At 32.7% G+C, this 107,369-nt stretch overlaps 12 protein-coding genes across 16 annotated transcripts; 4 read left to right on the top strand and 8 right to left on the bottom strand.

Moving 5' to 3' along the window:
• Nucleotides 1-7,005: 7,005 nt before the first annotated feature.
• LOC101246411 (tubulin beta-3 chain) lies at nt 7,006-9,776 on the top strand. The gene is made up of 3 exons (XM_004235730.5): nt 7,006-7,510; nt 7,646-7,915; nt 8,176-9,776. The coding sequence occupies exons 1-3, from the start codon at nt 7,117-7,119 to the stop codon at nt 8,841-8,843; spliced, it is 1,332 nt and encodes a 443-aa protein (XP_004235778.1). The 5' UTR covers nt 7,006-7,116; the 3' UTR covers nt 8,844-9,776.
• LOC543681 (phosphoethanolamine N-methyltransferase) lies at nt 9,479-15,059 on the bottom strand. Its single transcript, NM_001247620.1, has 12 exons — nt 14,939-15,059; nt 14,735-14,850; nt 13,649-13,786; nt 13,303-13,440; nt 12,369-12,512; nt 11,684-11,794; nt 11,451-11,592; nt 10,664-10,944; nt 10,147-10,308; nt 9,996-10,049; nt 9,834-9,908; nt 9,479-9,739 (listed from the first exon to the last, which is right to left on the bottom strand). Exons 1-12 carry the CDS (start codon nt 14,952-14,954, stop codon nt 9,641-9,643), a joined length of 1,476 nt encoding a protein of 491 aa, NP_001234549.1. The 5' UTR covers nt 14,955-15,059; the 3' UTR covers nt 9,479-9,640.
• Nucleotides 15,060-24,036: 8,977 nt separating this feature from the next.
• On the bottom strand, nt 24,037-27,754 carry PIN1 (auxin efflux carrier component 1). Its single transcript, NM_001247234.2, has 6 exons — nt 26,212-27,754; nt 25,870-26,119; nt 25,710-25,795; nt 24,863-25,020; nt 24,494-24,570; nt 24,037-24,396 (listed from the first exon to the last, which is right to left on the bottom strand). The coding sequence occupies exons 1-6, from the start codon at nt 27,407-27,409 to the stop codon at nt 24,330-24,332; spliced, it is 1,836 nt and encodes a 611-aa protein (NP_001234163.1). The 5' UTR covers nt 27,410-27,754; the 3' UTR covers nt 24,037-24,329.
• A 4,091-nt stretch (nt 27,755-31,845) lies between these two features.
• LOC104644270 (C2-domain ABA-related family protein) lies at nt 31,846-34,498 on the bottom strand. The gene is made up of 3 exons (NM_001329091.1): nt 34,377-34,498; nt 32,576-32,671; nt 31,846-32,394 (listed from the first exon to the last, which is right to left on the bottom strand). Exons 1-3 carry the CDS (start codon nt 34,485-34,487, stop codon nt 32,104-32,106), a joined length of 498 nt encoding a protein of 165 aa, NP_001316020.1. The 5' UTR covers nt 34,488-34,498; the 3' UTR covers nt 31,846-32,103.
• A 1,946-nt stretch (nt 34,499-36,444) lies between these two features.
• LOC101256368 (C2-domain ABA-related family protein) lies at nt 36,445-39,159 on the bottom strand. The gene is given in 3 exon segments (NM_001329093.1): nt 36,445-37,076; nt 37,261-37,356; nt 39,037-39,159. Coding segments are annotated over 3 exon segments (498 nt in total). The 5' UTR covers nt 39,148-39,159; the 3' UTR covers nt 36,445-36,785.
• A 1,494-nt stretch (nt 39,160-40,653) lies between these two features.
• LOC101245148 (uncharacterized) lies at nt 40,654-43,906 on the top strand. Its single transcript, XM_026030321.2, has 7 exons — nt 40,654-41,187; nt 41,283-41,359; nt 41,523-41,585; nt 41,669-41,770; nt 42,027-42,092; nt 43,049-43,127; nt 43,257-43,906. The coding sequence occupies exons 1-7, from the start codon at nt 40,785-40,787 to the stop codon at nt 43,748-43,750; spliced, it is 1,284 nt and encodes a 427-aa protein (XP_025886106.2). The 5' UTR covers nt 40,654-40,784; the 3' UTR covers nt 43,751-43,906.
• A 56-nt stretch (nt 43,907-43,962) lies between these two features.
• LOC101265811 (outer envelope protein 64, chloroplastic) lies at nt 43,963-52,017 on the bottom strand. The gene is made up of 13 exons (XM_004235709.5): nt 51,613-52,017; nt 50,881-51,033; nt 50,575-50,699; nt 49,869-49,994; nt 48,902-49,084; nt 48,683-48,827; nt 48,124-48,292; nt 46,813-46,947; nt 46,470-46,670; nt 45,593-45,720; nt 45,457-45,508; nt 44,731-44,800; nt 43,963-44,489 (listed from the first exon to the last, which is right to left on the bottom strand). The coding sequence occupies exons 1-13, from the start codon at nt 51,813-51,815 to the stop codon at nt 44,407-44,409; spliced, it is 1,773 nt and encodes a 590-aa protein (XP_004235757.1). The 5' UTR covers nt 51,816-52,017; the 3' UTR covers nt 43,963-44,406.
• Nucleotides 52,018-53,053: 1,036 nt separating this feature from the next.
• On the top strand, nt 53,054-57,464 carry LOC101250201 (zinc finger protein VAR3, chloroplastic). Its single transcript, XM_004235743.5, has 7 exons — nt 53,054-53,555; nt 54,176-54,293; nt 54,438-54,781; nt 55,506-55,562; nt 56,247-56,363; nt 56,887-56,985; nt 57,061-57,464. The coding sequence occupies exons 1-7, from the start codon at nt 53,185-53,187 to the stop codon at nt 57,176-57,178; spliced, it is 1,224 nt and encodes a 407-aa protein (XP_004235791.1). The 5' UTR covers nt 53,054-53,184; the 3' UTR covers nt 57,179-57,464.
• A 539-nt stretch (nt 57,465-58,003) lies between these two features.
• On the bottom strand, nt 58,004-64,970 carry LOC101243872 (ERAD-associated E3 ubiquitin-protein ligase component HRD3A). The gene is made up of 6 exons (XM_004235721.4): nt 64,120-64,970; nt 63,196-63,684; nt 62,640-62,855; nt 60,271-60,594; nt 59,817-60,059; nt 58,004-58,385 (listed from the first exon to the last, which is right to left on the bottom strand). The coding sequence occupies exons 1-6, from the start codon at nt 64,654-64,656 to the stop codon at nt 58,164-58,166; spliced, it is 2,031 nt and encodes a 676-aa protein (XP_004235769.1). The 5' UTR covers nt 64,657-64,970; the 3' UTR covers nt 58,004-58,163.
• Nucleotides 64,971-65,898: 928 nt separating this feature from the next.
• LOC101247599 (uncharacterized) lies at nt 65,899-70,877 on the top strand. 4 transcript variants are annotated; one of them, XM_004235734.5, is made up of 12 exons: nt 65,899-66,145; nt 66,254-66,346; nt 66,458-66,522; nt 66,998-67,052; nt 67,925-68,014; nt 68,104-68,188; nt 68,292-68,387; nt 69,161-69,345; nt 69,431-69,519; nt 70,040-70,139; nt 70,210-70,268; nt 70,387-70,877. In XM_004235734.5, exons 1-11 carry the CDS (start codon nt 66,095-66,097, stop codon nt 70,252-70,254), a joined length of 954 nt encoding a protein of 317 aa, XP_004235782.1. In that variant the 5' UTR covers nt 65,899-66,094; the 3' UTR covers nt 70,255-70,268; nt 70,387-70,877. The 4 variants fall into 4 exon arrangements, with proteins under 4 accessions (XP_004235782.1, XP_025885966.1, XP_010318649.1 ...); XM_026030181.2 differs by having other exon boundaries at nt 65,908-66,145; nt 68,104-68,194; XM_010320347.4 differs by lacking the exon at nt 69,431-69,519 and having other exon boundaries at nt 65,908-66,145.
• A 633-nt stretch (nt 70,878-71,510) lies between these two features.
• On the bottom strand, nt 71,511-73,859 carry LOC101253766 (uncharacterized). The gene is made up of 5 exons (XM_004235755.4): nt 73,526-73,859; nt 73,359-73,408; nt 73,134-73,260; nt 72,471-72,575; nt 71,511-72,391 (listed from the first exon to the last, which is right to left on the bottom strand). The coding sequence occupies exons 1-5, from the start codon at nt 73,626-73,628 to the stop codon at nt 71,769-71,771; spliced, it is 1,008 nt and encodes a 335-aa protein (XP_004235803.1). The 5' UTR covers nt 73,629-73,859; the 3' UTR covers nt 71,511-71,768.
• A 256-nt stretch (nt 73,860-74,115) lies between these two features.
• On the bottom strand, nt 74,116-93,961 carry LOC101261901 (uncharacterized). 2 transcript variants are annotated; one of them, XM_004235696.5, is made up of 42 exons: nt 93,680-93,961; nt 92,744-92,819; nt 91,871-91,951; nt 91,686-91,766; nt 91,026-91,102; nt 90,854-90,908; nt 90,655-90,703; nt 90,321-90,458; nt 89,504-89,585; nt 88,737-88,815; nt 88,598-88,647; nt 88,320-88,514; nt 87,354-87,429; nt 86,817-86,897; nt 86,671-86,751; nt 85,697-85,773; nt 85,513-85,567; nt 85,355-85,403; nt 85,040-85,177; nt 84,355-84,436; nt 84,184-84,262; nt 83,115-83,161; nt 82,693-82,904; nt 81,930-82,017; nt 81,673-81,792; nt 81,426-81,544; nt 81,279-81,351; nt 81,062-81,181; nt 80,184-80,252; nt 79,918-80,088; nt 79,796-79,843; nt 79,578-79,719; nt 79,379-79,476; nt 78,283-78,427; nt 78,119-78,204; nt 77,935-78,045; nt 76,934-77,008; nt 76,216-76,281; nt 75,899-76,087; nt 75,688-75,798; nt 75,047-75,127; nt 74,116-74,612 (listed from the first exon to the last, which is right to left on the bottom strand). In XM_004235696.5, exons 1-42 carry the CDS (start codon nt 93,779-93,781, stop codon nt 74,427-74,429), a joined length of 4,140 nt encoding a protein of 1,379 aa, XP_004235744.1. In that variant the 5' UTR covers nt 93,782-93,961; the 3' UTR covers nt 74,116-74,426. The 2 variants fall into 2 exon arrangements, with proteins under 2 accessions (XP_004235744.1, XP_069151731.1); XM_069295630.1 differs by having other exon boundaries at nt 89,823-90,458; nt 93,680-93,837.
• Between the last annotated feature and the right edge of the window lie 13,408 nt (nt 93,962-107,369).

The raw sequence follows: 107,369 nt of genomic DNA, 5'->3' as shown, positions 1-107,369 counted from the left end.
TATGTATGTATACTACAATATCCTTATATTTTTGAACACCCTAGTCGTACTTAAGATAGTTTTGTTGAGTTAGCTAAACTTTTTCTTAAAAAATGATATAATTACTAGACAAACCTTATTCTTTAATAATATATTATATACCCAATATTAGTTCAAATGTCATGCAATTCACTTTCTAGAAGGGATGTTAGTCCATGTGTTAATGTAAAAACTTGTGAACTTTTTAACTCTAATTTAAAATGATATGATTGATGGCATAATTTAAACAATGTAGGAGAGTAGATTTTATATATATATATATATATATATATATATATATATATATATATAGGGGCGGAGCAACCTTCTGAACCCCTTTTTTCAGAAAATTATATTATTTACATGGTTAAAATAAATTATTGCATATATAGTAGTGTCGAACCCTCTTCAGCTATCTATTTGTATAGATTTTGAACCCTTTATTGAAAATCTTGGCTCCGTCTCTATATATATATATAATTTCAAAGTGTGTTTTTTTATACAATATTGAACAATTTTCACAGTGTAAATTAACTTTTAAAGTTGATTTAAATACGAATTCAATTTTCTCAATTAAAATTTCTAATTTCCACGTACCTTTTAAGAGGTAACGCATGGAAGAGCGATGTTTTCCAATAAATAGGTGTAGTTGCTTTCTACACAAAGTTAGAAAAAACAGTTAATTAAGAAGAAGTTGACACGTACATGCAAATTCACAGTACTTATTTTAAAAGAAATCAGAAGAGCAATTAGATGACAAAAAGAATTATCAAAAATACAATCAGAATGAATGAGAGGGATAACTTTTGAATTAAACTCAAACTGATAACAATAAAGAGAAAGAAAAAAGGCAAAATTTAAAGCCTGTAAGGTTTGTTTCAGGCTAGGGTTTTCATTTTTCATGTCCTAATTTTTTTGATGTCCGATATTTACTAGAGCCTGACTAATTTAGATTTGTATCCCGTAAAATCTCGTAAAGGAAAAGCCATTCTTACCAAAAGAAAATTTCATATCTAAACTTTAAATTCAAAATCTCCGGAATAATAACTTCATCGGTCCCACGACATCGTTTATATTGTGGTCCTATTTTTCTTTGGTTGTATTTATTTTTCTTGTTTGGCAGCAGTGGTTAGTACCTTTTTGTTGTCTAAGACAATTCGTGAATTTTCTTGGAAACTAAAGGAGACAACACTCTGGATTTTATTGCATACACTGAATTATTGCTTACTTTTTTTTTTTTAATTTTTATGTTTGATAAAATAACTTTTTTGACTTTATCTACATACGTGGACCATACAATATTATTAGAATCGATGAGGCATGACGGATAATATAGTACTACGTAGTGTGGTTTTGTGAGTGTATTTGTAGCTAATCAACTCTTTGTACCATCATGTATTTACACAATACCATGCTTTCATATTTTCATATATACTATGCATGTGTACTCTTTTTTTTTTGTTCAATTATTTGAGTTGATTCAGCATCATCACTAGTACTGTTTTAATTTTATCTCTTTTATTCGTTTTTGTTGGTTGGTGGGATATGAATATGGCCTATGGGGAGTGGTAATATGTTTTTATCTCTCGTTCATCGTCTACTTCATAATTTTGATGAAACTATAAATTTTTATAAAAGATAAAAATTTCATTCTGAAAGATCGCACACGTGTATTTTCTATTGTTTGTAGATCATAGCAACAAAGATGCAAGAAAATATAACGAAGTTTACGGATATATTAGCAAAACTCGCCTTCATGATAAACATTTTTAAGGAATTTATCGCAACATCATATAATAGAACGAGTAACCCGATGAATTTATTACAACATTATAGAACTTTTTGAGTTGACTACTAATATGTTCAATAATGATCTGTTGGCCCTAGGAAGGGTTTATTGATCGACATGATTGAAATATATTGAACACCAAACGTATTTCAATATGCACTGCTCATTGAGATTGAGATTTTAAATAGTTCGCCGATTGAGCTATATTCTAATTGTAATTTGCATGCTACCTTTATATTAAGTGAAAATTTTGGCTTGATATTTTAGGGTAATTCATAAACAAATTTTATTTAATGAAATAATTATAAACTAGGTAAATTTTTTTTTTTTTAACACAAAATGTAAAATATTAGGTGAGAGAGACTAGTCAAGAGGGAGCAAGCCCAATTATAATTAATTACCACCACACCAGTACTTGTCTTTGTACGTCATGAACTCGTACAAGGCAAGTCGGTGGGTTCCGATCATCGTATTATTTGTATCAAAATTATTTTTATTCCGATTAATTTAAATTTACATTATTAAAAAGCAGTTAAACGTCTTTCGTATGAGACTTATAATCTAAATTTTGCATCCTGTTAATTTATGCGTGATGAAACTTATAATCATGATAAATATTCATGTTGCTCAACATTTCAATGAATTTATAGAGAAGCAAAGGATCTGTGAGATTAGTTTTAAATGTGAAAAATTTGTCAAACAATAAATTACTAATTAGTATGTAGTTTCTTGAAATTATTGGATCTTTTTTAGTTGTATTTTTGTTTGTTTTTAATTATAGTTTTATTACTTTGAATGTTTTGTTAATATCAGCGTAACTTTTTTATTTGCAACTTCTTATAATAAAAGTTTACGGTTGATGTGAGCCCCATCACAACAAATTTTCGAGTAAAAAAAGGAAATATTTTAGTACTACACAAATGTATATAATTTATTGTGAAACAAAAACTTAAAATCATTGAATCAATACAACTTTAAAGTTACAAATATTAATAATATTTATCAGGTTATTATTTTACACTTGATGCGATAATTTACAGTATACCACACAAATATATATAATTTTTCTTTAGATGGATTTTTTAAAATTATTTTTTTTTAAAAAATTATAATAAATATTGTGTCCTTGTACCGCATGATTTTTCCCTTACAAGCTATAATTAAAAGAAAATAAAAATAATGTTAAATGATATTCAACACTATCTTAGGATAAGATCATCAATCAACAAATGAATAATCTTTGGATTTTCTATTTCATAATGTAGTTTTAATTAAAGGATTAGAGAAAAACGCATCATAACAAATAACTCGATATTAGCTGATATTTACATTCTCTCAAACATTAACACATTACATTTACAAAATCTCCCAAAAATTAAATAAATTCCATGACCAAATATTTATTTTCAAAATCTATGTTCAAACGAAACCTCGGAAAATGTATGAATATTAACAGAATAAGGTTTGAAAGATGCTATCAATTTCGTAAACCTGTAGAGATTTGATTCTTTTTTTCTCTGATTGTACTAAATAAATTGTATAGAAGACTTTGATTTTTCAACATATATCTTTTTATTTTTATGCTAATTATAATTCAGGCAAAGGACAGAAATCTGTTTATATGGAAGCTGTTACAGAAGATATACATTTACAACTGCAAAAATATAAACTAACAAATAAAAAGAGTGTTGCAGGGAGAATCTTGTCCATGCCAAATTGTACTTTTTGCCTTCTTCTTACTCTTTAACTTTTTACCTTGACTTGGATAAAAAGTGCTCTATCTTTTCTTCAAAAAGTGACTTACAAATCTTTTTTGTCCACAAATCATATTATACTATATAGTTTTTACACAAATATTTTTTTTATTCTATTGTATCATAATCTTCTTTTGCTTTGTTTGAATATATATTTGTGCTAATCCTAAGTTTTCCCTATAAATAATTCAATTCCTTAGCCACGCGGATTGTTCATTTTCCTAGGTAGTATTAGTTACTACTTTTCTACAACCCTAAATTTCATGTTCACTTAAGCACAACAACATTGTACTAAAAATTTCACTTTTTGCACTTTCTCTAAGTAAATTTCATAACATGCAATATTATTAGGGTTTGAATTTACTGAATTCTATTGAACACGTAATTTCGTGCTTAGTTGAGTTAAATTTGACATATAGCAATTATTTTTGGGTCTACTTGAACATTCATTACATTAACAATGCAATTTTTGGGGGTTTCAAAGTAAGTTGTATGCATTATTTTTATTTCCCTATATTCAAGGCTCAAACCCCAAAAATCTCTTGATTAGTCGAGGATCGAGTTGAAAGATCATAATTCTCCCACTCCACCATTGGCCTTATTATTTACTCTATCAATAAAAAAAACTTTTATCATTAAATTATTCCTTCACTTGATATAGTATATATATTTAAGTAATGACATTTATTTGGTTGAGAACAAGTTATTCCGAGACTGACTAATATCTCAAATCTAAAGTAGGATAAAATAATCTTATACCTCACAGCAAACGACTCATGTGAGTGAATTAAATAATATATGGAGGAAAGATAACAAAACTGATTGGGAGAGGGACAATACAAAGGGGGCAACTGTCAAAGGCATAAATAAGGCAGGCAAAAGGATGCAGAAGTTTCTCTATTGTAGTTTAAATAAGTGATCACGTCTTGTCTTTCTTTATTTCTCTCTCTACTGAATTTTTTTATAGTGTGTATATATATATATATATCATGAGATCATCATGTGAGTACTCATTCTGTCTCACTTTCTCTCTCTACAAAACCCTGGCTAATATATAGCTGTAAGAATGTTAAATGAAAGAATGCCACCACCACACAATATGAAAACGATAGACCACTGCAAACCCTCATTCCTACTGGTCCATTCAACCCCACCCCCACCCCTTCTATTTTATTTTTTCACGAGATAATGATAAAATCACTTGCATATTATCGTCTTTTGATTCTACGTATGTATATATTATCGTATACTATTATACTCACATTATTTGAAGTACTGTTACTATATATGAAAATTGAAGGAGTTATAATATTCTATTCATCTTATTTTATGTGAGATAGTTTGACTTGACACAAAATTTAAGAATGAAAGAAAGATTTTTAAAACTTTTGGTATAAAATAAATGATAGAAATTTGTATGACTAAAAATCATTTCATTAGGAATAAAATAGACATTTTTAAAGTTAAATTGTTATTTAATATAGAAATATGTCATTCTTTTTTCTGATTATAAGTCACATAAAATGAGACAGATAGATAGAGTAATAAACAGACGATATGTAATGCCTCTTTACCAATAGGGAGGAGTCTTGGTACGTACATCGGTTTAGTTGAATGCTATAAGAGAAGAAGTAGAAATGTTCAATTCTACTCAATCTCAAATTATCTCCACGAAAAGTCTAACACTTTTATTTGGATTATTGTTATCCATTGTTTCATAATGCATTGTATTGTATTGTACTCTATTGTATGGTAGATAAAATGTTTGGTTAGACTGTATTGTTTGTTGTTGTTTAATAAATAAAAGAATGCTGTAAAATGTTTGTGTGTATTGTAATTTAATTTCGTATTCGAAGAAAAAATTTGGTCATCTATAATAAGTTTTACAAGAATATTAGTGAAACATAAATAAATTTGATTATCAAAATAATAATTATAAATTAGTCATTAAAACAAAAAAAGTCAAAAAAAATATGTTTGACAAGAATTAAATTTACTCATATGGGATTATATTTTTTAGAAAAAAAAAATAAAAATTTAGATTAATTTTTTTTTCATTTCCGTTAGAGGAAAAGGGTATATGTGGACCATTTGTTTACAAGTAGGGGTATATATGAGCCACTTTTATAACGAGGGGTATATTAGACCCTTTTCCCTTTAAATAATTAAGATAAATGGTAAAATAGTATTTTGATATATTATGTAAATAAATAATTGAAAAAAGAAATTAAGTAACAATGGGAACACACTAAATTGGTTGTTCCATAAAATAGGGGTTTTCATTCTAATAATAATCCAAACAAAAATTATGGTATAATAAAAATAAAATACAATACAATTGATAATAATGATCCAAACATAGCGTAAAATGTCTCGGTAAAATATTTGTAGCAAGCAGTCCTTAATTAACACTTGTAGCAAGCAGTAATTTGGGCCACCTAACAGCTTAATGGACCCTCATGAAAGTGTGGTCCAGTCCAATATACCGAACACCGAAGGCCCAAATTCAATTATATCAGGCAGTTAGAAGCAGATTGCACTGTTCTTAAATTTGGGCCTAAAAGATTCCAGGCCCAAAAGGAACACACAAGGCCCAGGGAAATTGTGCCTTCAATGACATCGAGGCTGATGGTCAGTTAAATTCGATAAGCCAACTCATAAAAATGAAATCTTTTGTTACTCAACAAACGAAGATATAGATTAAGAACAATTTTAATCATGTATAAACATTATGATTTTCCATGTCCGTCGTTGGTAGCGACAACATTAACAAGGTGAATTTATAAATAGCTATTTTTAATCATGTAATATAAAAATAAGTCATTTCCTTAATTTCTTTAAAACTCTCAATTTACATAACTTGCTCTGGTGCTGCAGTATTACCTACCATGGCTAGATAATCATGTTCATTTGTCAAGCAATAATTTATCCATTATCTAAAACAGTTCCAAGAAAAGAGTTAAAGAGTCGGTCTCAATAATAAATAATATAAGAAGAATGAAGCGGCATAACTACTTACCTATATTCACATAATTATTGAAGCACCAACAACAAATTAAACTTTCATTATTATAGAAAATAAGATTAAATCCTTCTATTTTTAATTAAAGATTTTCAATTTACATTGAGCAAATACATTTGGTGCTAATTTTAATTAATCTAACTACTCCATCTATCACAATTTATGTAATATTAAACACTATCAACATGTCATGTATATTGAATCCTACTTATAAAGTCCTCGAAACAAAAATATCTTTTGTGAACATTACAAATTCTTTTCGTATTTCATAAAATTGTATATTCAATTAAACTAAAACACGTAGATATATATATTAGTAACGGACGGCACATCTCAAGAGAAAAAGTCACAAATGGCAAAGTTTGGTCATGAGAGGCCACACACAAAATATCGATTGTTATATTTCAACAGGACGGACACTTCTTAACCGTTGGATCAAACCAATGAAAACTTGATCATTATTTGTATATAAGGTCCTGAATATCTATCGATTCAAATTACTAAAAATTTGTGTGAAAAAAAATAAATTGAAAATGCGTGAGATTCTTCATATTCAAGCAGGACAATGTGGGAATCAAATCGGATCAAAATTCTGGGAAGTTGTATGTGACGAACACGGGATTGATCCAACTGGAAAATACTGTGGAGATTCAGAATTGCAGCTTGAAAGAGTTAATGTTTATTACAATGAAACTGGGAATGGACGTTACGTGCCACGGGCAGTTCTCATGGACCTTGAACCTGGTACTATGGACAGCATCAAATCAGGTCCATTTGGTCAGATTTTTCGCCCTGATAACTATGTTTTCGGACAATCTGGTGCTGGAAATAATTGGGCGAAAGGACATTATACTGAGGGTGCTGAACTTATTGACTCTGTTCTTGATGTTGTTCGAAAAGAAGCTGAAAACTCCGATTGCTTACAAGGTTAATGAAGCAACTATTTGATCCTTCATATCCTTATTGTTAACTCTCATACTCAAAAGTAAATTTGAACTTGTTCTCTTAGAAAAAAAATCTACTTTTGTTATTTTTATGATAACACGAGAAATGTGAATACAGGATTTCAGGTGTGTCACTCACTTGGAGGAGGGACAGGATCAGGAATGGGGACACTGTTGATATCAAAGATCAGAGAAGAATATCCAGACAGAATGATGCTTACCTTCTCTGTTTTCCCATCTCCAAAAGTCTCAGACACAGTGGTTGAGCCTTACAATGCTACACTTTCTGTCCATCAACTTGTTGAAAATGCTGATGAGTGTATGGTTCTTGATAATGAAGCTCTCTATGACATCTGCTTCAGGACTCTCAAACTATCCACACCAAGTTGTAAGAACATGATTAATATCCGGTCATTGAACTTTATTCACTATAGTAAAGTCACAAAAACTATATTTAAGTAACTTAATTTACAACAAAGTCTATCTATCAAGGTGACTTCTAGTGGGAGCATCGGATTGCCTTATTTTCTTTCTGGTTATAGTGAGGACAGTTCAGTTATTTTAGTATGAAACAAGATAATTTTGTGACTTTACTGTTACAGAAGAGAATAGTCGGTTCTAATTCATCTGTTTTGTTGTTGTGATCAGTTGGAGACCTGAATCACCTGATTTCAGCAACAATGAGTGGTGTGACATGTTGCTTGCGATTCCCTGGCCAGCTGAATTCTGATCTTCGAAAACTAGCTGTGAACTTAATCCCTTTCCCAAGGCTTCATTTTTTTATGGTTGGATTCGCGCCTCTAACATCAAGAGGATCTCAGCAATATCGAGCACTTACAGTCCCTGAACTGACGCAACAAATGTGGGATTCCAAGAACATGATGTGTGCTGCTGATCCAAGACACGGCCGTTACCTCACAGCATCAGCATTGTTTAGAGGCAAAATGAGCACAAAAGAAGTTGATGAGCAAATGATGAATGTGCAGAACAAGAACTCTTCCTATTTTGTGGAATGGATTCCGAACAATGTCAAATCCAGTGTTTGTGACATACCACCTAGAGGGCTTTCGATATCTTCAACATTTATTGGGAATTCAACTTCAATTCAAGAAATGTTTAGGAGAGTGAGTGAGCAGTTCACTGCAATGTTTAGGAGAAAGGCATTTTTGCATTGGTACACTGGAGAAGGGATGGATGAAATGGAATTTACTGAAGCAGAGAGTAATATGAATGATCTTGTGGCAGAGTATCAGCAGTATCAAGATGCCACAGCTGAAGAAAACAGTGATTATGAAGATGAAACTGGAGAAGATTAAAGGTGTTCGACCAATCTGCTATTACGTATGTTACGTGCTGCTGTGAACCTGAAACTCCACTAGATTTATGTTTTCTCTACTATATTTGTACTGTGTTTATGCATTTCTGATACTGTGAACCTCTTACCTATTTACTACTTTTGTTCATTCAAAAGGTGTTAATGGCAAGAACACAATGTATTGTATCCTTGTCATGACTTTGTACCTTAAAGGATTCTACTCTAGTGAGTAGAATTTGATCGCAAAATTTACCTGATATATGTTGAAGACACTTCTTAAGTTTGTGTGCTCGCATATGTTAATTCAAAACAAATAGTGAGTACACAACTTTCTGCAAAGAATTTCCTTCTAAATGAATTGGATCATGTCACATGATAATTACTTCTCCATCCTCCCTTTAGTGTCAAAGAAAGGGGTGCTTGCAACACTATCAATAGCTTTAATCTAACAATGAAAAGTAACTTTGTAAGATAATAAGTATTAGTTGAATGATCAGCAGGCACGCATAGAGAAAGCTGACAATTCCCAACTCGCACAACACTAGTTAAACATGGTGTGACAGAACAAATGCACAACACATGATGAAATATGAAACTCATAAAGAATGCGACGTGCATCAAAATCTAAAGGAATAATGACAGCAAATGAAGAACAAATTTGTCCAAGATGAGGGAAGAGTATGCTAGTAATATCTTTTATCCCTAAATCCCTGGTAAAACAATTATTACATAGAACTGGAAGAAATGTTCATACTCTAGTATATAAATGGAAATAGATCCACCACACGTTTGGATAAATCATTTCTTCTTGGCAATGAACAAGCCCCACCTCTGCTCACCAGATGAACTCCTGATTAGCTTGGACTTCCAACCTCCAACTATTTCATTATAGTCTTGCTGTAATATTTTAAAATAAGAAAATCAATCCACAAAAGATGAGAAAAATTAAAAGATACAAATTACAAAGTGTATCATATAATGAAGCACTCACTTCAGAGAACTCATGGATAAAAGATTCTCTTTCCTTCTCCACAGTATCTAACTCCTTTTGCAGAACCTTAATGAACTGCAATGCAAGTGCAGAAATTAGGTCTGTATCAATATATTACTAGCCTTGCAGATCAGTTTAAGACAAGATCTGTAAATTACATACCTGTTCAGTACGATCCTCGGCCACAACTTCATGAAAACCCGCATCTCTGAGCATCTATATGAACGGCACAAGTAAAATTCAAAGAAGCAGTCAAACAATAAACACGAGGCAAAAAAGAGGAGAGGGCCTGTTACATGGAATGAGTATATACCTGCCCATATGCTTCAACATCATGTAAATCATACCCCCTTTGCTTAATATAACCTTCGAATTCTTTTGATGCTGGTCCAGCTCTTTTGCAGTAATCACTTATAAGAACTTTGCCTCCTGGTCTCAGCCACTTGTAGAAAGATCTGAACAGTGCAGGTTTGTCCTGACATCACACCATTGAAACAACAAACTATAAAGATATTGACTTCAACAGTGAACGGTTTACGGACAAAGTGAGGGATAATTTGGGTGGTGTAAGGTCCTTCCATCACTAAGGAAAAAAAATTAGCAAAATAAATTGATTTCAAAAGAGTTGTAAGATGACCAAGAAGATGAGATGACATGACATTGTGCCTAAGTTGACTGCAGAAGAATACATACAGAAAGGACAACTTCTACCACAGAAATTGCAATTAAGTACTTGGTATAACAATTGAAGAAAGAACCAAGTGGAATGAAAATAAGTAGAATAAAGAAGATAATTAGTTGAAAAAGATTTAGAAACTCTGGTGAATTACCTGGATGTGAAGGATAGTATCCCGACTGTATATGACATCAAATGTACAATCAGGATATGTTTTCTTGGTGCAATCAGCAACCTCAAATTCAACAGCACACTTGAGACCAATAGCACGCTCAAGAGCAAAAGATATCATGTTGATAGACAGGTCAATGCCAACAACATGAACATCATACTTTTCAGCCATGTAGAAGTTACCTCCTCCAATGCCACAGCCAACATCAAGGACTTTTTGGCCACGCTGAAGATCCAACATGGCTACAAATTCTTTTGTAGTTTCTGCTCAATAACAAGTACAGCTCAGAAACTAAATGATTGGAAAAGAACAAAATAACATTGCATCAAGAGAGAAGACACACTTGCAAGCAGATATCCCCACAGTACCAAGTGCACACTCTGCATAAGTCCTCACCACAATTACAGTGAAACAAAAGAAACTTAGCAAGTATAACCTTGAGAGTCTAAGGGCCATTTTTTCAATAAGGTAAGGGCTTAAGGTCTAAGGAAATTATTGGAGAACCAATAAATAGGGGTTGAAATTCATGGAACCTCTGGACACTCAAAGGTTTATTGGGTTCTCCCATTTAAGTTAAATGGTGAAGGCATCTATGGAAACAAAGTTTTTGTCTTGTGCCAAACGCATGGTTGGTTTATAGACATAGATCTAGTCTCTAGTATGATGAATGAAAGTTGTATTATCTCCCACTGGTAGTCCCAAGATTGTAAAACACGTATTTACAATCCCTCTACAGTAAACAAGACAACATGCAATCTGAGAGGCATACCAAGTCCTCCTGTGCTAACAAAACCTTGTCCAAAGACTCGTTCATAGCGTAGTATGCCACTACACTTGTACTGAACAGTATCCAAGAAACGCTGAAATTCCATGTCATCCTTAGAAGTAACCTTCTGCCACGTCCAGCAAATCTGCAAGGTGCAAGCAGCAACAAAACAGTGATTAGATAGTCAGGTTAATATCAAAATAACTAAAGGGTTCATGAGGTAAGCATAATTCTACCTGATTTTGATTCTTTTTGTTCTTCACATAAGCTCCAATGCACTTGCAACCAGCAAGAGAAAGTTCAAATGATTTTCCATCACCAGCATTTACGTGACATTCTCTGAAAACCTGTATTTGACAGCTATTTTCAGTACTTACTATACTTTCTTAGTAACAATTGAGAATGGGGCCAGCTATGTCCGGTGACTACTGATTGACGCATCAACTCAACTTATTCCCAAAGTGACTACTGACAAATGCATCGTTTCAAATTATTCATATTTCCATTGTGTAAAGATAGGTTTTTTGGTTAAATTATCTTATAGAAAGAGTGGTAATTTATAGTGCACGATAAAGTTTCAAAGCACTTCATCTTTTTGGTCTGGTAGAGTTCCAGAGCACTTTATGACAGAGAGGTGATCACTTAAGAAAACAGTATCAAACTCCAGAGAAAAGAAAATGCCTTATCTAGGGTTTACCAAAGAGAACCACTTAACTGGCAAAGAAAAAAGGACAGGAAATATACACAGAACTGTGAAAAGAAGTTACTACATGAAGACAGATAGTAGGTAAACACAGTAACATACTTCATACTTCAGCACTGTGTTGAATTAAATTTCAAGGATATAATAAATTTTCTTTTAATATGCAGCTCCCATAACATAATGTGGGACAAGAAAACAGTTGAAAGCAAAGTTTAGACCTTTGTATAAAAGCTAGGGTCTCGATAGTGGGTTGGGTTGTTCTTTCGCTTGTGGTCTCCTGATTGATGGAAGCATGACTCTCTGAAAAATATGTGACCACCGACTTTCAACCATATAACCATTCTCTCAACAAGAGCCTTAACCTGCAGCAAGGGTAGAAACGAGTTCAAATGTTTAAGTCACAAAAAAGTACAGCAATTCAAATCAGACAAAGGTATGGTGAGTGAGGAAGATCTCATACATAGACATTTTGGCAGCAAGCTACAAAGAGTGAGAAATATTTCTAACAGTTGTTACACCAGTAAGCTAACACCCATAATGGTCGCTGATATCTACAGGTAAGTAAATCATATGAAGTACACTGGTTGAAAAATAATATTAAAAGCTGATATTTAGTACAAAGCATATCATTCCAATTATAGTTGTCGAAGAGGTGCTCAAATTATAGATTGCCATATAGGGCTGAAAGCAATGTTTTCAACCTAAATCCATTGTGGAAATAAAGGTTAAATTCGTATTACATTAAGTTTTTATTTTCAACGATGCTGCTGTAAATCATGTTCTTGCAAAGAAAATGCTTCATTTTATTGAGGATCTTAGTCTGTCACTAAGTGAAAAACAAATTAGTTTAAACATGTGTGTGTGACATAGTTTAACTATTTTCCTGTATATTTTAAGCTTTGCCTAACCGTGATCATCTCTCCACACCACCACTAAAATAGTCTTTTAAAGGAAAATGCTTTAAATACTCAAAAGTAACCAACCAACATGATGAATATTAGCTAATATAGTAACTGTCTCATAGCCAGTCTTGCATAAATCTATATCCAAATTTGACACATTTAACTGGCGATTCGTTCTTTGTGTAGAATATAGATGCAACTACAATGATTTTCTATGTGGAAGATGAGGCAAATAAAAGAGAGAATTTACCTCTTCATCAGAAAGATACATCAGTAGCCAGTTAGAAAATATCAAGTCCACCGATTCCGGTGAAAAAATCAAATTCGGGGAAGTCACATCAGCACACATGAACTTGACATTCTTATAGTGCCCATTTATGTTTTCATTCTGCAAGGAAGCACATTAAAAGATAAGGATATGCACAAATATATTCTATGAGTTTATCAGTACTTATCAATTATGAAGAAATGACAAATGAATCTTCTAGACTAGTTCTTTTCTTTTCATCTTAGTCATTAGTAACCCTCCTCATTGACAGCACATGTCGGATGGAGACAGAAAATGCAAATATCTTAAGGGTAAAACAACTGAAAACCTTCTTAATTGCGCCTTCAATAAAGTCCAATGCTATAAGCTGTCCAGCTTTCTGGGCTAATTCACCAGTGAATCGGCCAATACCTGCACCCAGTTCCAACACAGTTTTTCCTTCATACGGCGGAAGCAGAGAGAGCACCTATATGACCATCCAAAAGTTTCAAATTTCGGGGAGATAGGTAAATTGTCTTACATGTAATCATGCCAACTCACAAAACAAACCAATTAGACCGTCTAGTTCGGCATCAAAATTAAGAACTAAAAAGTACCAATTCCTTCTCAAAGCAGAAAACAGATTCAATGAACTCAAAGAGGTTGGACCTCCAAAGAGGAGAGGCTGTAGTACATCAGTCTAACTAATGACCAAAACCCCCATACACTAGAATCTCAACCCTAGTTAGTGAATTTCACAACCAACTAATTTACATACCGAATGCTGGATCAGGAATACAGCTAGATATTAGCATTTAACAAAGACAATATATACATAGAAAACATCTGGGAAATGCCCAGAAAATTACGAGTTGAAGATAGCTTCAGTGTCAATCATAGTAAATATTTTAATAATTTAGTGCATGTGTCAGTCCCAGCTCCATCAGTCACTAGGAACCGATGACATTACTGAGTATGATTATTCTACATTGTCTTTAATCCTAAAAAAGAGCTGATGTTTGATTCTCAGTCTTCACCAACAACAATCCCTTGTGTCTGAATCTTATAGACGTAGATGGAACCATTTTAAATCTGAACCAGATATGTGTGGAAGACGTAGATGGAACCATTTTAAATCTGAACCAGATATGTGTGGATTTTAACTCATCGAGTAAACAAGTATTTGGTTATCAAACAGTAATTCCATATTAACGGATATGTTGTACGACTTAGATACCAATAACACTTTCGAAACAAAATTAAGCATTGTAGCTCCTTTTAAAATTTTGACAAAAGAAAAGGCTATACTCTAAAATGGGATATGAATGAAAATGACATGCACAGTAGTGAGTAATTCTTAAACAATACGATCTATACATCCAAGCGAGATTAAGCTAATATTGGACATGACTATATCATAGAATGAATCATATACCTCAGGTCTCTCTTCTTTGTCGAGATCCGCTGCTTTAGAGTCGAGCATCATGGCCTCGACAGTGAGTTCCGCAGTGTGCTCAATCCAATAACTCTTTTGAACCTCACGCTCTTGTCCTAGACGCCACATGATTTCACAATCAAAACCGTTCAATTCAAACAAAGTACGTAAGATAATAACAGATGACTGATAGTCTCTACATACCTGAAGCAGCAGCCATGGTTGATTGATGATAAGAGAAATGTGATGTGATGATTTGGAATGTTTGAAGAAGAGAATGTTGATTGGGAATTAGTATATGGTAGAGAAATAAATTGCTAGAAACCCTCTATGGCAAGACGAGATCTAGAGAAGCTCCTGGATCTACGGTTATTGTTTCTACCTTTCTGCTGCATCAATCAGCTAGAAGTGAAATTTGTTTTGTTTTTGTGAAAAAAAAAATGCAATCGAAACGAAATGGCAATGAAAATGGGAAAACAGGGGACTGACTATCAATGAGTTGATATTACAGAAAGAGAGAGAATCCCAGAGACGTTAATTTGGGGTGGCTGCTGAAGCCGTGAAGGAGAAGGTGGATATGATATAATCACAAATAGACCGTGAAGTCACAATTATTATTTATTTATTTCATTTTTAAAAAATTATTTTTTATTTATTTTTCATTTAGTGTTTCGTATTCTATTACTCTTTTCGTTTCTAAAAGAATAACTATATTTTCTTTTAGTCTGTTTGAGAAAGAATATATTTTTTTTGCAACACTTTATCTTTAATTTTTCACTTGATATTGGTATGTTTAAGACCACAAGTTTAAAGGGTAATTTTGATACATTTGACATAACTTTAAATTAGAACACCAAGATTAAAAAGTCTTTTTTTTTCTTCAACTCCGTTCCAAGTCAAATTAGGCCAATCTTTTTTAAACCGAGGAAGTATTAAATTTGAATAGCACACAGGTTATTTTTGGGTGTGTTGAAGTTTTATTACTCCATCAAAAGAAATGTTGGTAGTTAGAAATTTTATTTCAAATGTTCAAAAATTAATATGTATGCATAAAAATTAATTGATATATCATACATTACTTGTTATAATTTTCTATATACTAATGGTTAATTGAATGTGTTTTGTATGTATGTATTAATTTTGTTAGATATATATTTGCAAAATAAATTATTCTGTGTATCTTTTATTATTAAGTACAAAAAAAAATTAAGATAAAAAGTATATTTGAATAATACAAACGATTATGATAAAGCAAAAGATGACAATTTTAAAGTTGCTATGACAAATGTTGTGAAAAAAATATATTCTATAGAAATATTAACTTTCTTAAAAAAATAAGAAAAATAATTTTCCTAATAATATACGAAAAGTTTTAGTTTCATTAGTGACGTTTCATGTACATTATCTCATCCCCCATTACCAAATGCCTTCCGCCAAACCCATGTCACCCCAAGCCCTCACTCCTACCACATTCCGACTCCATACTATTTCACTAAATTACATATAAATGCTTTTCGAATAATTTTTCGTATAAAAAATAACAACGGGCCTACAAGTAGGAGTATGTAACATGAGGGGGCAAAAGTAGCCCAATAATAATCAGGCCCAAGATCGGAACTTACTGGGCCATTGGGCTCTTACAAACTCAAAATCCATTTCTAAAGCCTGAGGAGTGAAAACTGAAGCTGTGATTTTATGATATACAATGCAGTTGGCAAATAATAATATGTATATCTGCGAATCAAGTTGACTTACGCTGAAAAAATATTTATTTACACTCGATGTTTCAATACCAAACATATTGATAAAAATATTTAGGGCTGCACCTGTTGTAACGAGTTCATTTTATGTTAGATTACATCTTTTCTATACAAAATATCTCAATTACATTATTTCTATTTTTTTTATAATTGGATTATATATTTTTATCATTATCATTTGCAAATATCATATGGTTTTTACCCGTGAATTTGTTAGGAAAATAAACTAGTGTATATCTGAAAATTGTCTATCGTTATTCGGAAGAAGACATTTTTCACTTTATAAAGTATTGTACTTGTAGTTGTTATTTTTATTTTTACTTTTCTGTATAATTACATAGTCTTTAGTATTTTTATAAATATGTCAAATTATATTACACACTAAGTGTAAAAAGTATTTCAAGAGCAGCATATTTAAAACCTAAATAATATTTAACGGGACAAATACATTTGCCAATTGGTTACCAAATAATGATCAATGATTTTGAAATTTTGATCAAATGATAAGGTCCTCTCATAAGGCATAATATATTTAAATAAATAAATAATAATTGTATAACAAACATTCTATGTATTTAGATATAAAATCCAATTATTACTTGCAATATTTAATTGACTCCTCACGTGCAAGCACTTTTATTTTTTTAAAATTCTATATTAATTGGTGAAAAGAGTCAAGAAGCAAGAGTACAAGGAACTTTAAAGAATCCCAGAAGAGAAAAAAAGGCTGCAAAATGAACCACAAGGAAGAAAGGATATTTTTAATCTTTTTTATTTTTCTCTCTTTTTATTAACAGAATATTTTTCAAAAAGAGTGTTCGATGGGAATCAAAGACTAAAAATAAATTTAAAAAATAAGGTAGAAAACAAAAACACGCATGCACGCAATATTATTTATATATATAAAAAAAAAACATTTAATTTGGTACATATCGACAGGACAAACCCACAAAGGTTTGTCTAGGGAAAGGCCGACACAACAAAAGATGGTGGGAGACATAGAAGGAAAAAGCCCTTTAATTTCTTTCACTATTATCTCTTTTGTTCTTTTAGTTTTCGCATTCGATATTAATATTAAAGTTTAAATATAATTAGAGTAGATATCACTAATTTTTGAAGAAAAAAAGTTTATTATACTATCGATTAAAAGTATAGTTATTGATATATTTTTTTATTGAGAAAGAAAGACTTATTATTTGTTAACTAAAATGATATACAACTAAGGAGGTGGTTGGATCATGATCGACAACGTGTAAAAGATATTTATAGCTAAACTTTTAACAAAATATATTAATTATTTTTTTCAATATTTTTAAGAAAATAACTCTTTTAATTAAATTTTAATAAAGAACGAAGAAATCTCAACTATTCTATCGAAACGTATATTGATAGTATTACCTCTTTGTTCAATTCTACAAGTTTTAATTTGTTTCCTTATGAAATCTTATTAATTAAATTTTAATAAAGAACGAAGAAATCTCAACTATTCTATTAGAGCGCACGTGGGTAGTATTACCTCTTTATTCAATTCCACAAGTTTTAATTTGTTTTCCTTATGAAATCTTCAATTCTGAAATTTCTGATGGAACCAATGCGATAAGGACAAGGCTTACGTCGTTGCCGTTTCTATGCTCTAATATAATAATACCGGCAAAAAATAATAATAAAAAATTAGCTAAAGTATAAATTTTATTGATAATTATAGATATAATTTCTTACTTATGGGGTCTATCTTTAATTTTCTTTTAAAAGACAAAAAATGAAAGAGAAACATGGTGCATACAAGTTCGTGCCTAAATTCACTTTATGTAGTTCATTCGACCATAATTTCATTCTTAATAATTCCAATGTATATAATGCATGGCAGTCATCATATAGCACCACTCTTTTTAATCAGTTAGCATTTGTTTTCTAGTCATCACCTTACATTCTTTTCCACAAATATCTTGCACTGATGCACTTCACCTCCAATCTTTTATTTGAAATTCGATACTTGTATTAAAATCTAAGAATTCAAAATTATTTTATCATAACTCATATTATGTTGATATAATAATAAAAGTCAATTTTGAAGTGATAGTTATTAGTAATAATATATACATTAGAGTAATATATGATTATAAAAAATTTATGTAATGAATTATTATCTGTCAAAAGTTTTAACGTTTAGCGTATGAAATACGTCAAGCTATGCTGGTTACCTAGATAACAAAAGTAAGTCTAACACAGAAAATATCAAATTTTTCCGTCCTAAAATAAGTGTCGAAAGATTGTAATAAATCATAATATGGACTTTAATAGGAATAATTTATGAGCAACTTGGCAAATAGCTAGTTGGGCCCTAATCTCTCGTTTTCGTGATTAAAGTTATAAACACTAAAATAAAAATAAAAAAAAGTTATAGACACTTGATGCAAGGTTGCAATCTTAAGGGTTGAGTCACGTGGTAAGCTCCCTACTTTTATATTTTTGAGATATAAAAAGTTATCACTTTTCTAAAAAGAAAATTAAATTTTTTTATCTCACAATTTAAATATTTATCTCAAATTATCAGAAAGATATTTAACACTAAAAGAAAGGGATAAGATAAAATATATAGAAGCTAATATAGACCAAAATTCCAATTAGTAAACCAACTTTACACCATAGTTGCACACTTGCATTTCGATGTTTTTTTGAAGGACGTATATAAAGAAAATCAACAAGTACGAGGTTAATAAATTCCAACAAGCAAGAATATTTCGCGTTGTTAGTTACATTATATTACTGTCAAATTATATTTAAAACCGTGATTAAAGGAATGAGCATGTACATTTAAGATATATATATATACAAATTACGAACCTTAGTTTGTTATAGTTAGCTATCACAACAAGAGTGATTGACGTATATTTTCTTTCTCTATTTCGTGAGAAGAGGAGATGCTAATAGAGTATAAATTGACTATGAGTTAAACCAAATGAGCACGTAAGTAATGATATAATTATGAAGAAATAGACAAAAGCATTAAGGTTTTGAGAAGCATAGCATTTTGTATCCTACCAATAAGGCAAAAAGTGGGAAAGCAATCCCATCAATATTAGAAAAAAATTACAAATAGATGACAGACAAGGGCACACATCAAATATTCTCATAATTTTTGTGTTGAAAGTTGAAATATAACATGTCACTATATTCATAATAAGCATGCTAATATATGTACGTTAGATTAGCTTTTTATATTTAAGAATAACAATCATGGAGAGGAAGACTGAAAACACTAAATACATTTTAGGAATTTATGTTTGTCGATCCATATATCTCTTTCAATTTCTTATCTAAATAGCACGATCATGTATAAATGTATTGACTCTAAGAAGAATATAATCGTCAGAGAAGTAGAAAAAATTGTATTGAATGTCCTATTTATGTATGAGAGAATGAGAATCGAATCACTTTAATCACAAAAATTTACTCAATAAAAAAGAATAATAAAAAAATGAGCAAATGATTCATATGTAGCATTGAAAAATAAAAACTCATTGAAAATCTATTCTAGACATATTTGCCGACTCACATATTTCAAGAGGTAGATAATCAATCATAATACATATAAATAAACAAATTGACTGTTCATTCACTAGACCAGAGGCAGACTTGAAATATAATAAAATTTTGCGAATTTAACTAAATTTATTATTTGATATTTTATGCAAGCTATAATACATATACCTATATGAAAGAATGAAGTTAAAAATCTATACATAAATAATATGATTACATTTATTTATTTTATATTTACTATTCTAATTAAATTATGAATTCATCAGAAAGAAAAAAAAAAGGGATTCATCAAAAGCAGAAATGATTGACATCCTTAGTTTTTTTCATAGAAACTAGTATGATAAAACGGAAAGTAGGCAAAGTCACCCAATTCTATGACAAAAGCATTAATATTGCATGCTGACGATTTTATATAAACATGGGATTTGGCTTTTCTTTATTTTTTTATATTTTTATTTGGATTAATGACACGTGTTATAAGTTAAAATAAATAATTAAGATTTAATTTTTTAAAATTAATCTCTAATTATGATTTAGTTAATAAATACATTATATATCAAGTATTAAAATTATTGTAATCTCACAATATTAGCAACATATTATCTTGTCCATAAGTATAAAAGAAATTTAGGAAGAGATTTTTTTTTCCTTTATTTATGGACAAGATAATATGTTGATAAGAGTTATATTTTAATAATTTTTAATACTTAATATATAATGTATTTATTAATTAAATCATGATTAGAGATTTACTTTTGAAATTAAATCTTAACCATTTATTTTAACATATGCCATGTATCACTAATATAAATAGAAACTTGAAAAAAATAAAAAAATAAAAAGAAATGAAGACTAACCGGATCCATAAATAGGCCACAAGAATATTTCCTCGTTGCTTGCTCACTCATTCTCTCACTATTCTCATGATCACTCCCATTCATCTAATTATATAATTCAGATTTCAACTATGAAATGATTTAATTTTGATTGTGAATTTTAGTACAGAATTTTTAAAATAAAATTTATACATTAAAAATATATTAATTATAATAATTTATAACTCAAGATATTTAAAAAATACGTGAAAAAATTATGATAAACAAAAAATTTATTTAAATTTTAAACTCTTCTTCACCTTTAAGAAAATTAATTACGGGAAACATTGAGTTCGTCCATGGCTGTATATTATGGTTTGCTAAGGTATAAGTGGGGAAGGATCGGTAAAGGCAGACTTTGAGTTCACGTAAATTCAATAATTTATTAATTTAATTTTATAATATTACTATATACACTATTTAATATTTATAAATATATAATTTTGAACTTAATTATTATTATGGTATAAACTGGCTAGTTTGCGCTCAATCAATTCCTTGATTTTTTTCTTGACAATACTAATCACACAAACAAAGAAGTTGATTTTAGGGAGGAAAATATTTTTCATTTTCTTTTTATGTTTTATTGTTAAATTAGAAAATATTTTCACTGAAAAAATAAGTTCTTTAAAATGAAAAAAATAACTTATTTTACGTTCCATGAGTGATATTTAACTTTGATTATGTGTGCTCCGACCCAAACTCCAACACACTTCATATTGACAACCCTCATAGCCCCTTATCCCCTCCTCCCAAACGTCCACCCTAACTCGCATAGTATTTAAATATTATATGTATAAAAATATTTTTAGTATAATATATTTAGTGAACACAGACAAAAAATAAAAAATTCACTTATTTTCCATGGGACCAAACAATAAACGCTATGTATGCAACTTTAATCTCAATTAATATAATTATCAGTTAGGTAAAATCGCACACTACTCCTTTCATTTCAAGATTAGTGATAATTGGTTAATTGAAAACATATTGTTGGCTGTTAAGAAGGCACTGAAGTTGTTAATCAAACATTAGATTAATGTTCCAAAGGACAAATTAATTTTAGATTTGGGATGATCATCACGTGCAATGTTTAATTAAATTTTATTTTTTGTGTTTAAAAGGGCAATTTAACTAGGCTAGAGATTATAGATGCTGTCAGCAAATCAAGGCTAATTAATGGGTTGGTAAAAACGTCGTCTTCCCATTAATAATCATTATTTTACTAGTAATAAATATGATAACTTTAATTAGTGGTAGGTGTCAGGCTTTTTTAATTATGATTTAGTTTTACCTTTTCCTTTATTAACAGCGATATGTGTTTGAGATTATACTTTTTAAATCATTTAACTACAAAAAATTGTGTTCTAAGTTACGTATGGATTGTTAATTACCATCTTAATCATGGTGGTAAAATTCAGCCTTATCCACCATATTATTAGCTTTTAGAAAAAGAGAAAAGTAACAAGAGTTAAATAACATTGAGATAATTTCTAGTTTCAAACCTTTAAACCTGATTAAGAAACTGAAATAAGACAAGATAAAGTTTTCCTTTCAATTTTTCGCTGTTATGTACATTTTTCTTTTGGTAATAATATATATTTATATATAAAAGATTTACGTAAGTCTAAATAATTCTAGCAACGAAATGTCTAACAAATGTAAAAAAGAAAAAGTAAAAAGAGAAAAATGGCATGACACTTGACCGTAAGAAAAAGAGTAAATAAGAATTTCATTTTTTTTTTGTACTTTCGTTTGATATCAATCGTTTATTTACCACTTTTCAAAAGTATAACGTTGTGATATTATTAATTTATTTATAATTTAAATTCAAATTTAAATCATAACTGATAAAAATATTAGCAAAATAGTGTTACTATAATTTAAAATAATATTTCTTGATACGAATTTAAATTATAGTGCTATTTTTAAGGTCCGTTCCAGTATTACGTAACCTAGCTAGGTGCTCGATTTGATGTAGACCCCATATATTTCTCTGTCTACATAACACATCTTAATTCATTTTTATACTTAATAAGGAAAAGAATCAAATATTTAATATATTTTTATATTTAATAAGTAAAAATTAATAACGTAATCGAATTACGATTGGTCACGTGTTAAAAATGGTTTTGTAAGACCATTGTTAAAAAATAATGGCATGAATGAACCTTTTCTTTAACGGTAGCGTAATGACATAAATGAACCAAACTTTTAACTGATGACATAAATGAGTGAAAGTTAAATGACATATTTGAGTCTATTTCCTTTTTAATATCACTTCACAATTCACATTTTTTATTTTTGTTGAAAAGATGATATTAGTTTTTTTAAAAAAATAAATACAGAGAGGGGTTTATTTTCTTTTTCTCCATACAGCATCTATTTTTCTCATTTTTTTTCTTCTATCCTTAATATAGCATCTATTAGTTTTAGCAAAAGAATAATATCAATATGGTGTAAAGGGAGAATATTGCATACGTCTTCCTTTAGCCAAAGCCCTCACAAGTCATTTATGAAGAATATGCTTCTTCCGAACTTTCCCAAAATTTTTATAAACCACCCAAACTTTGATTCCCTTCTTCGACATATTTAGAATTTTAGTTATATGAACTTTTATACCTAAACTCATAGCTTAGTCTCTTGATTCGCTTTGTTGACTCTCAAATCGCGATTCCGTCTCTAGTCCAAAGAAATAAAACCCTTATACCATCCTTGGAAATGAAGGAAAAAATTATATAAATATACCACTTAAAATATCATAATTTCTTATTAGTTTAAGAAATTACATCAATATCTTCTCAGATACATCTCTATCCCCATCCCCTCAGGTACATCCCTCCCATTAAGTATATTATTTGCAATGTGGACAACCAAAGAATGTGGCTGAAAGCAAAGAAAAATTTAGAATTTTTGTAATTAAAAACACTTTCGAAGTAAGATGTAATTTTCAAAAAATGTGTGAGATTTGTACTAGTTATAAAAAAAAAGAATTAAAGGGCCAGACAAAGGTTTACTTAAAAGAAGAAAAAGGACAAATTGTTCTATACGGTACAAAGTCATAAAATAATAACAGCAGCAATAAATAAATTCCATAAACTAGGAATTAAAATTTTCTTTTTTTCCCCTCTAATATCAATAGACTACAAATAAAATTAAACATGATTTTACAACTTAACTACTTACGTACCAAAGAGATAATCCATTAAAAGACATTTGAATGAGCTAGGGAAAGTTAATTAATTACGTTTCAGCTAATTAAGCACAAATATCTTCTTCTTCATCATCATCACTTTGTTACAAACTAAATCTTTTCATTACCAAAAAAAAGAAAAGCTGTGAGCTTTTTTTTTTTTATCTCCATGCCAATTGCTGCATGCATTAAATATTAATTTGCATGGAATTATAAATCCCTCTTCAAAGTCCCATAAATATGTAATACACCAATGTAATCGGCAACGCAATCAACATCCCAAAAATCACACTGTAATAAACACAAATAAAAAAAAAAATTATCAATCACAAAACTAATTAAAAAAAATTAAACACTATAAAAAAATGTTAAATTAATTTATACTTACGCTGTGCTAAGAATGTCAGGATGAACGTTGTATTCCTTAGCGAAGACAAAAGGAACAATTCCTTGTGGTAGAGCTGCCTGTTTTTAGTACATATCGATTGAACAACAATAATATATTCAGTATACATAATTTCATACCTATGAAATAGAAAAAGTGTTTCTAATAAACCTTAGAAATAATTATCGTTTATTATATTAAAAACACACTCAATATAAATTAATGAGTTTTGAAACTGTATGGGCTCGAAACAGCTTTTTTTTTGGTTAATTAATTTATAATATAGTAGTAGGTCATAGTGTAGAGATTGAAATAAAATAATTAACATAATGTTTTATGATAAAAGAAAGAATTTTAAGATTTGATGATGACCTGTACAATTGCCACGTGTAATAGAGTTCCACGAAGACCAACAGCAATGGAAGCAGCTGCCATAACAGCTGGACCTGTAAGGAATCTCACAGCCATAGCAAAAGATGCAACAGAATTTCCACATGCTATGATCCTTGGTTGCAAAGCCATGAACAGACCTGTCATACATAAAAATCGTTTCATTTTTCTAACATGCAAATATATATTTTTTTCTACTTCCAACTATCAAATATCACATTTGGAAAAAGTAGCTAGCCCCTTCTCTTTTAAGTGCATGGCATCATGCACTAAGGGGACCATCACATTTTACTTCTAATTATAGAAGAAAGCAATAACCATTTCTTTCTATTCGTTCAAAATTGGAGTGACAAAGTTATTCGATACATATATATATATTAAAAATCCATGGAAATGCATACAAAATACTAATAACTTTTGATTGACAGAACTATTCGATATTTATATTGGTGGGACGTAACAAATATTCATGAAATTCGTCGAACTTTACATCTTGATTGACAGAATTACTCGATAAATGCATACAAAGAAACTCGAATATACGACACTATTAAAATAAAATTAAAAAAAAAACAAGTGCATGGCATCATCACATCCACTAGTGGGGTGTTACTACTAGTAGTAGTTATCATGATTGTATCCATTTGAGAGCAAATGAGAAGCATTGAGATGGGGTTATTAATTTTAATTAATTAAAGAAGAGATGTAGAGAAAGATGTTATGATGAGCATATTGTTGTGCTTTTTTGCACGCTCCCCCCTTCTAAACAAGTAATTTAATAATAGTAATGACCTCCTTGTGATCAAATAATGAAAAAAAAAGTACTCACCAAGACTGAACATTGCCATGCCAAGTCCTGCATCTGACAGTATAGATATGGACTGTGCAATTATAGCAGGCATCTTCAAATTCCACCTACATTTTTTTAAATAATCAGAATATATAACAACAATTAAAAAAGAAAATGAATAGAAATTGGTAAAATTTACCTGAATGAAACTAGAGACCAAGTGAGGCCAAACAAGCTCGAATAAGTGTTTGGGTTTCTAATAAGTTTTCTCCAAACCATGATAAGTATTAGCCTAGTCATTACACTTGTTGGTGGCATTACTTTTGCTTTGTTTTCTCCAGCTTTTTCACCATCTTGATTGTTCATTTGATCAACTCCATCTCTATTTGCAAAGCTGAAATCATCTCTCTCCATGTAGTTTTCTTGATTATTGTTCCTTTGCCCCTCAACTAATTAAGCATAAAAAACTTTTTTTATTAACCGTGAGACTTCAGGTTCAAATCGAAACTAATATAGCCTTTTAGTGAACAGAGTTAATTACCTTTTCCAGGGGAGATAGGTACTCTCACATCCTTATTAGGTGCTGCAGGCTGGTCTAGATTAGCTGTATAATCATGTCCTCCAAAAACATCAGAAACAGGAGAGTTACTTGAACTCCAAACAAACATATGAAGATCCTTGCCAACTTCTTGATCTCCTTTTTTAGCTGTACTCTTGTGTGCTTTGTTGCCATTGTTACTAGGTGAAAACATGCCTGGATTTGGTGCTGGATAATGAGTGTTACTATTACTCTGTGGTGCTGCTGCTCCACCATGATAATTATTGAATCTTGATTTTCCACTTTCTTCTTCATAATTAGAAGGTCTTGGAGTTGGCCCTCTTGAATTATTAGACATACCATAAACATCATTAGCACCAAAGTTTGAGTTTCTCCCAGCAGTACCAGCCACCATTGAGTAAAAATCAGTATGATTAAAACTAGACCCTCTTGGTGTTGGATTTCTTGATGACTGCAGAGAGTAAATCTCTGCATTTGTCAAATTGGATGGTCTTGGTGTAGTAGAAGAAAATCCACCTGACCTTCTTGAAAATATATCAGACCTTGAGGCATTTGATTTTCTAACAGTGACATGAAGTTTTCCATCTTCTTTTAACTCTGCTTCAGTCTCTAAAACTTGTCTACCATCTAATGACATGACATCAGAATCAACATGAATAGATACAATTGAACCAGCAGTATCAGGAAACTGCTCAGAAATTAGCAGTCTTGCACCTCTAAACTCAAACATAAAAAGCATCAGAGTGTACCAAATGATACACTGTAATACAACAATTTGAACCATTAAACTCCCAGAGAAATCACCATACATTCCTTTTAACAAAGGAATGCCCATAACTAAAGTATTTGGAAGAGTTGATAGTGAAAACAGAGTTATACTCCATTCCAAACTACCCCTTTTGCTTACATTAGCCCAAACAGCAAGAACCCCAAGAACAATAAGTTTCTGCAGAGTATCTGCAGCAATGAATCTCAAGTTCATAGCGTAAGGATTATTAGCAGCTATAAAGTGGAAAGATAGAAGTGGAACTGCAAAAAGTGCAACAAATCTGTTGATCCCAGAACACTGATCTGGTGAGAAAATCTTCCACCACTTAACAGAGCCATAAGCTAGTATCATAGCTACATAAAGTGGCACAACAGCAGTCATAACATGGTAGAAATCAGATAAAGTTATCATCTTTGCTATGTTCTTGATATACCCAAATCAAGAAAACAGGTTTTACAAGTAAAGGATGAAATGGGGTTGGTAAATATAAGCAAAGAGCATGTGTTTTGGTTTATGGGGTTGTGGGGATTTTGCAGAAAGAAGGAATATAGAAAGAATTAAGTAATAAGTATTACAGCTTTGAGAATTGGGAGCAAGCTTACAGTCTCCAAAGCAAAGGGGGTTAGGGGATTTTTCTAATGTATATTTTTTGCCCTCTGTTGTTTTCTTGTTTGTTTGGATTTGAGAAGAAGAAAGAAAAAAAAAATGGTGTGTGTTAGTAATTTGGTAAATGGCTCTATCTTCAATGGTTCACAGAGTTGTATAGAGAAAAAGCATTTTGGTTGGAGGTGGTGTCCCTATAAGTACTTGTTTGCCGGGGTTTTCTTTTTAAAGTCATTTTCTTCTTGTTTTTGGCTTTTTGGCTCGTGGCCTATTCATGGGCTACCTTTTTTCTCTACCTAAATTCCTTCGTTACAATTTATTTGTTTCGATTATTTGACTTAATATGAAGTTTAAGAAAGTGTATAAAGCTTTTGAATATCGAAAGAGGTTCTTTTTGAAATTAACTAAAATTGAAACGGAGGAAGTAATTAGAAGTATACTCGAACCATTCTCTACAATTACATTTCATGTTATAAATCAATATTCATGTTACTTATTATATAACAATAAAGTAATAAGAATAAAGTATATTTGTTTTTGCCTTTTGTCAAGGCATGCAACATTCTGATGCATGTGAAAATGATACAAGGCATAATAAGTTCTATATTAATGTTTCAAAAATATAGGTTCTGAAAATGGTGAATCTTTGAGGCCTTGATGGGGCATTGTGACTGACAAGAACATGAGCTAAGGAACAACAAGGCTATGGTGAAATTAAAGGTGCAATTTTGTGGTGGACCTGTTTGGTTTGTCCATTCCTAGATTAACCCATTATTCTCATGGATATGATCAAAGGGCTAAGGGAATGTTTGGTTGAAGGTATTTAACGGGTTAAAAGATCAACATGACAAACAAAAAGAACTATACACATCAATTGACAGATTGTATTTTGATGAAAAACATACACGTACATCTTATAGAATAATAGATAGTTTGAGACAATTAATCAAAAATAAAAATATAAAACTAATTAGTTTTAATTTAAGGATTAATGATATAAATATAATTAAGTAATTTAATATTGGCTTTCAATATATTAATTAAAAGCTACTATTTTTCATGGTTGTTGAAAAGATAATTATAAACATACATTTCCCAACATTTCTTGAGATGGAAACTCCATGGAGTTCACCAACTTTGAAGTGAAATGTGATTGGCGGCTATGAAATAGTAAAATGTTAGAGATAATGGTAAAATAATGTCCTAGAAGTTATAAAAGCAGAAGCATGCGTTGAAATGAATGATGAATAGTAGTGGCAAATTGGAGCAAATTAAGATTAGTGTGTCATAACTCTCTTGGACTCCCAAAAACAAACATTATGTTTAATTTGCACAAATTGCTATATATTGGTCTTAGGAATAACCCATGCTTATGTTTCCCATGGACTACAAAAGGGCAAATACATTTCTCACACACTCTCTGCGGTGTAATCAGCTTTCGTACATCTCAATTATTTTATCGAAGTATTTTTGATATAATATATGAATCTTATCGATAACTTTTATCAAAAATTTATAAATATTTTATTGTGAACTCAATTACTCTTCTTATTGAATATAACTTGTAGGTACAAATTTATTAAATTCTGTCGACTCGTTTGGCTCTCCTGAATATATGTGCTTTTGTCTCTTTTCATTCTTTACCCTCACCCTTCTCTCTGAGGCTTGGTCCGCTTAGGTTCAAATTTGGATTTGTTACTTCACAAGAAATTGCGTGCTCTTAATAGAATATTTAGACCAATCTTTTTGGGATTTTTTATACATAATTTAAGTGAAGATGAAAGTTTTGAATTGCTCAATTATTTTGTCATCTACCTCTACTAGACAGCTCTGTCTATTCTTCTCTTTCCTACTCTCATATTACTGATATCTATGTATATGGTTACTGTATATCTACTAGGAGTTTCTGGTCCAAGACAATAACGAAATTAATATGTTGCAAAGTAATAAGATTAATTAGCGTAAAAGAGTTTTAAAATCAAAAATTTGGGAATAAATAACATCTATTTTGCTTATGGTGTGTGGCAATCAAATGAAAAACTTGAAATTACTAATGCAACTGGTAAATAGATGAACTATGTGTGGCAAATGTAATTGTTTGGGCCTTCACAGCCCCAACAGCAATATAAAACATTTAAAAAGGGAAAATTATATGAAATGGCAAACATTCATAACTAATTATATATTAGGGGTATAGTTTAATTTATTTACATTATATAATTATAGTTTATTTTATTTTGCTATAATTAATGGGGGCCACAACCTATTATGTAACCAATTGTATAAAAATCTTATTTTCTAATTTTGTATATAATTATACACAATCTAATTTTCTCTCTCCTATTCACAATTAATTTTCTCTCTTCTTTCCTCATTCTAACGTCTTCTCCTACATTTAATACTCCAATATCAGATTTGAATTTCGAATTTTTGTCCAAAATTTCAGTAATCCCTCCTAAAGTTGAAGTCTCCTCCCTAAGTTGAAGTCAATTTCGTAAGTTATCCTTAATTTTAGTTGTTTACCTTTTTTTCTAACTTATCTAAAAATTGTATATGTGTTCTGTTTTTTTTTTCTTCATATATTTTGATGAAATAATCGTTTTTTTGTTCTTGATAGATCTAAAATTCGTCAAACAATGAACGAATCGTCTAAATCTTTGAGGATTACCAGAGGTAGTCCTTTGCATGTCAATGTTGTTGACATTTTACCATCCTTTTCAATGGGGCTAACTCAAGAATTTGGGGTTAATGTAGGGTCTTTGGGAAAATCAAAACAACTTATACAAGAACAAACCATGGAAGAGTTGAGATCAAAGAAAAAAAACGACCCTATGGCAGTTCAACAAGTTATTAAAAATGCCAAAGCTAGAGGCATTAAAATTGTACAAGGTACAAGAAAGAGGAAAGCTGTACTATTTGAATCAGAGGAAAATGATTGTGAAGTCGGATCTGAAGAACTTCATAATCATGAGATAGTGTCTTAAAACACAAACTTAGATACAATTTTTTTGTTAATTAGTTGTCAACATACAAAAACCATTAAATTAAGTATTGTATATAGTATATTCCATGTGAGTAATTGTATATAGTGTATTGCATGTTTATGTTATTTTTGGTTTTTGTATATATATACAAAATAGTAATTGGACTTAGTTATACAGATGGAGAATTTGAATATATGATTAGAATTTGTATATTCTATTAGTTATATACAAATTTTAGAAGTTAGTATATATTAAGTTTACATACATATACAAAAATTGATATGTACATGTCTGTTTTAATAGCCAGTAGTAGGGATTGTATATAGATGGGGAAATATCATATGTGATTATAATTTTGTATATTGTAGTAGTTATATATAAATTATCGAATATAATGTATTGAATATGCATATACAATTAATAAAAACATTGAATAAGTGTTAGTATATACTATATACAATTAAAAACCTGAATAACATATATCTCTTGTTATACAAATTCGTAAAATGCATTTTTGTACATGTATATATTTATTCAATAAGATTGTATATGTATATTTATTGCAATCTAATTGGATGTGCATATACAATAAAAGACATTGAATACGTGCTGGTATATACTATATACAAAAAAGGTAAGTTCATATATATAAACAGAAAATAATCTGTGAATGACTTTTTTTTTTTTTTGTATATATAGGTAGGTATGTATATACAGAAATTAATTTGTACATGACTTATTATAAACAGATTTTTTTTTTTGAATTTGAACGTATGGCTTGAAAATAGGAACGTTTTCCTAAAATTGTGGCATTATCTTGATTTATTGTTACCATATTTAATGCTTCAGTTACAAACAACTTTTTAAAATAGAATTGTATAAATAATAAAAAAAAAAATTATATACAAAATTAAAGACACCTTTAATAACTTAACTATACCCATATTATGTAATTAGGTAAACTATACCCATATAATGTTATTTAATCTAATAAGTTTGCCATATATGAAATTTTCCATATAAAAAGCCCTCTTGGACTATGTTAATGTGACATGTATATTTATTGTTAGCTAGAAAAAATATTTAATTACACGATTTGTCCTTCGAAATAAGCTAATCTATGATTCTTGCTGTTAAAAATCAAACCTATGCCTAGCAGGGTATAAGTTCTTTAATGGCGACGAGCATAGGTTTATGATGAGAAAATACAAACTCATGCCCCATGAAAAAGCATGCAAATATTAAATACTATCATATTCACACAAAGGGATGAACTTTTATGCAAACTTGTATATTGATTACATACCATATAACTACAGTGATACAAGAAAATTTGAAAAGAATATTCAAACCAAATATACGATAGGCTAGAAAAACCTTGCACAACAGATTGGTTCAGTGTGCAAATATAACAAATTCCGTTGATCACGACTAGAGATCAATTGTGAGAGCACAATTCACAAAGCAGTTCATAGACTGCAGCTTACTGCAATCAGATGTATGTATACACACTGCATTCTATAAACCCCTGGAACCAGGAAGGTTGATCCACTGAAGTTGAAGTTCGATCTCTCCACATTCCACATTTCTCAATCTTAGGCACATATCCTGCACAACCTGACCATCTTGCCATACAACATTAGACTCTTCGGACAGGCAGTTAGATCTGCACGGTTGTATTCTAGTGATAATGGTGCCACCTGGGAGGCCACTTAAGTTCATCTTCAGAGCCTCTAGAAATGGCCTGATGTCAAATTCTGCATCTCCCATTTTATCATCTTTGCTGAAAATGTCGTGATCATACACAGTCTGGAAACAGGCAGAAACAAGAAAACATAAACAAGAAATACAAACACTGGGAAGTGTATGTTATAATATGTAAAACATTTGAAAGCACCCAGCATGTGATCATTAGCAAGAAATGGTTATGTCTCTGCCGGAACAGATAGGGTCTTATCTTATATGATAACCAGCAAACAAGAAACTTTACCAGCATGACAGGAAGATTGGGATCTGCAACAGAAAGAGTTAAATCTTCATTCCACTCAGGATTAACATCCTTTTTTACAACTCGAGTCTTCAATTTCTGCATTCAAGTTGAAAAACAGACAAGTCAAAAAAACTGAGAGCAATCAATAATATACATCAAAGAGGAAGAATTCACATTTTACACCACATTTCGAATCTGTGGCTACCTATGTTTCATGTAGTTAATAACAAAATAACACAGTAGTCAGGCATTGAGTCGAAAAGAAGAGCCAAGTATTCGAGTCCTTATGTTTGTTTGTTTTCTGCTAGTACAATAATATATTCTTCATTTCAACCACTGATTTGGGAAGCTCAAAGTACCGAGTGAGTCATGCATTATGGCGAAAAAACAGATTTTTACAAGTCACAGAATATTAAAGACTGTTATCTTAAGACTTCATTTAGAACATGAAACATGTACAAGAAAATGCTGCTCTTATTGTAAACTTTAAGGAGTACAAAAAGATTATAGTACCACAAATCAAAAGATATGGCAACTAGGTCACGGATATCTTAGAATTTATCTATCTATTTGCAGCAGCATTACAAATCCTAAAAAGTACATGGAGAAGTCCCCAAAAAAATCTCGAAGACTTTTCTGAGTGATGCAGACACCTGGGGCACGTAAGTTTCTCCATACCAGTCCACCAAAGTCAATGCACTATCCACCTACTTTTACCTTCCTTACACCCCAATCGAAAAGGAGCCAGAACACCCCTCACCAGAGGACTTTTATCCAAGGGGGTTCAACATCTACAACATATACATAAAAGATAATTTTAACCGTATATAAATAGTGTAAGTTTCTGCCTAAGAGGGTTCAGAATAACCCCTCAGCCCTACCTGACTCCACCCCTGCCCAACACACACACAATCCATTCTACATTATTAATGTACTTTCCAGAACCTGAAAGGTCAAGCTCTCTAGACGTAGAACTTGTCATGTGTAAACTTCACAAATGAGCATCAGCCAAAAGGGTTTATAGCTCTAGACTCAACACATAGAATGACCCCGAAATTCAGAAACCTTCAAAGACAAGAATTGCAACAACACACCTTACACATTCAAAGTCTCCTCAGTATAGACAAAACCTACTAAAAGGACATGACTTTTTCGACGAGACTACAACCCCTTTCTAAAAGGGAAGATAAAAATATGATAGAATTGTGAAAAATTAAATAAACTCCTTCCCAGCCCCATTCTGGAACTCATGACTTAAAAGGACAGTTGTAAAGGAATCACAGGACATAGTTAATTGGACTTGGATAATACCATCAGAAGACTTCCACAACAACCACAAAATTCAAAATTATACCCTATGTTTTTAATTCTGAATTGGGTAAAGCAAATGAAGAAGAAAAAAAAGGAAAGGGGCGGTGTCCTTTTTTTCTTCTGATTGCAACATTAATAAATCCCAATTAAACGGAACCCATCGTCAAACATGAACTCGTAACGCTAAAGATGATATCTTTCTACTGTAATTTCCACACAAAATTTTATACAGATCCTTAATATGTCAAGCAAACTGATTATAAACCCAGATGCATAAATTCTAAAAAAAACAAAATTACAGCTACTGGACGATCAATGCTCATAGACTTAATAACATTCCTTACATGAAAATAGAAAATTCTTCCATAAATGATTATATCAGCAGCTATCAAACGTTAAAACCACAATAGCAGACGAAAAATTCAACCAAAAGTTCGATGAAAAAAATAGGAAACAGTAAAAAAAGAAGAAGAATTAGTGGAATTGGTACCTGTTTAGCCATCTTGACGACAACGTAGGGATCGCTGCTGCGAACATCACGAACTGCGAGATTGATGCCTCTTTTGACTCGTACTCTGAGAAGACCCAAAAGATTTTCCATTTGAAACTTTTGGTGGCTGCTGGCCGATGTTGTTGGTAATTAAAGCTTCTACTCTTTCCTTTATAATTCTAAACAAAAAATTAGGCTCTTTTGATAACTATTTAGAATTACGCAGATATTAGTTATTTTATTTTATCATAAATTAAAATCAAGTTTTATATTAAAAAAATTATTTTCTAACTAGTTATTTGTGTCATAAACAAATTAATACAATAACCTTTTTAAATAGCTACTAAACTATTCTGCTTCTCAATGGATAACAAGCTAAGATCTATCATATGAATTCACATTTTTTCTGTTAAGCTCATTTATTTGATTGATATATTAAAAGAAAGTTATAATTATTTCATATTTAAAGAGTTTTTATTCGAAGTTAGTTTCCATTTTTAATGTAATCTATAGATTTTGAATCAAAATAAAATTTGATTCCTATTAGGTCCGTGAAATGAGTCGTAAACTGTAACCTATCTTTAGAGAAATATACATTAATTACAAGTACATCTTCTGTCTTGTTATCTTTTATATCGTCCTTGTTATAATTTTACATTCATGAATTAATATGACCTATGCGTTATTAAAGAATATGATTACATTATATCGAATAAATTTATCTTAATTTATTTTAAATTTGTACTATTCTCATCTCTGGACAAATACAATCATTTTTTATCTTATCAATAGTTTTAGTTTTATATTTTCTTTATTTTCCGTATAATAGAGTAGTATTAATTTTGATTAGTTAAAATAAAGTTTTCATTTTAATATGATATGTGGGAGTTCATATTATACGTAATGTGATAGCAACACTTATTGTGACATATAATTTGGTCGCAACTATGACTTAGTTGTGTTAATGTAATTGTTATTTCCCTTACAACTTCCCCACGTACACCAAGTCAAATAAACTCTTTTTGGTCGAATCTACAAAGGCAACGTCTTTTCAAAAAAAAAAAATTAGAAAAGAAGAAAACGAGTTATCTTATAACAAAGTCAATTTATTGGAGAAAAAATACAAAAATGTCTGATAATCAATTAAAAAAAAGAATTATTCTAATAATTATAATATCAATGAAAAGTCTGAAAGCGGCTGTTTACGGAAGATTTTAAAATTAAAAAATTGTATCTTAATGGATTTGCCAATTGATTCTAATATTTTCAAAGGGCTACCACTACTTTGCACATTGTTGGATGTGTATGGTGTTATTAATATAGCAATATTAGTTATGATTATTATCAATTTAGTTATTAATTATTAAGTTTGTTTTAGCCGTTAAATTTTTATATAAAAAGACAATGAAAATCACTCAGAAATAAGAAAATTAAAAATAAAAATATAAACTAAATCATAAGTTGAGGACTCTATATACCGAATGACATGAATATAATTTATTAATTTACTATCAAATTATTGTTTAATCAGTTAAGAAAAAACCTTATATCTTTAAAAATCAATAGCCTAATTTCAAAATAAAAAATTAATTAAAATATTGTGAAACTACTAAACAAATAACCCAATAACTATTTTTCCAATTTAAATTATTGATTTCAATTTAATTTTGAACATCCAATTACTTTTATCTTTAATGAAGTCGACTTAAGCATCTAATTCTGATCAATGGTTTTTCAAATCTGAAAGCAATATAAACGGAAGAAAATAAGGATAGTGTTTACCCCAAAAATGGAAAAAGTGATTTACACAAATATTGAATATTCCTCAGTTTTATTTTATTTCAAGTAGCATCATCTAACTTGACACGATATTTAAAAAAAAAAGAATAACTTCTGAAGCTGGTGAAAAAAAAACAATTCTTAGATTAGATATTTGCGTGGTTAAAAATAATTTCATTAAGGGTAAAAGAAATACGTGTCTATAATTTTGTTTCTCGAAAAGTTCGTGTAGCGGAAGATCCTGAATTTGAGACTTTCAACAACAAAAATATTCTTTTAATAGAAGATATTCACACTTTAAAGTAAAATTATTTCTTATTATAGTAAACATGACATTTTTCTGAGACGAACTAAAAATGAAAGGGTATACATAAAATTAGGCGTACTACCATAATATGCACACAAAAGTGTGCACTCGAGTACTTCCCATGTATAACTAAGAGTGATATTCAGACTAGAAACCTTGCCCAACAGATTGGTGCAGTATGAAAGGTAGTTCTTAGTTGAACTTCTGTATTACAAACTCCATTTATTACAACCAGAGATCAGTTGTGAGAGCACAAACCAGTTCATACACTGCAGCTAGACAGCTAACAGCAACCTGCAGATATATATACCACACGCTGTATTCTATAAACCCTTCGAACCAGGAATGTTGATCCACTGAAGTTGAAGTTCGACTTCTCCACATTCCACATTTCTCAATCTTAGGCACATATCTTGCACAACCTGGCCATCTTTCCATACAATATTAGACTCTCCAGACAGGCAGTTAGATCGGCTAGGTTGTATTCTTGTTATAATGGTGCCTTCTGGGAGGCCACTTAAGTTCATCTTCAGAGCCTCTATCAATGGTTTGATGTCAAATTCTGCATCTCCCATCTTGTCATCTTTGCTGAACGAATCATGATCATAGACAGTCTAGAAACAGGCAGAAAGAAGACAACATAAACAAGAAATACGAACACTGGGAAGTGTATAGTTTATGTAGAGCAATATTTGATCAACGCAACAAGCAAGTGATCATTAGCGGGAAATGGCTATGTTTTCTGCAGAACAGATATGGTCTTATCTTATATGATAACGAGCAAACAAGAGACTTTACCAGCATAACAGGAAGATTGGGATCTGCAACAGAAAGAGTTAAATCTTCATTCCACTCAGGATTAACATCCTTTTTTATAACTCGGGTCTTCAATTTCTGCATTCAAGTTGAAAAACAGGCAAGTCAAAAAACTGTCTGAGAGCAATTAATAATATACATCAAATAGGAAGAGTTCACAATTTTAAACACATTTCAATTCTGTGGATTCCCATCTTCCATGCAGTTGATAACAAAATAACACAGTAGTCGGAGCATTGAACGTAAAGAGAAGTCAAGTATTCGAGTCCTTATGTTATATCTTCTGTTGATAAGATAGTAGTTGTCATTTTAACCCCTGATTTGGGAAGCTCAAAGTACCAATTGAATCATGCATTATGGCAAAAAAACAGATATTACAAGTCACAGTATTAAAGACATTGTTATCTTATGACCTAATTTAGTACATGAAGCAGGTAATGAAGATGATAACAGTAAAACAAATTAAAAGATTTTCACCGAAGGAAGTTCAACATCTAAAATATATACATAAAAATACTTTTAACTGTGCATAAAGAGGGTAGTTTTTTGTCGAAGGGGGTCTGGATGAACCCCTTAAACTTACCTGGCCCCGCCCCTGCCTCAAACACACACACAACCCATTCTACCCTATTAATATACTTTTCAGAACCTGGAAGGTCAAGCTCCAAGAACCTAGTACTTATCATGGCGTAAACTTCACAAATCTGCATCAGCCAAAAAGGTTTGTAGCTCCAGACTCAACACATAGAACACCGAAATTCAGTAACCTTGGCAAGACAAGAATAAGACTCCTTAGTAGACGTTTGGCCATGTGATGCCATATCACGATATGGTATCTTGAGATGGAATCAGCATTTGGATATGCGATTATACGCTGATCCCATCTCATGATTCTATATCATGAGTTCCATATTCTCCAAAAACCATGATATGGAATCATATGGGAATACTCTATCATGATTTGAGTTAGTTTAATACAAAAGTTGATTCACGAGTTTATATTTTGTTAAAACAAATCCACATTTATCTCACATGTAAATAAAATTTATAATCACATCATTACTTTTTAAAATTTATTATTTTCACCAACATATAGTCACTTTAACTGACATTTAACTCACACTTTCACAATTGTTGAATAATAAAATCTTGAAGAACCTATGAAAGACATTCATTTTTACTCAAATATATTGATGAAACAATTAATTTAGTGGAGAACAAATAACTTTGTAATAATTTATTATACAATTTTATAATTTTTTGTTTATTTGATAAGATTGCAAAAACAATTGAGGCTATTTTAATAGTTTTAGAACTTGTGATTTTTTTTATGTTTGAGAAAATATATAATACCAAAATTTCATATTGCATATCCAAACAAAACTTCAATTTCATTCATTATCCCATATCATCATACCAGATCGCATAGTCAAACGGATACTAAATTACTAAAAGCAACATTCCTTTTTTCGACAACACCACATTCCTTTTCTAAAAGGGAAGACTAAAAAATATGATAGAACTGTTTAAAATAAAGAAACTTCAACACCCCTTCCGCAGCCCCATGTCAAGCAAACTGATTACAAACCCGCATAAATTCTAGAAACAAAATTACAGGCAGTGGGTGATAAAATGCTCATAGACTTAAATGTAACTTTCTTAACATGAAATTTGAAAATTCTTCCATAAATGATGAAATCAACAAATATCGAACATTAAAATCAAAGTAATTGGAAGAAAAATGAGTGGAATTGGGACCTGTTCAGCCATCTGGATGACAACATAGGTATCGCTGCTGCGAACATCACGAACGGCGAGATTTACACCTTTCTTGACTCGAATTCTCAGAAGACCCAATAGATTCTCCATTGCGATGTTCACAAATATGCAATGAAAAATCGATATTATTATTGCTAAATTGATTTGTTCTTTTGATAACTACCTGTATAATGTTTTTGAATTTTCCACATGGGACCCACGAGTATTTATTCTGTTGTTTGGCCACCACCACATTGCACATATATTGAATGTGGGTCCGCCACTAATGGTCAACCACGTGTCAATCCTTTTCATAAATGATGCGTGAGGCTCTAAATAGGGGTAGAGCAAAAATGTATACACATAATGCGTTAATAAGTGTAGTTTGCTTAAGACATGGCACTAGCTAGGTATGATGATATGAATGTCCAAGATTAAAGGATAGATGGTTGGCAAATAACCAATATTGTCTAGTTTTCTTATCAATATTATTATCGTTTATATGTCTCACGTAACTAACATTAATTATATAAGACGTCTTGTTAAGAAGTGAACTCACATCTTACTTGGTGTCAAATGTGTGAGACACGTAGCGAAAAAGGGTTAACAAATACATATATTTGTGCTTGTGTAAAGCGAAAGAAAATTATATATACAGATACAAATATATATATTTATATCCTAATTACATAAATACATATTTCATTATGCAATTACAATGTATAAATAAATTTATATAAAATTGAACACTTCGTATAAAATTGAATGTAGCTGGAGAATTATACAAATCAAAAGCTCCATAGCAACACATAAAATTTGTTATGAAGCATAATTATGCAAATTTTAACTGTAACATACAAATATAATTATATTTGTATGTTTGCTATACATGAAAATTGCTTTAACTTTCACATATAGCAAACACAAAATTCATATTTGTATGCTTTAACAAAGTTTGCATAATGCGCTTCATAACAAATATAAATATGTATAATTCCCTATCCATAAATTTGCTGTACATATATAAAGAAACCAATTGTATATTTCGCTATACATATACAAAAGAAAGTCATTGTATACAAATCAATTATATAATTTGTGTATGTAAAAAAACGAGAAAGAGAAAAAGACAAAAGAAACTAGGCAGGGGAATATTTATATTGTATAATTATAAGTGTATAGGACGAAGATATATGTATTTGCAGGTGTATATACAATTTTTTCTCGCTTTATACAAACCAAAAAATAATTTATACATTTCGTTTCTGTTTGTATAAGTGATAGAGGCGAGAGTGGCGAGCGAGATTTGGGAGAGGGAAGAGAGGGAAACAAAAATATATGTATATATACAATTTTTTCTCTCTTTAAATAAAGACAAACTTATTTTATACATTTGTGTTTATATAAAAGTGCGAGGGAGCGAGGGAGAAAGAGAGAGTGGCGAGAAAGAGTTTGAGGGGAAAATGTGACAGACAAACCGTTTTCTACAAGACACAATTAAATCGAAGGGTGATTATAGCATTTAATTTGATTTATTAATTTGCTATTATATACAATCCCGGGTCTCCCGTCTCTCTCTTTTCTTTTTTTTTTAATAAGTTTTCCGGACATACAAGGAAGTTTTTCATGGATTCACTTGGAACCGCTCTACTATTTCAATTCAATGGGCCCAACTCCAAATTCAATTCAAGAAAACCCATCCCACAGGCCTCTACAGATTTTCCCTCCAAAAAGATCACGCTGCGGAGATGGAGCCATGGGAAGGACTGGATGTAGACGATTCCGATCTCCACTCTCTTCTCCGCCCCTGTAAGCGACTCCACCAAAACCCTAATCCCTCCACATCTACTTCCACTTCATCTTCTCCGGCGCTTCTCACGCCGCCTTCTCGAACTCCAGAATCCTCACAACTACAAAGTTCTCATAATCAGTTACAATCGCCGCCTCAACGCCTCATTCCCGGGCCGGCAGGTGCCGTACAATCTGCTATGCTCCAACGAACTCAAGATCATCAATGTCATTCTTCCATTTCCTCTCAAAGGGACAATCCAATACCTACGCAAGAGTATATTAGGAGAGCCGTCGAAAATTCTACAGAGTTCGACTACGATTTCCAATCCAATCCATGGCTTTCCGCTCTTGAGTTTGTTGGTATGTAATTTAGGGTTTTAGTCTTTACTTGGAGGTAGTACTATCCTTTCAGGTGTTTTTTTTCATGGTTTATGTATACATGTATATTCATTCAGGTGCGGAGAACGGGAAAATTCGATGTACACCATTGAGCTCTGTCAATAAATGCCTAGAAACTGCTAGGGTCGATCAGGTATTTTCACCTTTTTTCGTACTGGGTTCATGATAGAAAAGTGAATACAGCAATGCTATTTTCCAGAAAGAAATGAGACAATAGTTGAAATACCAGGCCCTGGACTGTATCACTACACAAATTTCTGTAATAGCCTTACTCTTGGCAATTATTGTTTTCATAGGTTGTGGCAGTTGTTAAGTCTTGCACACAGAATGGTCTTGGCGGTCTGATGGTGACTTTGAAGGTATAGTTGCTTTAAGTATAATGTTGATTAGCAGTGAAAAGAAGTTTGCAAGTTGCAACTGATTTGATTAGTTCCTAATTTAGGATCCTACAGGCTCAATTGGTGCTAGCATTCATCACAAAGTACTTGAGGAAAGTCAGCATGGAAAGGACATTTGCATTGGCGCAGTTTTGATACTGCAAAAGGTTCTTCCTGTTACAATTTTTCTTTCTTCCTCTGACAAGTTCAAACCAACCTCTCAACTCCTCTTCCCAGGAGTCAACAGGCCCTTTTCCTACTTGGATCCCTTTGAAACGAAGCCTCAAACTCTTGGTTGAAGGTGGAGGGTCCTTCCCACATTATGATATCTCACTTGTCTTCTCCCTGTTATATCTTCAGAGATCTCTGACGTGTAATGTTTTTGCATTACTAAAAAACAGCTGACCTAATTTTCGAATCCAGGTTGCAGTGTTTTGCCCTTCAAGCTCAGCACGTTACCTTAACATAACACTCGCGAACCTGACAAAGGTGCGCATGCTAGCCTATTATTTTTTGATGAGTCACGTGCTTAGCTGACTATTATTGGACAGAAATTATTACACCATAAATTGCTATCATTGACTGCAATCTTTCAGGAACAAGAGTGAATAAATCTGAGATTTTTTTTCAAGTTGTTTCTTGAAGTTATATCTGTTCTAGCTAAATGAGCTTCTTCCCCTTCATGTAATTTTGTGCTAACTGCAAAGCTGAGATTACTTTAGTTCTTAGTCAAAATATGTGTTCAAAAATGATTCTATTAGGAATGCTTTTGCATGTGGTCATGACTCATGAAGCTTCAATTTAGAAGAACTAATTAAATAAACACTGAAAATTTGTATGTCATCAATGTCAATTAACCTCATTTCTTCTTAGTGCGACTCACATAATTGGATGCAGTAGATATAGAAATGGTTTTGGCAGAAGTCTGTTAAGAGGACTATCAGATCAATGATATCATCACCATATATTTGTTTCTAATCTCCATACATCTGTGTGCCTGAATTTTCTGCTTATGTGGTTATGTTACTTTGTCCATGTAATGGATTTATAGTTGCCTGAGACTTGGTTCTGTCAATATGTATTGGTATATCTTCCTTCATCCTGAGTTAGCATTCTCTAGTGCTCTCTCCCTATCTCTTCTTTGCTCTTAGACACTAACAAAATATCTGCAATTGACAAAGGAATTATATGCAATAGTTTTAGATCTTGAGTTACGCGTAAGGCTATTAGATGAAAACTACTGGAAGTTGGTGTTGTTTGTCTTGTATCCTCTAATTTGATATTCTACAGTGAGCACTAAGCCACTTATGCACTTCCACCGGGTACCACATAAGCTTCGAAAATTCTATAAGAACAGAAGAATGCTATAAGAACTTGTCAATCGTGTATCATAATTGATTAGGCGTTGAATATCCTCCTAAGAGCTATAAGTGCCTTACGTGCAGGTTTTCTGCAAGGAAAGTGGACCTCCATTAGTGAACAGCCTAGCCGCATATGAACTCAACTACAGTGATCGTGAAAATGGTGAGGGTTGATATTCTATTATGTACTATATACTAGGAGGATTTTCCTAAGTCAGTTGCATTATCATTGGTTTATATACTATATGAAAGGTTTCTAGTATTCTGGTTAATCATTCATTAAATTTCGCAGCATCAGCCTCTGCTAGAGAAGCTAGTGCACTGCAGATCATGGACAATGTTTCAGTTGAAGATATCCTAGATGATAGGACCATAGAGTGCTCTGCAGGTGGAAATTTTCGTAGTGAGATTCAATTGGAGAAGGAAAATCAACTTCCAGATAGAAGCTACATATGCAACAACAGCAGTGGCTTTAAGAAAACCTCAGTTGATGACAAAGAATATCTCCAGCAGATACAGAGTAGTGCCAAAGGATCTGAAGGAACAGTCAGAAACAGAGGCACTTTTAATGAAGATAATAATCAGCAAATGGGAGAGAATTCCCAGGGAATCCTCACTCCGAGGAACAAAAGAGAGAGTCCAACAAAGAACTACATTGATCCAGTAATTCCAATTACTAATGAAGTCAACAATCATAGACAGCCAATTGCTCCGAAAGTGTCACTGCCTGAATGGACAGATGATCAGCTTGATGAACTGTTTGCCTGTGAGGATGACGATGAATGAACCATACAAAAAAGTTTGGTCCCTTTTTGTTTAGGTTGATGCTATTTCCAGTTAACTCTAACAGTAGTTCTCAAGATTCCTGTAAAGTTTGATCTAGTTCCCCTCCTGTTTTGACATTATCAACAGATGGAAAGTATACTAAAGAGCTTTATACTATTTTGATGTACCGAGTGCTGGCTGGTAAGACTTGTATGATAACCAGCTAAACTCGCTTATTTATCCAGGAAAAATCATCACCCATTTAGAAATAATTTCACGTCTTTAACCTTTTGTTTTACTCCAGAGGGAGTAGTGAACCGACGTGAAAAGCCTTACAACGTTTAGGTTACAGTACTCCAAATGATGTGTACTCCAAAAATAATTAAATTGGTCATGTTGAACGATGAAGTAATAGCTCAAAAAGTTACAATTTGAATGCAATATACTAACAAAATTGCACTAGACATCAAAACTCTAGTATATTTTTAAGCTGTAGCCGATATCTAAGGGGCCGCTCTGTCTTCAAAGTACCACGAGAAAGAAAGAATTTTGAGCTGCCATCATTCCTCGTATTTTTAGTCATTCAATTTGTCATATTTCTGCTGAGATGACCAGCTTCGACACAGAAAGGGTCCAGCAACAGCAATCATTCTAAACATGTTTACCTTCTAAAGGCACTATGGAAACAACTTCTTCAGCCTGTCAGCAGACAGAGATGCTCTTTTGTTTGTTGGCTCAAGAACTAGTGCGTATCTGAAATCTGCAGAAGATGATAAGGAAAACTAGAGTGTCAGAGAACACTGTAAACAGTAGTTTTAGGATGGACAGGTCATCTATGAGTTCCCGAGAACACGTTTGTTCCAATGACTAGGTACAATTAGACCTTCACAAGTCATCCTAGAGTACTTTTTTCCACAAATGTGCCTCAGGTGATGTGATTCAGCCGTAAAGTTTGCTCATGAAGGAAATAGGAATTAACAGCTGAAGTTGTTGAGACTCACCTTCAATTGCCTCTTTGTAGTAGCCCAGCATTTCTCGTGCCGTGCCTCTTCTTAAGTAAGCCTTGACATTCTGTGGAGAAGAAACAGCAAGAATGTTTCACCTCAGAAAAGCATGTGACAGGTAGCAAGACCAAGATAGTGGCAATTTGTATAGCATTACTAGCTTATACCAGTCATCACTTTTTACCATGAAATGCAGAATACTCAAGTGCAGTACCCAAAACCTTCTTCCCAGATCTCCCGAACCCCAAAAAGATACGACCAATAATTAACTCTGTTTCTACCTCACATAAACCTTATCCAGGATCAACAGAGCAACAAAATTTCTAGAGAGACTAGAAACTAAAATCATACGATAACAATGAGAAAACAATTTGAGTTATTTTCTGTAATGTGAATAGGTCACAATGAGTTACACTGAAACATAAACTAGCAAAACACACGGGAGGCTGGTGAGGTAGGAGACCACACCATCAATGTTTTTTTGAGTAAGGAAACAATTGTATCAAAAGAAAAACTTACCACCAATGAAGGTGTTGAGAACAGAACTTTACAAATCCCGAAAGAGTATATCCATCTTTGTCCAAAAACCTTTAATCTTATACAATGCCTAATAGATCTAGCAAGTCTCCTATTCCCCTTCAACAACCCCCCCCCCCCCCACACACACACATTCCATTTACACCAAAAGAAAAAGAACAAACTTAGATGGCTAGGAGGGCCCACCTTCTTATCAAGATCAATGGCTTTACTGCTATCAGCTTCGGCTTGGAGGAAACTGGAAAAGAGAACTAAAAATTAGTATATACGAATTTTACAAACAAATCACGGAGAAATGGGGGAAAATGGAGAAACAAATTACTTTCGCATCTCCAAATGAGCTGCAGCCCTGTTGCTAAAGTATGTTGCACTGTTACCATTGAGTTTGATAGCCTCTGTGTAGAAGCCAATGGCTCTCTGCCACTGTTTCTCTTTGAAGGCTTGATTACCCTGTGAAAAATTATATAGTATAAGAACCAAGCTGTGAATACTAAGGGAGCCTCGAAATAAACCAAAAAAATGACAGAAAAAAGCAATAGTGAAGGTGCATTAGCAGAATAGCCACTTGTCACTTTCACTCCTGAGCTCTCATGTTTTTTTCAAATTTGTCAGTCAAGGCTTAACATCACTGAGCTCCTGCTCTTAGGCTTATGACTCCATACTATAATTCTTTCACACCCAGCTAAATGACTGAAGAAACCTGGTCACATCAACTTATTCCTTTCCAGAATTCTGTCAGATAGGATATACAACACTTATTTGCTAATGTTCCCTATTTGAGGATGAACCCACATAACTGATATAGTGTGCTAAGGGGATCTTCAATCTGCCTAAATTCTTTTTTTTTTGGTATGCTAAGGATTCACCTACAAATCCTTGCCCTGACAAAAACAGTTTCAGCACTAAAAAAAAAAAGTAATGGGCATCAGGCAAATGTGATTCTTGTGTAAGCACCAGGGTATTGTGCACCAAAAGAGAAAGGCCTGATGCTGAAAAGTGGGGTAGTTCAGGAAAACAAGTGAGCAGTGACAGGCTCAAATAAAAAACATCAAGGAAACAAGCACAGAAACTTGATCCCAGGTACATTTAGTATGCATAGATTACAATAAAGTTGACAGATGGATATGGCGATCTCAACATTCAAGAAATTGACAGCAATGTCACTCAAAAAAATCGACAGCAGATTATCCTTTGTGTACCTTTTCTTTAGCCATTTCGGCAGATGTTTCCTTGCTCAGGGCGTTACCAGATGCTGATGATTTTGTGGCTAATTCTGCCTGTTCCTGGAGATCTGCATAGATGGTCTGTATGGTGTCGAGCAAAAATCTGTCACCTCCCTGCCTTGCTACAAAGGACACAGAAATTGGGCATTTATCATGAAATCCCGCTGGCACGCTGACCTACAGTAGGAAAGCATATACGATTAGAGAAGTCTGATTCAATGCTGGGTTGATCAACTACTGAAGGCCAATTTAAATTTCTGTGTGCTTGGGGTACAGAATCACCAGAGAGAGAGAGAGAGAGAGAGAGAGAGACATTCACCTGACAGCCACCTGACATGCTAGCTATGCTTGAAAATGAGCATGCCCTAATCTGGTAGTCCTCAGATTGAATCTCCTTTGCACCAGTCTTTGGAGGAGGCTCAGCAACTGTGGGGATGACCAAAATTCCATCATCCTATTGAAACAGTTAATTTTAGAAAGATTAAGATGATAGCATAAGACATCAAGATACTATTCCAGTAAGATTACTTTAACATAATAATAGCAGCAGAACTTCATGAAATCAGCTGAGATTGAGATATTTAGTCAGCTCGACACTAGGCTCAACCATTAAAAATATGTATACAGATCATGCATGGTTCATCGTAATATTCTCAGATGACGTTTCATTAAAACATGAAATAGTTTTTTCCCTAAGAGGGTTATGAAATATTTACATCAGGCAACATTCTGGTTCGTTTGCTATAAATGTAGTGATTCTAGCGTGTTCAGCAGAGATTCAGCCTCATTAAGATAATCCATTTGATATTGTTTTAATGCTTTTACCATGAAATACCAGAAACTGATGGAACAGTAAATAACAAAGAAATGTTCGCGAATTAATGGTCAAAAGGGGTCTTAAATGTTACCAACTAACCTTCACAGTATGATATGATGAAGTACTAGCTGAAAGTTATAAATCCTTATAGACAAGCATTTCTGAGATGGGTTTTCCACCAAATCAAGGGGTAGGTTGGATAGAAATCAGGCAGTCCCATCATAAGAACATCGACTTAACATATACCAGTGAGAGAACACATAAAACAACCCTAAACTTGGTAGTACAACTTACTTTAGCACTTAAATTACACGGGCGTTTAAACACCCCCCTTAACATATTTGAAATGAACTAATACCACGCAAAAATATAGTACCAGCCTCAAATTGGCAAGAGTATTACACAAGCATGAGGTTGGGAGTTTGAGGGAAAAGAGACAAGCATGTAGAGGGAGCAGGTTGGGTTTTGAGAAAGCGGGGTGGGGGGGTTTGAAGAAGAATGGGTGGGTGGGTTTCTTTTTTTTCATTTATTTAAAAAATTATAATAATTTAATGCGCTTTCAATTTTTTTTCTTTTCTTTTTTTGCCACATCATCCGTTAGGGTGGTACTAAATTCACGCGAAATGAAATTAGGGGGGTAAAATAAATGCCCGTATAGTTTAAGTGTTTAAGTAAGTTATGCTGCCAAGTTCGATTGGTTTAATGTGTTTTCTCTATACTAATAAGAGTTATTCAAGGGATTGGTTGGAAGGAAATCAGGAAACCCATTATTAAAAAAAAAAAATCAACTAATTGAACACCAGTACTACTTACTTTCAGAAGATCATTTAGAGCTGAGCGCATTTCGTTCCTAATTGCATGGCAGCTATCAATATTTGTATCTGTGATTTCTAGCGCTCCTTGCATTTGGGAAGAAATAAAAGGGTCCAGATTGGGCTTTTCAGCATTGATCCACTCCAGATGATTTTGTTTGAACTCGTGTCTGTGCACAGACAATAGAAACTAAATTTAGATATGTCAATTACCACTCAAAAAAATTAAATTTAGGAGGTAAATTACCACTCAACAGAAATAGCAGGAACATCACTTATGTGTAACACTAGACGCACCAAAAATAGATGAGACAGTAAGATAAAAATTCAATAGATTTTTCTAGTGGTCAAAAGCTCTTAACAAGTATAGAACCCCCCCCCCCCCCTTTTTTCAAGCAAGTAGGTGACCAAGTATATATGCTTTAAAATGAGGCCAAAACTAACACAAACAAGATAATGTCATGACTACTTTTGCAAGCTTCCATCAGATAAGATACTTCATGCTTAAAACCAGTAATAATTGTGCCTAGTGATCTCTGAGGCATCAACCTACATCTCACCTCCTAAGTATATGCATAGCATATGCTAGCAAATTCGTTGATGAAGATTTTCTTTCACCATTGGACTTTCTGTCAGCAAACAGTTTTAAGCTTGGAACTTTTGAGGTTAAATAAGCTTCCAGATTCTCATGTCTTAGGATTTGTCCTGCAAGAGGTGATTTTCGGAAGGGATGTAAAAAATGAAAAATCTCATCAGATGCCCAGACTACAAACACATACTTCCAAACAGCTTCTCGACAGCTTTGGTCACTGCTTGACTGATGCGATCACCAGGAGACTTTAGTAACTGAAAGCAATCGTCAGCTATCACAACATTCCTTGGATTCCGTTGAGCAGCAAATGGAACCTGCAGTAGCACATGCCCGACACGGCGCAATATGCTGGGATCTCTTGCAAACCATCCTGCAGTTGGTCCAAATTTACTAAAAGCTAAACATAGAACACCAGATAAAAGTACAACGCATGGCATTCAACTTAATAATTTTGTAAAATCCATATATACCAATTATATTCCAGACTTAACAATAGCAATATAAAATGTTCATCAAGAGAAATTCCAACACGGTGACCTACATCTCTCCCAACTTCAACCCTATCCCCAGAAGTCAATGGTCTTCCATACTGCTCCCTTGGGTTGGAAGTGGAGAGTGACTTTCACTTGAGGATATCCAGTAAAAATCCTGTACTGACCAGTATCATGTCAGATTGCTGACACCAGTATTGGAGTGATGAAGAATCCAATAAACATAGATACCAAGTTACCAACACATCCAAAGGCCACAAAAGACGAGATATAAACCTACTGGACTTTAGTTTAAGTCATCCCCATCGCTTTCTTGATTCTTTTTTAAAATAAAGTGAACATTTAAATCAAATCACGAACATTGTTTCAACCAAAATGACTCGAGAAATCATAACTTTCATGTCATTCACTGGTAGCTTATATAGAATATTTACCCAGCAAGTAGCACAAGAAGAACCACGAGGATTATATATAACCAAACGACGAGCAGATTATTCAAACCCCAACAAAAGGACAGCTTTTTCTCATATCAAAAGGATATGACTCTTAGTACAGTGACATGATCCCAACATGTCAGGCTCAAAGACTCCGCAAAAAAAAAAAAAGAATTAAGTGAAGGTGAAAGATGTTAAGTTGAACTGAAGATGGCATGGACATACATACCAACTGTGTCAAGACTAGCAGAAACAGGAATTATGCCGGTGTGAGAAACTGTCCCATGAGATGGCCGAAACCCTAAAACTCCACAGTATGCAGCAGGTACTCTCACACCTCCAACAGCATCAGTACCTGGATACAGATGGTACTGTAACTTAGAAGAGCTTATTGGTTATTACCCTGTATTCATTTCCATAAACCTGATGCGCTAAAGTGAAAAAGAACTTGTCAATAAAACCAGCATAATATATCTATATTCAACAAGCACGCTTTTCTTCATGATTGTTTCTTTTAAATTTTGCCGCAAAATAATTACTATGAAATGAGGTCAAGGAAGTTTGAGCTTTTTCTTGAACTTTACCTAACCATCATTGGAGTCCAAATACAGGGCATTGTCTTAATAACTCAATTACCTAAATCAATCAGTTGCCGTTATACTTGGTCAAAATAGAAGTTTGACCATCTGAATTGAGATTTGAGATCGAGTTAGAAGCTTCATTAGATAGCCTGTCCACTTAAATAGAAAGTGGTACCTCTAACCACAAATAAAGATGTTGCAGATTTCAAATATTCAGGAGGATGCACACCAGCCAAAGTTCAAGGAGCTCGTCCTTTACATTGTGACTCAAAATTTACCTAAATGGCAATGCATACTCGAGCCACAAAATGACAACAGATGGACAAAATGATTTTGAGACGCAAAAGAACTAACCCAAAGAAAAATCAACAAACTTTGCAGCCACAGCAACAGCAGCCCCACTAGATGACCCTCCGGGCATCCGTGCAGGAGCAGCCGGATTTGTTGGAGTATCAAAATGCATCTGTTCACCACTAATACTGTACAGTGAAGATGACAAGAATGATCAACATCACGATAAGGATTCCAAATTGCAGCATAGATATGTGTAACACAACAGAAATGGAAATCATCACTAGCCAAAGAATCAAAAAATCCAGGATCCTACCAATTTTAGAAAAGAGTTCTAATTTTAACCAGTGGAAAGAGTCAGGAACAAACCCAAATGCCATGTCATCTACAACAGTTCTTCCAGTACATGTGGCTCCTCCTTCAACAAGTGTGGTGACCACGGTGGACGTCTGACTAGCAGGTTCATGAGTCCTTGACCAGTCTGGGTTCCCAAACCCTGTCACAAATCCATTGACATCGAATCTGGACAATCAAAATTCGATATGACTTCAGTAGTTCTAAAATAAGCAAATGAATTTCGAGTAGAGAACCAAGACAAGTAAATGAAACATGAGAAATAGTAACTCAAAAATAATAAAGACAAAATTGAGAAGGCTTCTATTGGACTCTCCATCCCAAGCATATAAATCAGAAATAGTAACTCAAAAAATGATGAAGACAATATTGTCAGCATACAGAACTATGCAATTTTCAGAATCTAGTTGAAACAAGACTATTCCTTTCAGCCATCAAGTGCAGAATGCAAAGCTCACACTCAAAGAAGACTGGTTATAAGTTACAACTTACAAAACCAAACATCAACTGCACCTCAATCTCAAATTATGAAACCGTGGACTTCGGTAATCAAAATCCTCTATTTTCATATTCAAATCCTCTTTATTTGATATTGCTGTCAATGAGTACAAATTAAATCTTTTTTTGATTGGTGGGTCGAGTTTTACAATAAGTCAAATAGTTAGAAGAGAAATTTACGTGCTATAAAAGAAACAATAACAAGAACAAAAACTAGAGTTCCCAATTCTCTGGAAATAAGAAGCTTACACATCGGAGATGGCAAAAGTAAGGCCAGTAAGAGGATGAGGAGCTTTAGGTGGAGGAGGCTGAGGCGGTGGCAGAAGCTTAAGACGTTCAACAAAGGCTCCAAAGTCAGCTTTAACAGCTTTCTTTAGCTTTCTGGTCATTAAAAGTATTCCAGCCAATCCTAATCCCAACAAAACCCATAAATTTGCTGACTGTGACGCCATTTCTTCACCAATAAACTCTGTATTTGCTCAAAGATTGACTTTTTTCGTAGCGACGCTCAGTTTGGGGGTTTGTTTATAATACTTTCTTGGATTGTTCTTCCGCACAGTGGGGGTGGGGGTGAGGATAGAGCAGTGGAAACCTAAAAAGAAGGTAACATTCAGCTGGGAATGGGATTCAAGAAGTTGAAGGGAATTGTGAATCTTTTATCTTTTTTGTATATTAGCATAAAAGGTATGAAATTTTCGAAAATATTACAAGATGACCCACTAAGTTTTACCTATATTTAGATAAGCCCCGTTTCTTTGGAAAAATATTTGTATTATATTGACACTGTAATTTTGGTTCAACTGAAATCAACCACCACCTTTTATTTATGATAAAATTACATTAATTATTTCTATTTTTTGCGCATTACAAAAATAGCAAAACAAATGGGTAAATGACTAATTACAATCATTACTCCAACTGAAATTATTACAAAAAAAAGATATTTTAATTTAATATTAGAGTTTTTTAATACACACGAATAACGCATTACTAAGGAAATATTTTTCATCTTTCGATGATAAAAAGAGAATGCACGGGTTCACAATTAAAGCAAATGAGGTAATTACATTGCTTTGTGATTTTACTAATCTTTATAAGGCTATTTTTAATGATTGTGGTTATCTTATTTAGTTAATGAGTGATCTGTCATTGTTTTATATTTATATAAAAATAAAACACAGCTTCGTAAAATAAAATTAGCAGCAAACATAATATAAGTTTTTGAAATCTTCCTTCTTATCTACGAGATTATAACAAAAGACAAATAGCTTAACTCAATAAGTTTACTAGAAATGAAATCACGTTTTGCTCCTGCTGCCCACTTAGCTTCTACTATAGCATGTATTACTACTAATAATTGTGTTATTTTTTAAAATTTTGATTTGAATTTTATAATTTTATGTTGCATTTAACTTTTTTATTATTTGTATTATATTAAGTGAATATAAAATAATCTTCTTCCGACTATCTTTAACTTTTAATACCATACTATTTTATTTCAGTCAATATCAAGACAATGTTACTAATCTCTAAAATTCAAAAATTTATCAAAAATACCACTACCATATAATTAGATGATATTATTTACTAACTTATCATACCTCACCCATTATTAGGGAAACACTTGTAAAAATAATGAAGCTCAGACAGTATTTTCAAGAGGGACGAAGTTGCAAATATTTTTCTTTTCTGTTTTTTCTTTTCACCCCTCAATTTTTCTCAATTTCTGCTAATTTCATTTGAACTTCAAAACCCTATCAAAAACCCTCTACTTTCTTCAATCTCAGCTGCCATGGTTTTCTGAAAAAAAAAAAGCTTAAAATGTCAGCTTCTAGATTGTTCTTTCTACTTGGAGCTTCGACTGTTCGTAACTGTAACAAGCCTACGAATATATCTTCTCCATTTTCTCCATTTCGATTCTCAAAGCCGTTGCTTTGTCCTGTTGTACGGTTCCGCAGTTACAATTGTACCTCAGCTACACTCGAGACCAAAACAATCGAACCATTGGTCAGTCCTAGAAATCATCCATGGCCAGAATGGGTTGCTTTCGTGGACCGTTTGAAAAGCAAAGGATACATTACAGAAAAAAGTACGAGCACGGGTGAAGACGGCGATGGGAGTATTTATACGGATATGAATTTGTTGAAAGATGCATGCCTTAACTTCTCTCGCGACCGTTCAGACATTTTCAAGTGAGAAAGCTACTGCTTTTCTTAACATTTTAGCAATTATAGTGTCAATGAAGTTAAATAAAAGGGATAGGAATAAATGTGTTACAGTTTTGAAAGTTGCAAGTTTAGATACTTATAGGCTCAAGAATGAACTATTCTTTGAACGATTATGAGATACTAGTATACTTGTTGTCTTCCATTTGGTCAAGTTTGCTAGTCGAAACTTGAAATTTTGAGTTTTTTAAGTTGTGTCAGGACGTACATCTTAATCGAAGAAAATTTGAAGTGTTGTGAGTGGAAGTTAAGTTTCAGAACAGTTTTTAGGAAATTCAAAATATTTGAAGATCAAATTTCTTGGCCAAACAAATATTTGAAGATAAGTTTTCAAAATATATGGCCAAACACTAGCTTAGTTTTCAAAATTTGAAAAGGCTAGAAGAGATAAGTAAAAAGGGGATAATGATGATAATAAGGCCTCATGAAATAACCCATTTTGCTGGGGAGTTGTCTATATTGGTTGTCAGAAACTTTTGTAAGTGTTAGCTTCTCGAGGAAAATCATAGACCTTAATATATGTTGAGACTGTGTTTTACAATTCCCACCTTGCCTGAGATTATGAAAGGACCTGTTGTACTTTGCAGAAAGTTGTCCACCCAAGATATGCAGAAAGTTGTGGAGAAGGGCTGTCCTAATCTATTCAGGAAGGTTGTTAACTCTGCGAAAAGGCTAAGGATTCATCTAAACCTCGACGAAGGAGAGGTGAGTTGCCTTTTAAATTATTAGATGTCCTTGCTTTTGAATTTCCTTTTCATGGTCAAGTTAGATTGATTGCAGTTCAAGGGTCATTTGACTTCTCCCTGTGAACCTATTCTATGAGGTTTTACCTAAGGAGCTTACTTGCAGGTATGTGGTGCTTGCAATTTCCGTGGATCATGTGATAGGGCTTACTTGATATTAAAGGAGTCTGAGGGTGTCGCGCGTACAGTCGATATTGTGCGGGTCTTGCTTATTTATGCATTTGATTCTGCAGTTATATCTAGTGGAGCAATGCCTCCTGGTAGTGAGCTTATCGAGGTATCTGCAAGACAATTGCTCTCAGAGTTGGTTGAATTAAGTGAGACACCTATTGATCCTGATCATCTAACACCTGCCCCCAAGGCTTCTCCAAGAAAGAAAGAGTCTGTTGGCTCAAGGACAGATGGTCTGGAAGATGTTGAAATGAAAAGAAGAAATTCAACTGGTCTTGAGTAAGTTTTCTTGGAGGTTATAAATGATTTTTTTCTTAAAAAGAAAATACTGGACTTCTTGCAAGGTACAATGGAATATATACACATTCATTTTAATATTGTAACTTAATGCATTTATATCAATATTTTAAGAGTCCTTTTGATATAATATAACTTGTACGTCTCTTATTCTGTACTACAATGGTGTAGGCAGGATAGCATTAATTCTGTCTAAATTTGATTAACCATAGTCACACCCATTGTTGAAAACGTGTGGGATTTATATTGTCATGTAAATTTTCCCTCCATCCAGAAGCTCCAATTTCATCCTAGTATTTAAAAATGTGTGGGCTTTTATGTTCTACTATATCAGATTCAAACGATTGTGGTATAACTGTTAATTAATACATGCAAATAATTTAGCTTAAACTCTTAAGCGGCCAAGGATAAGGTGTGAGTTTAGAAAATTAGTACCATACTGGTTTGGAGTGCAGATATGGTGGTTACTGTTACTATTGCGTTCAGTGGCTGTTCATACTGATTTATTCAAGCGAATAATCACACTTCTACCTTATAAAAAAGTGCACTTGCAAGAGGTTTTGAGTTTTGATTTGAAGATTTCATCTTTCCTATTTTATGATTTTTCTTGTTGCTTAAAGTTGAAATGCATTGGGATGGAATACAATGTTATATTCTAAGATGAATATTTTGATGCTCACTGGAAATCCGCCATGCTTCTCTGTAGGGGTGAAATGCCTAAAAGAAATGTTGAAATGAAGCAAGGAGATTGGATCTGTTCGCAGTAAGTTCTCATTTGCTTTTGGCATTCCTGATACATTGTCTGCACGCTTATTTGTGTTTTACCTGTATATTTGATATGTGCTTTATAATTCTATCAAGTATTATTAGCGACTTCAAAATCAAGCTTTCCACACCACCCCCACTTTTAATTTTTTGGGCATTTAGTAAGTTCTCCACCTTTTTGTTGTTTTCCCACCAAATATATCTTCTTAGAGCTTCAGGCAACTAAATTCTCTTTCCTTTTGTGAACGACAGAAATTTCACTGAGTTTTCTCTACGTGTTTGCATTTTTCTTATCCTGTGGACTTTTTCTGATGCTAGTAAATGGATTTGGAAATAGAAAAAGGCATTTTTGATTTGCCTAACTGTGCTTATCACAAACAAATTGTGTCAAGTCTTTCCACTTATTATCAGAGTCCCCATTTTGCTTTTCCCTTTTCAATTTGATTTGGCAACCTTCTTTTAGGCCTACCACCGAAACCTCCAGCCACTGCCATTCTCTAGGCAACAGTGGGTTTTCCACCTTCCCACCCCCGTTGGTGACTTGAACACCCTACCTAATGGCTAAAGTTGAGGAGCTCTACCATTAGAGGAACTCCCCCTCATCCTCTTTTTTTCTTCCTTTCTCTAGAATTACTTCCTTGTGCTCATCTTCCTGGCATGTACTGACATTGACTTGCTGCAGGTGCACTTTCATGAACTTCGCCCGCAATGCACAGTGCCTGAGATGCAAATCAAAAGGACCTAGTCGAGATGCTCCTGTGGTTAAAGAAATGAAAAAGGGAGATTGGAATTGCCCACAGTATGTTGCATCATATGATTTACTAGTTGCTGATAAAAATCTCACAGTATATCCAAAAAAAGAAAAAGCCTACAGTTATGAAGCATTAAAACCCCAGTTGTCAGATTCTATAGTTTCATAGATGATCACTCCACTATAGATCTCAAGAGTGCCTTCTTCCTTTTACAACTCTAGTCTGAGCTATTGGATTCACTGGCCTACTATAAATATAACCGAGTACGAAAAGCTTAAAAAGTGACTTTGAAATATACTTTATCTTTTTTTTGATTTCTCAAAAATTAAATATACTCATCTTTTCTCTTGATAAACTAATGTCGATTTGCTTTATACATGCACGTATACCTACTGGAATATCACATTGTACGCTTATTATTTCGAAATACTTAATCTTCTATAATCTGAGAACACTATAAGATGTTATTGCCCTGCACACGTTGTCTTCATGGCCTTCCAACTTGTTTTCCCGTCTCCTTTTCAGTGGTGTTAGTTCTCAGTTCTCGTCATTTTTTTTTGGTCTCTGTAGATGTACATTCATGAATTTTGCTAGCAATACCAAGTGTTTACGCTGCCAAGAGCAGCGTCCCAAGAGACAGCTGAATCCTGGAGAATGGGAGTGCCCCTCGTGAGTAACTTCTGTTGATTCTGCATGTTTTGGTTTTGTGGATTCTACTCATCATACTTTTGGATTCTTGTACAGATGTGACTTCTTGAACTTCAGAAGCAACATGGTCTGCAAGAAGTGCACTTGTGAACGTCCCAAAGATGCAAAGACACAGTCAAAATATGAGGAGCAACTCTGGACAAAGCCTTACTAATGTAGCTAAACATCACAGCTCATACAGTCGGTTGAGGATATCATCACAACGCAACTTTTTTTGGTGCTTCAGGTGAGTGGATATGGAATTGGGAATAACATATTTCTTCCTCTCGTTGTTACTTTAGCAATTAAGAGATGTTTGTTAAGTCTTAATTTATATTTTCGTGAAATAGTTTGTAAGTATTATTTACTGTAGAATCTAATAAACAGTGTTTCATGGGCCACTTTAATTTTTTTTTAAAGTGTAAGAATATATTGATTTATGGGTTTATCTGTTCTGGAAATTTGTAGTATGTGGGAGCATATCCAGGGTTTCCGAGAGTTTTACTTTCCTCTGTTTCAGTTTGTTCACTTCGTCTTAGCGTGATGAATTAAGAACAGAGGTAGATACAATTGATAATAGTAATAAAAAGAGAACAATATAAATCCTGTGTCATCCAAAATCATCTTAAAGCTTTTGATTGAATAGAAATAAGCAACATCTCAGGCACAATCTAAAAATAAAATGGAGAAGGTTAACATGGACCAGAACTTATGAACTTCAATTAGGAATTTTAACTGCCTCAAGTGATGTCAATTATTTCACCGTCGGTTGCGTTAGATAGCTCGAAAATTGACATTTTACTATTCTGAAAATAATTTTCCATGACAATAAAAACACTGAAGGAAATTCCCAACCGATTGGCCAGTCATGCTCTTAATTAAAATGATTTTATTATATTTTATTTTTTTGGTTGAACGAGCAATATACTTGAATAAGCTACAAGAAAGATATAGTGGAAGTATGAAATCTATACTAAAAATGAGCAAAAGCGAAATCATGTTAGTGACAAAAAACCACTCCATTCTATTTAGTCAGTGTGTATGACAAATATATAACATTGCCCAAAACAAAAGGGCATCTCTCTATGACCAAAACAAGAAAAAATTTCTACATATTTTTTCTGCAAAAGAATCTTACTCTTCCGCTATCTGGGAATATATTAATGGATTACAGGCACACCTTGCTCCCCAAGTTGATGAGGGAACGCGACCTCTCCAGCAGCAGCAGCAACATGCCTACGCTGCCGCTCGCGTAGGTAAAGTACCGTTAGAAGGCATACAAAGAGGGTGAGAATCGTTGCATTTCCTTCTTCCATTAGGACATCTTCCACCCATGCTTCCACTTTGGGGTAAATTTCTGGTAAGGAATCAATTACGTTAACCTACAAAAAAGAAAATAACAAAAAAGGGCCTTTATCAATCGACATATCAATTTAAAAAGAGAAAATATAATATTTCTACTATTTTTTAATGTCCACTTGCGGCAGCCCCTCCATTATGCAAGCAAGGGGGCTATAAAAGGGCGTTTGCAATGAAAAGAGTTCAAATAGTACTCTTTTGACAGACTCATATTACATATACTAGTAGAGCACAGAAGTCAGGCTCTGGTGATGTTGGACTATATTCAGCTCATCTGATCCCAACTACTTCTTTCGGCAACATCTTTGTACTCTCAGTGGTATCTATGAGTCTCTTCTAAATATCCCAAGTCCCTAATCCCAGCCTACTTTACAACCCTGTCCAGTTGCACATCATGTCTCTTTGTAACACCATGACATTGAGGATATCTTTCCACGTTGTTATTCCTCTGCTCACAATCTCTGACAACTTCCACAAGCCAGATTTTACCATTGCTGCTAATTATGTTAACTTTGGATCTTTGACATGGCAATGACACTCTGTTTGAAGCATCATAAGAGTCCCATGGCAGCCTCAAATATGTCAAACCAGAGTATTGTACCGTGTTTTCACAAAGCTAACACTATCACTCCTCCAACTCACGTGCTTCTAAATTTCAATATAAGTACGAGATCTTCTTACCCTTTTGTTGTTTAGGATTCGGATTGTGCTTTTTCTTCTTTCCACTCTAAATGTCTACTGTATTACATGCAGTTCATCCACACTCATAGACATGCAGAGCTCAGTTAGGAAGATTATTCGGACCACCATTCCCCAGTAAGCTAATATGGTAAATGCACTGCATCTGATAGCTCCTGCAAACTCTGGTTCAATATCTTTTTTCTGAGGAAGGTAACAAACTCTGGTGCAATACGACTCCAGCTTCTTTATACTCCTAGGTAATCCAATTACATTCTGCAAATTCCAAAAGCAAGGTCCCCCTGACAATCAGAGAGGCCTCATATTACAATGCCTAAGTAGTGGTGACCCCTTCAGGACTTCTGTTTTTATCAGGTAAATGGTTTCACTTATCACAAGGCCAAAATCGGCTGTATACAAGTATACCAAATAACAAAGAACCTACAACCATATACGGTTCTCTATGAAAGACATCCAATCCTCTATACAACCCGGAACTACATAGGTGTACCAAAAATAAACAAGGGATTGAAGACTACTCCTTAACTGTAAAACTCATTTCTACATCTTTAAAAGACCCCCAGTTTCCTTTTTGGGCATTAAGTGATTAGTCTTCTCTTTGTCACAGTTTTGACTGGGAAAATAAGGGATCATCCAACAAATTTATTAGTTCGAAGTGGCTAGAGTTACTGAAACACAAAATGAACGATCAAGTATGTGTATGCATGTGTACATGTACTTGTATGCAGAGTGAGAGAAATGGAGTAAACATTTACCAGGATACCATTGGCGTAGTTTTTCCTTATCCACAAGCTTCCAAGGGCCAATGTTACAGGCAACTTTGCCGCATGATCAACTTCCAATGCTTGATCGTAATAACGCTTGGCAAGATGAAGATCAAATGGTAGTCCTTGGCCATGCTCATGCATGTAACCCAGATTAAACATAGCTTGGGCATTAGATTGTGATTTTGCATGCATATATGCCTCAGCTGCACGGTCATAGTCCCGCTCAGTACCCTATAAAAGCAGATGAATAGTATCCATCACTTCAATAATGTGCAATTCAAGCCAAGGAAAGAAGAGATCACAATAAAGATAAACTTACTTAAGGCTACTACTAATACTACAGGATGTAAACTAACATACCCCATACTAATATGTGAAGAGATTATTATTAGAATAAGATAAACAACTTCAGGCTACTTCTATTGAGTATAAAATAACATACCCGACCATAGTAATATGCATCTCCAATAAGTAATGCAGCATGTTCATTACCCTGCTCTGAAGCTTGCCACCACAAGGCATGCGAGCGTTGATGCCTCTCTTCATCACTGCAAATTCCAGATTCTCCCAAACACATGCTTCTTTCTCCATATTTGTCAAGGATCCATGCAGCATTACTTTGCGCAATCTCATATCCTAACTCTGCCATTCTTGAATATAGAAGGAAAGCCCTGCCCACATCTCCTCTCAAATAAGACTCTAGTGCCCATCTAGACAAAGAACTCCATGGTCCACGTTCTGCAACTAGTTTGTACAAGGAAGATGCCTGAAAATTGAAATAACGGACGGCATGTGAAAAGGAGGAAGGACCATAAAAGGAAAAAAACTAAAAATACATCATCCTTCAAGATAATTTTATGCAACTTGAAGATAAAAACACTTATAATTTATCACTGTGAACATAAAAGCTTCAGCAATTATTATATCATGCTTCTCTCCTATTTCTCAGTTTAGTTTAGTGCGCGCGCTTTGCATGAGTATCTCACGTCAATCAATAAAACTATATACAAGAAGTACAAATTATTAAAAAATAGACATTGACTTTAAAATAAATGTTATATCTATGTAGGTGATAAGAATTTCATATAGGAAGGTTAAAAAGTTATTTAAGAGAACATGAACCTCTTTTTTAATATTTGTAATTCCTTTAATTCTTTGTTCATTTTGTTTACCAAAATTTAACCAAGATTATATGGTAAACATATAGATTTTGAAGTCGTAAATGTTTGGGAGAATCTTAGTAGCACAGTTGGTTGGTTACCTAAACTCCCACCTTGTTGGCGAGGGTTTGATTCCCCACATTGTAATCCCCTCCTTGTTTTCCTTTCCCTACCCCCCAATTTTAAAAACGAAAGAAAAAGGCTTGAATGTTAGGATTTATTATATAGTTCAAATAAGAAGCAAAATTTTAGTCAACCTTAAAGAGTTCTTACCTATTACAAATAGGTAAAGATTAATAGCTATACCTTTAATCAATTTCAAAGTCCTAATTATTAGGATGATAATTAAATGACAATTATTTGAGGAAAATAGTAAATGAAAGTTTTATCTATTATAGAATTTTTTAATAAAGGGAAAAAAGTTCAATCAACATTTCTAAAGAACCTCCATACTTTTTAATTAATATTAGATGAAGGAGAATGGACTTGAAGGTTACGTGCGTTTGCACCTTGACAAAATCTATCGACGACTCTATACAAGACGATATGTCGAAAAGATATGACGGGATATATCCCAGTAGAGAACAATTACTCGGTACATTCCATTTTATATGACTGTTTTGATAGGACATAGATTTTAAGAATTTACTTTAATTGTTCATTATATTATTATCATTATAGTAATAGTAGGTAGTAGATCAGTAGTAGAAGAAAATATTAACATAAATGATATATAGTTGGGGGTCGTTTAGTAGAATGTATAAGAATAATATTGAGTAGAGTGTATTAGTAATGTTGGTATTAGTTATGCTTGCTTAGTCATACATAAATTATTTCTTAAGCATTGTTTGGGTTTGGTTTGATGTATTAAAAATAGCATGCATTGCATAATTTCTAAAAAGATATTTATTTACAAAAATAGGTTTTGAGGGACAATTGTGTCTTTAACCATGCTAATGTGTGCATTAAAAACCTTGCAGTACTAATACTGTGGAAATCCATGTATTAGTAATACATGTTTCAATACACAATTGAGTGTATAACTAATGTATGCATTAGTAATATACAGGCTGAAAAAGTGTACCAAACAAGGCACTACTAATACACAAAGCTAATGCATGTGTTAATTTTTTTTAATACCCTCTACCAAATGACCCCTAGTTTCATATAGAAAGCCTCACATCAAAGTTTTAGCTAATTGAGTTTTGAATGAAATAAGATTCTAGGAAGTTGTCATAGCTGTACCAAAACATTATTAATATACTGATATCAAATTATCAACTATTTTGGAAGGTCCACAAATGAGAAGTGACATATAAATTATTTTTCTACTCCACTCTATCAAGCAATTCCCGTCAAAATGGCCACGATAAATACATGGCTAAGAGATTCTACTTCGGGATTTGAAGCCAGTTTCTAAATAAGGTCATTTAGTACAATTAGCCACCAAACATAAGGCACACCTGTGTTGTTGCTTCTTTTGGACAAGTGCCATAAAGCAAACAAGTCTTGTATGGTGTTGCAACTCAGGCAGCATATAAGAAAGATAAACCAACAACCAAATTCATTCATGACAAAGTAAAATATAAGAAATATAAGGTCAATAATCCCAGTATAAGAACGAGTAGATGACCAACTACATTTGACTCACCAGTGGAACATTCTTCTTAAGACCTACACCAGTATGGAACATTTTTGCCAGTTGATAAAATGCTTTTGGTTGACCAGCATCAAAAGCTGTAATGAAGTATTTGGACGCTATTTTCACATCCCTCTTCACCCCAATTCCTTTAAGATACATTACTCCGAGGTTGTAGAAACCACCAGCCTCTCCATTGTCTGCAGCCTTCTCAAAATACTCTTTTGCCTGCAACAGAGAGCAACCAGTATGTCAATTGAATCCTAGATAACTTTTTCAATAGAGTCTACACCAAGAATCTAACTACTGAAGCTTAAACTAAAAGATTAATCCTCTTTTCATGAGAAAAATCAGTGATCTAAAGAGGTGATTTGATAAGTGCAGCAAGCACATGAAAATGAACATACAAGTGTACTAAGAACAATATAGTGTTAAAAGCTAAAGGTAAGCACATGGATAGAGAAAAGGAGATCCAAGTTTGCGCTATTATTTATATGGGGAGTAAAAGATGAAAAATCTCTGTGCATTTACCTTGTCCAGAAACAGCAACAAAAGAACAGAATTTTACCTTAGTGTAGTTCTTTTCCACTCCATATCCTTTGACATAGAGATAGCCCAAACCATTGTAAGCAGAATAAAGTTGCTGCCTGGATGCAAGAGTAAGCCACTCCAATGCCTTGCTAAAGTTCCTTTCAACTCCAGCTCCTCTTGCATATATTTCCCCAAGAAGTTCCATAGATCTCGCCTCACCCTTCTCCACTGCCTTCAGAAACCATGTTAATGCCTTGGTGTGATCACGTCGTACTCCCCTTAATCCAAAGTAGTAGAATATCCCAATTTTATACATTGCACCGGCATTCCCTTTTTGTGCCTGGTATTCCAAAATCTGGAAGTCCTCATCCTCCTCACCTCGGGACTTCCTCAATGCTTCCTTATTTTCCTCTGCTCCGCTGTGTATCCTCACTGGTTCAATCACAGGTGAGTCCTTTGATATCAGGAAACTGTTAATGGCTACCTCTGCCAATTCGGCATACAATTTCACAGCTTTATCATGCATCTGCGATCAAACAAACAATCAGCATAGATGAGAAAATATAATCTCGCAACAAAAAAAGAATAAAACAACCCAGACTCAAATCATAAGAATGTTAGTATATAAATGCAATTTCATGCATCCAACATTAGAGCTCCAAATTCACCAGACATCTCTTTTTCTTTCTTTTTTACACAATCTCGCAAACAAGAAGCCAAATCCAATTAAGATCTCACAACACAAAATTCACAATTCTCCCTGAGGAAAAATACCACGATTTTTTCCTCGACAACCAAGAACCAAAAACAAATTAAAGCTCCATAGCTCACTACGCACCAGTAACATAAAATGTTTCACAAGCACAAAAGCAGGGTTTTTGCATAATACAGACAAAATGTGAGCAATCCTAAATGCTTCCGATTTCTCAGGTTGATAAAAGATGAGGAACAAAAAACTCACCTCTTGGCGAGAATAAGTATAAGCAAGTGCCATTTTGGATTGCATATTACCGCCTTCGGCAGCAAAATGGTGGTACAGAAAAGACTTAGCTTTGCTCCTCTCTCTTCCAATCCCCATTCCATACAGAAAGCCCAAAATAGACTGCGCGTGGGGGTGGCCAGCTGAGGCAGCCGCCTCGATCTCAGACGCCGCCTTCTCCATCGCCCTTTCATCGCCTCTACTATATGCCTTCACTATCTTACTAACCGAAGAGTAGTATTCGCCTTCATGTTCAAGGTGAACTTGCGGCGCAGTAGCGGGCTCGAAAATGGGGCTCCATGAACCCGGATCAAGCACATAATCCGGCTTAGCTTCGGAGTCAATAAAATCATCGAATCCAGTATCCGACGGGTCATCGACGAGGTTTATAGAATCAGCGGCTGCTTCTTTAAGGTCTTCCTGAGAGAGGACAAGCACCAATTGGCGGCCGAGTGTAATTGGAAGAAGAGCGAGGCATAGTAGGATGAACGTTATCCTTCGTGATTTTCGATTTCTCATCTCCTTGCTGAATTTTGATCCTTTAATGGAGGTCGGAGAATTTCGTCAGCGGTCGTTAGGTAAATTCCGGTGAAGGAGTCGAAGAAGACGGGGAATGTAGAGCTCTTATCGTGTTTTTCAATTGCCACGTCAGTAGTCGTCACCTGAACCATTTAGAACATGCCACGTCGTCATTGTAATCTTGAAAATTAAAGAGAAAAGAAAGAAAATAAAGTCTTCAACCAAATATAACATTGTTCACTTTTTCCCCAAGCTTTTATTTAGAAAATTATAATGTTTGAATATGATTACATAATTTTATTTTGGTCACAAATATTACTGCATATGATTTTAGGAGCTATTTAAAAAAATATATATTTAAGGATTGTTTTAATTCACGTTATTGATGTGGATATAGAGTTTTTTGAGATATATTTGAGATTTGAGAATAATTAATTTGAATATAATTATAGTAACATCATTAAAATACTAATGTTAGTGACATAAAAGACGATAATATTATTAAAATTTCATAACAAGTTTATTAATAAGTACAAATGAATTTCAAGGAATATAACTATTACTATAATTTAATAATGTCATTGTGAAACATTGTCAATTAAAAGTTGTTATTTTGTAGTTTTCGTAGGTGCACCATCGATTAAGTCAAATATTTTAGAATTTCATTCACTTTGACTGGCATTTTACTAACGAACCTTGGGGCTCCATTGATCGAACGCTGATGGATCTAAAAGTCTGTCAAGCGACTGCAACATTTAAACAACTAGTATATTTATGAATAACTCAATTAATGAAAATTTTGTAATAAATTAACAAGTTCGAATGACTTACGTGAAATATATTATTATTATTACTTTCTTTATTTGGTATTGTTTGTCACTATTTTTATTTTTAGAGTCAAATTATTAAAATTTTGACTAACATTTAAGATGTATTTTTTCATCATATTCATATATTAAAAATTACAATTTATAGTATTTTTCATATACTTTTAAAATATTTAATTTTTTTATTTAAACTATTGAATTACTATGATCTAATTTAATTTTAAAAATTAATTAAATTAATTTTCGAAAAGCGTAATATGACGAACAATGCAGAAAGTATAATATACTTAGATATTTATTTCTTGATTTAATAAACTTTTAACTTATTAACTCAGAAATCAACATGTTAGTTGTTGATTTACCTTGAATCAATTTTTTAATTACTATTAATTTCAATTCGAACTGTAACTCAAGCTTTGATATTATATTAAAGTAAATAAAAAGAAAATTCAAGTTTGATACTCTTCCTAGCTGAGAGTAATATTCGTGGAGGTATCGGGTTTCGGCTGATCCGGCCGGTGCAAATAAAATTCCGGCGATAAATCCGGCGAAAACTCCCGGAGTTTTTTTGGCTCTTAGAAGCTTTGTTCCTTTTTTCCGTCTTCATCGTCATGTCAGTAGAGATCAAACTTTCGCGATCCAACCGCATTTATCGCCCTAATGTACTTGAAATCTGAACTGATTGTATCTGTCTATATCATGCAAATTATCATAAGAGGAAGTATTCTACTGTTACTCGCGTATTCGTAATGAATAAACTGCAATTGTAGGAACCAGTGGAAGGGAAAATCGTAACGAAGCTCTCTTCTTCCATTTCCCATCAAGGCATTCGACTCAAAGTCAACGCTTCAGTCAACTTGCAGGTACTTATATCTCATATATTTTGTTTGATCCTTCCATTTAAAATAGGTGTAGAATTTGAAGTAGTCCAGTCCTATGCTTTAGCTTACTCTATGTTTAAAGTCGACATTCAGGTTCGAGGAGGATCAGCTGGTGTTATTGAATCTTTTTATGGTGTTATCAAGCCTATAACAATTCTGTAAGCATGTTTCAAATTCACTTTAAGTTTTAAATGCTTGATTAATTCATGCTCCGGACCGCCTGTATGTTTGTGGGAGGCTGTCAAGCAATTGTGGCTTAGGAAGAGCATTCGATTTGCACTTGACCTATACAACATACTCAAATAAGTTAATTATGTCAAATTTGAATATCTACACGGTTTCATCCTTTATTTCCCTCTCTCATTTTATCCGTCGTGACTAGGAAAAAAAGATGCTTCAACAATTCATGCATTATTTTTAGTCTGTTTACATATGCCACACAAAAAATCAAAACTTTTCTCTTTCCTTCAACTTGCCCGTATTGTTTGTTGTACAAGAATGCAATCGTGGACAATCTTCTAGGAGACATGTTTCTGATTACTTTAATTGATTCTGTTGTTAACATTTTATTGTAAAAGCATTTTGATTTTTGTAATTTGTTGATACTCACCTGATTTTTCTGGGGAAATGTAGGAATAAGACGGTTGAGGTCCTAAAATCTGGTAGGATCAGCTCAGGTTCTACAGAGGTATGTTTTTAGAGTTAAGTTATGGTAAAATTTTGTTGTTTTATTCTTCTTCAATTCATGATTTTTTGTATTTCTTTTGCTAAAAGACTTCCTATTTGGTAGCACATGCCAAGGTTTTAGTTTCCCCCTCAAAGTAAAAACTTCGTTGACATCCTGCATATTGCTTGTATGAGAACCAGTGGAAGAGAGGAATTATGAAAAAGAGAAAAGAGAAGTCACATTGGTACAAGAGTATGAAAATTATTGTGGTACTGGGTTATGATCTGATCCAATCTATCATGGCTTTTCTTTTCTCTAGTTGTACACTTTTTAAGAATAGACTACTGATATTTGGATGAGCTGGATGATAAGGAAAGATCCCTCCATCCGTTCCTTTGCCCCAACATCCCATCCAAAAAAAAAAGAAAATAAATCCCTTTACTTTCTCCTGTAGTTGAGTATTTAGAAGTCAGTTGTTGGGATTTCATGTTAAACCTTTTACTCAAAGAAATTGTTACCATTCTTAGTTATGTTAAATTATTGGGCGCAGAAAAACAAAAATGTTACTGGAATCAGGAGAAATCATATCAACTCCTCCCCTACCAGCTACGCAGGACCATAGTATTTTATATCATTGTTGATACTTGTATCAGCTTACTATCTTGAGGAGATTTGGGTTCTGAGAGTGAAAAATTGCTTCAAAGGAATCTGTGAAAGGGAAGAAGGAATCTTCAGAATATTACACTTGAAGAGTGGAGTGCAACACTTTCATTCTCCTATATTCTACATGGCTCTAGTTTGCTTATAAACTACTTTTCTTGAGTCACTCAGAGTGGCTGTTTTTTAATTTGTTTATTCTATATCAGTTCTTGATTCTTCTTCTTGTTGTCTAGATCCCATTTTCCTTCTGGTTGAAAGATCCAGGAGAAAAACCTTTGGAAAAATTTTACGAAACATATCATGGTGGGGATGTTAGCATTCAGGTACATTCCGACAAGAATTTTCTGTGTCCTATATGTTATCAACCTGTTTCAGTTTTCTTGTTTTTGATGTCTGTTATATTTCAATGTAGTATCTGGTATCTGTAGACATTTCAAGAGGATACTTACACAAGTCTCTATCTGCCACAATGGAGTTCATAATTGAAAGCGAAAAGGGTCTGGGTCTGATCTCACTTTATTCCCTCTCTTTTTTATGGGTCATCTAATATTTCAATACATGTCGAGCACTAAATCTGTGTTCCTAAAATGCCTAATTCAGAGAATCTTCCAGAGAAACCCATTTCTCCTGAAATGGTCATCTTTTATATGACCCAGGACACACAGAGGCATTCACTACTTCCAGAGCTAAAATCAGGTTCTTACTTGTTTTTTCTTTTTCCTGGTATAATCAGGTTCACTTGTTATAGATTAGAAAATTCATCTATGAATAGGAGTTTTCAGAAAAAATCATCTATCAATAGGAAAGCAGATTTTATGTTTGTATCTAAACTTAGATACAATTGGGAGAGAAGGTTTGTAACCCTTATTATTGAATACCAGATTCTTCTTTTTTTATTTTGAGTTGAAAGAATGGCAAAGAAGAGTAAAAGAGGGGGAATGGGAGAGAAAGGAAACAGGAGGAGAGGAGTGATAGTAATGAGTAGACGCAGATTGTGTTCCTACCACAAGTAGGTAGAAACATCAGGAAAGAAGACCTCTTCTGAGTAAGCTTGTCATAATTCCCAAACCAATGAGGAACGTGGTAGATTATGATAGAGATGAACATGTATCAAGATTCCAAATGGGGTGGCCGCACTGTCCAGGTTATTCTCCATTTTCTACCACTTGTACAAGTCAATACATAGGAGGAGGAAAAATGATGCATCAAAAGTATTTGCAGTAAAAAAATACTAGAAAACTGTGTGCTTTTTGGAATTTGAAAAATGTGGATTTTCAAGAATAAGAATTATAAGAAGCATTAGGAATATCTGTTTGTCCTTAATCTTAGTACACGGGTAATATTCAAATCCCAATATACTTTAAATCAACCCTGGAAGAAGCTTTGTTTTTTATTTTATGCTTTGCATCCAGAATTATGTGTTGGAGAGAATATAACGATTGAATGGTTGCAACTTTTTTCTTGAATAGGGGGATTTAGGGTAAGCGGTAAAATGTGCACGCTATGTTCTTTGTCGGATCCTATTGAAGGTGAGCTCACTATTGAATCATCTGCTGTTCCTATCCTATCCATTGACGTTCACTTGCTCCGACTGGAGTCAATTTTGGTTGGAGAAAAGATAGCAACTGAATCCTCTTTGATACAGACAACTCAGGTTTGTAACTGATCATGTGTTTCCATGAATAGCTTTATACCGTATTCCTCTCATTGATATTGTGTAAAACTTATCTGTTTATTAGATAGCAGATGGAGATATATGTCGAGGCATGACTCTCCCCATCTACATTATTCTTCCCCGTCTTTTGACTTGTCCGTCAATATTTGCTGGGTATGTGCTTGATCCAATTAATGTTTGTTCTTTGGAAATTCCCAAGATTTTATCTGCTAGCGCCGTTCTGGCCTCTTAAGAGTTTCATCACATTTGTACATTGTACATAAATGTAATGCAGAGAGAATTGTGGATTCCAAATTATGCTTGCAATTGAGTCAATCCAGATCTATAATTGCTCTGCTAGACCATACATAAGAAAGAGTGTATTTTCCCGGCTCGTATTTCTGAGTACAGGCCTCTATCTCATGGGTTACCAAAGCAGATCTACTGGAAATTTTCTGATAATACGATATCAACTAAAAGAGAGTTAGCCGATGTATTTCAATCCATAGTAGTTGCTCCTTCTATTTTTCTGAGAGATTGGTGAAATTTTCAATAGAACCGTGACCCAGGGGTAGTAATTAGTCTGTTTGATTTGTTTTAACGTGCTTGCTTGCCTTGTCTTTGCATTTGAATCTTTTTTTCTTCTTTTGCTATTATACTAGTAGCATAGTGACAGATATAATCATCTGTGCAGTCCCTTTTCCATAGAGTTCAAAGTCACCCTCGTAATAACCTTCCAGTCAGAGCAATCGAAGGTGCATTCGAAATCCAATTTCAAAACTCTGAAATCATGGGTGAGCATCTCCATCTGTGTCAATAGTTGCACAAACGTACTGTGTCTAAAGTTGTCATCCTCTTCTGTAGCATGCAGCGGAAAGTATTCCCCTTGAACTAATTCGGACGAAGTGAGATGCTTAAGTCAGGTAATTGTCTAAGATTGAATAAGAAACTGGATTTCTTTATGCAACTTGCATTTGTCCTGTACATTTTAGCGCTGTGTTGCACTTTTGTTCATGATATGTGTTCTGAAATACTTTTTAGGGATACTGAAGTCATTGCATATATTAAGGGGCGAAGACCCTCTTACTGATACTGGAATTGGCACCTCGAGGATAGACTTCTTATGTGAATCTTTCACCTGAAAGATGACTATCATCAAGTTCATTTTGTCGCCCTTATGGCCGTGAAACAATATTGTTGTTCTATATATGGAGATTTTCCAGGAGATAATGCAAAGCAGAATGTAAGGTGTGAAGATGAGTTTGTTTTTCAGTAAGAACTCTAGCGGCTAGCTGTTTCGACTCACTGTAGAAAAGATAGTACATTCAAGCGCAAGTTTGCCAAACTGGTCTCATGCAAGAGGCAGAAAATCCGTCTTACATGTCAAAAAATTCTGTTATATGTGTCTTCCATGTTAGTATACAAGTAACTGTGGATGAGTTCTTCATCTAAGGTATGATGAACATGAGATAATCTGTTACTGTTTCCTCTTCGAGCTAATTCGATTTATACAAGATATTGATCAATATAAACATACTGAGCAATAGTGCAATGAAACAAATGAAAATTGACATTTTGTTAATCAATGACCAGAAAATCTCGTGGCAAAGACCTACGAACATCCTTAAATCTCTATATTTGTGTTTTCTATATCAAAATCCTTCCCATTAAGGGCCCGTTTGGATGTGCTTAATAAAAGCAGCTTTAAAAAAGTACTTTTAAAAGTGCTGAAACTTATTTTTAAAATAAGCAGTTAGCGTTTGGATAAAAGTGCTGAAGTTGTTATGCCAAACATGAAAAAGGGAAAAATGGAAGAAAGAGATGTTAGGGATATATGGGTAATTTGGAGATTGTATAAAATTATTAAGGGCAAAAAATAAAAATGTGGTCAACTTAAAACAACTTATAAGCTAAAAAAAAAAAACACCCCTACCCCAGCTTTTAACTTTTGGCTTAAAATAAGTTTTTTTTTACTTAAAATAAGTTATTTTGAGTATTGCCAAACAGTTAAATAAGTCAAAAATCAGCTTTTAAGTCAGTTTGACCAGTTTTTAAGCTGAGCCAAACAGGCTCTAAGTCACATATTTGACCATGACTTGATTATTGATTTTGAACAAAAAATTTGAAGTAAAGTTAAAAGTGTATTTGAAAAACTTAACTTCAAGTTGGAGTAAAAAATTGTTTACCATGTAACCAAAAAATTGCTTGCAAAACAAAAAAAGCTGAGAGAAGCAAATAAACTGACAAGTCACTCACTAAAACAAAGCCTAAAACAGTCTACTGATACTCACAACTCATACTAGCAAGGTTTTTCATCTTGAAGAAGTGTACCTTTATTGGTTGCAAATAGGACATAGAACTAACAAGCTAAACAGAAGTACCGTTACTGGTTCATTTTGGTCTAGAAGAAATCCTAAAACAATCTATTCAACTGAAAATTCATACACCATATTGTGTATGTACTTGTCACCAGGCTGAACGACAATAGAGGGAAAATTTGGTGTGTTGATAGCATTTGGAAATCCTTGAGTCTCTAAACAGACTCCAGCATGCTTGTTATAAACAGCTCCACCTTTGCCAACAACTCCATCGACATAGTTTGCAGTGTAAAACTGCATGCCAGGAGCATTGGTCCATAAATCAAGTACTCTGGAACTCTTAGGATCCTTGATTTTTGCAGCATGCTTCAAGCCATCTTTCTTGTCTCCACAGTCTAGCACATAATTATGGTCATACCCTAAGCCAACCTGCTGGATATCACGGCCAATCTGCTTTTCAGAGGTGAAATCAAATGGAGTGCCTTTAACAGGCATTATTTCTCCAGTTGGGACCGTATACTGATCAACAGGAGTGATATGATTTGCCCATATTTGGGCTGTGTTGTTGAGAATATCTCCTGAATTATGGCCACCAAGGTTCCAATAGGTGTGCTGGGCTAAACTAACAGGAGTAGCCTTATTTGCAGGCACAGCTTCCATGTCAAGTCTGAGTGTCGTCTTAGAGGTAAGTGTGTACGTTGCAGTAACAGAAAGATCTCCCGGGTAACCTGTATACAAGGCAAATCAGAAAGGAAGTCCTGCTTCATAAGTAAAGGATGAATGGCTAGAGAGAAAAGAGAAAAATACCTTCCTCGCCATCACGACAATGATACGTAAAGGTAATTGATGGATGTTCACCCTCCTTATGTTCAGCAACCTCCCACACAACCTTGTCAAAACCCTTGTGTCCGCCTTTGAAGAGAAGAAATAGTAGCATTAAGTGTACAGACAAAAGAGAATAAAAGCCATTGAATTACAAAAGACTTCCATCCACCGACAATAGCAGGGAAATAACATAGCTTTTTGCTTTGCAAGAAGTCTCCAGTACACAGAAAATTCCCTTTCTTATTAGTGCAATACTTCCTGAAATTGGGAAAGCTCACAAATATTCATCAACAACTATCCATCCGTTGATGAAGCTAAAAATGTTCTTATTATGAAAAGCAATGTAAGTCAATTTCCAGGTCAATCACTAATAATGAACTATAAAATTCTGACAGAATTTTTTTTTGTCAACGGGGTATAATTTCCCATAAGCAGATCATATAGCCAAAAATCTAGTGAAACAAGTAAATTCATTAGATATAGTAAAAACTCCATCCGAACCTTGTTATGGGGAATCATCAGTGATGATCTAGCATATAAAGATCAAATTTTGGATACAACACAATAACAGTAATTTAAACACAATTGCCTTACCAATGGATAAAAATTGTTCACAAGAGTTGAGAAAAGTATACAAGATCTTACCATGGAGACTGTTTGGGGGCCTATTGATGGGTAAAGAGTAATCAACTCCATTCAGAGAAAACTTCCCATCTCTAATCCTATTTGCCACTCGACCCACAATGCAGCCAAAATATGGGGCTAAACCTTTCTGATCAATTAAGAGGAAAAAAAAAATCAAAAGATCAGCAAATTCAGTTCAAAGATCCAGCCTAGAAAAAATAAAAATTGACATAGAATTCAACTCGCCTGGTATGGCTCGAGGGTATCAAATCCAAGAACCACATCACCCAAATTCCCTTTAAAAAAAAATTCAATCAATCAAACATCAGTATAAAAATATTAAAAACAAGAAAGATCCAATTTTTATGATGTATATATCAAGAAGGATTTTTTTTTTTTAAAAAAAAAGGTACCATCTTTATCTGGCACAGATAAGGAGAGAATAGTGCAACCCAAATTGGAGACTTTGACTTGCATGCTTCCATTGTTGAGTTCGATAATTTTGGGTTCCGCCATTGCTGTAAAAATTAAGGATTTTCAGTTTTGCTGACAACTAAAAACACTGAAAGAGGGGTGATGACAAGATAAAAGCGAAACAGAAGTGGTACGAGGACAAACTGGTAATTTTACTGAATATTAATACGTCAGTATTTATCCAATTAAATCAACTAGATTAATTATTTACTAGTAGCGGATTACACTCCCTAATTTACTCTAATAACAATAACGTTAATACACAATTTCTCTATTTTTGTTACCTTTTGCAGAGTCAACTACATTAATCCTTTTGAAAAGAAATAATATTTGAGACAAGACATTTTAACTTGATATGTCAAAACTTTTTATTTAAGAAAGATTTCACAAGGTTAAAGGTTTAGAACAATATATTTATTTGTTAAGCAAGTTAAAAATAGTAAAATTATGCATCAATTAATCATGGTTAATACAGCCACTTGAGAGAAACATGCCAAAGAAGTTAAAATTTTGTCTGTCTAGCAAGAAATCAACATGAAAGATTATTATCTCCTTTATTATAGTACAAGATAATTAGTGTCATTTACATTGAATCAATCAAAGACACCTTGTTAGGGATGTTCCAGTGCAAATTCGAATTTAAGCTGATCCCAATATGGATATCAAACACAGAAAACCCAAAAAAAAAAAAGTAGTGAACATAGCCATCTAGTGTTACAACTTGCACCTTTATTATTCTTACTATACTATGGCTGATGCATCAACAGAACATTTAATTTGTGACGACGAGGGCGGATAAATCAGATAATAATCTACCGGGCATTTTCATGGACTAAAATGTTAGCAGGCTTTCCCTGCTGAGCCAAACAGACGCATCTTTTCAGCAATCACTGCTTTCATGGCTTCTTTTGCAGAAGCCATGACATTGATGAGATCCTTCTTATTGGGGCTACTCAGTGCATCCATATAAGCCTTGCGCACTTCAGTATTAACATTGAACTTTCTGACACCAAGCTTTATACATTCCTGTTCATCATAGTGAGAGTAAAATGGAACATTAATCTCAGATTATCTATCATCTAATCCTAGCAGTAACATTTTGACAAGTTGTCTACCAAAGTCCAAAACGAAATCTTCATTGGTAACTGAATTAAATCTTGAAATGAACAGCATAGATGGATGTATTAGGATTTATATGTCTATCTATACTAGTTTGTGACTGATGCATAGTTGTTGTTCTCAAATCATCAAAGGTCCATCACGGCCCCTAATTTCCACTTAAGACTCTACTTTAATCAAGACATTAATGATAGAGATAAGACCTTCAACACCAAGGATTTTTCACCATTACCCCTTTTAAACTCCATTTTTATATTGTACTCGGCATGTTCAATTTCCCTCTTGCCCTTTATCTATTTCACTTAAATGAACCAATACAAAGATGTTAGAATTCAGTATACCTCTATTATTTCCTTTGACAGCCCAGAAGCTCCATGAAGAACAACATGCACTCCTTTCTTTGAACACAAGCCATAGAGGTCCTGTACTCAAAAAAAAAAAAGAGGAGAAATGAGTGAGTTCAAGTTAAATTAGGAGCAGATACAGATTTACTTGGCACATAAATACAGATCCAAAACAATTTTTCGGGAGATGTTACTTCACAAGGAACTCTTCTACATTGTTTTGTTTCCAACTGATGCATGATTGAAAAAACAATCACAAATTACACAGTGACTTTGGAATAAACACATACAACAAAAATCTACGTTCAAAAAAAGAAATGTTTGATTTTCTTCAGAGCATGTATCAGTAAAGCAGAGCAATTTTATAAATCAATGTCGATGTACTACAAGTTGGACAATTGCTACTCTTATTTTCAAGTATATAATGTGACATGAATAGGTTACAAAACGTTTAGCATCACAAATTATCGCAAGTGTTTTTTCACAGAAAAAGCAGGAGTCATCAATATGAAGTGTAATTGACCTCCCTCAAGGTTTATATTGATTGCCATATTAAAATTCCCAGGTCAATAAACTCTTCTCCTAAATCAAAAGGATGAAAAGGAAACAAAAAGAGGGCGAGAATATATGCATTAGACCTTCAGCAGATCAAGTCTAAGATTTGGACCACTTGGAGGATATTTCCCATGAACATTTCCGATGCACACTGCCAAAGCATCTATGGCTGTCGCATCAATGAATTCATGTGCCTGAAAAGTAATATCAAAGCAAGTTCAGAAATTGAAAAAAGTTGATTTTAACATGAATGCGGAGGGCACATGAGAGAGAGAGAGAGAGAGGGAAAGGGACCTGATTAACATCAGTCAGCTTTGCTTCATAGTCTGCTACAGTCAAATCATCTTCAGTACCTGACAATCTTCCCAATTCAGCTTCTACCAACATCTTTTTCGAGTGCGCCAAGGAAGAAATGCACTTCGTATAGGAAACATTATCCTTGAAAGGAAGGTGTGAGCCATCTACCATGAGTGAGTCAAATCCCTGGTGAGGTTGAAGTTATGAGTTAGCACACTGACATAAGAATCTCTGAGCTCTATTTGGTTGGGAAAAAAGTTCAATAAACATGGAGAGCATAATAAATACGTTCACTACTAACAAATGAAACTCACCATCTCAAGAACTTCCAACAACTCTTGCTTGGAATTTCCATGGTCAAAGTGAACTGTTATAGGAACCTGTCATTTGAATATGGTTAATGTTTCTCCGATAAAAGAACGTGCAGAGGCACAAAGATCACCACTCAGATTTTCACAGTTAATTTCTCATTCATCAAAAGGAAGCTGTTTATACATGCTTATGATAGAACTTCAGATGATGACATAACAGAATCTAATTGCTACTAAAAAACCTACATCTGTTCATAATTTCCAACACTAGATTTCTAATCAAAGAGGACAGCTATTAAGAGAGGAAAACCTTTTCTGGATCACAAATTTGACACCCGACCCAATCCATAATATATCGGACATTAGATGTTTTACCGCTTCAAAAGCCTGTGCAAGTATGCCAAAAAATTCTAAAGCTATTGGATCATTACTAAGTAAATAATTCTTCTTAATTTTTATGTTATGCTATCTTATTGAAAGATTTAAAGATTCCCTAGAATTAGCAAAGAGACATATTTCCTTTTGATGGATCACACAACTTATATTGTGGGACTACACTGGTTATGTTGTTACAGTTGTTGATCACTACTGATATTGATTTTTTCACTTATCCACAAATTGCAGCAGAAAACATGATTAAATATAGTTCAATCTTTATCCATCTATATTTCATTATTCCAGAGTTGCTAGAAGTTGACTCATTATCTAGACTATCACTTACAGATGCTTGTTCTGCAGCTGATATGCAACATGCAACGAGTGGAACTCCTCCTTCCTTTAGTGCACTAGGATGGATCTGGAGAATAAAAAGTGGCAAAGATTCTTATTGTAGCACATGAAACTGATATTATGTTCAAATAGAAATGTCTTCCCTTCTTTTCCCCCATCAACAGATTAAGCATTCAGAAGAACATATATGAAGATGGAACGAAAGATAATAAATTAATACTAAGATAGAGCTCTCAATAAAAGGACCACAAAAAGAATGTCTTTCTCCTGTAAACTAACTTATAAACTCTTTTGGTACGAGAGATACGGAATAATAATCCAAAGATAAAATGCAGGATTATTTTATCTTATATTTGGTTAGGGGTTATTAGTTAGTCCCAAGATTGTTTGTCCCACCATTTGTACTGTAATGATGGGATAAGTTATCCCATATATAAAGTGGGACAACTATCGAATGGGACAACTTTGTCTCCAATGCCCCATACCAAATAACCCCTTAAATAGTACTAATGAGTAATGACATCAATTCTTCTGAAGTAAAATATAGGTCTTTGAAGTAAAATATAAGAAGTGAAAATTCAAAAAGATTAGTGATAAGAAATAACAAATCAAAATCCTTCGGGGTGGCCCAGTGGTTTGGGCTAGGGACTTCCATGTTGGAGGTCTCAAGTTTGAAACCCCTTGCCAGCGAAGGTAAGGGGTTTGCCTTTTGGGTCGAGCTCGTCGCACCGTGCTTGCCTAGTGCGGATTACCTCTTCTATGTGGTTTGCGAGCTATTGCATAGGAGCGATTTTTACCCTGTGCGCACCCAAAAGGGTAGCAGCTGCGGGTTCCCATTGTCATAAAAAAAAAATAACAAATCAAAACAAAAAAAGAACACAATTCTTTTCGTGATTTTTTTAGCATTACCACAAATTTAAGGGAAAACGTTATCTAAAGTTTTTCTGAAGTAAACTTGTCAGGGCTAGAAGGCTAACAATAATCTGCTTAAACCTGTAAGATAGCAGGACTATTTTCCTCCTCTGCTGCAGCAACAACTGCCTCAACTCCTTCCAAATTGTAGACATTAAAAGCACCAACAGCGTAGCTTCCCCTCTCAGCTTCCTATTAACAGAACAGATAGTGTAAATCCAGATGTAAAAAGAACGGGAAAATCATTAAAGCAAACCCATTCTACCAGTAGGAGTTCCATAGTTGATAATCTGCCAGGATGAGCCCAGCGTTTCACCACCTCTGCGAGAGCTTTACTGTCGCCAACATTACCTGATATTCACATTGATAACTAAATATTAGGGATCAAAGTACAGGTATCAACGGCAATAAGAAATTGCCAAAAATTACCTGGGAAGACAATATAAGGAACCTTTGGATGTCTGCTTTCAGGACCTAGCTGCCATACCGGAATACCAGCAAGAGCTTGTCCCACTACTTTAGCACGTTTTGCTTCTAAAGCTTTTGTGGCAAGATCTGATGAGGTAATTCCTCCCTATGAAAGAAGAACACAAGCAATTGGTCCAAAACTTCAATAAATTTCTGTTTATTAAGTTCTCCAGACATGTTTAGAAAATATGCCAAGATAATGAAGTAACATAGAGCTGTGAAACCTAAAAGATTGACGGCACATGCTGCCAGGGAAAAGAGTTTATACAAGAAGTTTAGGTTCCCCAGATCACAAAAGTCGGGCATAAAACAGTGTCCTTAGTTTTCATATGTTACTTCATTATCTTCAGATATACCCCCAAAAGAGTAAATTTCAAGATCTAGAGCTGTTGCTTTTTGTGTTTTGAGATTCACACTGATTCGTCATATTCATCCTGCTTTTTGTTTCCATCGATGAGCATGAATAATCCCCTGCCCCCCTTTTTTTATTTAGGCTAGCGTACACGTGTTATAAGACTCTCAAAAATGAGAAGGATAATACTCCCTCCGTCCACTATTAATTGTCACACTTGCTTATTTTCGATTCAAACAATAAAAATTTTGACTAACATTTTATAATATATTTTTTCAACATATTGATATGCCAAAAATTGCAATGTGTAGTATTTTTGTATAGCTTTTGAATGTCTAAATTTTTTGTTTAAAATATCGAATTAATATAAACTAATTTAACTTTGAAAATTAATCAAATTGACTTTCGAAAAGCGCAACATGACAAATAAAAGTGGACGGAGGGAGGGAGTATTAATTTCCAACTGAGGGAGGGAGTATTAATTTCCAACTGCAACCTAGACCCAAGTTTTGACTTTAGTTAGTGAATCATTAAATTAACAAATCCTTCGAACTCTGTCCCCTTAATTTGACACCTTTCATCAGAAAGCTATGTGAGGAAAGAAAGTACTATAAAAAAGTAATGAGCATGATTAATGTCCCTTCCACTAAACATGCACATAATATAGAAGAAAGTGGTACAAGCACACAGAGATAAAAGAAGTACCTTTGCAAGAATATAACGAGGCCTCGTTGTTATCCTCCTAGCTATCTCCACCAGTGCTGAGCTTACCTTGAAATTGATCTCTAAACTCTCAGAAGGAGCTGGGTATAGTACAGTATGTTAAAAGCACAAAAAAGTGAATTAACAAAATCAGGATGGCAAGGAATTAGTATTCGTCATTAGATTATATGAAGAGACTCACTTTTGCCTGTGATCAGCTCTCTACTGGTCATTATGAAAGTATCTTTATGATTTCTAAGGTAAACGTCTGCCATTTCAGCAGCTCGATTGATTTCTTCCTCCCTCGTTTCTGATGACTCCATGGCAACTTTATTTACTGAAATCTACTTTTCAGGAAAGGAAATTAAAACTTAGCTCCATATTTTCAGCAAAAGTATCACATACAGTGTTCAGTTTTACCTCTATAGTCTTCAAAACATGACCATATTGTAGTTTTAGTTCTTCAACCTGCAGTGAACTTGAAATATAAGTGTGACAGAATGCCAATAGAAATTAAGCTTACAAATCTTGTTATATTTGACCTGCTTTGTTGTTTTTGGAACATATGAACCCACAACAATAAGTCCACCATTTCTTTCTCTACTTATTCCAATATCATTTGGCAAAATTGGAGATTTTTGGATGATTCCAACTCGAGTAGAAACAAAACTGGCAGCAGTACGGCACAAAAAGTGTTTTCCTTTTAGTTCTGCCTGCATATAGAAAGAAGCAAAGAAAATGAAAATCAACTTGCATCTCACCACATGAAAAAGAACTAATATCAAATGTAACAGGAATTCTATAAAACCTTTATCATTCCAGCGGCAAATACAGTCATGTCTCTTTCACTAGCTGCATTGACTATACATGTTGAACCCTGTTACAGGAAATGCGATCAGGAGTGACAAATAATTAAGGTCGATTTTTTGTAAGGAAGGGAAAATCAACCCAGTAAGAAATTTTCCAAGCCCACGGCAGAGTGAAAGGTTCCTTTTCACTATCCAGTAGTTCAGCAACTGGCATCAAAAGCTTCTACGAAGCTCTTCAGAAGGAAATCTGGTAAGTTTGCTTATGCAGTAAATTGTGTAGCACTAGACTGGCAGTAGCGAACATAGATTGCTCACTACCATCTACACTCTGGCATTCACTTGCAATTTTAAAACATTTACGGCCTCGAGGGTCTTATGGTTTCCCTAAACATCAGCAACTATCAGTGAACTTCTCTATTAGACTCTCTGCACATGACAGTAATGTTGTGGAAGAAAACTAAGAGTTTAAGAGTTCAGTATGCAGAATTCTAAAAAATGAGCAAAGTTTTTGGCTGTAATGAGGGGTTTGAGAAGGTAAGCATCTACGACATTGTAATCTCATATTTGCACTTTAAGTCAAATCCAAGTTTTGTGTGTATGAACCAAAGCTCACATACAAAGCTCCATATGTAGAATACCATCACCCAAAAGACACACAAACAGCAAACTTCTAACATGAAGTCCATTTTCTAAGGAACTTTGAGATCATGATAGCTGTACGAAAGAAAAGTACATCGCAAAAAAAAGAAAATAGGTGCTAAGCATAAGGTAGCCATGTTACAAACACAGTCAGATGATGGATACTAATGAGTCAGTGGAGGTAATTAAAAAAAAGAAGCAATTATGTAAGAGTAAGATGGTGATGACATATATGTACCTTCTGTAAATTACAGAGATGTTCACAAACAGCATCTGGTCCACCATTTCTTAAAAGCTGGATGGAGATTGATGAAACACTGCTAGCAGGTCTCTGGCCCTTTGTTTTTTCTTCTACCCACTAAAATATCAAATGAAGAAAAAAAAAAGAATAACAACTACATCAGTTTAGTGTGAAACAGAAAACTAGTTTTCCTCAGAAACAGACAAGGCTCGACCTCTCGGAGGTTGGAAGATTTGTATCCAAATGCAGCATCTTTAGCAAATTCTGTTTCACCTGCGGGAACAAGCCTAAAGACAAGAAGACATAATAAGTGTTTTCCGGCAAGTCCAAACAACTAATATATGTTAGATTAGAAAGGTACCTATCAGAATCTGCAACATAATGTGTATCTCCAATGGTATAACGGCCTCCTTGTAAGAAAAAGGGGCAGATAATCCATGCGTCCATCTCACCCAGTACAGAAACAGCTGCATCTGCTTCCTAGATAGCATACAACGATATCTTAATAGTCTGTCAAGAAAGGACGACAACCACAACACAATCCCAAACAAGTTGGGGAAAGAAGGCCACACAAGGTTTGATTTCTGTCAGCTTATCTCCATCCTCACCTCAGGGAAATGACCTCGTAAGGTTGAATCACCCCTCAGAACCACTGTGTAGTCTGCTTTTTCCACTGACTTGGCAGCAGAATCAATGTTCCTGCAGATATCTGCTATCAATGCACTAGCCTGCAGTGAGAAGCGTCAGTTAATGATGTCATAATCAATGAGATAAGTAACTTAGCCAGCAGCTGTATAACTTTAAATACAAAAATTCTTTGAAGGGGTTCGATATAGAAACATTTCTTCAATGCAAGTCTTTTTACCTTCTCAGAGGTCAATGCTCTGGAATTAGTCAAAATGAAAAAACATTTAGGCCTCTTTTTGAACTCTTCAATGAGTGACTCAATGCTCCTGCAAAAATTAACAAGTTCATGACTGGTAAAAGTAACAAACATATTTTGAAGTTTTTATCTCTATAAGGATCAAATAACAAAGTTTCAGCTATGACGGAGATAAGAAGTATGTTAACCAAGAGCATTTATAAAGTTAGATGGAGAGGAGAGAGTGATGGAGATTGAAGCTAACAAAGAAGGGAAATTATATCGTTGTCATCTTCTACATGATTCAATGTATTAAACAAAATAGATCTCAACTCTGTTTCCTTGTACAAAGAAGAGAATGAAGGACATAGATAAAGAACTGAGCAACCTGTATCTATTGCTAGTTTATTTAAGTTAAACATTACAAGCATCTATTTAAGTTAAACATTACAAGTATCTAGTTCCACAAATAGCTGGACTCTAATTTCTTTTGTTTGGTCGCTCAAACAGTGCTTGGCCTATAGACGACACTTAACGAATGGAGATTTTGGTTAATTATTTCCAGTTTTCCCACTTCCACACCTTAAATAACATGCATAATGCAACACATATGAACGAATGAAGAAATTACACTCTGAAACTTAGTGTTCCTGCCATACCATTTTGAATTGGTAACACTAGCTAGAGTTTCTGTTTGTGAATCCAGAAGACATTTTTTTGGAAAATGTATCTAAACTGTCTCTTGAAATTTATAGAAGCATTTTACCATTCTGTCAGGACCTCAATATCGTGAACAGTTTGAGTCCCAGTTGGATCATCATCCAGAACAATTAAAGTCCTCAAACTATTCTCTGTTAGTGTACGTATTTCATTGATCGGATCCACTGGCCACTCAGGAGGAAGGGACTGCAATGCAGATTCTTTGTTGAGAACAGGAAGTTTGCCTTCAACTTTGACTCCACTCAGCGTCTCATAAACCTGCAGAAGTTTGAGATAAAGTAGATTAGATGGTAACAATGAGCTTAACCATTCTCCTAACAATTTATGCCTATCAAATTCATGCTGCAGTATAATTAACAGAGGAAAACTACATTGTCTTTGGAATAAACTGAATAATTATAGAGCATATTTTCATAAATTCGAACATTAATTAACATGAAATCTCTTATTACATACAGCTGGTCATACCTTTACTACAGCAGCATCATCCAATCTGCCCCATCCAGCAGCAGAACCTAATCCATGAGAAATGTAAACAGTATGAAGACAGGTTACACAACATGAATGAGAGTGCTTTTGCAGTACAGCAGTTCAATTTACATGCTCAAACACCAGTAAGTTAAACATAGGTTAATTAGAAAAAAAGTAATCTGTGTTGGTTTAAAAAGGGTTATGAGGAGGACAGGACCACAATTTTATCTGGTTAAACCCATGGCTGAGACGGTACAAAACTGACAAATCTACGACATTTAACGCTAGTTAAATACATTATTGGAAGCCATAGTTAATACTGGCTAGCATAAGGGGACCACCTATTCAGCTGTTTGTCAGCAATTCCTCCCACTAAGAGAAAAATATCTCTCTTCCAGTCACCACTTTACCCATCCTTTCCAGTTTAACCACAGTTTCTTGATCGCGTATTCATACAAACATTGGGCCTTACAATCTTCTACATCTCATGATTGAAAAGAAAAGAGGAAAATATGCTTTGGGAGAATTCAAACAAAGAAAAAAGGAACATCAACAGAAATATCTTTACAGCATGATATTCAGGGACAATTTCCAAATACATTTGGGCAATAAAATGGTGAATACGGTGAATCAAATGTCCATAGACCATAAAGCAAACAACGAGAAACCCAACTTGTTGTACTTGAAAGTTTCTTCTTTTTAATTAGCAACAGTAGACTTGCACAGTCTTTTGAATATAAATCATTGAAGTTGCACTATATGACAATAATATGCATCAAGAGTTCTCTTCTTTCCAGAAGAGTGACTCGACAAAGAAACCAAATGTTAGCTAAAATAGTAATGAGCTTTCCTAGACAGTACGAGTATCTTATCGTTGTAATACATTTAGGTCAAACAAAACATAGAAACTGTCAATTTTGCTGTAATCAATGAAACCGCATTTGGATATCATTGAGAAAAGTGGGGGATGAAAATGGAAATCTAATTTGCTAGAGTGCTGGACAACTGTAGTGAAGTAAAGGATACACAGAATTAAAATAGAAAGTAACAGATCTCTTAACCGCACCTGACAGGAATAACTGGTGTGCAATGTTTGCAATATGAAGCGGCACTCTGCCTGATGAGCCTTCACGAGAAACAATGCCCTGTTAAAACCATAAGAATAGCCTTAACGAAATTAAATATCAAAGTTAACACAGCTGCAATATGAAATATGTTCAATGTTTGTCAGCCTCACCAGATCCTTCACGAAGATGTCAAGTGCGGACAGCGGCGTATAATCATTTTCTATCATGTGTGGCCCACGGTTCTCAAACATCCTGCAAAAATACAAATCCAAATATAGGTTACAATAAGATAAAAAAGGCGAAGCTTTTCCTAGCATATCTCTGAAAATGACTATTGTTGAGGCAGTACATACAATTCAACAACTATTTCTACAATGACCAAAGAACCAACCGAAAACTCATGCACAACACAGTGAGATGATTCCTTAAAGAATAAAAGTTTTTGAAGGTTTCCTTCTTAAAGTCAATCATGAGTGAGCTTCTTGAAAAATAATACTCACATTCATAAAGAACACATTACACAGAAATATCTAACTAATAAAAAAGCTGACTTATCTTCGAAACACAAATTCAAAATATATATATATTAGCTTGGACGCACTCTCGATCATAAATGATTCTATGATTCCTATCTCTCTAATTATAGGACCACATTCTGCATTCAGCACTAAAGTATTATAATATTCATGACTACATATCGGAAAAATCAGGTTCAGGGTAACATCTAATAAACTAACATCATGCCATGCGCTGTTGCAAACAAAATTAAAAACTGAGATCTGCACATCTTCTTTTACCTATACTTGAACGAAAAGAAGGAAATTATTTACTTCATTAATGGTATGGGTTACCTACCAAGATGTTCCCCCACTATTTGTGATGACATCAAACAAAAGTCTTGTATTAAGACCCAATCGAGCACCAAATGCCATTGCCTCAGCAGCTGATGCAATATGAACTCCAGCAAGAAGTTGATTGACCATCTTAACAGCACTGGTAGATCCGCATATATAGAAGTCAAAAACCAATGTACTATTTCCAGGACAAACTCATCGAGGAAACAGCAAGGTGAAATGATTGGAGAAGTATTTGCATGCCCAAATAAGATAAGCACTATGAAATCAAGTGACTCAGTGAGGTCAGAGAAGATAATACTCAGATTAAAGGTACCTGCCAGCTCCACAACTTCCTTTTATTATATAAAGCTTCTCACTTAATGCTGTTTAGGCAAGCCCACAAAATCAGTACCTTAATAGTAACATTTGAAAGGGAAAATCACAGAGAGATATCTAAAATTTTGAGACAAAATAAAAGAGTCCACTTCTTACCAGCAAGAACCGAACCACTGTGTTTGAGAGCTTCATCTGTACCTGATGCCATTATCTAGCATTGGTGTGTTATAACTTCCAGTAAGTCACCAGGCAAGGTTCATCCAAACAAAAAACATTTTTGAAATATGAAAAGCAATCACCAAAATCAAGAATTTGAAAGCTAATCTTTTCATATTCGCACCGTAAGGGTTCCATTAGCAGCCTTCTTGACCCCACCAGAAACAGGAGCATCCACTAATTTTAATTTCTTCGGGTCACCTATCAGATGATAAAGGTGAAGCATATGTGAGTCAAAGAATGATAAAAAGTGGATGATATGAGGATTATGTCCTCAACTTTGTAAAAGAAAGAGCCATTACTATCATAAAATTGGAGAAAACACGAGATTTCATTATCTCTGATCACAGTTTTGGCAAGTGATGAAGCGTCAACAGATCATTAAACTCCATTTAGTTCTGTTGAGTTGGAACCTTCACATGTTGGAAGAGGCAGTATATTTAATCATAGGGACAATACTTCAGTCTATTCTAAATCAGGAAGTTGTATCATATCATCAGACAAGGATATCACCCCCCAATATAAATTTAAAAACAAAACAATGTGTTTACACACGCAAGCACACAGTACGCCATTTTTGCTTGAAGGTGCAAGTAACTCATATCCTTGACATGGTTTGGTCATGCCCTACGTCGACCTCCAGATGCACCAGTTTACAGGTGTGAAACCATGGTAAGGTGTTAAAAAGGGACGATACATACCTAAAATCACAGGAAAGAAAGATTTTTGGAGAGGCTTATAAACTCATTGAATCCATGTAGACTTAGTGAAAAAAAGGGCACAATTTAGAAAAATATTTTAAAAGGCGATAACAAGTAGTTAAGAATATGTGTTAGTCATGTTAGTATGATTACTTCAGAACCTGCTTTCTGGGAGTCGGTCTTGTCAGAGATTTCTACCAGTAAAGAATATACAAAACTTCAACTTTAATTTATAAACTTGGCTGGAATTGAGGTTTAATCCTTGTAATATATATCTACTCCTTGAACTGGTAATTCAGGAATGGACTTGCCTCGAAAAGAATGAACAAGAAAATGCCAGGAAATGTATTACAAGAAGGAAAGCAAACTTCAACGAAATTTGAGAGGAAATACTTACTCTGCAAGCGCTTCTCGAGCTGGCTAACAAATGATGGAGAAACTGTTGATGAGAGGATAATAGATGCTCCAGATGGAAGGGCTATAAAAACCAGGAGAGATGGTTAGTCCTGCCCAAAGATGTAGAAGTGAGAGCACAGTACTTACCTGACACAGCGCCTTGATCACCATAAAGAACACTTTCAGCTTGCAGTTCGTTTGTGACCATTACTACAAGTACATCTACATCTGAAATTAAGGTGGAAAAACAAACATTTAAAAGGATCAGCAAATGGCAAGTAGTGTCAAACTTCTTCCATAGTGCTCATCAAAAAGTAAAGAAGCAACTTTTAGTCACAGATTAGGGAATTGGTCTTATAGCTAAACTACTTTGCATTGGACTTGTTGAGCAGATATTATTCTAAGTTATGCTGTCCAGATCCAAGAATGATGGAAGCGGAAGCCCAAGACCCTTCTCATTTTCTTCTTGATTGTAGGGAGACAGGTGAACTTGACTTCTATAAGTCTGTTAGTCAACCTTGTTCTAGCTTAGTCTCGTCCAGAAAGTAAATCATACAATTAAAAAATAAACAGAATAGCAGAACCCTAGAACTTAAAGCTCTTTGCCGAACAGACAAGATTTTCAGACAACACAAGACCTGAAGAATGTCATCAGTTTCTACATCAAAAAGCATCTTAATTTACCCTGAGATACTTCTGCAGGAGTACTCCCAGTCAAGCCACCTGCATCTGCAAATCGAGATAGTGATGGTGGATATACCTACAATTTCATAAGAAAAGGCAGCCATTACTTTCACTCAGTTATTCGCTTTAAATAAATCACAACAAACATCTGAATTCAGCAAATAGAGTACAATACAACATAAAGCATGTGGATACAATTCAAGGTACCTTATACGGGGAGATGTTTATCAATGTAGCAATATGCACTAAATGATGTTAGTGATCGGAATAATTAAGGAACCCAATATTCACTAGGTCAACAAAAATCACTTGCAAGTCATTTCCAGCTTCTTTTTCTTGTAGAAATTTCTTTGACGAATCAAAGATAAAAGCCAAAAGTGCAGAAATAATCTCAGATAATGTACAAAATAGAAGGATTTGTTCCTAAAGTTACTTGCAGTTTAACTTTTCAAAGTATCTCTTCGGTGTAACAGCAGACAAGGGAAGGAAAGAATATCAAAAGATTAGATTTTCCCTTCTCAGTAGGTGGACGAAAAGATGACCAAGTTTTTCCCACCACTTCCTAACTTTGAATTATCAAAACACACCCTAAAAGTGAATCACCTTCTCTACTTTTTCAAAGGGAAAAAGATGTTGCTCGAAAGACATTATTCTATACTTTGACATTGCTGTATGTGCAGATACATTTATTTTTACCCCAAATTTAAATCTGCAGTGGTTCTGATGCACTTCCTGATATTCAGCCTTAGACTGAGTAGTGTGTATTTCAAATCAAAATTTTAAGTTTCCCACCACTCTTTTAAACATTTAAAAATTTCTAGAAAATGGAAAATGTATTATTTTCCTTGAGTCATTGTGAAAACAGCTATCATTGACTTAGGTAGGATATCTATTACCTAGTCATCCAAAATTACATATTGAAATGGAACTACTCCAGCACCAAATATAAAAGATGTAAGGCGTTACATCATAACCAAGGACGCAGAAATTTGATTTCAGCAGATGAGTTGCCATGCCAAATCCCATAGCACCAAGGCCAATGAAACCAATTCGCTTCACTGTATCAGATTGGGAAGTAATTTGACTGGCCAGTTCCTCAGGGTTGTAACTTTTAGAATTGACCGCATCAGCTAAATTTACCCCAAGTAAACTTTCCCAAACCTGTAGTGCATCCTGCTGTTAGTAGCAGATAAAGAAGCTCAAGCTACATTACCATAGGAAAACCTTGTGTACTCAAACCTGACCTTGAGCAATGTAGAATCGTCATCTTTATGTTGTTGGGGATGTGAAGATCCTGTAGATGAAATGCAAAGCAACTAAGATCACGTGCAAATGTTACTTTTGTCTTCCGCAAAACAAAATAAGAAGAAATAGGTACTATGCCTGCTATGAGTTGCTGATGAGCAACCGTTAGAAGTGGAACGGGGAATTTATGTGATTTCGCCATGTCTAGTACATTACCCTGAAGTGCACAAAAAAAGAATCAGGGAATAGGAACCCTACAGTAGTAAAGAGACGACAAAAATTATTATAAGAAATTTTCTAGCCGTAGCCAGACGCAACACCATAAAAGCGAAAAACCATGAAGAATTTTTCAAGTTCTTCCCTGTGCCCCAATAAATAAGATCTTTGCGTTTGGGCTGATTTTGAAAATTAGACCCATTTCCTTTGAAGGGAAGTTTTATTCCCTCTAAACTCTTCAAACTAATATGAATTATAATCAATTAATCACTTCATAATATTTCAAACTTGACTTGACATTCTTTTAACTATCCATTTTGCTTTTCTAACATTCCAAATCATTTTACGCATTTGTTATCAAATTAATCTAAAATCTTTTCAAACATCCTATTCTTGAAACTCAAACCAGCTCACAATGAGTCTATCTCGAAGGTAATATATAATCAAGGGAAAACCCAGGACTAAAATAGAAAAGAAACACTGAAAGGTGCGTTTCTGAAAGAATGTGCATCTTAAACTTATGGGTTTCTCTTTCTGAAGAAGGCATTATCTGCTCTAACCTGTTATAAGCAATAGACATATTATGGACAGAGAATTAAGAAAGGGCATTTCATCTTACAAGAAAATCTAAAGAGTAATGTTAGCTCTCAAAAGAAAAGAACTACGGAAACTTAACACGAGAGTCTTACCAAATTTTGAATGAAAAGGTTGAGAAAGAGATGTTTAGTCTGATTACCCCTCAACAGCTGTGGGAGAGAATTCTTGAAAACCCTGCAAAAATTGATTAGTAAGAAAAAATTGAGAATGACAGCATGCAAAAATAATTAATCATTACATAGAGAAGTAACGTAAAGTAAACAGAAGACATAAGAAAGGAAGAACATAGTATCAGAGCTAATTCAACTTACAACTATACATAATAACATCTGAGGACTTCTACAAATGATTAATACTAATACAACTTTCAAAAAAATAACTTCTCGTGGCTCAATGACAACATAAACTGACCTAAAGTCATGCCCATGTGCACGCCTAGTTCATATAGCTTTCGGCATAAGATAACACATTGAACTGGTTGAATCAACGTACCTAATCATACACCCAACTATGTACTTAAGATCAGAATCATACACGAGTATTCAGCAACGATTTTGAACTTGAACATAAAACTTGGACTCTAAGACTTCTTAACTAACTATCCCTTTAAATCAGCACAACTGCTTTCACGCAGCTTTTTTATTTCAGCACTTATTCTTGCACTCATGAAGAAGGTAGGATAGGACATTTTTTCGCTGACATTTTCCAGCAGTAATAGTACTACGAAACTAAGTGATCAAGTGCAAGATAAACTTTAGCAACTGAATAGAAGATTGAGAAATAACAGTGATACACTAATACCATACACTTTTCGGATTTAAGATATTACACTAAAAATCTTCATAAAAACCTTGAGGTGGTTATCTATCAAATGAGCCTAAAATGAAATGAAAATGTAAATGCAGTCACCAAGAATTTCCAGCAGCATTGGATATTATGTCATAAAGTATCCATGGATGAATTCCAGCTTGAGCACCAAGACCGATGGCCTCCACTGAAGCAACAGAATGAATTCCTTCAAGGAGCTCAATCACCATTTTAGCTTTGCTGCAAGCATAATTGTAACAGATAAATAGATTGTCACAAAATCATTATACTAACATAGCTATGCAGATTAAATTCGTGATATTCAAACTAAACATACCACTATAATCTAATCGGAGCAAATCATAATTGCTAGATTTCTCAACAATGACATGAAAAATAGCAAAGTTTGTAGACATAACAGATATACATAATGTACCTTCCGGCACCAAGTTCCCCCTCAAAGGTGTATAGCTTTGCACACATGTCTGTCCACAGGAAAAAGCCGACTCAGAAAATCAAAGAAACATGAGAGAAATTTTCTCTGGCTCTAACAATTAGTGAAATTTTAAGAACAATGATTTCAATAGTAAATTTCTGCAAAAATAAATCCAGAATGGCAAGACAAGTTACTGCACCAGAAAGAATGGGCTGTGCTCTAACAATGGACTCCGAACTTCCAGAGGAAATAATCTAACATCATTGAAAAGAAAGAACAAATATTCCTGGCATCAGCAACGGATAAAAGTAGAAGATAAATTTCTAGTTAACTCCTCAGAAATGGTTCTCGTGGGGAATTTTATGTCTTACCATAGTTTTATCATTCAGAACATCTGATACTGCTTTTGAGACATATATATCAACAATGAAGTTTGTGCCATAACAATCTGCATTAGTCAAAAGAAGTTTGAAGATTAGCAGATGACTCTTAGATTTTCAATGACAGTTACACAAGTGTAAATCCTTATATTTCCATCTTCCTCTATTTTATCTTCATAGTGAAAATGTCCATCCCAGGCATATGCCCAGTTAACCTTGATAATTCACCCACCACAAGAGTAAAGGATAAAAAATCACGAACGCTAATGCCCTACAAGTCTTAGCTTATGCTCTAGTGGACTATGATATCCAAAATAAATTCTTATCACAAATGCTAGTTCTTCTTATAGAATTACATTCAACAACAAAAAAAATATTAAGGCCTACTCTGTTTTGTCTCATATGTCTTAACAAATCATCAAATTTGCAAAGATTCAGCAGTAAAACGGCAGTATAGTACAAGAAGTTTAAAAACCACAAGATAGATATTTTGCGTAGTCATTCATCAAATAGACTTCAAATATCACAAGAAAACTCAATTATACAAGGGGCACGATGAGAAAGAGACAAATTTACTCTCATAAATATGCAACATTTATTACTTCTAAATATGGCAATAAAAAATGAAAATTAGCCAGATCAAGATGTTGCCTCTTAGAGCCAACTCCAGCTTCTGAATCTGGGAAGGTAATACATTTGAATGGAAAATGATGACCGTGTCTTTGCTTAATCCTGTAAAGCAAGAAAAAACATCAATAGAAAGGAAAGAAAAGGCAATGGATTGCGCCTTCATCAAATTGATCAGACAGAAACCTAGAATATTTATAGGCATTTACCGTTTAAAACACCCTTGTCGCCCAGAATTAAATCATTTATTTGATCAGCATGAGATAACAATATGACCAATGCAGCTACACCTGAAAACGGTGAAGTGGATCAGAAACTATTTTGGTACGTAACAAGACACCTGGAGAAACTGTGAAAAACTTTCACCATACAATGTCAAGCAAGGTAAGCTATAAAGATTGTTGCTTCTCTCCATCGTATTTACTAGAGACAGCAGCATGTTTAAATGATGACCTCAAGCCATCCACTCAGTTTTAGACAGAAGGATAGATCTATCTTCTGTATACATCAGAGAGCAAGAACCTTGCAGACATCACCTTCTTTTAAGTCTTCCAGTAATCACGAAGAAATATTCTAGATTATATTGGAGGAAAATCTTCTTTTGGGCTACTAATAGATTACATCTAATGTTCCAGATCACCACAATATACTATTCCATTATACATCCCAACATCTTTTTTGTTCCTTCAAAAACATAGTGTTATAGTAAATTAGCAATAGAACGTCCAAAAATATTCGATCAGAAAAAAAGGAAATAAAGACCTGCCGCGAAAAGACAACAGACAAGAAACGGCCAAACTCAATACAGAGACAAACGCTAAAAATTTGAAATGTCGCATTTCCCGCACTAGGGAGCTGAAAATGAGATTTTCTGTCCAATTTTCAGTATCTTAAGATGGAACTAAATCAAGATGAAAAATCCATTCAAATTTATGTGTGATTGAGAAAAAAAATTCAATACGTAAGGTCAGCAATTGTCTGTACATAGTTTAAACTGGGACATATAGCCAAACATTACAAGGAAATTCTGTAAGAGAAAGCTGTGGGACAGGAAACATAAAGAACGTGAACTCAGATCTCACCTTTCCTTGCCTCAGTAGGGTTGGCACATACTTTACCACCTAGCTTTAAGAACTTATCAACCAAAGGACTTCCTGCCTGTTATAACACATAATCAAAACCACCAACCGTAAAGGGCATTACTAATCTTAAACAGATGACATTGAGAAAAAGAAGCAGACTAGTGAAGACAGAACATAGATGTCCACTTCCTTTCAACCTCATAGAAACTTTATGTCAGGTGATGAACCAAGAAAAGAATCCTAGCCCCAATGCTAGATACCAAAGAAATATAACTTCACATATCTCTTTATAAGTGGAAAGAAGATTTAAAACATATTTGATTTTATTCTGTAAAGGAAATTATCAACAATTCTGAAACAGACAAGCAAATGTTCATATAAGGTAATGGAAAATGGAAAAAATTTCAAAACAACTCTTGACCAACACTGACCAATATCAGGCATTGAAAACTTAAAAGTGTTTTTCTTGAAACCTACTTTCTTGATGGCACATAGTCATTAATAGTAAACGCATTCTAATCAAATATGAGAACTTACTATTAGAAACCTCAAGACACTGCATAATCTACCCACCAAAAAAAAATTGACAAAACTAAAGCATTAAACTAAATCTCTAAGTTTCTTGAAATTTTAATTGAAGATCTTCATCAATCATTGACTAAATCTTGATAATCATCTTCAAGTAACTGCATAATGTACATGCCATCCCCCGCCTACCCACCAACACCCAAACAAAAAGGGAGAATTCATCCAAAACATTAGACTAAATCTTTAATTTTCTTTAAATTAAATTTAAGATCTTCATCAATCTTGATGAAAAAACACCTTACTTCATCAATCTTGATGAAAAAGCAACAACTGACAAGTACTAGACTGATCGAAAATCAAGAAATTAGAATCATATGATGAGAAACAAAACAAGAATTTATCAACCACCTCGAATGCTTGAAGAGAGTAACCCGAACGAAGAAGTGAAGTAGCCAATTCCAAGCTGATATCATCCAAACCGACGAAACCAACTACACTGCCAGTAGCCATAAGTGAAGCAGACAGAAACAGAATCAATGGCTATTTTATTTGGTAAGGACAAGAAAAAGATCAAGCGTCGAATGCGTTTGGGTTGGTAACTTATATAAAGAACCTCTTTATTTCATATTCATATCTCCAGTCCATTAAATATATTTAAAATATTAACGCGATAGCAAATAGAGTTATTATATCAGTCAGGTTAACAAAATATTATAAAAAAGCACATCGTATTTTTTAGATATTTAATTTGATCAATATGGAGATGTGTTTCGCTAACCATTGAGTGATAGTTTAAACAAAAAATATTACTCTTAATCTGTTATTTGACGTGACCAATGAGAAAAAATAATTACATGATAAATTTTTAGTACTCCTCAATTCGAGAACAAAGTGTAGATAACTTATTTTAAAATTAATAATTATAACTAGGATAAGTTATTTCTATTTATAGGTAGAACATTAACGCTTAAATAACTTATCCCTAGATAAAAACATATTAACTCTTATTAGGAATTTTTTATTTTTTATCTTTTATAAAGATATTAACTGTCCAACTAAATTAAAGGTTTAATAAATTAAAAATATATTTGATTTGATTAACATGGAGAAGTGTTTCGCTAATCATTGAGTGATAGTTTAAACAAAAAAATATTACTCTTAATCTGTTATTTGGTGTGACAAATGAGAAAAAATAATTACATGATAAATTTTTAGTACTCCTCACTTTGAGAACAAAGTGTAGATAACTTATTCTAAAATTAATAATTATAACTAGGATAAGTTATTTCTATTTATAGGTGAAACATTAACTCTTAAATAACTCATTCCTAGATGAAAACATATTAATTCTTATTAGGAATTTTTTATTTTTTATCTTTTATAAAGGTATTAACTGTCCAGCTAAATTAAAGGTTTAATACATAAAAAATATTTTTTTCTTAATTTATCAATAATAATAAAAAAGGAACGGAAAGAGTGTATTATAAAAATGCACTTAAAAATAATAATAAAATAAGAAATGTATTAATTTCATATGAATTCATATCTATCTAACTCCTTTATAGGTGTGCTGAATCATGGCAAGTTGGCAATGATGTGGACAGTAATATTTTATAACTAATTGTTGAATATGATAAACTTAAATGTATATAGTATATTACTTGCATGTGAATACTCCTGATTTATTTTTACCTGTTTATTATTTTTAAAATATTTTTGTTTATTATTTTAGACATATTTAAAATATAAATTTTTTTAAAAATGTGATGTTAAACATTAATTGATATGAATATCATGATAAAATATTTATATTAATCAATACTTTTTAATGACTATTCAAAATATGAAATGTTAAAAAAACACTTCATCTATTTCATAATTTATTTATTTGAAGGTAGTTTTGAAATTTTATAGACATATATAAGTACCCTTAAAATATATAGGAGTATTCTTACACTATGTTTGGATTATTGTTATTCATTGTATTATATTGTATCATTACTATACCCATAATATTTGTTTTGATTGTTACTTAAAATGTATTGTACTGTATTTTTAAATTTCATTGTTAGAAACAATAGAAACCCCTATTTTATTGAACAACTAATTTGGTGTGTTTCCATTGTTTCCTTCTTTTTTTTCAATTATATCTTTATATAATATTTCAAAATATTATTTTACCTTTTACCTTAATTATTTAAACCTAGTCAAACCTCCTACCCTAGAATAATTAATGATATTTAAGTAAATTTATAAATTACAATACAGTACGATACAACCAAATCAAACAATTAAAATGTTACTAAACAACAACAAACAATATAATCTAACCAAACATTGTATCTACCATACAATACAGTACAATAAAGTACAATGTAATACATTATAAAATAATGAATAACAATGATCCAAACAAAATATTAAATACATATTAAATACAATCTCAAATAATAGAAAGAATATTTCATATTATAGCATATTTGATCAATTTATTATGGTATCAAAGACATTGTTTCTTTTCCTTTTATAAATATTAAATAATGATTATATTATAAAGAAAAAGGAAAGAATAAAAAAAACACTTGATATTATAGTAGAGTCTCCACATGATTTATCAAGAAAAATATTCATTCTTTGATGTCAAATTCCAATGCAAATAATTTTACTAGTCAAAATAGCTTACACTATTTTTGAAAAAATAATTAGAAAGATTAAAATTAACTCAATTTCCAAAAATATCAAAACTCAAAACTTCAATATTGTTTAAATTCATTATGTTATCATCTTCTAAAAGTAGAGCCAACCAATTTTCATTTGCATTCATGAAACATTTTGTCTCTCAGAAATGACTCACTCAAATATTTTACTTCTATTATTTATTTTTATCACTCGTCAATGTTATGCAAATTACAAATGCTTTCAGTTTAAATCCAAAATATACCCTTCGTTTTGTGAGTGGTCTCCCTCAAAATACAGATTCAATCAGAATTCATTGTCAATCTAAAGACGATGATATTGGAGATCGAACACTAAAACGGGGTGACAATTTTGAGTTTTCATTTCGTATGAATTTCTTTGGAACTACTCTTTATCATTGTAGCTTTTTATGGGGTTTAAAACATCAAAATTTTGATGTCTTTAGACCACATAATAGTGTTTGCGGAACTGAAAAGCTTTTCGAGAATGGCTATTGCATATGGTTGATAAAAGATTCTGGTATTTACTTAGCTCTTGGTTCTGATCCTTCACCAGATGATTTCAAATTTATATATCCTTGGTTATAAAAAAAAAAGAAGAAGAAAGAGATGTAGTACATTTCTATGTAATTACTAAATGTAGGATCTTGTTTCAGCACAAGTTAATATTTTCTTTCAATTAATGTGATTGTGTACAAAATTGGAGAATCAACAAGATTTGTATGCATTTAATAATACTTTTTAATTCATTTTCAAATAATATATGTTACTTGTTCTGTTTTAATTTATGTGGCTCAACTGGAATTAGAAGAATCAATCAAATTTTTTATATGATTTTAAAATATTTTCAATTGTTATTTGAATTAGAGAAGAAGTGCTTGTATAAATAATCTTTAAAAGGTAGTAAAAATATTAAGCAATTGATTATTGTAGTTTAAAGTATTTTAATGTAATTTTCATATGCAAAATGAATTTTGAAAAAGTGAATTACCAAACTCATTTGAATTAGAGAATCACTTGTATAAATAGTCTTTATAAGGGAAAAGTGGAAGTAATATAAATAAAACACTGCTACTAATTAAAAAATAAAGATTGAACAGCAAATGAGGGCACAAGAAAACTCTTAGTGACATTTAGCATTAAAATAATAGAAAATGGTTAAAATTGTCTTTGAATCATATGAAATAAATTATTTATATTCTTTATTATATTTTTGGATTAAAAATATTTTCGATGTTATCCTAAGAAATCACAAATACCTTCAAGAGTTAATACTCTAGTTTCTTAGTGACGTAGCATGTCACATGGGACTAATCTCACCATCTAAGCGTTGTCACCTAAGATTCACTACAAAAGAACTTGACATTAAGTGGCGACAAAGTTGCCACAAAATCCCAAACTAAGTCATTAAAGGTTATGAGTGATTTTTAGTGACGACTAAGGCTTCAACAACCATTCACTAGTAAAACCAATTTTTTCAACAAAATAATGTGATAATTAATTTTCGATTGCAAACTAATTTTCTAAAATAAATAACTTGCAATATGAATATTAAAAACATCGAATATTATTACGAAAAATCATAAAAATTACTTTTCGATTCACATCTCGTACTATATAATGCATCATTGTACATTTTATACATTTACATAAAACATAAAAATAAGACATACAGTGTCTTCAAACTCCTACTTAATCGATATCATTTTTGTTTTTTAAAAAACAATGAAGAAAAAAACACAAAATTAAAATTTAATGTTAAAAACCTTTAGTGACGATTTTTTGGGCTTGTGGCGACTATTGTCGCCGCTAAAGGTCTAGTTCTTTTGAGTGAATTCTAGTTGACAATGCTTAGATGGAAGAACTAGTCCCACGTGGCTTGCCAAGTCAATAAAAATATGGGGGGTGTTAACTCTTGAAGGTATATGTGATCTCTTAGAATAACAACAATGACATTTTTGATCCCAAAATGTAGCGAAGGATATTGATCTATTTCATATAGTTTAAAGACGATTTTGATCCTTTTCCATTAAAATAATGATTGATATTTTAGTCCAACAATAAAAAGTGCATTCATAAAGCCATAAAATGAAACGTATTTAAAGCACACAATCAAACATGAAAGGACTATATTGCCCTTAGTCGAAAAGCAGGCATGTCATTCAAAATGCGATTTCACTTTTACATATATTATATTTTTGGTCAAACACATAACAATCTCTTTAACTTGCTAATAAAATTCATTTTGACGCCCCAACTTAATATTGTTTCATTTTAACTTACTCTATTTTTCATATACCGTATATAAATATAAAAATTTCAATTTATTATAATTATTCAACTTATATTAGACAAAAATATTCAATCGAATGATTCTGCATATCACCAGATACATGAACTCAACGTTTACATTAATGATATCAATTATATAACATCCTTAAACAATATAAGAATATTAATTAATTAGCTATATTCAATATAAGAAATAATTTTTTTCCAAAAAATGAAAAGTATTTTAAAGCAAATACATTGTATTTATTAAAAGCTTTGTTCAAAGAATAATTATCTCAAAATACATAATCAATTAATATAATATTGTGATAAAATATTTATATTAGATATTATTTCGTAAATCTTTTCAAAATATAAAATGAATAAATAAAAGCAAATTACAAACACTTTATCAATTCCAAAATGACTATGTTGTGAGGTCTTCATCTATTTCAAAATTCATTTATTTGAAGATAGCATATTTGATCAAATAAGTAAAAAGTAATTTATTATTATAGCATATTTGTTCAATATTTTGTTAGATCAAAGACATTTTTTCTTTTCCTTTTGTAAATTTCTAAAAATGTTTATATTTAAAAAAAAGTGAGATGTTTGACTAATTTTTAGAAGAAAATATGTGTATTTGAAAAGTAGGGAAAGCTATTTTTCTGGAGCTAAAAATTTATTAATTTTCCTAAAATAGAAACTATATTTGAGCAAATACATAAGCACTTGTGTAAAAGCTTTTGCTCTAATCATCTCATAAGTACTTTTTAAAATGATTAGTCAATTATAAATATTTCTCATAAAAAAATAAAAAATGAAAATCAAAACGTTTCCTTCTTTGATGACAAAGACAAATTCAAATAATTTTACTAGTCAAAGGTAGGTTATTTATAATTCTGTTAAAAAATAATAATTGGAAAGATCCAAATTAACTCAATTTCCAAAAATATCAAAATTCAAAGTCAAACAAATTCTAATATTGTTCAAATCTTATAAATAGCGCGAACCAATTTTCATTTGCATTCATGAAACATTGTGTCTCTCAAAATGGCTTATAACTCTTATTCAAAAATTCTACTTTCGTTATTTATTTTATCACTTGTTAACGTTATGCAAATAACAAATGCTATTACTTTAAATCCAAAATATACCCTTCGTTTTGTGAGTGACCTTCCTCAATATACACATTTAGTCCAAGTTCATTGTCAATCTAAAGATGATGATATTGGAAACCGTATACTAAATCCGGGTGACGAATTTGATTTCTCATTCCATATGAATTTACTTGGAAGTACTCTTTATCATTGTAGCTTTTTATGGGGTTTAAAGCATAATAATTTCGATGTCTTTAAACCATGGCATAGCTTTTGTGGAAGTGTTAAGCCTTTCGAAAATGGCTATTGCACATGGTTGATGAAGGATTCTGGCATTTACTTAGCTCTTGGTTCTAATCCTTCACCCGATGACTTTAAATTTCTCTATCCATGGTTATAAAAAAAAAAGGATGTATTACATTTCTATGGTAATTCCTAAATATAGAATCTTGTATCAGTACGAGCCTAATATATATTACTTTTTTGCTTTGTGACGTGTACAAAAATTGAACAATTTAACAAAATTTGTATACGTAAAACTCTAAGCAAAATTAAGAGATGGGCCCAAAAATTGGAAAGATGCAACATTTAGCATTTTTTAGTCCAACATTAAAAAAATACATTCATTAAGTCATAAAATGCAACATATTTAAAGCACACAATCAAACATGAAAAGACTATATTGCCCTTTTAGCTTGCCGATAAATTTCATTATGACACTTCAACTCAATCTTGTTTCATTTTAACTCTTCATAAAACACTAAGGCTTATTACCCTTACTCAAAAATTCTACTCACATTATTAGTTTTATTACTCGTCAATGTTATTCAAATAACAAATGCTATTATTTTAAATTCAAAATATATTCTTCGTTTTGTGAGTGGCCTCCCTCAAAATACAGAGTTAGTCAAAATTCATTGTCAATCTAAAGATGATAATCTTGGAGTTCGTACGCTAAAATTGGGTGACCAATTTGATTTCTCATTTCATTTGAATTTCGTTGGAAGTACTCTTTTTCATTGTAGCTTTTTATGGGGTTTAAAGCATCAAAATTTTGATGTATTTAAACGGAGTCCGGAGCCTAAAGGTTGTAAAATGTTAACAAAATTTTCAAAACTGTATATGAAAATATTTTTTTACCAAAACGATAAAATCGTTGAGGAAGCAACGATTTTGTCCGCCGTGTTTTTGAAAGCAGCGATTTGTACATTTGCATTTTTTAAAAAAAAATTAAAATAAATCACTACAATTACAACGATTTACGTGATATATATTTTTTAAAAATTTTAAAACAAATCATTGCACTTACAGCGATTTACATAATATTTCTTTTTTTAATTTTAAAGAAAATCGTTGCACTTTGCATATTATGACCAAAGCATATTAAAAACATTATGTAAATATTATGTAAATTAAAAACAAAAAAATAGACCAAAGTATAATTTTAATATTAAATATTACATAATACTAATACCACAATATTAAAAATGCTTTGGTAATAATACTTTTAATATGCTTTGGTCAAATCACTGCACTTGCAGCGATTTTTTTTTTAAAATAAAAAAAATATTATTTAAATCACTGCAAGTGCAGAGATTTGTTTTGAAATTAAAAAGAATATATTGTGTAAATCGCTGCAAGTGCAGCGATTTGTTTTAAAATTAAAAAATATATATATTATGTAAATCAAAATAGAAAAATGAATTTGAATCAAAAAGGCAAAAAATAACTTCTTACTTTGAAAATTGCTTTAAAGCAAATTTGTTGTTATAATTATTAAATCTCATATTTAGTCAAATGTGTTTTTAATTTTCTCTGTCTAAATTTTTAAAAAATGTTCGTGTATACAAAGTGGAATGTTTTGACTAACTTTTTGGAAGGAAAAATGTGCTTTTTGAAGCTAAAAAATTACTTCTTTCCTAAAAATAAATATATTTTTGAGTAAATACTTGTTAAAAGTTCTGGTCCAATGTTAATTATCTTATAAGTACCTTTTCAATTAATTAGTCAAACGATTAATTTTCACAAAAATTTAGAAAATGTAAATGAAAAGCCCTTACTATTAAAATCGATGAGTGTGTTGAAAGATGATTTTTTTTTAAAATAATACTTATAAAACTTATTTTTTTTCAACTCTTATCATAGTAATCATTTTTATTTTTTTTATAATTTTAAAAGAACAGCCAGTGTGCCTATGTATTCAAAAGATAATTTATTTTGGTTGTTTGGAACATCATTTTGATAGGAATTTAAAAGGGAGAAGGTATCGATGTTCAATAAGAATTCAAAAATACTTTTTAAATTTATAAAATTAAACATGAATCGTTTTTGTTATTAAAAAATTTAAAATAAACGAAAAGCACTTAATAAAAAATCTCCACATTAGTTTGTCAAAGAAAAAACAAATTCCAATAATTAGATTACACATCTTTTTCTTTATGATAGGGATTATCATAAATTAACTCACTTTTAAGAAGCATTCAACTCAAAATCAAACAAAATTCACTTTCAACTTTGATTTAAAAATCAAACTCCCCCCTTCACATTCCGAGCATGTATTCTGAATGTAATCTATAGTCGAAAATTATTATCGATTTCAAGTGAATCTTTGACCTGATTGAATGCTTAGAAGTAGAGTTATTCAATATTTGTAAGTTTAAAACACTGAATTAAAAATGTTTGAGCCTAATACTAAGTAGGCGTTCAATTATGTAATATTTCACCTCATAATATAAAATAATGAAATATGTGCTTGTTGCCTCTTATTAGATAATAACTATTAATAATTATAATTTATAGAACTCTTTATATTGTTATTAAATAACAAATTAAAAAGAAATACAAATGAATTAACAAACTCATTTGAATTAGAAAAATCACTTGTTAAATAATTTTAGAAAAAGGAAGAGTGGAAGTACTATACATTAAACTAGATATTCGAAGTTCGTGCTAATAGGGGCCTAATACACGTAACCTTTTTTAAGTCTCAATCACAAATTCAATATAAGTTGTTCTGTTTATCTCAATTTATGTTATACAAATAAAATTTAAAAAATCAATCAATATTTAATATGTTTTTTTTTCTAAAAAAATATTTGAAGTTATTAATTTGTTGTGAATTATAATAACTAAACTGAATCAATACATGAACATGAAGTAAAAACCATTTAAGCTCTACATTAAAATACACAATAAAAACAACATGAAAGTAATATATTTTACTTGTGGGGAGTTTCTTGACAACCATTACTATGAGTTTAGCAATGATACAACGTTCCGCTGCACGTTGCAATGGCCCATTCTATACCTTTTCGGGGTTATAGGATGATATTATGACTATGGATCCATTTAGTTGACCTTCTTAGAGGCAGTGAAGAGTCTCATGAAAAATCAATGTTATCATATCCTACGTTGGCTATGTAATTTTGTGAAACTTTCGAATTATAAAAGACCTTAATCCAACTAAGTACTCGATACTACTCTCAAAATATTTAATATAACTTTGTCCTCAATTCACCCATTACAAAGAACGAACTTTTTATATTACTTAAAATACTTTTCAAAACATGAGACATTTTTACCTTTTTGAAAGCATGCACTTATGAACTTATCTTTCAAGTCCAATAATTAACATAGGTACATATGAAAATATATATATATATATATATATAATATATATATATATATATATATATATATTTAACATTAGAAACTCTTAAGTATCTATGAAATAAAAATTTTAAACTTTTTTTCAAAACTCATCTTTTACTTCCTCAAATTAAAACTACTTTAAAATTCAAGTATTGACTTTGAAAAACTTCTCAAGATTTTAACTCAAAATAGGATTCATGCTGAATTATAGACATGAACAAATAAACTCAAGGATCTCAATAAAAATATTGAAACTCAATACTTAGAAATATAACTTCAAAGAACCAGTTATTCAAGAACTCAAAATCAATTTATCTCAAGAATGACGAACTAGCCAAACACTATGATGGCCTACATACCTAAAAAAAATAAGGTTCTTGAAAATCTTTTTAAAAAACTTGGTTAGAAGCCCTGAAATCCTAACTTGAAAGAGAATCATCAAAAAACTTTTCTTGAGATTCTTAAATTAGTTTCTTGAAATCTCTATGGCCAAGAATTATGATTTTCATTAGTGATTCATAATTGTATGGAGGAATTTGAGTTGGAAAGAATGAATTTTTTAGAGAAATACTTATCTTGAAGTAGAATCTTGAAAAAGATGGAAAAAATCTTGAATGGAGTCTACTATTTTAATTTTTCTTAATATTTTGCCTTGGGGTTTGAGAAAGGAGAGAATGATGGATTAAAGGATAGAAATAGAATTGTTTAGAGCTTTATTGGAGTTGAGAAATTCATTTGTAAGGTTTTCCAAGTGGTATAAGAAGTAAAAAATTATCTTTTTTAGAATTTTTTTGCGGCTAATATAGAACAACACTACACCAGTTACTAAAATAGTCATAATTTTTTACTCAAAAATTGGATTGATGCAAAATTGGTGGAATTGGAAAGTAGATTCAAATATCTTTAATTTGATAGGTTTTGAATCACGCAACTTTTTATCTTTCTAAGAGATATGGTCGTTTGAAGTTGACCCATATAGCATCTTAAATCAAAGTTTAATCGATAAGGAAACTTTCAGCTCTACTTTGTGTGATGCATTCTAGTAACCTTAGTTGATATTTAAAATCACGCACACTAAAAAATTAACTTTTACATATATGAGCAATTTAAGAATAACTCGATAAGATTTTATATGCAAAAAAAAAAAAATTGTTCAGACCTTAGCTTTAAAAAAATTGGGTTGTTACATATTTTGTCTCTCAAAATGGAACCCTTCTCAAAATTGTACTTCCATTATTTATTTTATCAATCATTAATATTATACGAATAATAAATACTTTCACTTTACATCAAAAATGTACCCTTCATTTCATGAGTGGCCTCCCTTCAAATACTGATTACTCAAAATTCATCTTATAAATAGAAGCTAACCAATTTCATTTTCATTCATGAAACACTAAGTCTCTCAAAATGGCTAATCACCCTTGCTCAAAAATTCTACTTCCATTATTTATTTTATCAATCATGAATACTATGCAAATAATAAATGCTTTCACTTTACATCCAAATTATACCCTTCGTTTTGTGAGTGACCTTCCTCCAAATACCGATTTACTCAAAGTTCATTGTCAATCTAAAGATGATGATATTGGAAATCGTATATTAAAACCGGGTGATCATTTTGATTTTTCATTTCATATGAATATAGCTGAAACTACTCTTTATCATTGTGGTTTTTTCTGGGGTCAAAAGCATAATAACTTTGATGTCTTTAAACGATGGCATGGCTATTGCGGAAGTATTAAGCTTTTTCAAAATGGATATTGCACATGGATGATGAAGGATTCTGGTATTTATTTTGCTCTTGGTCCTAATCCTTCACCCGGTGACTACAAATTTCTCCATGGGTGGTTATAAAAAAAATGAAAAAATGCATTACATTTCCTTGTAATTTTTTGTATATTTGCGGACGCGGTAATTTATAATTTTATGAAGTTTTTGCATATAGATGACTTCATTTTAAGGATATTTTTCTTTATAAAAATGTTCATTTATTTTTATACTAGCAAGTGATTACCCATGCCAGTACAGGCCCAATTTTTTGAAAACAAATTCTATTTTTATTTCATTTTGATACAATTTGGAGAAAATAGTTTGATACATGTTAACTTTAGACCAGATGATCATTGTATGCTAATTACTAAAATGCTATGAACATGAAATTTTAAGATGCCTGGAACATCTTTACATCCACTCAACACAACAGTACAAAAATAGTGTTTTTATTTTATTTTGATATAACTATCTAACGTTCAGAAAAATTGCACATAAATACTAACCTTATTTTTAATCATATGAAGTGTAGCTATTCAATTACTATACAAAGAGACATACTATGAGATGGAAAAAGTGTTTTTTCATCAAAATATATTTGATATTCTGTATATGTTAACTATCTAAATAGTTATTTAATTCTTGTAGGAAACAAATTTTTTACATTGTATTTGATAGAATTCAATGTATTAACACAATTTTAAGAGCCCATTTGGATTGACTTAGATTTTAAGTCAAAAATAGAAAATTAAATTGAAATGACATTTATGTAAAAAAAAAAAAAGCAGGGATACTTCTGATTTCCGACTTATAAATTATTTTTGATCTTGTCAAAAACTTTCTAATTTATTTGAAGTCATTTTTCACATTTGTCAAACTTCATAACTTATTTTAAATTGTTTTTCATATTTAAACACTATCAGAAATTAAAAATCAACTTAAGAGTGATTTCATCAACTCTTGAGTCAATCCAAACACCCTCTAAATGATATATGAACATAAAATATTAATGTTAGTTGCTAAATTTTATACATACGTAATCTTTATTGATTCTCTTGTTCAATAAGAATTATTTCACCAAATCAAATAGAATGTAATTTTCATTTCATCACAAAAATAATACACAATCACGAGTAGAAAAATGTAGAAGTTAGGTTTACCAAGAACCTTAGGTGCATAATCCATTTAAAATTAGTAGAAGATTCATTAAAAATACAATATATATGTATAAATGAAATAAATATGTAAAATGCTAGAAAGACATTCTTCAAAATGAATAGAGAACAACATAAAGCATAAAATTAAATTAAAATCCCCAAAATATGCAAATACATAAACAATTTTAAAAATTCAATTGCATACCTAGTTTATGGTGTGATATTGAGTTACTGGAATTCTGCAGTACACCAAAGAAAAAGAAAATTTAATTTACTATAAGACGCGTAACTACAATAAAATACTGAAAAGACAAAAATATCCTTAAATTTAAATTAAATGACATCAAGCGAACATGTTGAAACAGGTTATTATAGTAGGAAAAAATGAATTGTAGATTTTTTTAAAAAATTATGTTTAAAAAGTGAAATGTTGGACTAACTTTTTAGAAGAAAATATGTATTTTTGAAAAGTAGCGGAAGCTTTTTTTTAAATCTAAAAAAATATTTTTTTTCCAAAAAATGAAAAATAATTTTGAATAAATACTTATTAAAAGTTTTGGTCCAATGTTAATTATCGTATAAATATCTTTTCAATAAATTAGTCAAAAAAAAATTGATTTACATTAAAATTTAGAAAATGAAAATAAAAAGCGCTTAGCATTTACTTGGAATATCCCATAAATACATTTAAGAAAAAAAATTACATCTTTAATGACAAAGTCAATTTCAAATAATTTTACTAGTGAAGATAGCGTTAGATTACACTTTTTTTTAAAAATAATTGAAAAGTCAAACAAACTTCAATACATTTCAATTATTTATGATACTATATTTCTTATAAATAGAATGAAACCACTTTTCATTTGCATTCATAAAATATATTGTCTCTCAAAATGGCTTATTATCCTTGCTCAAACATTCTACTTCCATTACTTATTTTCTCGCTCATTAACATTACGTAAATAACAAATGCTTTTACTTTAAATTCAAAAATTACCGAACGTTTTGTAAGTGATCTTCCTCAATATGCACGTTTAGTCAAAGTTCATTGTAAATCTAAAGATACTGATCTTGGACTTCGTACACTAAAACCAGGTGAACAATTTGATTTCTCATTCCATGAGAATATACAGATGTCTACTCTTTTTTACTATAATTTTTGGTGGGATAAAAAACATCAAAGTTTTAGTCTTTAGACCATGGGTGGCTATTGCGGAGGTCTTAAGCTGTTCGAAAATATCTATTGCACCTGGTTGATGAAGGATTCTGGTATTTTTTTAGCTCTTGTACGTAATCCTTCGCCCGATGACTTTAAATTTGCCTATCCTTGGTTATTAAAAAAAAAAAAAGATTGGGGGGGGGGGGGGGTTTACATTACATTTCTTTATAATTATTATATATATGAAAAATCTAAACTATTCACCTTTTTTGAGTTTCATACATAAACTAT

The sequence above is a fragment of the Solanum lycopersicum genome, chromosome 3, assembly GCF_036512215.1.
Source record: "Solanum lycopersicum chromosome 3, SLM_r2.1".
In the NCBI taxonomy this organism is placed as follows: domain Eukaryota; kingdom Viridiplantae; phylum Streptophyta; class Magnoliopsida; order Solanales; family Solanaceae; genus Solanum; species Solanum lycopersicum.
The sequence above is the reverse complement of the archived record's forward strand: the minus strand, read 5'-3'. Positions and strand labels throughout refer to the sequence as shown.

Coding starts and splice junctions, on each gene's coding strand:
- PIN1 (NM_001247234.2), bottom strand. CDS start 27,409: ATGATAACTTTATCTGATTTCTACCATGTTATGACTGCTGTTGTGCCA. Junction 25,021..25,709: donor CATGGCAATGTTCAGTCTTG/GTGAGTACTTTT, acceptor TATGTATGACAG/GTCTGTTCATGGCTTTGCAA. Junction 24,571..24,862: donor TACACGTGGCAATTGTACAG/GTCATCATCAAA, acceptor TACTAAAAACAG/GCAGCTCTACCACAAGGAAT.
- LOC101265811 (XM_004235709.5), bottom strand. CDS start 51,815: ATGGCGTCACAGTCAGCAAATTTATGGGTTTTGTTGGGATTAGGATTG. Junction 48,293..48,682: donor GCTATGCATATACTTAGGAG/GTGAGATGTAGG, acceptor GTCTGTGCACAG/ACACGAGTTCAAACAAAATC. Junction 46,948..48,123: donor CTCTAAATGATCTTCTGAAA/GTAAGTAGTACT, acceptor CTGTTTCAATAG/GATGATGGAATTTTGGTCAT.
- LOC101250201 (XM_004235743.5), top strand. CDS start 53,185: ATGTCAGCTTCTAGATTGTTCTTTCTACTTGGAGCTTCGACTGTTCGT. Junction 53,556..54,175: donor GACCGTTCAGACATTTTCAA/GTGAGAAAGCTA, acceptor TGTACTTTGCAG/AAAGTTGTCCACCCAAGATA. Junction 56,364..56,886: donor GGAGATTGGAATTGCCCACA/GTATGTTGCATC, acceptor TGGTCTCTGTAG/ATGTACATTCATGAATTTTG.
- LOC101243872 (XM_004235721.4), bottom strand. CDS start 64,656: ATGAGAAATCGAAAATCACGAAGGATAACGTTCATCCTACTATGCCTC. Junction 62,856..63,195: donor TGGAAAAGAACTACACTAAG/GTAAAATTCTGT, acceptor TCTCTGTTGCAG/GCAAAAGAGTATTTTGAGAA. Junction 60,595..62,639: donor TTAAGAAGAATGTTCCACTG/GTGAGTCAAATG, acceptor TTCAATTTTCAG/GCATCTTCCTTGTACAAACT.
- LOC101246411 (XM_004235730.5), top strand. CDS start 7,117: ATGCGTGAGATTCTTCATATTCAAGCAGGACAATGTGGGAATCAAATC. Junction 7,511..7,645: donor AAACTCCGATTGCTTACAAG/GTTAATGAAGCA, acceptor ATGTGAATACAG/GATTTCAGGTGTGTCACTCA. Junction 7,916..8,175: donor CAAACTATCCACACCAAGTT/GTAAGAACATGA, acceptor TGTTGTGATCAG/TTGGAGACCTGAATCACCTG.
- LOC101245148 (XM_026030321.2), top strand. CDS start 40,785: ATGGAGCCATGGGAAGGACTGGATGTAGACGATTCCGATCTCCACTCT. Junction 41,360..41,522: donor AAACTGCTAGGGTCGATCAG/GTATTTTCACCT, acceptor TTGTTTTCATAG/GTTGTGGCAGTTGTTAAGTC. Junction 42,093..43,048: donor CACTCGCGAACCTGACAAAG/GTGCGCATGCTA, acceptor CCTTACGTGCAG/GTTTTCTGCAAGGAAAGTGG.
- LOC101261901 (XM_004235696.5), bottom strand. CDS start 93,781: ATGGCTACTGGCAGTGTAGTTGGTTTCGTCGGTTTGGATGATATCAGC. Junction 85,774..86,670: donor GCTCGAGAAGCGCTTGCAGA/GTAAGTATTTCC, acceptor ATCATCTGATAG/GTGACCCGAAGAAATTAAAA. Junction 76,282..76,933: donor CAGCTGCAGAACAAGCATCT/GTAAGTGATAGT, acceptor TTCAAATGACAG/GTTCCTATAACAGTTCACTT.
- LOC101247599 (XM_026030181.2), top strand. CDS start 66,095: ATGTCAGTAGAGATCAAACTTTCGCGATCCAACCGCATTTATCGCCCT. Junction 68,195..68,291: donor TGAAAGCGAAAAGGGTCTGG/GTCTGATCTCAC, acceptor TGCCTAATTCAG/AGAATCTTCCAGAGAAACCC. Junction 69,346..69,430: donor CTTTGATACAGACAACTCAG/GTTTGTAACTGA, acceptor TCTGTTTATTAG/ATAGCAGATGGAGATATATG.
- LOC104644270 (NM_001329091.1), bottom strand. CDS start 34,487: ATGGAAAATCTTTTGGGTCTTCTCAGAGTACGAGTCAAAAGAGGCATC. Junction 32,672..34,376: donor TCGTCAAGATGGCTAAACAG/GTACCAATTCCA, acceptor ACTTGAATGCAG/AAATTGAAGACTCGAGTTGT. Junction 32,395..32,575: donor CCAATCTTCCTGTCATGCTG/GTAAAGTTTCTT, acceptor GCCTGTTTCCAG/ACTGTGTATGATCACGACAT.
- LOC543681 (NM_001247620.1), bottom strand. Junction 10,309..10,663: donor ATACTATCCTTCACATCCAG/GTAATTCACCAG, acceptor GTGTGATGTCAG/GACAAACCTGCACTGTTCAG. Junction 9,740..9,833: donor TTATCCATGAGTTCTCTGAA/GTGAGTGCTTCA, acceptor AAAATATTACAG/CAAGACTATAATGAAATAGT.
- LOC101253766 (XM_004235755.4), bottom strand. CDS start 73,628: ATGGCGGAACCCAAAATTATCGAACTCAACAATGGAAGCATGCAAGTC. Junction 73,409..73,525: donor ATCTGTGCCAGATAAAGATG/GTACCTTTTTTT, acceptor TTTTTTTTAAAG/GGAATTTGGGTGATGTGGTT. Junction 72,392..72,470: donor TTGTCGTGATGGCGAGGAAG/GTATTTTTCTCT, acceptor CCTTGTATACAG/GTTACCCGGGAGATCTTTCT.